Raw genomic sequence first — 144,179 nt, forward strand, 5'->3', positions numbered from 1 at the left:
GATCGAAAGTGTCCTTATTCTTTGTTGATTTGGAGTCCTAAGTCCCCTCTTTCTCAGCCTATGTCATGCCTTCCGCTCACCCTATAAATTCTTGTGCCGCAGCAATCAACCACCATCCTATTTCTCACCATATTTCACAACGCACATCCATCAATCACAGAAATCACCCTTGTACCGCAGCCTTGCAAGGGGAAAGGAGAGGATGCCCTTGGAGCCGTGCCCTGCCATTCAAGCTTGGATTGCTGGAATGTTCTTAGGTGCATTCTATCTTTTGCTTTCAATGTTTAATTTAAGTTATCTTTGTTTAAGTGCGAACATGAGGAACTAAACTCGTTTTCGTAAAACATGAATGCGATTTACTTATCTGTTTGATTGATAACTTATTCTTGTATGTTGATTAAGGATGCATACTTAGTTTGCATGCATGAATTTGATGCTAAAATATAAGGGAATTTCACCTAATCGTCATGAACTTATATTTATAAGTAGCGGAGGTTGCTAGTCACAATCGCATTAAGTAAATCCATGGCAGGAGTATCATGCAGTTCATAGTTACGAATGTCATGTCAATACTTATGATTTTCACAAAGCTTAATGATCTTTGATTGTATCTCTATTATGTTGTTCATGTAGGGAACTATTGAAGAATAATTTGGTTGTCGATGTGTTATCCATCCAATTCAATGAAATTAGGAAAATTTGAGAGTTAATTTGTGCAGTTCATGGTTAATTTGGGGCATTGTCATTCATGGTTTATAAGAATAATAACTGGAAATCGATTTGTGTGCATATGTGTCATGTGTGAGATGAACCTTCTGACTAGCCATTCACCCATTTAAACACCCAATTTCGTCCAAAGTTGTGTAGAGTCTTTTAAATCTGTTTGTTTTTACCTTAATTTCGTCAAAACCAATCCCACCTTTAATATTTCGTGTTACCTTAGTTACAACTTGTTTTAATTTGTTTCTTTTAGTGTTTTGAGTCAAAGTTAAGTTAGAATTCGTCCAAAGTAATCCTTAGTTTCTGTTTTGAGTTAATTTGCGTGTTTTGTGTTGTTCTGAGTCATTCTAGTTTGTTTTGAGTCATTAGAGTCTATTTTTTTGTTTTTGAGTCTAGTTAAGTGTAATTGAGTCTAATTTGAGTTGATTAGCATCCCTTCTAATCCCCGGCCTAGAATGATCCCTACTTTCATATACTACAACTATCTAAAAAGGGTTTAATTTGTGTGCTAGTTAATATCACATCAAATTTTGGCGCCGTTGAGGCCTAGAACGATCCCTACTTTCATATACTACAACTATCTAAGAAGGGTTGTGTTAGTTAATATCACATCAAATTTGGGTGTTGTTGCTGGGGATTAGCAAAATTGCTAATCTCCCATTTGTTTCTATTTTGCTTTTCTTTGTTTTCTGATTTTGTTTTGTTTTCTTTGTTTTAGGTACTAGTGTATGACTTGACGTTCTCAACCTGTCCGTGCACATATATTGGAGTTTGACGACGATTTTGAACGAAATTTGAGAAGGAAGAGGAAGCAACCAGAACCAAATCCATCTAATTCTAGCTCTGAATCCGAATTTGAAGAAGAATAGGAGGAAGAACAAGACATGGCAATGGACAATCGAACAATCAAGGAACTTTCAGCCTCGGGATTGGAGAATGCCGTGCCTATTTGCATTCAATACCCTAGGGCAGCTCCGAATAAGACCGATGAGTTTGAATTAAAGTCTAGCGTGCTGCATCACATTTCCAAATGCCATGGGTTGTCTATGGAAGACCCGAACAAGCATTTGAAGGAATTTGAAGTAGTATGCTCGAGTATGGCACCCATTAATGTGGATGGCAATATTTTGAAGATGAAAGCCTTTTCATTCTCTCTTGTGGAAAAGGCTAAAGATTGGCTCTGTGAACTGGCACCTGGAACCTTCCACTTGAAATACAAATGCTAGATGCCTCGGCAGGAGGTGCTTTGGTTGACAAAACCCCAGTTACTTCCAGGATCCTAATAGCCAATCGAGCCTTGAATGCACAACAATATGAAGGAGTTGGACAAAGAGGGCCCCCAAGGCAAACCCAAGTATATGAGGTAAGTACAATTTTCGAACTTCAATCCCAAATGGCTAATCTCACTGTTCTTTTGTCACAGTTTGTTGAAGGATCAAAAGTGCAAGGGACAAATACTTGTGGCGTGTGCTTTATATAAGGACCCTTTTGAACAATGCCCTCAATTGATAAAGAATAGGGGATGGGAAAGTGTCAACGCCATTGGGTATCAAGGCCAAAATCAGCCCAAATATGATTCATACGCCAACACTTACAATCCGAGATGGAAAGATCACCCAAACATGAAGTGGAGAGAGCCTTAACAAACTCAACAACAAGGAGGATTTTGACCACCACCCCCTAGGATCTTTCTAAGTCCATATGTCTTTGGATAAGGATAAAGTTATTCAATTACTCACCACTTTGGCGCAGAGAATGCAAAATCAAGCCAAAAAGGTGGATGGATTGGAGAAGTAAATGGGGCAAATGGCGGAATTCATGGGGTGATGCGAGATTTATACGCACACAAATTAAACCCTCTTGTGACAATTGTAGTATAGATATAAGTAGGGATCGCTCTTAACCGGGGATTAGGAGGGATTGCAAAATCACTTGGAAACTGACTCAAAAACGTAAAATAAAGTTTAAAACACTTAACTTACTTAAAGAAAACTCAAAAGAAGTTCACAAGACTCCAAATACTTAAAAACATAAAATAAGATAGATTTGAATGACTAAGACTTAACAAAATATGGGGGGGGGGGGGTGGAATTGAGTTTTTGACGAGATTAAATTAAATGGACAGATTATAATTAAGGGCAAAATGTAAATATGAATGCGATGAAAATATGGATGGAATGCTAGCTAGAAGGCTCTTCTCCACACATGTTACACTTGCATACAAGATTGATTTTCAGTTGGTCTTTCGATAAATTATGAAACTCAACACCCCGGGTTAAATAGGTCCGCTTAAATTAACCGTCAAGTTCTCCTTAAGTTAATGAATTGGATGGGTTTGCGCAACGCAATTCACAACATTCTCCAAAAGTCCTTTACGTGAAAAGCACAATAAAGATACAATCAAAGATCATTAAGCATTATGAAAACTATAAGTGTTGACGAGGCCTTCGTTACTATAAAAAGCATGAAACTAGTGCCAAGAATTCATTTAACGCGATTGTTTATAAGCAACCTCCACTACTTGTGAATATAAGTTCATAACTATTAGGTGAAACTCACTTATATTCTAGCGTCATATTCATGCATGAAAATTAAGCGTGCACTCTCAATAAACATACATAAATAAGTTATCAATGAAACAGTTAAACAAATTAAATCCACAACTTATGAAATTCCAACCAAAGGTAATCAATTCATATTGCAAGCATAAACATGGTTTCGAATCACCCCCTAGCTAAAGGGGGTTTAGTTCCTCATACGTACAAAACAAAGAGAATTGAAATTAAACATTGAAATCAAAGAAACACCTAAACATTCCAACAACTCAAACTTGAATTGTATGAACGTTTAGGCCCTCTTCTCTTCCTCTTTGTTGTGGCACAAGGTCTAAGGATAGGTTGTGTGATGGTGTGAAGTGTTTTGGAGGGATGGGGAGCGGTTGGAGTGGCTGCAATGGAGGAGAAAAACTGCAGAAAATGGAAGGGGATGCACGGCACAAAGGTTGTGTTTGTGATGGTGTGTTGTGTGATTGAAGTTCTGTGGTGAATGGGAATTGTTTGTATGAATGCATTGCATGGTTTTATAGGGAGAGAATGGATGGGAGAGCATGTGAATGGCAGCTAGGAATGATTAAAGAGGGAATGCATGTGGAATGACAACTAGGTTGGTTGGTGGAAAGCTGAAAATGCAAAGGGGAATGCTGGAAATGCAAGGGAGTGCACGGCAAGGTTGTGTGTTTGTGATGGGAGAAAATGGATGAATGATTAAGAGTGCATGTGGGTGACAACTAGGGTGAGAAAGCATGTGAGTGACAACTAGGGTGAATGGTGGCTGCAATGATGAAGTGTGATGGCTGGAATTGCAAGGGAAGGCCACAGCAAAAATGAGTTTTGTGTGCATGTGGCTGAAATTGGTAGGTTATGCATGTGTTAGGATGGTTTTTGGGAAGAGAATGGGCTAGGCCCTTTGTTTTATGTCCTAAAGTGCATACAAGGCCTTCAATTTCATCCAACACTTTGGCTCCAAGCATAAGCTATCCATCCTTAGCCCAATAGTGCTCCAAAAGGCCCCTAAAGGCTCCACAATGCATCCTTTCGTCAAATACGTCTTATGATCCTGAAAGCACACAAAAGAAGCTTGAAGAATTAAAATAACTAAGAATTAATAACATAAATGCATGAAAACGAGCCAACTAAGTTGCCTAAATATGCTCCTATCATGGGGCAATTCAAAGAGCAAGACAAACTACCTAGTTCAACCATTGTGAATCCAAGGGGAGATTTGAAACCACTAACGCTATCATTTTAAGAAGTGGCAATGAAGTTGGAACTGACCCATAACCATCCAAATCAAGCCAAAAGGAGGATGAAAAGCTACTGCACAAAGAAGAGGAACAAGACAAGGCCACGACAAGCAACCCTTGTCGTAGCCCCCCTAAGTACCTTATGCCATCCAATTCAACTAAGGTAGGTCCAAATTCAATTGTTTCTAACGTTATTCCACCCAATGTGCCTTTCCCTCGCAGATTTATGCAATCTAGGAACGAAGAGGATGAAAAAGACATTCTGGAGACATTTAGGAAGGTGCACGTCAATATCCCGTTCCTTGATGCTATAAAGCAAATCCCGAAGTACGCTATGTTTTTTAAGAGGCTTTGTATAACAAGGAAACGGATTCGGCAGAAAGAGGTGGTACATGTAAGTGAGAATGTCTCTGCAATGTTGCAAAGAAAGCTGCCACCTAAATGCAAAGATCCAGGTAGTTTCACTATCCCTTGTGTAATTGGTAATACAAGGTTTGAACATGTTATGCTAGATTTATGTGCATCAATTAATGTCATGCCATATTTTGTTTATGCATCTATGAATCTAGGAGAGCTTAAAAATGATGGTGTTATTATTCAATTAGCCAATCGATCTAATGCATACTCGAAAGGAATTCTGGAAGATGTTTTGGTGCAGGTAGACCACTTGATTTTTCCTGCAGATTTCTATGTGCTTGACATGGAGGACTCAGCCCACTCTTCACCATCACCAATCTTACTTGGATGACCTTTCATGAAAACAGCCCACACCAAGATTGACGTGGCCAAGGGAGCCTTAACTATGGAGTTTGGTGGCGATACGATTAAGTTTAAAGTTTCTAAATCTATTGAGAATTCGAATGATGTTCGTTCTTGTTTTGCCATCAGCACCAATTAAGAAGGATGTATTTCGGACCACAAATGAAGAGGGAATTGGAATAAAGCACAAGGAACACACCACTGCCCTCAAAACACCCAATTTGGCTGAAAGCACCCCTAGTGATTTTGTTGACAATGTTGCTACTTTTGAGCCTTCATCGCAATATATTGGTGAGCCATCTATTCTAATTCCAATTCCCATTTCAACTAATAGGTTATTACCTTCTTTGGTGCAGGTTCCCAATCGAATCCAAGGTAGTGAGAAAGTTTACATGGACTTTAGGAAGCTTAACGCCATAATCAGGAAGGAATATTATCCCCTTCCATTCATTGAGCCTTATTATGAGTATTTTGAGGAGCATGTCGTGAAGGATGTACCCCTCCTTGCCGTGGACCCTAATGGAGCTTAAAAGGAGGTCTCGTCCAGCTAGAAGATGTTAAAGCAAGTGCTTCTTGGGAGGCAACCCATGTATTAAAATAAGAAGACCTAGGAATCTCCGGCACCAAAACCAGATTTGCATTCTTTAACCCTTCTCTTTATTGCTTTTACTTTGCCATAATTGTCATGTTGTTGGTTGTGTTGTTTGATTGTTTGCATGTGACTCTATGTTTGAAACATTGAGGACAATGTTTGGTTTAAGTGTGGGGGGCTAAACAAAGTGTTTTTCATGAATTTTCATTAGATTTTGTCACCTATCACTTCTAAAGTTGTTACTCACTGTTTTTAAGTGTTTTTATTGTGTTTTGAAGTGTTTTGAAAGGAAAATACGAAAATTTGAAGAAAAAAATTGAAAAAGTTTTGAAAAACCCAAAAAAGAGTTGTTTTTAGAGTCGTTTTTTATGTGTGTTTGTGTCTTGGGGTACCTTCCAACACAATGATGAGGATTTGGTTTTTAATTGCATGATTGTTAAAGAAAGTTACAAACATGGATTGAAGTTTGATATGCTCTTTGGTTTATGCTTAGTTGTAGTTATCATTTACGAATTCACATGTAATCACAAAGAAAAAAAATCAGTTTTTGTGGCATGGTTGAAGGAAGAAACTCAAACTAATGCTACAACCCTAAGAGACTTGAGCCTAAACTTTGTTTGGAGAGTTATTAATCTATGATGTTTTTGTTTTCTAAAGTCGTTGCATGATCTCATTATATCTTTGCTTGGTTGCTACTTAGAATGCGTTTTCATCATTATAGATCCAAATACTAGAACTCATGCCCGTTTCATTCAAAGCATAAAATTGAGTGCATAACAAATAAGAAGATGAAGTTGTTTAGTTTAAACCAAAGCCAAAAAGCCTTACCTTTGCATATGTATTGTAGGTTTAACCCGTTTGAGCCTTAGTTAGCCTAATTTTCTTTGTTAGCCACATTATCCTTACCTAGCCTAGAATAGGACTATCCATACCTTTGTTCTTAAAGGATAGTGGAGCATGAATTAGAGGGAATTCCTTTTGATCTACAATTTGCAGAAAAATAGGTGTGGGGGAAGCTTTTTTGTTCGAAATATATGAAGATGTATGATTTGGGTGCCAAAGAGAAAGAATAGGGCACGGAAAAAAAAAATAAAAAAAATAAAAAAAATAAAAAAGAAAAAAGAAGAAAAAGTTGAGAAAAGAAAGAAAAAGAGTTGAGAAATAAGTGAGATTGAACTCATAAGTATTAGTTGTTAAAGAAAGGGTCCAAAAGTTTGAGTCTGGCCCTAAGTGTTGTGTGAAGTTTCCCTTTGTGTTCAAAGTTGATTTCTGCATTTAAAAGTGAATTCTAAGTGTTTATTTCATTACTTTGCTTACTATTGCTTTAAGAACTTTTGTTTATCCTCACCTTTCTTTGTTAGCCAATACCTTAGCCCCGTTACATCCCTTAGACTTCGATCTTGATTGTTATGTGTTTCAATATGTGGAGTTTAAAATTGGTACGAGTATACGATATCCCTGGTTCTCGCGTCTAAGTAGTGGCATTCGATTCATGAGATCATATACATGTTAATAATTCCAGAAAGTACCTTCTTTGATTATACATATGTGAGTGCTAGTCTACATGTTTACATTAATCTTCTCACATATACTTAGTATAAGGAGTGTAGTCATAAAATCTGTGTGAAAATAGAAAGTATATCCAGTGAGGAATTGAGGAATTCTCTAAGGCATGTTATTACATTCAAAATGTTGTTTTAATCGATTGAATGCGAGCTAGTGAGTGGTGATTGCGGTTAAGTGTATACTCAAGAGTAAGAATAGCTAAAATCTGTGGGAGTAGTGATTTTTAACATGTCATGTTGCATTGAAAATCCCTGAGGCAATTGTTGGAAGGTTTGGGTTGTGTTTTTCTTTTTTTTGGTTTTGCTCGGGGATTAACAAAAGCTAAGTGTGGGGGAATTTGATAAGAGCATATTTATGCGACTTAGTTAGCTTGTTTTCTTGCATTTACATAGCTAATTTCTACTTATTAGAGTGTTTTAAGCTATTTTCGTGTGTTTTCAGGTTCAAATGACAAAGTTGGCAAGAAAGTGCAATTTGGAGCAATTTAGAGCAATTTTGGGCTCCGAATGGATAGCATATGCATGGAGTAAGGTGGATGGACGAATTTGAAGTTCAAGAGAGGCTAGGAATGTGATTAACATCTAGAAGAATTAAATTGAAGACTTGGAAGATAAGGAATCAGCTAAGAAGAAGGAAACATTATCCAAATTACCTTATCTTATCCAAACCTTATCCAACCTTATCTTATCTTATCTTATCCTATCCTAATCCTTTGCTACCTTAATTCCAGCTGTAAGTAGGACTTCTAAATGACATTAGGATACCTAAATATCAAATTTCTAGAAGCCAAAGCCTTATCCCTAAATCTATGCCGCACCACCCCTTTTAGAACTTCTAGAATTTGCCTTAAGGACCATTCTTTGTCCTCCCTGGAATCTGATTGAAAGTGTCCTTGTTGTGCCTTCCCCTCTTTCTCAGCCCATGTTGTGCCTTCCCCTCTCCCTATAAATACTTGTGCCGCAGCAATCAACCACCATCCCATCTCTCACCTTAATTCACAACGCACATCCATCAATCACATAAATCACCCTTGTGCCGCAGCCTTGCAAGGAGAAAGGAGAGGAGACCCTTGGAGCCGTGCCCTGCCATTCAAGCTTGGAGTGCTGGAACGTTCTTAGGTGTATTCTATCTTTTGCTTTTAATGTTTAATTTAAGTTATCTTTGTTTAAGTGCAAACATGAGGAACTAAACTCGTTTTAGCTAGATGTGGATTCAAAGCCATGAACATATATGTGATATGAATTGATTTCCTCCAATTATTGTTTCGTAAAACATGAATGCAATTTACTCATCTGTTTGATTGATAACTTATTCTTGTATGTTGATTAAGGATGCATACTTAGTTTGCATGCGTGAATTTGATGCTAAAATATAAGGGAATTTCACCTAATCGTTATGAACTTATATTTATAAGTAGTGGAGGTTGCTAATCACAATCGCGTTAAGTAAATCCTTGGCAGAAGTATCATGCAGTTCATAGTTACGAATGTCATGTTAATGGTTATCATTTTCACAAAGCTTAATGATCTTTGATTGTATCTCTATTATGCTGTTCATGTAGGGAACTATTGAGGAATAATTTGGTTGCCGATGCGTTACCCATCCAATTCAATGAAATTAGGAAAATCTGAGAGTTAATTTGTGCAGTTCACAGTTAATTTGGGGCATTATCATTCATGGTTCATAGGAATAATAACTGGAAATCACTTTGTATGCATATGTATCATGTGTGGAGATGAACCCTCTAGCTAGCCATTCACCCATTTAAACACCCAATTTCGTCCAAAGTTGTTTAGAGTCTTTTAAATCTGTTTGTTTTTACTTTAATTTCGTCAAAACCAATCCCCCCCTTTAATATTTCATGTTTACTTAGTTACAACCTGTTTTAGTTTGTTTCTTTTGGTGTTTTCAGTCAAAGTTAAGTTAGAATTCATCCAAAGTAATCCTTAGTTTCTGTTTTGAGTCAATTTTTTTGTTTTGTGTTGTTTTGAGTCATTCTAGTTTGTTTTAAGTCATTAGAGTCTAGTTTTCAGTTTTTGAGTCTAGTTAAGTTTAATTGAGTCTAATTTGAGTAGATTTGCAGCCCTTCTAATCCCCGGCCTAGAACGATCCCTACTTTCATATACTACAACTATCTAAAAATGGTATAATTTGTGTGTTAGTTTCTACCACATCATAAACCAAGTGTGCGCATGTATTTTAAAGATCTAAAATTTATATGTGTTAAACGTAAATGCCATAAATGAGAGGAAGATTCAACAATATAAGCAGAAGAATTCACTTTATTATTAATACTTAGTTTGAACATCCCATCACAAGAATATCCATTCCCAACAAACATTCCATTTTTTGACATTATTAACTTGTCGGACTCTAGAACAGTCTTTATACCGTTCTTACATAATAAATTTGCAGACACAAGATTCTTTCTAATTTCTGAAACATGCAGTACATTAAGCAATGTCAATTTCTCTCTAGAAGTAACTGAAGTTCAACGGCTCCTTTTCTTAGAACTTTGGGGGAATTATGATTGCCCATTAAAACCTCTTGATTGTCCGTTGATACTTCATATGTCATGCATTGTGCCTTGTCATTGCACACATGTACAGTAGCTCCTGAGTTGAGCCACTAATTAGAGGATTTTATTGCCGCTGCCATATTCAGTTCGGTAATCATGCCACTATGCATCATTCATACCATTGCAACAATGTTATCAATTCTAGAGTTTTCCACCATATTTGCGCTATTAGTTTTATTGGCATATTCCTCACTTATTTTTCTGTGTCTACAATTACGAATGTGTTGACCCTAAAAATTACAAAGTCTATGCGCGCACAGGCCGAGTAACTAATAAGCTAACTACATCCTTCGGTTTAATGCGGGGCATGCCAACTCGTCGGCTGAGCTCGGCCGAGGAGTAAAATTTGTTGATGTTGTGTTGAGCGCGTTGCTGACTTCTTTATCTTGCGACTGCGGCCAAGGAAGGAATGATAGGAGCATATTTAGGCGACTTACTTAGCTTGTTTTCGTGCATTTATGTTGTTGTTTCTTAGTTCTTTAAGTGTTTTAAGTCATTTTCGTATGATTTCAGGTTCTAAGGGCTAAAGGAGCAAAGAAGTGCATTTTGGAGCCTTTTGGAGCATTTTTGGGCCAAGAATGGATAGCTTATGCTTGGAGGCAAAGTGTTGGACAAAATTGAAGCTTTGTGTGCACTTTAGAACATAAAACAAAGGGCCTAGCCCAAGCAAACAAAGCCTTAGAACCAGAAATTCCCATGCCAACACATAAACAAAGCCCTTTGCCATGCATCACATGCATTTTCATCACATTCACACACATGCACTCCCATTTCACATCCACTTCACCCTTTGCCGTGACTTCACATTGCATTTCCAGCATGCATTCACATGCATTTTCAGCTACATATTCACCCACATACACTTTAATCATTCAACACATGCATTCACACACCAACAACCATTTTGTGCCGTGCATTTCATCACCTTTCCAGCTTTCCTTTTCAATTCCAGCATGCATTCACATACAAAAACAGCACCATTCATTCTATGCCGTGCATTTCATCACCTTTCCAGCTTTCCCTTTCAATTCCAGCATGCATTCACATACAAAAACAGCACCATTCATTCTATGCCGTGCATTTCATTTACCTTTCCAGCTTTCCCTTTCATTTCCAGCTCTAACTCTTCATCATTGCAGCCACAAACACCTTAAACAAACAGCCATATACATCTCCACTCCTCCTATAAATACCCTTGCATTCCATTCACTAAATCATCTTTCCATTCACAACACAACAACAAACACAAAAACAGCAACCTTGTTGCCGTGGGTTCTCTTCATTTCCAGCATCATTCCCTTCTATTTCCACCACTTCCCAACCCTCCAAACCACTCCTCATCCATTTCCATAATCCCCCAAACCTCACCTTAGACCTTGTGCTACAACAACGAGGAAGATAAGAGGGCCTAAACGTTCATACAATTCAAGTTTGAGTTGTTGGAATGTTTAGGTGTTTCTTTGATTTCAAAGTTATGAGGAAATAAACCCCCCTTTAGCTAGGGGGTGATTCGAAACTATGTTTATGTTTGCAATATGAATTGATTAACTTTCGTTGGAATTTCATAAGTTGTTGATTCAATTTGTTTAACCGTTTGATTGATAACTTATTTATGTATGTTTATTAAGAATGCGCGCTTAATTTTCATGCATGAATATGACGCTAGAATATAAGTGAGTTTCACCTAATCGTTATGAACTTATATTCACAAGTAGTGGAGGTTGCTTATAAACAATCGCGTTAAATGAATTCTTGGCACGAGTTTCATGCTCATCATAGTAACGAATGCCTCGTCAACACTTATAGTTTTCATAATGCTTAATGATCTTTGATTGTATCTTTATTGTGCTGTTCACGTAAAGGACTTTTGGAGAATGTTGTGAATTGCGTTGCGCAAACCCATCCAATTCATTAACTTAAGGAAAACTTGACGGTTAATTTAAGCGGACCTAATTAACCCGGAGTGTTGAGTTTCATAATTTATCGAAAGACCAACTGAGAATCAATCTTGTATGCAAGTGTAACATGTGTGGAGAAGAACTCCTTAGCTATTCCATCATCCATATTTTCATCACATTCATATTTACGTTTTGCCTTTAATTACAATTTGTCCATTTAGTTTAATTTCGTCCAAACACAATCCCCCCTTTACTTTATTGTTCAATTTAATCAATTTAGTTTTTGTTTTTAAAGTGTTTGAGTCTTTTGATTTGTTTTAGTGTTTTAAAGTTTAGTTTTGCATTCTTTGAGTCTAGTATAATGTTTTAAACTTTATTTTACGTTTTTGAGTCAGTTTCCAAGTGATTTGCAATCCCTCCTAATCCCCGGTTAAGAACGATCCCTACTTACATACTTACTACAATTGATAAAAAGAGGGTTTAATTTGTGCTTAATTAGTTCGCATCAAATTTTGGCGCCGTTGCCGGGGATTGGCAAAGTTGCTAATCCCTTGTCTTGAGTCTTGTTTAAATTGTTTAGTTTCTGTTTTGTTTTAATTTTTTTTTTTTTCACCGTGTGTATGTGTTTTTGTGCCGTGTGTGGCAACTTGTTTTCTTACTTGTGCCAAGTCTATTAAGTTGGTTACTTATCTTGTTTACTTTTGTGTGTAGGTACTAGTTTATGACCCGTAGCTCACAACCTGTTCGTGAGCATATCTCCGACTTTGACGGTGATTTCGAGAGGACTTTGAGAAGGAACAAGAAATTGCAAGAGTCTAATCCTCCTAGTCCCGAACCTGAAGTAGAAGAGGAAGCCACGGATTGGGTTAAAGAGGAAGTACCAACCATGGCCGTGGACAATCGAACCATTAAAGAGCTTTCTGCCTCAGGTTTGGCCAATGCAGCCCCTCTTTGCATTCAATACCCCGCGGCTGCCCAAGGCAAGACCGATGAATTTGAACTCAAATCCAGTTTGTTACACCATATTCCGAAGTTCCATGGCTTGTCTATGGAAGACCCCAACAAACACTTGAAGGAGTTCGAGGTGGTTTGTTCGAGCATGACCCCCGTCAATGTGGATGGGAGTATATTGAAGATGAAGGCCTTTCCATTTTCACTTATGGACAAGGCCAAAGATTGGCTCTACGAACTAGCCCCGGGAACTGTGACTTCGTGGGAGAGTATGAAGCGTGCTTTCTTGGAGAAATTCTTCCCTACTTCGAGAGTGATTCTCCTACGGAAGAAAATTAGTGGTATTCAACAGAATCATGGTGAGACATTCCCGGCTTATTATGAGCGCTTCAAGGGCCTTGTAGCTTCATGTCCTCAACATCAAATGAAGGAGGAACTTCTCCTTCAATATTTCTATGAGGGCCTCCTTCCTATCGAACGTCAAATGCTTGATGCATCAGCGGGAGGAGCATTGGTGGACAAAACACCAAGGGATGCCAAGATTCTCATAGCCAACCGAGCGCTCAACGCTCAACAATATAAAGGAGAAAGCCAAAGGGAAGCCCCACGGCAACAAAGTGTAAATGAGGTGAGTGCTATTTCTGAAATTCAATCACAACTTGCTAATCTTACTTCTCTTGTTTCTCAGGTTGTGGTTGGTCCAAAAGCACAAGAACACCAAGTTTGTGGCGTGTGCTCAATTCAAGGGCATCCATCCGACAAGTGCCCTCAACTAATCGAGAATGGTAGGTGGGAATCTGCCAATGCAATTGGTTTCCAAGGACAAAATCAAAACAACCCATACTCGAACACTTACAATGTTGGATGGAGGGACCATCCAAACTTCAAATGGAGGGAGCCACAACAAGCTGCCCAACAAGGAGGATTTAGGCCAAACCCCCCTGGTTTTTATTCTAAGCCGTATGCACCCCAACAACCCCAACAACCCCAACAACTTTCGGCATCATCTCATTCAGGTACATCCTTGGAAAATGATCAAGCTATGCAATTACTAACCTCTATTTCGCAGGGATTGCAAAATCAAAACAACCGGATAGTAAATAACGAGAAGGAGATGATGGATATGAAGAAACAAATAGGGCAGATTTCTGAGTTCCTTGGACAGATTAGAGAGCAAGGAAAGCTTCCTAGCTCAACCACAGTCAATCCAAAGGGAGGATTCGAATCCGCCAAGGCCATCACCCTAAGGGGTGGAAAAGAAGTTGGGACCGAGCCAAACAATCCCAAATCTGCCCAGAAAGTAGATGAAGAGACGACACAACCTGAGGCAGATCACCCTAACTCGGCCAAATCAGGTAATTTAAGTTCAAATTCATGTACTTCACTTCCTAATCTGCCCAATGTACCTTTTCCTAGCAGGTTCATGCAAGAAAAAAAGGAAGAAAGCGAGAAGGACATTCTTGAAACGTTCCGGAAGGTGCAAGTGAACATACCGCTTCTCGATGCAATCAAACAGGTTCCAAAGTATGCTAAATTCCTCAAGGACCTATGCAATACAAAGAGAAGAAGGGCAAACAAAGAGGTAGTGAAGGTAAGCGAGAATGTGTCCGCTGTTTTGCAACGTAAACTGCCTACCAAGTGCAAAGACCCCGGTAGTTTCACGATTCCTTGTGTGATTGGACATAATCGTTTTGAACATGCCATGCTTGATTTAGGTGCATCCATAAATGTCATGCCTTATTCTATTTATGCATCTATGAATTTGGGTGAATTAAAACAAGATGGTGTAATTATACAATTGGCCGATCGTTCTAACGCGTATCCAAAAGGAGTTTTGGAAGATGTGCTTGTGCAGGTGAACCATTTAATTTTTCCGGCTGATTTCTACGTCCTAGACATGGAGGATTCAGCCCATTCTACATCTTTGCTGATTCTCCTTGGTAGGCCATTCATGAAGATGGCCCGAACGAAGATTGATGTATACAAAGGCACCTTGACAATGGAATTCGATGGGGAAGTGATTGATTTTAATATTTCTGAAACTATGAGATATCCCGTTGATGACCATTCTTGTTTTTCCATTGATGTTATCGATTCTTTGGCGCAGGTATACCTTGAAGAATTGAACGAGGACGCCCTGGAAACAACCATCACTAAGGCCATAGAGCGCAAAAATGAAGGATTTGGGCCAATGCAAGGCCACGGCAAGGAGGAGGAATTCTTTGCAATGGGTTCTAGTGAAGAAATAATTGAGGTTGTGGCAGCCCTTGAGTCATTACCACAACAATATGGTAAGGTTCCACTCTCACTTTCAAATTCAGTTTCCACTAAGATGCTACCTTCTGTTGTTCAGCCACCATCGCTTGAACTTAAGCCGTTGCCGGACCATTTGAAGTATGTGTTTTTGGGAAAAGGCGAAACATTGCCCGTCATCATTTCATCAAGTCTCACGGCAATGGAGGAGGAGAAGCTTGTGAGGGTGCTGCGAGAGCACAAAACGGCCATAGGGTGGACTTTGGCCGACATTAAAGGAATAAGCCCTACCACATGCATGCACCGTATACTTCTTGAGGAGGGGGCTAAACCAACTCGAGAGGCTCAGCGCCGTCTCAACCCTCCAATGATGGAAGTTGTGAAAAAGGAGATTATCAAACTTCTTGATTGTGGAGTGATTTATCCGATCTCTGATAGTCGTTGGGTGTCACCGGTGCAATGTGTTCCAAAGAAGTCCGGAGTGACAGTGGTGAAGAATGCTGAGAATGAGCTTGTGCCAACCCGCATTCAAACAGGTTGGCGAGTATGTATCGATTACCGGAAGCTAAATGCCATGACTAGGAAAGATCACTTTCCTTTGCCATTCATCGACCAGATGCTCGAAAGGTTAGCCGGTCATGCTTTTTACTGTTTTCTTGATGGATACTCTGGATATAACCAAATTGTGATAGCCCCGGATGATCAAGAGAAGACCACATTCACATGTCCCTTTGGAACATTTGCTTATCGTCGCATGCCATTTGGCTTATGCAACGCACCGGCCACTTTCCAAAGGTGTATGGTAAGTATATTTTCCGATTTTGTTGAAAAGATCATTGAGGTTTTCATGGATGATTTCAGTGTATTTGGGAGTTCATTTGATAATTGCTTGGATAATCTGACCTTAATTTTGAAACGATGTGTTGAAACTAACCTTGTCTTGAATTGGGAGAAATGTCATTTTATGGTGAAACAAGGTATAGTTTTAGGACATATTGTTTCAGAAAAAGGAATTGAAGTAGATAAATCGAAAATAGACCTTGTACGTCACTTACCCTCTCCTACTTCGGTTAGAGAGGTACGTTCGTTTCTTGGCCATGCAGGGTTCTATAGGCGTTTTATCAAGGACTTCTCCAAGATGTCCAACCCTCTTTGCCGATTGCTTCAAAAAGATGTGCCATTCAAGTTTGATGAAGAGTGTAATTCGACATTTAACCAACTCAAGGAGAAGCTAGTCTCGGCCCCCATTATTGTACCTCCAGATTGGAGCCTTCCGTTCGAACTCATGTGCGATGCATCCGACTATGCATTAGGAGCTGTTCTAGGATAAAGAAGAGACAAGCGGCCACATGTCATATACTATGCCTCTCGGACTCTCAATGATGCCCAATTGAACTACTCCACGACGGAAAAAGAACTTCTAGCTGTGGTTTTTGCTTTAGATAAATTCCGTTCATATTTAATTGGAACTAAAGTAATCGTTTATTCTGATCATGCAGCTTTGAGGTACTTGCTCACGAAAAAGGAGGCAAAGCCGAGGCTTATTCGATGGATGCTTCTTCTCCAAGAATTCGATATCGAAATCCGGGACAAGAAAGGAAGTGAAAACGTGGTGGCTGACCACTTGAGCCGTATGGTGCATGAAGAGGATGCCGTGCCTATCATAGAGACATTCCCAGATGAGCAACTGATGTCCGTCAAGGTAAGTGAACCCTGGTATGCTGATTTGGTGAATTATTTGGTGTCTAAACATGTTCCTAGAGAATTACTTAAACACCAATGTGATAAATTAAAGAAAGAGGCACGGTTTTATGTGTGGGATGACCCGTATTTATGGAAATATTGCCCTGACCAAGTTATACGTAGGTGTGTGCACGATTTTGAGTTTAATGCTATTCTAACCTTTTGTCACACTTATGCTTGTGGGGGACACTTTGGCACTCAAAGAACAGCACTTAAGGTGTTAGAATGTGGTTTTTATTGGCCTACCATCTTTAGGGATGCTAGAACATTTTGCATGTCTTGTGATAGATGCCAAAGAACGGGCAATATTGGTCCTAAACAACAAATGCCGCAAACCCCCATTTTTAGTGTTGAAATCTTTGATGTTTGTGGTATTGATTTTATGGGTCCCTTTCCTTCGTCACATGGGTTTCTTTATATATTGCTTGCTGTGGACTATGTGTCGAAATGGGTGGAAGCAAAAGCCACCCGAACTAATGATTCTCGAGTGGTTGCAGATTTTGTGAAAACTAACATTTTTGCAAGGTTTGGAATGCCACGAGTGCTAATCAGTGATGGAGGTTCCCATTTTTGTAATCGAACCATCGAGGCATTGCTCAAGAAGTACAATGTCACGCATAAGGTGGCCACACCTTATCATCCTCAAAGGAGCGGGCAAGCCGAGGTTTCGAATAGGGAAATCAAGCAAATTCTTGAGAAGACCGTGGGGCCTACAAGGAAGGATTGGAGTTTGCGCTTAAACGATGCATTGTGGGCGTATCGCACTGCCTACAAAACTCCCATTGGGATGTCACCTTTTCGGCTCATCTATGGGAAGCCATGCCATCTTCCCGTCGAACTAGAGCATCGTGCACATTGGGCCGTCAAAACATTCAATATGGACCTTGATGCCGCAGGTTTACATAGGAAGCTTCAATTGTGTGAGCTTGATGAAATCCGAAATGAAGCATATGAGAATGCCCGGATTTACAAGGAGAAAACGAAGGCATTCCATGACAAGATGATTCGTGCCAAGACGTTCTCTATTGGGCAGAAAGTGTTGTTGTTCAATTCTCGCCTTCGGTTGTTTCCGGGTAAGTTGCGTTCCAAATGGGTTGGTCATTTTATTGTCATTAATGTTTTCCCTCATGGTGTAGTACAAATCAAAAGTTCAAGGACGCAGCAAGAATTCAAAGTGAATGGGCATCGATTGAAGCCCTATTACGAGACGTTTGAGGAGCATGTCGTGGAGGAGGTACCCCTCCATGCCGTGGAACTTAGTCAAGCTTAAACGGAGGTACCGTCCGGCTGCAAGACGTAAAAGAAAGCGCTACTTGGGAGGCAACCCATGCATTCAACAAAGGAAGACTTAGAAAGCACTCCAATTCCAGATTCCTAAAAACTCTTCTCTTTGTTGATATTTCGTTTCTGCCTTGTTAGGTTGTTTAGTTGTTATTGTTTGTTTGTTTATTAATTGTGTAAGTCTATGATTGTAACATTAAGAAAATGTTTGGTTTATTGATAGGCACTGCTAAACAAAGAAAGATGGAGCCTTCACAAAGGGCGTTTACTTGAAGCCCCACTACTGGGCAAAACTCTAGATGCGGGAGGCATCGGAGCGGAAGGCATCGAAGCGGAAGGCATCGGAGCGGAAGGCATTGGAGCGGGAGGCATCGGAGCTAGAGCATTCCAGGCCTCAATACTTGGCCAAACGCTGGATGACCCAGGAAAAAGGTGCCTCTGGAGACAAGCCGCAAGCCTTTGACGGTCACTGTGAATTCGACCCTCAGATTCTTGCAGCTCATCAAGCTTCCTCTTCATGCCCGACGAATAGTTATTTGCAAGCACATGCAAACTTCTATTCTCGTACTTAAGCTGCTGGATCTCTTGCTTAAGACTCTCCACCTCTGCCATCAATGATTCCACCTGACGGGAGCGGGCAAGCAGGCGTTGGCCCATGTTGGACACAGAACTCGCACACTGAACACTAAGTGCGAGGGACTCTTGAACGGCTAACTCATCGGACCGTCCTGACAGCAGCCTACTATCTTTTGGAGTGAGGAGGTTCCTAGCTACTATTGTAGCTGTTGTGGCGTCCTGCATCACGGAGTCTTCACCTGTGAGAAGACCGTTAGAAGATAAGAAAGAAGGGCGCCATACGTTACCTTGACGCAGTGCGCCCGTATCACTGCTAAGGCTCAATTCCAAGCTAAGGTTCGATGAGTTTGCCATTTTTCAAAAGTGTTCAAAGAGAAGGGATGGAGTTAAATTTCAAAGGGTCGGAATCGATTTTCAAGAATGGGAAATCTTCAGAGTGTGTTTGTTGTGGTGATCGATAGCTCTATAAAAAGCCAAGGCGACGCGTCCACCGATTCAAGAAGCCGGAATTTCCGGCGTAATTTAGGCGACGCTTTCTCGGCTTTTCAGAAGACGCATTCAACTTTGTCAAAAGATTTCTTCTTTTCAGACAACACGTGGAGGCCATCATCGCAACTACACATCTTTAGCCGACAAGCGCAAAGTTCGGCGACGCTTTCTCTGCTTTTCAGAAAACGCGTGCAGCTTTGTCAAAAGGAGCCGCATCCGCACTACTACATGTCGTTCAGAAAGCAAAGGGGCGTCGTTCAGAAATCGAAAGGGCGCCTGCTCAGAAATCGAAGAGGCGTCGTTCTGATATCGAAGAGACATTTGTCGACAAGGGTAAAAGAACAGTACCACCACTTGATATTATCTCTATATATGTCGACCTTCGTCTTTTATGGCAAGGCAAACTTGAAGAAAAATGCCCAACTCTCCCTCACCTCTGAGGGCGCACTCCCAGCAAAACCTCTTGAAATACTCAATTTTTTCTCCCCCAAAAAAGATACCAGAAACCTGGAGTACAAATAAGGCAGAAGGAAACGGTCGATCGAAGCATGTGGAGACAACCACAACAAATACATGTGCTGCTTCATTTGCCGTTTCTTCAAAAGCAAAGGTATCTCATATCATCAAGGTCTAAAGCAAAAGTATCTCATATCATGCTCTTTCCCTGTCCTTTTCTTTGTCCTTGTTCTTACTCGCATGGCAAAGTGAAAGAAGCAATCAGCCGGCACTTGGAGTCAGTTTTCCGAGTTGGAGCCAACTGCCTGGAATCTATTCCTGATTGCTTACCTAGCGTTGCTCTCGAGTAGTCATCTTCAACGGTTGATACACTTCCAGAGAAGAAACCACTCCTGCAAAGATTGAACAAAGAAACAGATAACAGGAGGAAACTCAGACCTTCGGAGGAGACCCTAAAGGGAATCCTGCTGCCCAGATCAAGAGTAGCACAAAGGAAAATCAACGATGGGCGGCAACCAGTTCGAGAGTAAGCCTGTGGAATCACAAAGATCAAAGCCTCAATGCAATTACCAAGGAGAAGATGGAATTTACACTCTATAACCAGATTTGCATCTCTAAACTCTTCTCTTTGTTAATTACATTCTGCCATGTTTAGTATGTTTAAGTGCTTTTTGTGTATTTACTTATGCTTTGTGTGAATCTATGCTTAAAACATTGAGGACAATGTTTGATTTAAGTGTGGGGGGGTAACTAAGTATGTTGATGCAAATTCGTTGAATTTTATCACCCATAACTTCAAGTGTTGTTCCTTGCTGTTTTAAAAATGTTTTTAAACTGTTTTAGTGTGTTTTGACTTAAAAAATCCAAAAACCCATAAAAATTTGAAAAATTGTCTTGAAAAACCCAAAAAGAGTTGTTTTAAAGTTGTTTTTGTGTGTTTGTGTCGTAGGTCACCTTCCAACACAATGATAAGGATTTGGTTTCTAATTGCATGACTGTTAAAAAGAGTTATAAACATGGAGAAAAGTTTGATTTACTCTTGGTATATGCTTGGTTATGGTTATAATGTATGACTTCACATGCAATCATAAAAGAAAAAAAATTAGTTATGTAACATGCTTAAAGGAAGGAACTCAAACAAACGCTACAACCCTGAGAGACTTGAGCCTATAACGTTCTTTGGAGAGTATAATCTGTGATTTCTTGTTTTCTAAAGTCGTTGCATGATCTCATTAGTCTTTGCTTGGTTACTACTTAGAAGGCGTTTCATCATATAGTTCCAAATGCTAGAACTCATGCCCATTTCATTCAAAGCATGTTATTGATTTGCATAACACATATTCAAGAAGAAGTTGTGTAGTGACCACCACCATAGCCAAATAGCCTTACTTCCCATATTTCGTATATGTTGTAAGTTTTAACCCCGTTGAGCCTTGTTTAGCCTTTATTCTTTGTTAACCCACATTATCCTCACCTAGCCTAGTTTAGGACAATCCACACCCTTGTTCTTAAAAGATAGTAAGCATGACTTAAATGAATTCCTTTTGAGTTACATTATGCAAGAAAATGAGTGTGGGGCAAAGAATGCTTGTTCTTAAGTATGTTTTGAAATTCAAAAGAAAAGAAAAATGAAAAAAAAAAAAAAAAAAAAAAATGAAAGAATGAGTGATTGAAGAAAGGGTTCAAAACACCAATTCTGGCCCTAAATTGTCTAAATTCTCCCTTTTTGTTCAAAAGTTGATTTTTCATTCAAAAGAGAATTCTAAGTTGATTCAATTGCCTTGCTCACTATTTCTTTAAGAACCTTTGTTTTCCATATCCCTTCATTGTTATCCACACGCTCCGAACCCCATTACAACCAGTGACTTCAATCGTGAGTGTTATGTGTTTCAATTTGTGGAGTTTGAACTTGGTATGAGCATATGGTGTCACTGGTTCTCGCGTCTAAGTAGTAGCATTCCATTCATGAGATCATATCTAAACATGCTTATTAACTCCAGAAATTGCGTTCTTTGTGATACATATATGTGAGTGTTCGTTTTCATGTTTACATCAATCTTCTCACATATACTTAGTGTAGGGTGTGTAGTCAGAAAATCTGAGTGAAATTGAGTGCATATCTTGTGAGGAATTGAGCAAATTCTCTAAGGCATGTTACTACATTCAAAATATGGTTTTAAATGCTTAATTGTGAAATAGTATGTGGTGACGATGATTAAGAATGTACTTAAGTGCGAAGATGACTAAAATCTGTGGGAATGATGATTTTTAACATGTCATGTGCATTGGAAATCCCTAAGACGATTGTTGGAAGGTTTAGAGTGTGTTTTACTTGTTTAGTGTCGTTTGTTTGTATGTTATCGTTTTGTTTTGCTCGAGGACTAGCAAAAGCTATGTGTGGGGGAATCTGATAGGAGCATATTTAGGCGACTTACTTAGCTTGTTTTCGTGCATTTATGTTGTTGTTTCTTAGTTCTTTAAGTGTTTTAAGTCATTTTCGTATGATTTCAGGTTCTAAGGGCTAAAGGAGCAAAGAAGTGCATTTTGGAGCCTTTTGGAGCATTTTTGGGCCAAGAATGGATAGCTTATGCTTGGAGCCAAAGTGTTGGACAAAATTGAAGCTTTGTGTGCACTTTAGAACATAAAACAAAGGGCCTAGCCCAAGCAAACAAAGCCTTAGAACCAGAAATTCCCATGCCAACACATAAACAAAGCCCTTTGCCATGCATCACATGCATTTTCATCACATTCACACACATGCACTCCCATTTCACATCCACTTCACCCTTTGCCGTGACTTCACATTGCATTTCCAGCATGCATTCACATGCATTTTCAGCTACATATTCACCCACATACACTTTAATCATTCAACACATGCATTCACACACCAACAACCATTTTGTGCCGTGCATTTCATCACCTTTCCAGCTTTCCCTTTCAATTCCAGCATGCATTCACATACAAAAACAGCACCATTCATTCTATGCCGTGCATTTCATCACCTTTCCAGCTTTCCCTTTCAATTCCAGCATGCATTCACATACAAAAACAGCACCATTCATTCTATGCCGTGCATTTCATTTACCTTTCCAGCTTTCCCTTTCATTTCCAGCTCTAACTCTTCATCATTGCAGCCACAAACACCTTAAACAAACAGCCATATACATCTCCACTCCTCCTATAAATACCCTTGCATTCCATTCACCAAATCATCTTTCCATTCACAACACAACAACAAACACAAAAACAGCAACCTTGTTGCCGTGGGTTCTCTTCATTTCCAGCATCATTCCCTTCTATTTCCACCACTTCCCAACCCTTCAAACCACTCCTCATCCATTTCCATAATCCCCCAAACCTCACCTTAGACCTTGTGCTACAACAACGAGGAAGATAAGAGGGCCTAAACGTTCATACAATTCAAGTTTGAGTTGTTGGAATGTTTAGGTGTTTCTTTGATTTCAAAGTTATGAGGAAATAAACCCCCCTTTAGCTAGGGGGTGATTCGAAACTATGTTTATGTTTGCAATATGAATTGATTAACTTTCGTTGGAATTTCATAAGTTGTTGATTCAATTTGTTTAACCGTTTGATTGATAACTTATTTATGTATGTTTATTAAGAATGCGCGCTTAATTTTCATGCATGAATATGACGCTAGAATATAAGTGAGTTTCACCTAATCGTTATGAACTTATATTCACAAGTAGTGGAGGTTGCTTATAAACAATCGCGTTAAATGAATTCTTGGCACGAGTTTCATGCTCAACATAGTAACGAATGCCTCGTCAACACTTATAGTTTTCATAATGCTTAATGATCTTTGATTGTATCTTTATTGTGCTGTTCACGTAAAGGACTTTTGGAGAATGTTGTGAATTGCGTTGCGCAAACCCATCCAATTCATTAACTTAAGGAAAACTTGACGGTTAATTTAAGCGGACCTAATTAACCCGGAGTGTTGAGTTTCATAATTTATCGAAAGACCAACTGAGAATCAATCTTGTATGCAAGTGTAACATGTGTGGAGAAGAACTCCTTAGCTATTCCATCATCCATATTTTCATCACATTCATATTTACGTTTTGTCTTTAATTACAATTTGTCCATTTAGTTTAATTTCGTCCAAACACAATCCCCCCTTTACTTTATCGTTCAATTTAATCAATTTAGTTTTTGTTTTTAAAGTGTTTGAGTCTTTTGATTTGTTTTAGTGTTTTAAAGTTTAGTTTTGCATTCTTTGAGTCTAGTATAATGTTTTAAACTTTATTTTACGTTTTTGAGTCAGTTTCCAAGTGATTTGCAATCCCTCCTAATCCCCGATTAAGAACGATCCCTACTTACATACTTACTACAATTGATAAAAAGAGGGTTTAATTTGTGCTTAATTAGTTCGCATCAAGGAACAAATCTCGGCGTTTGGATTCTCGAGCCTGAAGACAAGGCTGCTAGTTCTGCGAAGTTCACAAATCATCGGCGCTGGATTCGATCACAGTGATTATATTCGTGAGAGTATAAGCACGTCGAATCGAACAGACACAAGTATTCAAAGGTGATGTATGACTTAATGGTGAATGTGGTTCGGCCGTTAGAATGCCGAACTCTGAAACTCACTTACGAGTATCCAATCATAAAATCACTCAGCATTCAATACACCAAATGTCGTAACTCGTAACACCTTACTTTGCCGAGAAGGTTAATAAGATGACCTCTGCCAATAAGGATTCGGAAACCCTTCTCGACCGAGACTTGGATAGGTAACCGGTCAGCCTCGAGGAAATGTTGTTTATCCAAACTGAAGGTGCTCCTCGATCGGCTGATTCTACGGCAACAATGTTGTTTATCCAAACTGAAGGTGTTCACCGGTTGCTTTCACAGTGCTGTTTATCCAAACTGAAGATGTGTCGGTGGGAAAAAGAAAATAAAAAATCTCAAGATGTTTGAAAGGTTTTGCGCAGGGCAATTGTGTGTCGAATTGGAGGTCCCTGAATTGCACCCTCCGTTCTTTATTTATAGCAGCAAAACCCAATCCTAACCATACTCGAACTAGGACTCCCTACCCCAATCCATCTTATCTCGGCCAATCCCACTTTTATTAGGACTTTGAACTCACCCCTTTTTTTAGGCCATATTCATTGTTGGTCGAGAATCCAAATTGCACTAGGACTTCTTTGACCCCTTTGCTCATCCGAACCTACTCCTTTTTTGCGATAGGACTCGACCATCCTTGCAAAATGGCCCGGGACCACCAGGTAGCCTATAGTATATTTGAAACAACTTTGGGCTGAACATAAACCTACACTCGGCCCAATAATATTATTTTGGGCCCAAACATTGCCCCCTCGTTTCTGAGGTCCTTGGCCAAGAATCCTTAGCCGATTTCGACCTTGAAGAAGCGAACCTTATGAAATACCCATGGGATAACGAAAAGCTGATAGGAGCATATTTAGGCGACCTAGTTAGATTGTTTTCGTGCATTTATGTTGTTAATTCATAGTTATTTTAGTAGTTTAAGCTATTTTCTTGTGTTTTTAGGTTCATATGGCTAAGGAAGCAAAAAGGTGCATTTTGGAGTATTTTGGAGCAAAATTGGACTTGGAATGGATAACATATGCTTGGAGCAAAAGGAATGGACGAAATTGAAGACCTAAAGGTGTTAGGATTCCTTATCACAAGAGGATTCCTAATCAAATAAGGAATCCTAGTCAAAGAAGGTTTCCTACTTGAAGTAGGAAAGTTAAGCCAAGGTTTCCTATTTTGGTTTAACCTTTCCTAATCCTAAATGTCCCTAAATTCCAGCAACTCTGAAGGTACCTTATGTATTTTAGGGCACAAATAAGGCTTCCCTTGCAACTTAAGTGCCTTGCCGTGCATCCCATAAGTGGTTCCTTTCCTTGCCGTGCAAAGGAGGTCCATTGTTGCCTATTCTAAGTTATTAAACCACATTCCTATTTCACCCTAGTTAATGCCGCACCTCACATACCTTTTCTATCTCAAATCCTTACCTAATTCTAGCATTTAAATTACATTCCCTTTCTTGCAATCCAATGTCGCAGGTTACCTTCCCTTTCCCTTTGATTTCTGCCTTTGTGTTTCCTTTTCCTTAGGGATTTGGGGTTAAATCCTTTCCTAAACTATGTAATAAACTTTAGGGATTCTTTCCCCCAAATAAATACCAAGGCCGCACCTTTCAACTCTCATATACAACCTGCCTTCATTCACAGAAACACACATCCTTTGCCGCAGCCTTCCAACCATTCTTCCACCATTCATACACATTCATACCTTCATCCAAGCCTCCATACACTCTTGTGCCGTGACTTTGCAAGGAAGAAGAGAAGAAAGAAGAAGCCTTGGACGTTTGTGCATTCAAGTTGGAGTGTTGGAACGTTTTTAGGTGTAATCTATCTTTTGTTTTCAATGTTTAATTCTATTTTCTTTTGTTTTGTTGTGAACATGAGAGGCTAAACTCGTTTTAGCTAGGGGATGCTTTGAAACCATGATTACGTTTATAATATGAGTTGATTAATTCCAGTTGTAATTTCATAAATTGTGAATGCAATTTACTTAACCGTTTGATGGATAACTTATTCTTGTATGTTGATTAGGGAGGCCTACTTAATTTGCATGCTTGAATTTGGTGCTAGAATATAAAGGAGTTTCACATAATCGTCACAAACTTATATTCACAAGTAGTTAAGGTTGTTTTCACAATCATGTTAAGTAAATTCCTAGCATGAGTATCATGATGTCATAGTTACAAGTGCTTTGTCAATACTTATGATTTCCATTGAACGTAATGATCTTTGATTGTATCTCTATTATGATGTCATGTAGGGAACTTTTGAAGAATGCTTTGGGTTGTCGTATGATGTCATCCAATCCAATAACTTAAGGGAAATCTGAGGGTTAATTAGTGATGTCAAGGTTAATCTGGGGTGTTGAGGTTCATGGTTTATCGGAAAAGCAACTGGAAATCAATTTATGTTTGAATGTATCATGTGTGGAGAAATATCCCTTGGCTATTTAATCATCCATTGGTTTTTCCCAAATTCGTCAAAATCTGTTTTAAGTCTTTAATTTACTTGTTTTTCTCTTAAATTTGTCCAAAACCAAATCCCCTTTACTTGTTTCAAATCTGTCCAAAAGTGTGTTTTTGAGTCTTTTGAGTCAAAACCAATTGTATTTTCGTCCAAATTAAGTCATAGAGTCTAAATTGAGTCTTTTTTATTGTTTTGAGTTGTTTTGAGTCATACAAGTTTAGTTAAGAGTCTTTTGAGTTTGTTTACGTGTTTTGAAGCATACTTTTACATCTTTAAGTCAATTTTCATCAGATTAGCAATCCCTCCTAATCCCTGGCGTAGAACGATCTCTACTTATATCTATACTACAATTGTCAAAAAGAGGGTTTAATTTGAGTGCTATTATTTATCACATCAAAAGCCTCACACGTCTCATCCATCGAGCGCATTTATGAAGTGTGATCACACGACCCGAATCCTCTTGCACGTCTTGCCGCGTGTCACTCCTTTGATTAACCTAGCAGCCCTCAATCATGATCCTTGAAAATATGCACCAGCCGAAATGTCTCTTCGACATTAATACATTGATTTCGCCGCAGCATGCAATCGTGCGTCCTCAAAACTCGACAACCTCGATCCTATCCTTGGAGATTCCCGAGATATCCGAAATGATTAGCCATTTCCCGGTAGATTTTTCCCTCAAATTTGAAAATCAAAACGCCTCAAACTATCAAACGTTTGACCTTCCTCTTGATACACCTATAAATACCTGAAATCCTCCCATTCGTGCATTTCACGTTTCCAGAAAACTTCGAAAAATCTCTTGGCCATTTTGCTTTCGAAATCCTAGAAAAACAAACTTTTATCTTAGAAATCCTCCTAAGCATTGCTCCAAAACTCTTCCAGGCTTTCCAAAATGACTTCTAACACCTTTATCTCTAAGCTCAATGACGAATGCGGCAAATGCAAAAGCTTCATTGAACGGAGCGTCATCAAAACCCTGCGCTTCGAGAGTAACCTGAGCACTACTTGTCAAATCTTGGGGCCACTCTTCAAGGATGCAGTACCCTCGTCCATCACCACACTCTTCAAGGCTCACTACCTGACACCCTTACTGCAAGGGTTCGACTGGTCAAAATGGTGCTTGGCAAGCCCCCAAGGAGCTTGGCCCTCGACCACTGCAACCTGGGCAACCTGGGTCGAACGAATGGAAAAATTATTCGGCAAAGAATGGGAGGCTCTTGGCGTCTACTACGCCATTAAACTCTCGACTATGGAGATTGCTACGGATAAAAAACTATTTATGACGGCTCTGAGTTTGTGGTGCTCGGCCACCAACACCATGATCCTTCCTTTCGGCCCTCTCAGCCTCACCATCCTTGACATCTCAGCTATCCTTGGGACATCCCCATCTGGCCTCCCAATAGATGCTACCTTTTTTGGGTACCCGTCGAATCTCGATGTCAAAGCACTGTTTGACGACCGAGTCGTCGAGACGCTCAGCCGAAAAGGCAGGAACCTTCAAAAAAAGAAGTTCAAAAGTTGCATAAGAACATTTTCAATTACAACACCCTCATCCTCCATTTCGCTGGCCGGGGGGAGGCGAGTTTGTGGAAAGGCGAGCACGAAGCCTTCCTATTCTACTGGTACAATAAGTTTAGTTGTTGTACTAAGTCAAATAAGTGCTTGGTCGAAAATATATCGGTGGTTCAAGCTCTGGCTAGTGGTCACTCATTGGCGCTCAGTCCAGCTATCCTCGCCAATCTCTTTCATTGTCTGGTCGAAACAACCATCAACAAAATCGGCCCGCACCAGAAGGGACCCTTTTGGGTATTCCAAATCTGGCTGCAAGTTTATTTTTCCACAATTCGGCTAGAAGTTCCCGTCTTGCAATCTACCGCAGCGTTTGGCCCTCAATTAGCCTCTTGACCGGCACCTCCTCACCGGGCCAATGAAGTCTTTAAACACTTTTTTGGCCTAGACGTCATTTCTGATGACGAATTATTAATATGTCGGCGTCAAGAATACCCCGCCTCGATTAGGCTTCTGAAATCAGCATGGGACACTAGGGGTCGTTCGTGCTGACACGTGACCTTCCCCTCGGCTGTGACGCTCGCACGAGTTAGTTGGGAGGTCTATCATCCCCACTTTGTTGCCCGGCAGCTCGGCTACCTCCAAGGTTGCCCAGTACCCCTACTTACTTCTCGCTCTCTCCTAAGTTGAGGATGCTTCTCTGGTTCCTCTGAGAGGGAGTGTAGAGATACAGAAAAGGAGTTTCAGGAAAATTGTAAAAAAGTTCGACTCTAACCAACCATTCCTGAATCTCTTGGTACTGACACCTTTGGAGACTGGTGGGAAGAGTATACCCGTGACTTCTTTAGTGTTTCAGCCGAAGCCATGGTCAATAAAATCTTCGGCGACCGACCCAAAAAAGCTCATGTTGCCTAATCCAAAGAAACGGCCCAAGGTATATTATCATTTCTTTCTTTATATCTCAACTACTTGCTCAATTTTACTAACTTGATTTCGCTCTCTCAGGTGGTCGCGTACTGAAACAAGCAGACGTGGTCGTCGCGGCTATGGCTAAGAAAAAATTGGCCCCCTCTTCTAAGAAAATTAAAACCACCGTGCAAACCCCGCCGAACAAACGACCCCATCAAGACGCCGAGACGGGAGATGACGCTCCTCAACCTCCAAAACGCGTCAAGAAATTGGCAAAAACAGGGGAACGGGAGATTCACGCCATCTCCAGCTAGACCACGGGAGCGACTGATCCTAGTGTCTCTCCTCTTGTTTCGGTTGTCTAGGCCTTGACGGAACAACTGCCAATGCCATCCCATCACCTGGCCGTACCGATACCTGGGGTCGTGGCTGGACCAGCTACCGCTCTATCTATAGCTTCGGGGTCGGCTGTTGCGCCTGTTGTGGAGGAGACGGCCACACCCGTCGAGGCATCTTCCATTAAACGACTGACGACCATTCTGGAAGGGGTATGATTCTATTATTAATGATCTTCTTTATTTTATCATATTTTCAAGTCGTAACAGAGTTTTATTTCAGGACAATGAGAGCGACGAGGGTGACGAAATTCCGCTGGAGCGTTGCCCTCGACCAGCCAACCTTCTTTCCGCCAATCCTTCCCCTGTGGTTGAGGCGGCTGTTCAACAGCATCCTTCCGCGACCGATCGCAGGAAAAAAACCCTTGGTCGAGCCTAAGGAGATGGCAAAAATGTCGCTTCATCCACAAGATGAAAACCTCGACATTCCTTCATAAGAAGTTACCTCGGCTTTTGTAAGGCCCGCTCCCTTTTCTTCATTAATTTTATTATGACACGTCTGAACCTAGGAAAATATTAAATGTCAGGTGCCTAATCATTCATTTCACCAACAATTCTATGCACCGAAGGGTGTTATCTACATTTCCTGGCCACCTCAATGGCCATCAAAAGTAGATAAACTCCATTGGCCGCGTGAATTAAGAAGCAATCTTGGACATTGGGCTCGACCATTAAACTCTCTAGGTTCGAGCAATGAACCAAAGGACATGGCCGAAGTCTTTTCTCCGCAGGTTTATAAGCAAATTCCTTTTGTTATGCATCCCATATAATTTTCCTTTTGCTTACAAATTTTCTCTTTCTATGCAGCCTTCGTGGGAGGTCGAGCTCGACGCTCTTCTTCAGAGCACCACTGGTGCGGCTGGTTCTTCTGTTGCCTCCGCCCGACCAGCGGAGACCGTGGCTGAGTCCCAAGCTTTTGTCAGGCTGTAAGAGCTTCTGTCCCTCTCTGCCTCTCAGGTCCTCCAATGCAAGGGTCTTGACTCCGTAGAGGAGTGCTTGAACGACCTTGCAAACGGTGGTTTCTTGAGCATGGAGAATATCGCCTATTTTTCTGATCTTTTAGAGCGGACTAGGCAACATTTCACCATTTTTGAACAAGCTCTACGGGCCGAGGACGACCTAAAGACAGCGAACACTGCGTATGAAGCCAACCGGTCAGAGGTCGAGGCAATAAAAATAAAGAAGGCACAGCTAACTGGTTTTGATCGCCAAATTTCTGAGCTTTAGCGTCAAATCGCTTGAGCTTCAACAACAAAGGTCGGTTGTTACTTCAGAGCTCGAGAGAGATTTTAAGGCGAACAAGGCTCGATTGACAACTTTCACAGCCGGCATAAAGCAGATCCAGCAGCTTCAATTCAATAAGAAGACGAGGCAGGCCGAGATCATACTGAGCGAAGTGAGGTGGCTGGAGTTGAAGGCCGCTCTTGAAACCTTTCTCCCCTCAACCACTTAGAATTTTTAGGGGCCTTTTATAAATGTATCTGTACGTCCTTTTATGAATTCAATACAATGATATTCATTCTCGCATCTCTCACGTGACTGGATAATATTTCTTTAAGAATTTTCCATTGATTGGTCGTTTATGAACAAAACCAGTTCGGTCTTTAAGGTGGTATGCCCCCTTGCTGAGAACTTTGTGGACGATGAACGGCCCTTCCCAATTCGACGACCATTTGCCGAACCTGGGGTCTTTAATCCCTACGGGCAACATAGTTTGCCAAACCAATTCTCCCTCACTGAACGTTTTTTGTCTGACGCGGTGATTATAAGATCGCTTGAAAATTTTCTTCTGTGCTACAAATAAATTACACGTGTCGAGCCAAATTTCTTTCAAGTCTTATAACTCTTGTCTTATGGCTTGACTGTATTTGGCACTGAACAAACTACTTTGCTCGATCACTCGTAATGAGTTTATACTTAGCTCGACTGGTAACATAGCGTCGTGTCTGTAAGTTAACGCGTAAGGAGTTGTTCCGGTGGTGGATTAGGGTGAAGTTCGGTAGGCCCATAATGCTTTATTTAGCTTTAAATGCCATATCCCAAGCCTCTTTTTTACCGTTTTTTCAAGAATGCCGATTAATACCTTATTGCTTGCTTCGACATGCCTGTTCGATTGTGGGTAATACGGCGTAGATTGCTCAAGTCGGATATTCAAATTCGCCGTGTATTCCTTAAACCTGTCGGCTGTGAAGATTATGCCATTGTCGGTTATGATCGTTTCTGGCACGCTGAATCTGGTCATAATATTTTCTTCTACAAAATTGCAAACTTATTGGGTTGTTAATTCGGCGTATGATTTTGCCTCGACCCACTTAGTGAAGTAGTCGGTTGCCATAATATCCATGCGTGTTTTGCCGCTCCAGAAGATGGTGTGATTTTGTCAACTACGTCCATTGCCCATCCTCTAAACAGCCATGGTTTGGTAACTGAGTGGAGTAATTCGGCCGGGGCTTTCTGTATATGTCCGTGAATCTGGCACTGTATGCATCCCCGTGCGTATTCGATGCAATCCTTTAATATACTCGGCTAGAAGTAACCGTGTCGTCAGAGCAACCAACATATTTTGCGTCCTAATTGGTGAGTTCCACAAATTCCTTCATGTACTTCGGCCATTGCTTGGACAGCCTCCTGTGGGTTGAGGCACAGTAATAGTAACCCATCCTCACCCTTTCGATATAATTTATTCTGGTATGACACTTAATTTGTGGCGTGGACCCTCGTTCTCCGGTTGTGTTTATAGTTAGGGTTATCGAGATATCGTAAAATCGCCCTTTTCCAATCATCAGGTAGTGTCTCGACAGCACATACTTCTACGGGGTCTCCTTGCTCTAGTAATGATGGTAAAGACATCACTCTCGTGCGTATCACGTGATTGCGCTGGAGAACTTGCTGATTGACCAAGGTTGGGTAAGATCGCAGGATTGTGGGTGTTACCCAGCCTAGCTTACCCCTTGTGAGTTATGCACTAGAGGCTATTTGGGCGAGTTCGTCGGCGTCAGTGTTTCAAACATGCGAAATGTGTTCGAATGTAATTCTTTCAAACGACTCGACCAAATAGGTGACGACCATGTGATAGGGCGCCAAAGTACAACTCATGCAACAAAAAATGTCGTTGAGTTGGTTAATCACCAGTTTAGAATCACTGAGGATGAGGACACGAGTTGCTCTTAAATCGTGCAGGACGTGAAGGTCGACGATGAGAGCTTCATACAGCCGAAATCTAACTTGAGAGAGAAATACCAACGGTAGTGGTCGAGGGATTGAATGACGATACCAACATCAGCCGAGGTTGAGGTGCTGGAGCCATCAAAATGCATCGTCCAGTGGTTGTCGCGTGTTTTGACTAAGCCGATGTCGACTTTGCTGCCCCTAAAGCCATAAGGATAGAGGTGTTGGGCCAAAAAATCGACAAGGGCTTGTCCTTTGAAGGCCTTTTTGGGTATGTACTACAAACTAAACTTTGATAAAGCCATTGTCCATTTCCCAATTCGGCTTTTCACGATAGGCCAAGTAAGCATGTAATGAATAACATCTGTTTGGGCAATGACTTGTGTAACTGATGGGAGCAAGCAGTGCCGAAGTTTTGATGCAGTAAAAAACAAAGCTAAGCAAAGTTTCTCAATGGGTGAATAATTGATCTCCCGCGAATTCAGATTTCGGCTGAGATAAAAGATAACTCGTTCACACCCAGCATCGTTATCTTGCATGAGGAGGCAACCGATGGACTCGTCGACTGCCGAAATATACAGTTGACAGGCTTATCGCGACGAGGCGGTATTAGTACTGGTGGCATGGTAAGGGAGACCTTGATTTGCATGAAAGCCATTTGATGTTCTTCGCGCCACTTAAACTTGTCGGAGTCCTTAAGTTTTAGAAGTGTAGAGAATGCTTTCATTTTGCCTGCCAAATTAGCTATGAAACGGCGGAGAAAATTTATCTTCCCAAGCAACGATTGGACTTGCTTCTTGGTCGTCGAAGGTAGAGCGCTAATGATTGCACTAGCTTTATTTTCGTTAACCTAGATGCCATGATGATGCACCAGAAAGCCCAAAAAATTACCGGTCGATACACCGAAGGTACATTTGGCCGAGTTCATTTTGAGATTATGTTGACGCATACGAAGGAATGCTTACCGAAGATCATCCAGGTGCGTTCGGTGGCTTTTCGATTTCACAATTACATCGTCAATATAAACTTCTATGACTGTACCGATCAAATCATAGAGTATCGTATTCATCGCTCGCTGGTATGTGGCGCCGGCGTTCTTGAGGCCGAATGGCATAGCAACCCATTCGTAGGTGCCAAGTGCCCCCGGGCAACGGAGGGTGGTCTTAAGAACGTTAGCTTCAGCGATAAAGATCTGGTTGTAACCGGGATGGCCGTCCATGAAGGACAATATTTCATGATTAGCTGCGACATCAATTAGTAAATCCGAGATTGGCATTGTGTATTCATCCTTGGGAGTCGCCAGATTTAAATTACGAAAATCGATGCAGATGCGTAGGTCTCCATTTTTCTTTAACACTGGGACAATATTGGCCAACCATTTGACGTACCGGGCAGTCCGAATAAACCCAGCTTTCAAAAACTGAACTAATTTGTCCTTTATGTCGAGCTGTACTTCTGTCGAGAACCGACGTGGGGTTGTCGGAAAGGCTTACACCTCTCTTTGATGCGTAACTCATGTTCGACGAGGTTTCGGTCAAAGCCTGGCATCTCATTATAATTCCACGCGAAACAATCTTTAAATTCATAAAGTAATTTACAAAGCTCGACCTTCATGGGGGGGGTGGCAACAAAGTACTGATAATCAACGATCGAGGCTCATCGGTTGTGCTAACATTTATTTCTTCCAATGAGTCCTTGACCTGGGGCCGATTGTCTTTGAGTTCCGCCGGTGTGGCCTGAACTTTGTCAAATGATAAAATAGGGCCGTTATTCGCTTCGACCAAAAATTCTATTAAGTTTATGACCGAGTGTGGTTGTTTGGCAATGGCATACCAATGAGACTGCAGACGTTCCATGGTGGATGAAACTGCGGCCCGACACCTTTCTTGTTTGGCGGTGTCAGTCATTAGCGTTCGTAATTAGATCAACCAATCCAAGTCTTGCCGAATCCTGCTGTACAGTCTCGACGCCTACCTTGATGGTCTGAACTAAAATTCGAGTTGCCCTCCATCCTTGTTAAAACCTTATAAAGTGATGTAGCCGACGTGATCGTCATAATAGCGAGCCTGAATCGTGTTGGTTTCAAACGACTCATTATCGGCTGAATGGACTACGACTGATTTACTGTCCCAAAAGATGAGAATCTGGTACAGCGATGAAGGAATGCAACTTGTTTGATGGATCTAATCGCGGTCGAGCAATGCATTATAGTCGGTCTTTGAGTCAATTATAAAGAATGCAGTCATGTGGTTGTGACCTGCGACGCTAACTTCTAACAGAAGTACTCCTGTGGTTTGAGACTTGTCGCGGATGAAGCTGCTCATCGTAATCCCTGACGGTATAAGCTCGTCATTGGAGCGACGTAATGCCTTCATTATGAAGATCAGCATGATGTTGACTGTGGCTCCACAGTCGATAAATACCTTGGAAATGGGATATCCTTCAATATGAGCCGTGATGTATAACGACTTTAGATGTTGAAGATTAACAGAATGAGAGTAGGGAAACAATTCGGCCAGGGCTGCCTCAAGTTTGTCGCCTTTACTGATTTCCCTATCTTCGGCAACCACATCCCCATCCAAAAAATTTGACTAATGAGTTCTAAGTTGAAATTCTGCCGGTAGGATATGGACCATACTGATCTCCATATGTTCGAGGACCGAATGACCCATCGGGTCTTGGTCGTCGACTTCCAGATTAGTAAATGTAGTATCAGTCGTTGGAATATCTTCAATTGGATTTTCCTCATCGGTCGTAAGGCCGAAAAGAGACTGAACCGAGGAAACTTTGAAATGATATCGCAGATGCTGAAGGTCTTAAAGTGAAAAAGGTAACTCGACGGTGTCTATATCTATGTATGGGTCAACCTCAAAGCCTCACGTATATGTTGGAACCTAGCTTTCATTACCGGATCGGTAGTTTTCTGGATAATTTGCTCAGCATCAAGGCAAGTTAGTGCTAGGTCGAGGGCTTCCTGACATGCCTTGGGCAGTCCGTACAAGTCATTGGCGGAATAGTTGTTATGAAATTCTCGCATGTACTCTAAGGATTCACCGAGGAATAGAGGGTGCAGATTATGCCGTACTTTTACTAACGGTTCCTGCGGTGGTAATGGGGGAAGTTTACTTTCAGCTTCTTGTCTAAAATGCTCGAAACAAGCTCTCATCTCTCCAGGCCAAAGAAGGAGCTTGATGCGTTTCTCAGACTCTTCAATGGTGGTTTCAAAGTCGTGATCAGTTACCTTTTTCTCTTGAAGTAATTCGACCATAATGGTCGGGGTAGGCCGATCGTCGCCGCTTCCTACTGCCTCTTTTGGCTGCCACCGGGTAGTCGAATTAGCCTGTACTTCTTGTCATTAAGCCATGCAATCTATCCGCTGGCGACGACGTTTTTGAGACTTAGATAATGCCGTATACAGGCCAGTTAGAGAATTGTAACTGTACTAACGTTGGTCACGTGGCTTAGGTGGCTTGAAGGGTTTTCGACTTACTGATGAACTCGAGCTGCCTGAGTTGCGCGAGTAATAATCCTCATTATAGAATGGCGCGTCAAAGTCAAGACATCGTCTGACTAGGGCTAGGTATTTTGCTTGTACCTGTGGGCCGAGTCTCTTAAATACTTACCGTTACTGGCCGGCACCGAGTTTCTGTGGTGGTTTTGCTGCGACCGTGGATGGCAGACATGAAGTTGGTGCCAGAGATGCTCTTTTTTTAGGTTCAATTCGTGTTTTACAGTGGTTGCACAAAACCATTGATTCATCAGTTTCTTCGAAATTAGAACCTGACATGGGTTCAATGATGGCTGGCCCTGAAGACTTCGTGGGTGGTGCATTTGAAAATAAATCAATCTTAAGTCTTAGCTGACCACCCTGTTTACGGACATGTTGTACCGAGACGAATTCGGCTTTCCCCTTTCCTTTGTTTTTAGGGAGATGAGCATCCACCATACCAATTGTCAATGAGGGGAAGGGATTGACGTCAACCGTTATCTGTTTCTCAGGGAATTTTAACTTACCCTTCTCGATCCAACTTTGAATCGCAACACGGAACACGACGTAATTATTGGTAGCATGCTTGTTTGAATTATGGTACTTGCAATATGTTTTGCCTTTCAACTCATCGGCCTTAGGGATGTTGTGTCCTAGCGGAAGTTTAATGATCTTTGCTACCAACAACTGGTCGAAAATTGCATCGGCCTTGGTGATATCGAAAGTGTAAATTTTTTATGCTTTAATCATCTCTTCAGAGGCCGAGCGGGTCTTGGCATCTTTGAGACTGATTTGAGCTAATGCCTTGCAAACTTATGGTTTATCTATCACCATTTCAGCCGCGTCCACACTAGCGTATTAGGGGTCCTCGCTTTCGGTCAATGCATAGTTGACCGTGGGATTCTTGTATATTGTTCCCCTGGATGGGGACTTTGATATTTTTTTCCTCTTGGAGAAAATAATCATACTGCTCAACGTGCTGAGCAAGTTCGTACATATCTCGATTATTTGCCCCCAGGAATTTCTTTTTGTATTCCACGTCCAAGTCGTTTAGGGCAATTCTAACGAATTCAACTTCAGGGAGAGGTACTCGGCACCAATTCCTGGCTGACTTGAACCTTGTTAAGTATTCCATTGGCGATTCGTCTGAAGCTTGAGCCATCCTAGCCAACGATGAAACAGACATTTCCATCCTTGGTCGATAAAATTGTTCATGGAATTTCTCAACCAATTCTTCCCAACTCTGGACGGAGTTTGGTGGGAGATTAATGTACCAAGCAAAAGCTGAACCTGTCAATGAAAAGTTGAATAGCCGCAGTTTATGGAAGTCGCTATTGACGTCTCCACATTGCATCGTCAACTGAGCTACATATTCTAACGAAGATAAGGATGATTCTCCAGCGAAAAGACTGAAGTTGGGGATCTTGAAGCCTTTAGGGTATTCGAACTTTTCCACATAAGCCGAGTATAGATGGATGAATTTTGGGAACTTCGGCCCTTTTTTTAAGGCCGAGTCGATCATTCTTTGGACCTCGGTCATATTGACGGATGCTGCTTCTACTCCATGGTCAGGTCCATCAAATCTACTGCTTGATCCGCCTCTTTTTTCTAAGTTAATTGGTTGTAGCCGAGCGGATCCTTTCTCGGCTTGTAATGGAACATTCTTAAAGGGAGGCTGTCGAGGTTGGCCGATGTGTCCATCTTCGAAGGCTTTGATGACCAATAGTTCAAGCATCATGGTCTATGTATCATTATTGCTTCGAATTGCGTTAAATAAATCATTAATTTTTTGGCCAATCGACTGCTCGACCCGTCGAGATTGTTCATCAAGTCGTCTTTGAAGAAACGACCTAGTTGGCGGATCAGAACCTTCCCCACCATCTTTGTCATAATCTTCCACTATTCCTTCGACGAAAATACCTGCCATTTGGTTGAGAATTTCTGGGTTGCGAAGCTGTCCGCTGAGACAAATTTCCTTTACTCGGCGTGTCGCACTTGTAGCCTTTGGTCGCACAACAATGAGGGGATTTTGTGCCTGAGACAAATCTTGGCCAGGGCATTGCACTGGTAAGTCAGTTGTTGACTTTCCCATGATTGTTTTCTTCTTTACAGACCGTGTCTCAATGGTCATGAACTCCGAAGTCTAGCACAAGGTCCCACTGGGCGTGCCAAAATGTTGACCCGAAAAATTACAAAGCCTACGTGGTGCGCAGACCGAGTAACTAATAAGCTAACTACGTCCTTCGGTTAAATGATGGGTGTGCCAACTCGTCGGCTGAGCTTGGCCAAGAAGTAAAATTTGTTAATGTTGCGTTGAGTGCGTTGCTGACTTCTTTATCTTGCGACTGCGGCCAAGGAATGAACAAATCTCGGCCTTTGGATTCTGAAGCCTGAAGACAAGGCTACTAGTTCTGCGATGTTCACAAATCGTCGGCGCCGGATTCGGTCACAGTGATTATATTCGTGAGAGTATAAGCACGTCGAATTGACACCAGACTATACGGACACAAGTATTCAAAGGTGATGTATGTCTTAATGGTGAATGTGGTTCGGCCGTCAGAATGCCGAACTCTGAAACTCACTTTTAAGTATCCAATCATAAAATCACTCGGCGTTCAGTGCGCCAAATGTCGTAACTCGTAACACCTTACTTCGCCGAGAAGGTTAATAAGATGACCTCTACCAATAAGGATTCGGAAACCCTTCTCGATCGAGACTTGGATAGGTAACCAGTCGGCCTCGACGCAGTGCTGTTTGTCCAAACTGAAGGTGCTCCTCCATCGGCTGATTCTACGGCAACAGTGCTGTTTATCCAAACTGAAGGTGTTCACCGGTTGCCTTCACAGTGCTGCTTATCCAAACTGAAGATGTGTCGACGGGAAAAAGAAAGTAGAAAATCTCAAGATGTTTGAGAGGTTTTACGAAGGCAATTGTGTGTTGAATTGGAGGTCCCTGAATTGCACCCTCCTTTCTCTATTTATAGCAGCAAAACCCAATCCTAACCATACTCGAACTAGGACTCCTTACCCCAATCCATCTTATCTCAGCCAATCCCACTTCTATTAAGATTTTGAACTCACCCCCTTTTTGAGGCCATATTCATTGTTGGTCGAGAATCCAAATTGCACTAGGACTTCTTCGACCCCTTTGATCATCCGAACTACTCCTTCTTGCGAAAGGACTCGACCATCCTTGCCGAATGGTTCGGGACCACTAGGTAGCCCATAGTATATTTGAAACAGCTTTGGACCGAACATAAACCAACACTCAGCCCAATAATATTATTTTGGGCCCAAACAAAATGTAATAACCTTACTTTCCACAATGGTAGCAGCCGCCATTTGCATTCTTTTAATTGTTGTTGGAATTAGTCTTCTTAAACTTCCCTTTGTCAATTTTGACTTTGAAGTTCTTTTATATTTGTTTCCTTTGACAACATGAACGCTAGAGGAATCTTGATTTGCAAAATTCTTATCACGATTTCGAGTTTCCTCTTCAATCAAATCCTCCAAACTAATATCTTCCACCATGTGTAGAAGTTTTCTTTCTATAGTTATTCCATGTTTGGGGTAATTTTGCCATAATAGCCCCAACTATCATAGGATTCGGAATAACTATTTTAAGTTCACGAAGCTTTGAGACCAAGACCAATAATTCATGAACTTGGTCTAAGATGGGTTTGTTATCAAACATAGTGAACTCATAATATTTAAACATTAAAAATTTATCGGTACCTCTTTTCTCCGTTGTGTACTTGTGTTCGAGTGCTTCCCATATTTCCTTTGGAGATTGAATGTGTGCTGATAGGAGCATATTTATGCTACTTAGTTATGTTGTTTCCTTGCATTTAGTTACTTAATTACAATCTATTTTAGTCTTTTAAGCTATTTTCGTATGTTTTTAGGTCCTAATGGCAAAAGGAGCAAGAAAGTGCATTTTGAGGCTATTTGGAGCAGTTTTGGGCATGGATTGGATAGCTTAACAATGGAGCAAAGAGGATGGACGAAATTGAAGTCAAGAAGGGCTAGGAAAGGCTACAAATCTGGAGAAAGAAGTCCAAATGCAAAGAAGATAAGGAAATAGCAAGAAATAAAGAACCTTATCCAACCTTATCTTATCCTATCCTAACCAACCTTATCCTTTCCTAACTCTAACATTATATTATCTTATCCTATCCTAATCTTTTCCTACCTTAATTCCAACTTCAAAGAGGACTCCTTTTCACATTAAATCACCTAAATATCAAGTTCTAGAAGCCCTATTTTCGTGCATTAAGTTTATACCACATGTAACCCTTCTAGAAGTTCTAGAATCTGCCACAAGGACCATTCCTTGTCCTCCTTGGAATCTGATTGAAAGTATCCTTGTTCTTTGGTGATTTGGAGTCCTAATTCCTCTCCTTTTCAGCCCAAATTCGTGCATCCCCTTCACCCTATAAATACTTGATGCCACAACACTCAAAAACCACCACCCTCCACCACAAATTCACACCACACCATCCACCACACCTCAAGAGCCTAAATTCACACAAATCCCCATTGTTGGCAGCAAGGAAGGAAGGAGGAGCCACCTGGAGTGTTTCTAGGTGTATTCTATCATTGTTTTCAATGTTTAATTTATATTCTCTTTGTTTTGTTGTAAACATGAGGAGCTAAATTTGTTTTAGCTAGGGGAGACTTTGAAACCATGATTATATTTGCAATATGAATTGATTAATTCCAGTTGTTATTTCATAAATAGTGAATGCAATTTACTTAACCGTTTGATGGATAACTTATTCTTGTTTGTTGATTAAGGGTGCACACTTAGTTTGCATGCATGAATTTGGGGCTAGAATATAAGGGAGTTTCACATAATCGTTACAAACTTATATTCACAAGTAGTTAAGGTTGTTTTCACAATCATGTTAAGTAAATTCCTAGCATGAGTATCATGATGTCATAGTTACAAGTGCTTTCTCAATACTTATGATTTTCATAGAACGTAATGATCTTTGATTGTATCTCTATTATGATGTCATGTAGGGGACTTTTGAAGAATGCTTTAGGTTGTCGTATGATGTCATCCAATCCAATAACTTAAGGAAAATCTGAGGGTTAATTAGTGATGTCATGGTTAATCTGGGGTGTTGAGGTTCATGGTTTATCGAAAAAGCAACTGGAAATCAATTTGTATGCAAGTGTGTCATGTGTGGAGAAGAATCCTCTAGCTATCTAATCATCCATCGTTTTTCCCAAATTCGTCCAAATCCTATTCAAGTCTTTTAGTTACTTGTTTTTATCTTAAATTCGTCAAAAACCCAATCCCCTTTATTTAGTTGTGTCAAATCTGTCCTAATTAGTGTTTTTGAGTGTTTTGAGTCAAAACCAAACCTATTTTCGTCCAAGTTGAGTCTTAGAGTCTAGTTTGAGTCTTTTTTATTGTTTTGCGTTGTTTAGAGTCTTTTAAGTTTGTTTTGAGTCATATAAGTTTAGTTAAGAGTCTTTTGAGTTTATTTAAGTGTTTTAAAACATATTTTCACATCTTTGAGTCGATTTTCATTAGATTAGCAATCCCTCCTAATCCCCGGCCTAGAACGATCCCTACTTATATCTATACTACAATTGTCAAAAAGAGGGTTTAATTTGTGTGCTATTATATATCACATCAAATTTTTGGCGCCATTGTCAGGGATTAGTAAAATTGCTAATCCCTCTGTTTGTTTGTTTATTTTTCTTTTGATATTTGATTTAGTTTTATTTCTTTGATTTCAGGTACTAGAGAAGCAAGACATGGCAATTGCTAATCTTCAAGCTCAAATATCGAATCTTACATGTCAGTTATCACAGTATGCCGAAGGGTCCACAACGCAAAGTGTCCCTACATTTGGTGCTTCTTATAGGCAAGAATATCAAGCAAATCAATGTGCACAAAGAGATTGGAGTGATCATACAAACTCTATGTGGTGGGAATTTCAACAAGTTGAACACAAAGGATATTGGCAGCCATATGAGGAGTTCTATTCAACGCCTATGTAGCCACCACAACCTCATATACAATATGCCCAACCAAACTCAAGTTCGTCAATAGATTATAATCAAGTTCTTAATGAATTAATTTCTTTGGTGCAGGGCTCACAAAATCAAGTCAAGGAGGCTCAACAAGGAGAATATTGGCAGCCATATGAGGAGTTCTATACAACACCCATGCAGCCACCACAACCTGCCTAAACAAATTCAGGTACGTCTTTGTATAATGATACGGTTATTAAGTTACTCACCAATTTGTCTCAAGGGCAAGAAAATCAAAACAAAGCAATGCAAAATCAAAAGAAAGCAATGCAAAATCGAGACAAAAGGTTGGACCACTTGGAAAAGCAAATTGGGCAGATAGCGGAGTTCGTAGGACAATTTCGAGACAAAGGCAAACTCCCTATTTCAACCATTGCAAATCCGAAGGGAGGATTTGAAACTGCCAAGGAAATCATCTTGAGAAGTAGCAAGGAGGTTGGAACAGACCCTAAACCATCAAAATCAAATTACAAGGAAGATGAAAGATTGGAATTTGAGGAAGAGGAACACACCCAACCCACGGCAAGGGTGGAAACACCTTTGCCGCAGGCACCTATTGCTCCTACGCCATCCAATTCAGGTAAGGTTGTTCCAAATTTAATTATTTCTAACCCCGTTCCACCAAATGTCCCTATTCCTTGCAGTATCATGCACTCCAAGGAAGAAGAGGGTGAGAAAGGCATCTTTGAATCCTTTCCAAAGAATCAAGAGCAAGATGTGGCTGGGGAATGTCTAGAATTCATCAAAGAGGATATACTTGAGACAACAATTCGCAAAGAAATTGGATTTTATGACACGGGACAAGTCATAACTCTCAAATCACCAAATCTAGCTGAATTTTCTAGTCCTACAACTTTCGAAGGGGTGTTTATTCTTGAGTTCATGTCAGAGCACACATGTAAGCCACCTCCCCGAATTTCAATTTTGTTTTATACTAATATGTTGTTAATGATTCAGGCACCCACTCTAGAATTTAAACCATTACCGGATCATTTCAAGTATCACCTCCCATTCAAAGATCACCTCCATGCCGTGGGCACTAGGGGAGTTTAAAAGGAGGTATCGTCCGGCTGGAAGACTTTAAAACAAGCACTTCTTAGGAGGCAACCCATGCATTCAAATAAAGAAGACCTAGGAATCTCCGGCTCCATAACCAGATTTGCGTTCCTAAACCCTACTCTTTATTGCTTTTATTTTGCCATGTTTGTCGTGTTTGTTAGTTGTGTTATTTGGTTGTTTGTTTGTCAGTCTATGCTTAAAACATTGAGGACAATGTTTGGTTTAAGTGTGGGGGGGTAAACAAAGTGTTTTTCATGCAAATTCGTGGGATTTTATCACCCATCATTTCTAAAGTTGTTTTTCAATGTTTTTAAGTGTTTTTAGTGTATTTTGAAGTATTTTTATGTGTCTTAAACAAAAAATCCGAAAATTTGAAACAATCGAAAAAGAGTGTTTTAAAAAACCAAAAAGAGTTGTTTTTAGAGTCGTTTTTGTTTTTGTGTTTGTTTGTGTCTTAGGGTACCTTCCAACACAACGATGAGGATTTGGTTTTTAATTGCATGACTATTAAAGAAAGTTACAAACATAGATGGAAGTTTGATATACTCTTTGGTTTATGCTTAGTTGTAGTTGACATTTACAAATTCACATGTAATCACAAAGGAAAAAAATCAGCTTTTGTAACATGCTTGAAGGAAGGAACTCAAACTAACGCTACAACCCTGAGAGACTTGAGCCTAAACATTCTTTGGAAAGTTATTAATCTTGATGTTCTTGTTTTCTAAAGTCGTTGCATGATCTCATCATTCTTTGCTTGGTTGCTACTTAGAATGCGTTTCATCACTATAGTTCCAAATACTAGAACTCATGCCCATTTCATTCAAAGCATAAAATTGAGTGCATAACATAAAACAAGATGAAGTTGTTTAGTTAAAACGAGAGCCAAAAAGCCTTACCCTTTGCATATGTATTGTATGTTAACCCCTTTGAGCCTTAGTTAGCCTAATTTTCGTTGTTACCCATATTATCCTAACCTAGCCTAGAATAGGACTATCCATACCCTTGTTCTTAAAGTATAGTAAAGCATGACTTAGAGGGAATTCCTTTTGTTCTACAATTTGCAGAAAAACAAGTGTGGGGGAAGGATTTTCGTGGGAATCTAGGGGGATGGATGATTTATGTGCCAAAGAAAAGAATAGGGCACGAAAGAAAAAAAAATAAAATAAAAAAAAATAAAAAAAAACGTGAAAAAGGAGTTGAAAATAAGTGAGAATGAACTCACAAGTGTTGATTGTTGAAGAAAGGGTCCAAAAGTTTGAATTTGACCCTAAGTTTTATGTGAAACGTCCCTTGGTGTTCAAAGTTGATTTCTGCATTCAAAAGTGAATTCTAAGTGTTTATTTCATTACTTTGCTTACTATTGCTTTAAGAACTTTTGTTTATCCTTACCTTTCTTTGTTAGCCCATACCTTAGCCCCGTTACAACCCTTTGACTTCGATCTTGATTGTTATGTGTTTCAATATGTGGAGTTTAAAATTGGTTTGAGCATATGGTATCCCTGGTTCTCGCGTCTAAGTAGTGGCATTCCATTCATGAGATCATACATATAATGTTAATAATTCCAGAAAATGCTTTCTTTGATTCTACATATGTGAGTATTAGTCTACATGTTTACATCAATCTTCTCACATATACCTAGTATAGGGAGTGTAGTCAGAAAATCTCTGTGAAAATAGAGAGTATATCCAGTGAGGAATTGAGGAATTCTCTAAGGCATGTTACTACATTCAAAATCATGTTTTAATTGATTAAATGCGAGCTAGTGAGTGGTAACTATGATTAAGTATATGCTCGAGGGTAGGGATAATTAAAATCTAAGTATGTGGTGTTCTTTAATATGTCATGTTGCATTGGAAATCCCCGAGGTACATGTTGGAAGGTCTAGATTGTGTTTTGTTCATTTCGTTTTGCTCGAGGACTAGCAAAAGCTAAGTGTGGGGGAATTTGATAGGAGCATATTTATGCTACTTAGTTATGTTGTTTCCTTGCATTTAGTTACTTAATTACTATCTATTTTAGTCTTTTAAGCTATTTTCGTATGTTTTTAGGTCCTAATGGCAAAAGGAGCAAGAAAGTGCATTTTGAGGCTATTTGGAGCAGTTTTGGGCATGGATTGGATAGCTTAACAATGGAGCAAAGAGGATGGACGAAATTGAAGTCAAGAAGGGCTAGGAAAGGCTACAAATTTGGAGAAAGAAGTCCAAATGCAAAGAAGATAAGGAAATAGCAAGAAATAAGGAACCTTATCCAACCTTATCTTATCCTATCTTAACCAATCTTATCCTTTCCTAACTCTAACATTATATTATCTTATCCTATCCTAATCTTTTCCTACCTTAATTCCAACTTCAAAGAGGACTCCTTTTCACATTAAATCACCTAAATATCAAGTTCTAGAAGCCCTATTTTCGTGCATTAAGTTTATGCCACATGTAACCCTTCTAGAAGTTCTAGAATCTGCCACAAGGACCATTCCTTGTCCTCCTTGGAATCCGATTGAAAGTATCCTTGTTCTTTGGTGATTTGGAGTCCTAATTCCTCTCCTTTTCAGCCCAAATTCGTGCCTCCCCTTCACCCTATAAATACTTGATGCCACAACACTCAAAAACCACCACCCTCTACCACAAATTCACACCACACCATCCACCACACCTCAAGAGCCTAAATTCACACAAATCCCCATTGTTGGCAGCAAGGAAGGAAGAAGGAGCCACCTGGAGTGTTTCTAGGTGTATTCTATCTTTGTTTTCAATGTTTAATTTATATTCTCTTTGTTTTGTTGTAAACATGAGGAGCTAAACTTGTTTTAGCTAGGGGAGACTTTGAAACCATGATTATATTTGCAATATGAATTGATTAATTCTAGTTGTTATTTCATAAATTGTGAATGCAATTTACTTAACCGTTTGATGGATAACTTATTCTTGTTTGTTGATTAAGGGTGCACACTTAGTTTGCATGCATGAATTTGGGGCTAGAATATAAGGGAGTTTCACATAATCGTTACAAACTTATATTCACAAGTAGTTAAGGTTGTTTTCACAATCATGTTAAGTAAATTCCTAGCATGAGTATCATGATGTCATAGTTACAAGTGCTTTGTCAATACTTATGATTTTCATAGAACGTAATGATCTTTGATTGTATGTCTATTATGATGTCATGTAGGGGACTTTTGAAGAATGCTTTGGGTTGTCGTATGATGTCATCCAATCCAATAACTTAAGGAAAATCTGAGGGTTAATTAGTGATGTCATGGTTAATCTAGGGTGTTGAGGTTCATGGTTTATCGGAAAAGCAACTGGAAATCAATTTGTATGCAAGTGTGTCATGTGTGGAGAAATGTCCTCTAGCTATCTAATCATCCATCGTTTTTCCCAAATTCGTCCAAATCCTATTCAAGCCTTTTAGTTACTTGTTTTTATCTTAAATTCGTCAAAAACCCAATCCCCTTTATTTAGTTGTGTCAAATCTGTCCTAATTAGTGTTTTTGAGTGTTTTGAGTCAAAACCAAACCTATTTTCGTCCAAGTTGAGTCTTAGAGTCTAGTTTGAGTCTTTTTTATTGTTTTGCGTTGTTTAGAGTCTTTTAAGTTTGTTTTGAGTCATATAAGTTTAGTTAAGAGTCTTTTGAGTTTATTTAAGTGTTTTAAAACATATTTTCACATCTTTGAGTCGATTTTCATTAGATTAGCAATCCCTCCTAATCCCCGGCCTAGAACGATCCCTACTTATATCTATACTACAATTGTCAAAAAGAGGGTTTAATTTGTGTGCTATTATATATCACATCAAATTTTTGGGTGCGTACATGTCATATAAGCGATTAGATAACATCCCCATGATGTGTCCTTGACATACCAATTCATCTTCTTCACATTTCTTTCGATTGGCAACTATTTTGTCCGAGTCTTCGTCACTTGGTTCATGAATAGGCTCCAATTTCGAGTCCAACACATAAATGACATTTAGAATTGTAAGCATGATATTTATGTGACTTTGTTAGCTTGTTTCTTTGCATTTAGTAAATTAGTTTCTATTTATTAGAGTGGTTTAAGCCATTTTCGTGTGTTTGTAGGTCCAAATGGCAAAGTTGGCAAGAAAGGGCATTTTAGAGCAATTTGGGGCAATTTTGGGCTGGAATGGATAACTTGCGTATGGAGCACAAGGAATGGACGTTTTTTGTGCTTAAAAGGTGCTACGAATGTGCAAGGAATCAAGAAGAATTAGGAATCAGCTAAAAACAAGGAGACCTTATACAATCCTATCTTATCCAAACCTTACCCAAACTAACCTTATCTTATCTTATCTTATCCTAATCCTATCTTACCTTATCTCCAGCTGCAAGGGAGATTCCTTATCACATTAAACCACTTTCTATCCGATTTAAGGAGTCCTAAAATCATGCAAACAATTAACCCTTTTCCTTCTATAAGTCTGCCGAGTTTACCACTTTCCTTCCAGGATTTGGAGCCGTGCCTGCCCTATATATATGCATACATTGTGCCGCAGCATTGGGACAGGGAGGGAGAGATTTTCAAAGAGTTTTTAGAGAATTTTAAAGTTTGTGCCGTGCAAGGAAGAAAAGCGTTGTGTCATAATCTGCCATCCAAAGGGAGTGCCGCAGCCTGCAATTGGATTGTTGGAGCATTTCTAGGTGTATTCTATCCTTAGTTTTAGTTCAATGTTTGTTTTAATTTGGTTTTCAGTTATGATAGACATGAGGAACTAATTTCGTTTTAGCTAGAGGTGAATTCAAAGCCATGAACATATATGTGATATGAATTGATTATATCTAGTTATTGTTTCGTAAATCGTGAATGTAATTTACTTAACTGTTTGATTGATAACTTATTCTTTTGTGTTGATTAAGGGAGCCCACTTAGTTTGCATGCATGAATTTGATGCTAAAATATAAGGGAGTTTTGCCTAATTGTTATGAACTTATATTTACAAGTAGTGGAGGTTGCTAGTCACGATCGCGTTAAGTAAATTCCTGGCACGAGTATCATGCAGTTTATGGTTACAAATGCCATGTCAATGCTTATGATTTTGATAGGAGCATATTCATGCAACTTAAATGGCTTGTTCTCGTACATTTACGTTATGTTTCTTTAGTTATTTTAGTCCTTTATGCTTCTTTTGTGTGTTTTCAGGTTCTAAGGGCTAAAGGAGCAAAGAAGTGCATTTTGGGCCTTTTGGAGCACTATTGGGCTAAGGATGGATAGCTTATGCTTGGAGCCAAAATGTTGGATGAAATTGAAGGCCTTGTATGCACCTTAGGACATAAAACAAAGGGCCTAACCCATGCATAACCCACCAATTTCAGCCACATGCACACAAACACATTCATTGCCGTGCACACTCCATCCCACTTTAACCTTGCAGCCACATGCATTCATCCTATCATTTTCTGCACATTCACTTCCATATTCCCTCTTTAATCCACATGCATTCTTAATCATTCACACTAGCTTGTATCCACATGCTTTCCAACAAACAAATCAGCCACATGCACACCAAACCACCCATGCCGTGCATCCCTTGCATTTCCAGCATTCCCATTTGCATTTTCAGCTTTCCACCAACCAACCTAGTTGTCATTCCACAGGCATTCCCTTCTTTAATCATTCCTAGCTGCCATTCACATGTTCTCCCATCCATTCTCTCCCTATAAAACCATGCAATGCATTCATACAATTCATTCCATTCACCACAACACAACACAGAACACAAACACCATCCTTGCCGTGCCTTCACCCCTTCCATTTTCTGCAGTTTTTCTTCTCCATTGCAGCCACTCCAACCACTCCCCATCCCTCCAAAACACTTCACACCATCACACAACCTATCCTTAGACCTTGTGCCACAACAAAGAGGAAGAGAAGAGGGCCTAAACGTTCATACAATTCAAGTTTGAGTTGTTGGAATTTTTAGGTGTTTCTTTGATTTCAATGTTTAATTTCAATTCTCTTTGTCTTGTAAGTATGAGGAACTAAACCCCCTTTAGCTAGGGGGTGATTCGAAATACATGTTTATGCTTGCAATATGAATTGATTACCTTTGGTTGGAATTTCATAAGTTGTGGATTCAATTTGTTTAACCGTTTGATTGATAACTTATTTATGTATGTTTATTGAGAGTGCACGCTTAATTTTCATGCATGAATATGACGCTAGAATATAAGTGAGTTTCACCTAATCGTTATGAACTTATATTCACAAGTAGTGGAGGTTGCTTATAAACAATCGCGTTAAATGAATTCTTGGCACGAGTTTCATGCTCATCATAGTAACGAATGCCTTGTCAACACTTATAGTTTTCATGATGCTTAATGATCTTTGATTGTATCTTTATTGTGCTTTTCACGTAAAGGACTTTTGGAGAATGTTGTGAATTGCGTTGCGCAAACCCATCCAATTCATTAACTTAAAGGAGAACTTGACGGTTAATTTAAGCGGACCTAATTAACCCGGGGTGTTGAGTTTCATAATTTATCGAAAGACCAACTGAAAATCAATCTTGTATGCAAGTGTAACATGTGTGGAGAAGAACCTTCTAGCTATCATTCCATCCATATTTTCATCGCATTCATATTTACATTTTGCCTTTAATTACAATTTGTGTATTTTAGTTAATTTCGTCAACAAACTCAATCCCCCCGCATATTTTGTTAAGTCTTAGTCATTTGATTTGTTTTAGTATTTTATGTTTGTTTAGTTTTGCATTCTTTGAGTTTAGTTTAGTGTTTTAAACTCTATTTTATGTTTTTGAGTCAGTTTCCAAGTGATTTGCAATCCCTCCTAATCCCCGGTTAAGAACGATCCCTACTTATACATATACTACAATTGTCAAAAAGAGGGTTTAATTTGTGTGCGTATAATTCTCGCATCAGATTTTCATAGAACTTAATGATCTTTGATATGTATCTCTATTATGCAGTTCATGTAGGGAACTTGATAAGAATAATTTGGTTGTCTAGCTGAGTCCAAGTCAATGAATTTAGGAAAATTCGATGGTTAATTTGTGCAGTTCATGGTTAACTTGGGGCATTCTCATTCATGGTTTATAGGAATAATAACTGGAAATCGATTTGTATGCATATGTGTCATGCGTGGAGAATGACCCTCTAACTAGCCTTTCACCCCCTTAATTCACCCAATTTCGTACCTTTAGTTTGTTTCTACAAGTTTGTTCGTTTAAATCTTAAATTTGTCAAAACAATCCCCCCATTTAGTATTCTGAGTCTTTTTAGTTTAATATTCATCCAAACTTCCCTTTAGTTCCTGTTTCGAGTCAATTTAACTTAGTTTGTGTATTTTGAATCAGTTTATCTTATTTTGAGTAGTTTAAGTTTAGTTTTCTGTTTTCGAGTCTAGTTTAGTGATTTAGAGTTCAATTTGTGTAGATTAGCAGCCCTCCTGATCCCCGACCTAGAACGATCCCTACTTTCATATACTACAACTATCAAAAATAGGGTTTAAGTTTGTGTGCTATTTTATATCACATCACTTATCCTTCCATCGAGTGAAGTTTGATCCATCAAATTTGTCTAGCTTGTAGACATCTTGATTGATAATCTTCAAAGCCATGTTATCAAACTTGTTCTCCATGATGAAAATAACACTTTAAAATTGATATAGTAAATGTAGAATTATGGAGAATAATCCGAATGATGACTTTGAAGTACGACTTGAATCGTTTCCTTAAAGTGTTATTTGCCCCCACTCGAATGAGTTTGCTAAAGGGTTCTTGGCAAATCACTTCTATAGCATACAACAAAGTATGGAATATTCGATTAGCAAAATCGAATTATATTCCCTTAGAAATAACTAGAAAGAAATTATATGAATGTGATGGAGAGAGAAGAGAGAGCAAAGAAGTTGTGTATACAACAAATTTCTGAATGATTTTTCTTCTATTATTGTTACTAATATATATATATATATATATATATATATATATATAGAGAATTGCACCTTTTAGACATGTCATTTGGTTTGAGTATGCCTTTTCACCATGGGATACAACTTATTGCTCATGGTGATCAAGCGATATAATTATTACGCTGAGATGAATGCTTCTGATTTTCAGATGTTCGGATTTATGTTATACGCAACAGAGTATGCTGCAAAAGACAATGATGGTGGAAGCACTGTATCCATACCAAAGGTGTAACCTTCCCTTACTCTATGAAGTAACTTCCTGTTCATTACTCTTAGAAATTTATCTTCTCCTTTTCCAGGGGAACACAAAGTGTATTGCCTCTCAATTGTTCAGATTCCAAGCCACTCGTATATATATTGGAAAGCTTGATGAAATTGGGATTCCACCATAAAACCAATTGGCACTTGAATGTCGTCTATTTGTTTTTCTGTTCATCCTTACTTTCATTTCTTAACGTCGAATTTGTCTCATTACATTCACCCACAACACCACACCCCCCCCCCCCCCCCCCCGCGCGTTCTCTTCCCCCCCCCCCCCCTCCCCTTAATTTGATATGATTCTGTTGTTATAGGTTGAAAACATGGGCCGTCTAAATTATGGACTATATATCTTTGACAGGAAGGTGAAGTCACTACTCAGTTGTAATGAGCAACTGTTCTCTCCATTTCTTGATGAGGTTTATGCAGGCATTACATTTATTTGCCAATGTCATTCGATCTACAATGATCGAATGTTGTCCTACGTACTTTTGATTACAAATATATGGATTTGAATCGCAGTCTGTCATTCTTGTTCATTGTATATGATATATTTTTAGTGGTAGTTTGAACGTCCAAAACCTGAGCAGTGACTTGTAGGTCTGGTTGCAAAACCACAATTCTAATCAAGAGAAACTATGATTAACAACTTGGCTTTCCTTTTCAGGGACTGATTCGAAAGAATCAGCATTCTTTGCTGGAGAATTCTCTTCCGGCAAAGAAGATGAAATCAAAGATACATTCATATCATTGAGTGGCTGGGGTAAAGGAATTGTGACTATTGACAATTTCAACATGGGAAGATTTTGGCTGCTCCTGTGTTCTTGGTAACAGAAGATGAATTCTTTTACTCGAGATTTAAAATATGTTGCATTTTGCAGTTAAAAGGGACCGTAATGCAACCTGTATCTTCCCGCTCCTGTCCTTGGGCATGGGAAGAATGTTGTGGTATGAGATGCCAAAAATTAATTTGAACTGAGTTATATTCTTTTGTTTTCAGTGGTTGCAATGGAAAAGCATTCGTTTCTTACATTCGTTTTGAGTGCTAGTTTTAGCTTGAACATCCACTTGTTTATGTTTTACAATTGCACAGGTCATATCTGAGTTAGAATCCCCAAACCCGGAGTTTGTGTGGATCAGCTTTAGTGCCACTTCGTAAATATGAGATCATCGTGTCTGAAAACATAACCGGACTTCAACTGTTTGTCTCCTTTTCGAAATGCTGGTCCTGAAGAAAAATCTTCCACCATGTTTCGTTGCTGATAGTTAACAGAGTGTATGCGGAAAAACTAGGGATTAAATAAAAAATCATGTCATTTATTTCAAGTGTTTCAACATCAACTCGCATTCAAACGTAACAACTCAAATGTAGCAAATTTGCTCCCGGGACACACCGGGACAGCCAACACTTATGCTACAGAAATTACAGATTACATCTAAAGAAAAACTCATTCGGCTTACTTGTTCTTGTCGTCTCGTCTTGTTCCTACAGCTGCAGTGGCTGCTGCTGTCATGGCAGCTGCCGCTGCACCGACCTTGGCACCACCTGCAGCCTTCGCTGCACCGGCTACTTTGGCAAATACCGCTATCCCTCCCACTAACGTGGCTCTCAAGGCAACTGTTGGTTTTACTGCCATATCTATCTTATGCCGTTACCTGCATTTTCCATCGATAATAGTCTTTTTATTGGGCCAAAAACCATCTCTCGTAAACCTGAAAATTGTGCATTTCACACCAGGAAATTATAAATGAAGATGATCAAGCATTACAATTGATAGGAGCATATTTATGCGACTTAGTTAGCTTGTTTTCTTGCATTTACATAGCTAATTTCTACTTGTTAGAGTGTTTTAAGCTATTTTCGTGTGTTTTCAGGTTCAATTGACAAAGTTGGCAAGAAAGTGCAATTTGGAGCATTTTAGAGCAATTTTGGGTTTGTAATGGATTGCACATGCATGGAGCAAGGTGGATGGATGAATTTGAAGATCAAGAGAGGCTAGGAATGTGATTAACATCTGGAAGAATTAAATTGAAGACTTGGAAGATAAGGAATCAGCTACAAAGAAGGAATATTATCCAAATTTCCTTATCTTATCCAAACCTTATCCAACCTTATCTTATCTTATCCTATCCTAATCTTTTCCTACCTTAATTCCAGCTTCAAAGAGGACTCATTTTCACATTAAAACACCTAAATATCATGTTCTAGAAGCCCTATTTTTGTGCCTGATGCGTGAATTTATACGCGCACAAATTAAACCCTCTTTTCGTCAAATTGTAGTATATGTGCAAGTAGGGATCGTTCTGGACCGGGGATTAGGAGGGATTGCAAATCTCTTGGAAACTAACTCAAAAACGTAAAATAACAATATGAAATACTAACTTAGACTCAAAGAATGCAAAACTAAAAATAAGAAAGATTAAGACTAAGACTTAAACGAAATATGGGGGGATTGATTTTGGACGAATTTAAACTAAAATGGATAGATTGTAAAGAAAACAAATTGTAAATATGAAATTGACGGAAATGAATGGATGGTATGGCTAGCTAAGGGGTTCATCTCCATACATGTTACACTTGCATAATAAAATGATTTCCAATTGCATTTCAATAAACCATGAATTCTCAACACCCCGGGTTAATTAGGTCCGCTTAAATTAACCGTCAAGTTTTCCTTAAGTTAATGAATTGGATGATTGCATACGACAACCCAAAGCATTCCTCACAAGTTCCCTACATGAATTGCATAATAGAGAAACAAGCAAGAATCATTAAGCATCATGAAAACTATAAGTGTTGACGAGGCATTCGTTACTATGATTGCATGAAACTTATGCCAAGAATTTCGTTTAACGCGATTGTTTATAAGCAACCTCCACTACTTGTGAATATAAGTTCATAACGATTAGGTGAAACTCACTTATATTCTAGCGTCATATTCATGCATGAAAATTAAGCGCGCATTCTTAATAAACATACATAAATAAGTTATCCATCAAACGGTTAAACAAATTGAATCCACAACTTATGAAACGCAATTAGAAGTAATCAAATCAAAATGCAAGCATAAACATATATTTCGAATCCCCCCCTAGCTAAAGGGGGGTTTAGTTCCTCATACAAAACAAAGAGAATTGAAATTAAACATTGAAATCAAAGAAACGCCTAAACATTCCAACAACTCAAACTTGAATTGTATGAACGTTTAGGCCCTCTTCTCTTCCTCTTTATTGTAGCATAAGGTCTAGGGATAATTGGTTTGGGGGATGGAAGTGTGGAATGGAAAAGGAATTATGGAAATAGGTGAGGAGTGGTGGAGAAAATGGTGCAGAAAATGGAGAGAAACTCACGGCTAGAGAAGGAATGGAGTGTTTGTGTTGTGGTATCTACAATGGAATGAGATCATCTTGAATGAATGAATGCAAGGGTATTTATAGGAGTAGTGGAGGGAACATATGGTTGTTTGTTTAAGATGCAAGTGGCTAATTAATGATGGAAAAGTATGTGATTTAAAGGATGCAAAGTGAATGAATCATGAATCATTGTGGATGAAAGGTGGAAGTGCATGTGTTGATGCAATAAATAATGCATGTAGGGTTAGGAAATAATGAAGAAATGCATGTGAGATGTTTGGAAAGGAAATGGGAACCCACGGCAATGAAGTTGTTTTGTGTTGTGAATTATGATGAATGCATGTGAGTTAAAGAGGGAGAATGTGGTGAAATGATGAAGTAGGAAGGTGGAAATGCATGTGAGATGTTTGGAAAGGAATAAAGAATGAATGGTGGAAATGTGAGTGAATGATGTGCATGTGTGAGAATGCATGTGGAATTAAGAGGAGTATGGAAGTGAAATAAATGAATGATATGTTAAGTGATAAGTGAATGATATGTGGTGAGTGATAAGTGAATGGTTTGATAAGTGATAAATGAATTAGTTTAAAGGGCTAGGGTTTAAGTACATAGAATGGGCCTAAAATAGGTTGGTTTGTATGGCATAATGTGTTTGATTGAGCTAGAGCCATTGTTTTGTGTCTTCAAGTGCATACAAGGCCTTCAAATTCGTCCATCCTCTTGGCTCCATGGATAAGCTATCCAATCCATGCCCAAAAATGCTCCAAATGGCCTCAAAATGCACTTTCTTGCTCCCTAGGCCCTTAGAACCTGAAAACACACAAAAGAAGCATAAAGGACTAAAATAACGAGAGAAACATAACGTAAATGCACGAGAACAAGCCATTTAAGTCGCATGAATATGCTCCTATCAAATACCCCCACACTTAGCTTTTGCTAGTCCTCGAGCAAAACAGAATAAAAACAAATAAACAAAACGACACTAAACACGTAAAACACAACCTAAACCTTCCAACAACCGTCTTAGGGATTTCCAATGCACATGACAAGTTAAAAATCATCATTCTCACAGATTTTAGTCATCTTCACATTTAAGTACATTCTTAATCATAGTCACCATATACTAGTTCACAATTAAGCATTTAAAACCATGTTTTGAATGTAGTAACATGCCTTAGAGAATTTGCTCAATTCCTTTCAAGATATGCACTCAATTTTTACTCAGATTTTCTAACTACACACCCTAATCTAGTCATATGTGAGAAGATTGATGTAAACATGAAAACGACACTCACATATATGTATCACAAAGAACGCAAATTCTGGAGTTAATAATCAAGTTTAGATATGATCTCATGAATGGAATGCTACTACTTAGACGCGAGAACCAGTGACACCATAAGCTCATACCAAGTTCAAACTCCACAAATTGAAATACACAACACTCAAGATAGAAGTCAAGGGTTGTAACGGGGCTTGGAGTATGTGGATAAAGAAGGGATATGGAAAACAAAGGTTCTTAAAGAAATAGTGAGCAAAGCATTTTAATCAACTTAGAATTCACTTTTGAACGCAGAAGTCAACTTTGAACACCCAAGGGGAAGTCACAAAACTTAGGGCCATATTCAACTTTTTTGGGCCCTTTCTTCAACAATCACACTTGTGAGTCCATTCTCACTTATTTTCACTCTTTTTCTTTCTTTTCTTCTTCTTTTTCTCACATTTTTTTTTTTTTCTTTTTCCCGTGCCTCCTTTAAGACTTAGGCACATACATACACACAAAAAAAAAATCCCTTCCCCCACACTTATTTTCTGCAACATATTAATCAAAAGGAATTCATTATCCGTCATGCTTACTATGCTTCAAGAACAAGGGTACGGATGGTCCTAATCTAGGCTAGGTGAGGATGATATGGGTTAACAAAGAACATGGGCTAAACAAGGCTCAACGGGGTTAAAACTTACAACATATACGAAATATGGGAAGTAAGGCTATTTGGCTATGGTGGCAACTACACAACTTCATCTTGATATATGTTATGCAATTCAATGTCATGCTTTGAATGAAACGGATATAAGTTCTAGCATTTAGTTCTATCATGATACAATTGCATTCTAAGTAGCAACCAAGCAAGGAATAATGAGATCATGCAACAACTTTAGAAAACAAAGAATCACAGAATATAACTCTCCAAAGAAGGTAATGGCTCGAGTCTCACAGGGATGTAGCGTTATTATGAGTTCCTTCCTTCAAGCATGTTACAAAAACGAATTTTTCTTTTATGATTGCATGTGAAGTCATACATTATAACCATAACTAAACATATACCAAGAGTAAATCAAACTTTCATCCATGTTTATAACTCTTTTTAACAGTCATGCAATTACAAACCAAATCCTCATCATAACGTTGGAAGGTTCCCTAAGACACAAAAAAACAACTCAAAACACTCTTTTTAGGCTTTTCAAAAAAATGTTTTTCAAATTTTTAAGTGATTTTCGGAGTTATAAAACAAAACACACTAAAATAGTTTAAAAACACCTTAAAAACATTTAAAACAGCAAGGAACAACACTTGAAGTTATGGGTGATAAAATTCAACGAATTTGCATCAACATACTTAGTTACCCCCCCACACTTAAATCAAACATTGTCCTCAATGTTTTAAGCATAGATTCACACAAAGCATAAGTAAATACACAAAAAGCACTTAAACATACTAAACATGGCAGAATGTAATTAACAAAGAGAAGAGTTCAGAGACGCAAATCTGGTTATAGAGTGTAAATTCCATCTTCTCCTTGGTAATTGCATTGAGGCTTTTGATCTTTGTGATTCCACAGGCTTACTCTTGAACTGGTTTCTGCCCATCGTTGATTTTCCTTTGTGCTACTTCTTGAACTGGGCAGCAGGATGGTTCTTTTGGTCTCCCCCGAAGGTCTGAGCTTACCCTTTTGGTCTGTTTCTTTGTTCAATCTTTCCAATTCGTATTGAAAAGGGTTGGAGGATAACTCAGCCTATGTTTGTCTCCACATGCTTCAATGTATCATTTTCACTTGCCTTACTCGCTCCCCTTTGCAGAAGTGGTCCCTTCTCTGGAAGTGTATCAACCGTTGAAGATGACTACTCGAGAGCAACGCTAGGTAAGCAATCAGGAATAGATTCCAGGCAGTTGGCTCCAGAACGGAAGACTGACTCCAAGTGCCGGCTGATTGCTTCTTTTACTTTGCCATGCGAGTAAGAACAAGGACAAAGAAAAAGACAGGGAAAGAGCATGATATGAGATACTTTTGCTTTTGACCTTGATGATATGAGATACCTTTGCTTTTGAAGAAGCGGTGAATGAATCAGCACATGTATTTGTTGTGCTGTTTCCTCCTGGGTCATCTGTACTCCAGGCATCTGGTATCATCTTTGGGGAAGAAGAAAGAATTGAGTATTTCGAAAGGCTTTGCTGGGAGTGCGCCCTCAGAGGTGAGGGAGAGTTGGGCATTTTCTTCAGGTTTGCCCTGCCATAAAAGACGAAGGTCGACATATATAGAGATAATATCAAGTGGTGGTACTTTTTACCCTTGTCGACAAACGTTTTGATCCCGCAATTCCGGCTTTTTGAAATAGTGGCGCCTCTTCGATCTTTGAATACGCCTCTTCGATTTCTGAGCAGGCGCCTCTTCGATTTCTGAACGACGCCCCTTCGCTTTCTGAACGACACGTGGTAGTGCAGATGCGGCTCCTTTTGACAAAGCTGCACGCGTTTTCTGAAAAGCAGAGAAAGCGTCGCCGGACTTTGCGCTTGTCGGCTAAAGATGTGTAGTTGCGATGATGGCCTCCACGTGTTTTCAGCTTTGTCAGAAATCTTTTGACAAAGTTGAACGCGTCTTCTGAAAAGCCGAGAACGCATCGCCTTGGCTTTTTTATTGAGCTATCGATCACCACAACAAACACACTCAGAAGATTTCACATTCCTGAAACTCGACTCCGGCCCTTTGTGAAATTTTTAACTCCATCCACCCCTTCTCTTTGAACACTTTTGAAAAAAATGGCAAACTCATCGAACCTTAGCTTAGATTTGAGTCTCAGCAGCGATCCGGTTGCGCCCCGTCAAGGTAATGTATGGCGCCCTTCTTTTTTATCTTCTAACGGTCCTCTTTCAGGTGAAGACTCTGTGATGCAGGATGATGCGAGAATTACTTGACACTCAAATTAAACCCTCGTTTGACAATTGTAGTAGAATGGATAAGTGAGGGATCGTTCTAGACCGGGGATTAGGAGGGCTTGCTAAAACCTTCTAAATTGACTTAAAAACATAAAAACTAAATTAAAATACTCTTAACAAGACTACTATGACTCAGAATGGCTTTGAAAAACTCAAATTGTCTAAAACAATCAAATTGACTCAAATAGAAGCTAGAACTTGATTTAGACGAATTTGCAATTGTTTATGACTCCAAAAGCTTAAAGATACAAAAATAAAACAAATACGAATGATTAAGACTTAACAAAATAGGGGGGGAATTGTGGTTGGACGATATTAAATTAAAAAGACAGAATATAATTAAAGGCAAAATGTAAATATGAATGTGATAAAAATATGGATGATGGAATAGCCAAGGGGTTCTTCTCCACACATGTTACACTTGCAAACAAAATTGATTCTCAGTTGGTCTTTCGATAAGTTGTGAAACTCAATGCTCCAAGTTAATTAGATCCGCTTAGATTAACTTTCAGATTTCCCTAAATTCGTTGGATTGAATGGAATACGCATTACAACCAAATTATTCTTAATCAAAGTCCCTAACTATGGAATACGCATGATAGAGACATTTAACCAAGATCATTAAGTTCAACGGAAATCATAAACATCGACGAGGCATTCGTTACTATGGAATACGCATGAAACTTATGCCAAGAATTCGTTTAACGCGATTGTTTATAAGCAACCTCTACTACTTGTGAATATAAGTTCATAACGATTAGGTGAAATTCACTTATATTCTAGCGTCATATTTATGCATGAAAATTAAGCTTGCAATCTCAATGAACATACATAAATAAGTTATCAATCAAACAGTTAAACGAATTGAATCCACAACTTATGAAATTCCAACCAAACGTAATCAATTCAAAATGCAAATATAAACATAGTTTCGAATCACCCCCTAGCTAAAGGGGGTTTAGTTCCTCATAACTTTGAAATCAAAGAAACACCTAAACATTCCAACAACTCAAACGTGAATTGTATGAACGTTTAGGCACTCTTCTCTTCCCTTCTCATACGTACAAAACAAAGAGAATTAAATTTAAACTTTGAAATCAAAGAAACACCTAAACATTCCAACAACTCAAACTTGAATTGTATGAACGTTTAAGCACTCTTTTCTTCCTCGTTGTTGTAGCACAAGGTCTAAGGTGAGCTTTGGGGATTATGTGAAGTGTTTTGGAGGGATGGGAAGTGGTTGGATAGTGGCTGCAATGAAGGAGAAAAACTGCACAGAAAATGGAAGTGTTTGTAACTGAAAATGTGTATGGAAGAGTGAATGAATTTTGAGGAGTGTTGGATGCTTATTTATAGGTGAAATGGGGGAACAAAAGAGGGAATATTGCAGCTAGGAGGGGATGAATGATTATGGGTGCATGTGTTTGGAATAATGAAGGGGGAATGTATGTAATAAAACAACTAGGAAAAGTTATGGAAAGTTGGAAATGGGAGTGGGAACTCACGGCATTGTTGGGTTGTTTATGGGAGAATAAATGTATGATAATGGCTAAATAATTAAAGGGAATGAATGGGAGTGACACTAGGTTGGTTATGCATGTGAATGCAAGGAGGAAAGCTGAAAATGCAAGGGAAGCTCACGGCACAATGTTGTTTTGCTTCTTGAAATGCATGTGAATGCATTTGAGTGTAATATGAAAAGAATGACTAATTAATGTATGTAGGGTTGATATGCATGTGAATTAGGTTGGAAAGAGGTGGAAGTGGAATGTTATGCAATGATAATGTCTTGTAAAGATGCTAATAAATAATGCATGTAGGGTTAGCTAGGTTGGCTTTGTTTGGGTGCATGTATGTTAATGGTGGTTTTGCATGTGAATTGATGGATTGTTTTTGATGGAATGGATGGTTCTTTGCATGGCTATAAGGGATAGAATAAGAGAGAATGGGCTAGGCCCTTTGTTTTATGTCCAAAGTGAAAATAAGGCCTTCAAATTCGTCCAAACTTTGGCTCCATGGATAAGCTATCCAATCCATGCCCAAAACTGCTCCAAATGGCCTCAAAATGCACTTTCTTGCTCCCTAAGCCCTTAGAACCTGAAAACACACAAAAGAAGCATAAAGAACTAAAATAACTAAAGAAACATAACGTAAATGTACGAGAACAAGCCATTTAAGTCGCATGAATATGCTCCTATCAAATACCCCCACACTTAGCTTTTGCTAGTCCTCGAGCAAAACAGAATAAAAACAAATAAACAAAACGACACTAAACACGTAAAACACAACCTAAACCTTCCAACAACCGTCTTAGGGATTTCCAATGCACATGACATGTTAAAAATCATCATTCTCACAGATTTTTAGTCATCTTCACACTTAAGTACATTCTTAATCATAGTCACCATATACTAGTTCACAATTAAGCATTTAAAACCATGTTTTGAATGTAGTAACATGCCTTAGAGAATTTGCTCAATTCCTTACAAGATATGCACTCGATTTTCACTCAGAATTTCTAACTACACACCCTAATCTAGTCATATGTGAGAAGATTGATGTAAACATGAAAACGAACACTCACATATATGTATCATAAAGAGAGCAATTTCTGGAGTTAATAAGCATGTTTAGGTATGATCTCATGAATGGAATGCTACTACTTAGAATGAGAACCAGTGATTCCATAAGCTCATATCAATTTCAAACTCCGCAAATTGAAACACATAACACTCAAGATAGAAGTTGAGGGAGGTAACGGGGCTAAGGGTAATGGTTTAACAAAGAAAGGTAGAGTACACAAACGTTCTTAAAGCAATAGTGAGCAAAGTATTGAATTAGGCACTTAGAATTCCCTTTAGAACGCAGAAGTTAACTTTGAACACCCAAGGGGAAGTCACAACACTTAGGGCCATATTCAAACTTTTTGGGCCCTTTCATCAACAATCACACTTGTGAGTCCATTCTCACTTATTTTCACTCTTTTTCTTTTCTTTTCTTTTCTTTTTTTTTTTTTTTTTTTTTTTTTTTTTTTTTTTTTTTTTTCTTTTTCCCGTGCCTCCTTTAAGACTTAGGCACATACATACACACAAAAATCCCTTCCCCCACACTTATTTTCTGCAACATATTAATAAAAAGGAATTCAATTAAGTCATGCTCACTATCCTTTAAGAACAAGGGTATAGGAAAGTCCTACTCTAGGCTAGGTAAGGGGTGATGTGGGTTAACAAAGAATAAAGGCTAAACGAGGCTCAACGGGGTTAAAACTTACAAATAATACGAAATATGGGAAGTAAGGCTATTTGGTTATGGTGGCAACTACACAACTTCATCTTGATATATGTTATGCAATTCAATGTCATGCTTTGAATGAAACGGATATAAGTTCTAGCATTTAGTTCTATCATGATACAATTGCATTCTAAGTAGTAACCAAGCAAGGAATAATGAGATCATGCAACAACTTTAGAAAACAAAGAATCACAGAAAATAACTCTCCAAAGAAGGTAATGGCTCGAGTCTCACAGGGTTGTAGCGTTTGTTTGAGTTCCTTCCTTCAAGCATGTTACAAAAACGAATTTTTCTTTTATGATTGCATGTGAAGTCATATATTATAACCATAACTAAGCATAAACCAAGAGTAAATCAAACTTTTCTCTATGTTTATAACTCTTTCTAACCGTCATGCAATTATAAACCAAATCCTTAACATTGTGTTGGAAGGTATCCTAAGACACAAACTCACAAAAACGACTCAAAACACTCTTTTTAGGCTTTTCAAAACAATTTTTCAAATTTTTATGTGCTTTTCGGAGTTATAAAACAACACACACTAAAATAGTTTTAAAACAGTGAGAAACAACATGTGAAGTGATAGGTGATAAAATCCAACGAATTTGCATCAAATATACTTAGTTACCCCCCCACACTTAAATCAAACATTGTCCTCAATGTTTTAAGCATAGATTCACACAAAGCATAAGTAAATACACAAAAAGCACTTAAACATACTAAACATGGCAAAATGTAATTAACAAAGAGAAGAGTTTAGGGACGCAAATCTGGTTATGAAGTGTAAATTCCATCTTCTCTTTGTTGATTGCAATGAGGCTTGATCTTGATGATCCACAGGCTTACTCTCGAACTGGTTTCCGCCCATCATTGATTTTCCTTTGTGCTACTGGGCTGGAGGATTCTTTTGGTCTTCCCCGAAGGTCTGAGCTTATCCCTTTTGTCTGTTTCTTTGTTCAATCTGTGCAGGAGTGGTCCCTTCTCTGGAAGTGTATCAACCGTTGAAGATGACTACTCGAGAGCAACGCTTGGTAAGCAATCAGGAATAGGTTCCAGGCAGTTGGCTCCAGATCGGAAGACTGACTCCAAGTGCCGGCTGATTGCTTCTTTCACTTTGCCATGCGAGTAAGAACAAGGACAAAGAAAAAGACAGGGAGAGAGCATGATATGAGATACTTTTGCTTTTGACCTTGATGATATGAGATACCTTTGCTTTTGAAGAAGCGGTGAAGGAATCAGCGCATGTATTTCCTCCTGGGTCATATGTACTCCAGGTATCTGGTATCATCTTTGGGGAAGAAGAAAATTTTGAGTAATTCAAAAGGCTTTGCTGGGAGTGCGCCCTCAGAGGTGAGAGAGAGTTGGGCATTTTTCTTCAGGTTTACCCTGCCATAAAAGACGAAGGTCGACATATATAGAGATAATATCAAGTGGTGGTACTTTTTACCTTCGTCGACAAACGTTTTGATCCCGCAAATCCGGCTTTTTGAAATAATGGCGCCTCTTCGATCTCTGAACACGCCTCTTCGATTTCTGAGCAGGCGCCCCTTCGAGTGCTGAACGACACGTGGTAGTGCAGATGCGGCTCCTTTTGACAAAGCTGCACGCGTCTTCTGAAAAACCGTGTAATTGAGATGTGTAATTGAGATGATGGCCTCCACGTGTTATCAGCTTTGTCAGATATCTTTTGACAAAGCTGAACGCGTTTTCTGAAAAACCGCGAAAGCGTCGTCGAAATTTGCGGAGGAAAATCCGGATCTCTGAATCGGTGGACGCGTCGCCATGGCTTTTTATGGAGCTATCGATCACCCCAACAAATACACTCTGAAGAAATCCCATTCTTGAAAAATCGACTCCGGCCCTTTGAGAATTAACTCCAACCACCCCTTCTTTCTGAACACTTTTGAAAAATGGCAAACTCATCGAACCTTAGCTTGGAATTGAGCCTTAGCAGTGATACGGGCGCGCCGCGTCAAGGTAACGTATGGCGCCCTTCTTTCTTTTCTTCTAACGGTCCTCTCACAGGTGAAGACTCCGTGATGCAGGACGCCACAACAGCTACAATAGTAGCTAGGAACCTCCTCACTCCGAAAGATAGTAGGCTGCTGTCAGGACGGTCCGATGAGCTGGCCGTTCAAGAGTCCCTCGCACTTAGTGTTCAGTGTGCGAGTTCTGTGTCCAACATGGGCCAACGCCTGCTTGCCCGCTCCCGTCAGGTGGAATCATTGATGGCAGAAGTGGAAAGTCTCAAGCAGGAGATCCAGCAGCTGAAGTATGAGAATAGAAGTTTGCACGTGCTTGCAAACAACTATTCGACGGGCATGAAGAGGAAGCTTGATGAGCTGCAAGAGTCTGAAGGTCGGATTCACAGTGACCGTCAAAGGTTCTCGTCTTTCCTCCAGAGGCAACTTTTTCCTGGCTCATCCAGCGCTTGGCCAAGTATTGAGGCCTGGAATGCTCTATCTTCGATGCCTTCTGCTCCTATGCCTTCTGTTCCAACGCCTTCTGTTCCTACGCCTTCCGCTCCGATGCCTTCTGCTCCTACGCCTTCCGCTTCAAGAGTAAAGCCACGTAGTGGGGCCTCAAGCAAACACCCTTTGTGAAGCACCATCTTTCTTTGTTTAGCAGTGCCTATCAATAAATCAAACATTTTCTCAATGTTACAATCATAGACTCACATAATTAATAAACAAACAAACAATAACAACTAAACAACCTAAGTAGCGCTAAGACACAAACAAACACCAAAATGACTCAAATGACTCTAAAAACACATATTTTTGGGTTTTTCAAAAGATCTTTTTTTTTTTTTTTTTTTTTTTTATTTTTTTTTATTTTTTTATTTTTTTTATTTTTTTTTTATCAAATTTTCGTAGTTTTATACCAAGACACTATAAAACACTCTAAAAACGCTTAAAACAGCAAGAAACAACATTCTAAGTGATAGGTGAATAAATCCCACGAAATTCATGCAAATACAAATTGTTTACCCCCCCACACTTAAATCAAACCTTGTCCTCAATGTTTTAAGCAGAAAGTCACAACAGAGCAAGCAAATAAACAAATACGAGAAAGAAAGCAAAGTAAGGCAGTAAAGAAAAAGAAAGGAATAAAAATAAGTCTCTTAAAGGGGTTTTCCAAGTTCTTCTCTATTCGGATGCATGGGTTGCCTCCCAAGTAGCGCTTTCTTTTACGTCTTGCAGCCGGACGGTACCTCCGTTTAAGCTTGACTAGGTTCCACGGCATGGAGGGGTACCTCCTCCACGACATGCTCCTCAAACATCTCGTAATAGGGCTTCAATCGATGCCCATTCACTTTGAATTCTTGCTGCGTCCTTGAACTTTTGATTTGCACTGCACCATGAGGGAAAACATTAGTAACAACAAACGGGCCAATCCATTTAGAACGCAACTTACCAGGAAACAACCGTAGGCGAGAGTTGAAAAGTAACACTTTCTGCCCAACTGTGAAGGTCTTGGTTCGAATCATTTTATCATGGAATGCTTTGGTCTTGGTTTTGTACATCCGGGCATTCTCATAGGCTTCATTCCGAATCTCCTCAAGTTCATTCAATTGGAGCTTTCTATGAACTCCCGCTGCATCTATGTCCATGTTGAAAATCTTCACGGCCCAATGTGCCTTGTGCTCTAACTCTACGGGCAAATGACATGGCTTACCATAGACGAGCCGAAAAGGTGACATCCCAATGGGTGTTTTGTATGCCGTACGATATGCCCACAGTGCATCATCTAAACGTAAGCTCCAATCCCTCCTTGTTGGTCCAACGGTCTTCTCCAAAATTTGTTTGATTTCTCGGTTAGACACCTCGGCTTGGCCATTTGTTTGAGGATGGTAAGGTGTGGAGACCTTATGGTTGACATGGTACTTTCTTAGCAACGCCTCAATGGTCCGATTGCAAAAGTGAGACCCTCCATCACTTATGATTACTCTCGGCATTCCAAACCTAGCAAAAATGTTAGTTTTCACGAAATCTGCAACCACCTTAGAATCGTTAGTACGGGTGGCTTTTGCTTCCACCCATTTAGAAACATAATCAACGGCTAGCAAGATATAAGTGAAACCATAAGATGGAGGGAAAGGGCCCATGAAATCAATGCCCCAAACATCAAAAATTTCAACATTAAAGACAGGGGTTTGCGGCATTTGGTCCTTGGTACCTATGTTACCCATTCGTTGGCAACGATCACAAGACATACAAAAGGTTCTAGCATCCCTAAATATAGTCGGCCAATAAAAACCACACTCTAAAACCTTGAGGGCAGTGCGTTGTGTGCCAAAATGACCACCACATGCATATGTGTGACAAAAGCTTAGAATTGAGTGAAATTCAGAATCATGCACACATCTACGTACAATTTGATCTGAGCAATACTTCCACAAATAAGGGTCATCCCAAACATAGAAACGTGCATCATTTTTAAGCTTATCACGTTGGTGCTTGTTTAGTTCATTTGGAATTTGTTTAGCCACCAAGTAATTCACTAAATCTGCATACCATGGTTCACTTACCTCAATGGAAAGCAGCTGCTCATCGGGAAAAGTTTCAGGGATAGGTACGGCATGTTCATGCTCCTCGTGGATCATTCGGCTTAAATGGTCAGCCACTACATTCTCGCTTCCTTTCTTATCCCGGATTTCAATATCAAATTCTTGAAGAAGAAGAATCCAACGGATAAGCCTCGGCTTTGCTTCCTTTTTCGTGAGCAAGTACCTCAAAGCTGCATGATCAGAATAAACGATTACTTTAGTACCAATTAAATATGAACGGAATTTATCTAAAGCAAAAACCACAGCTAGAAGTTCTTTTTCCGTCGTGGAGTAGTTCAATTGGGCATCATTGAGAGTTCGAGAGGCATAGTATATGACATGCGGCCGCTTGTCTCTTCTTTGTCCTAGAACAGCTCCTAATGCATAGTCGGATGCATCGCACATGAGCTCGAACGGAAGGCTCCAATCTGGAGGTACAATAATGGGGGCCGAGACTAGCTTCTCCTTGAGTTGGTTAAATGCCGAATTACACTCTCCATCAAACTTGAATGGCACATCTTTTTGAAGCAATCGGCAAAGAGGGTTGGACATCTTGGAGAAGTCCTTGATAAAACGCCTATAGAACCCTGCATGGCCAAGAAACGAACGTACCTCTCTAACCGAAGTAGGAGAGGGTAAGTGACGTACAAGGTCTATTTTTGATTTATCTACTTCAATTCCTTTTTCTGAAACAATATGTCCTAAAACTATACCTTGTTTCACCATAAAGTGACATTTCTCCCAATTCAAGACAAGGTTAGTTTCAACACATCGTTTCAAAATTAAGGTCAGATTATCCAAGCAATTATCAAATGAACTCCCAAATACACTGAAATCATCCATGAAAACCTCAATGATCTTTTCAACAAAATCGGAAAATATACTTACCATACACCTTTGGAAAGTGGCCGGTGCGTTGCATAAGCCAAATGGCATGCGACGATAAGCAAATGTTCCAAAGGGACATGTGAATGTGGTCTTCTCTTGATCATCCGGGGCTATCACAATTTGGTTATATCCAGAGTATCCATCAAGAAAACAGTAAAAGGCATGACCGGCTAACCTTTCGAGCATCTGGTCGATGAATGGCAAAGGAAAGTGATCTTTCCTAGTCATGGCATTTAGCTTCCGGTAATCGATACATACTCGCCATCCAGTCTGAATGCGTGTAGGCACGAGCTCATTCTCATCATTCTTGATAACAGTTACTCCGGACTTCTTGGGAACGACTTGAACTGGAGAGACCCAACGGCTATCGGAGATAGGGTAGATCACTCCGCAATCCAAAAGCTTGATTATTTCCTTCTTCACCACTTCCATCATCGGAGGGTTGAGACGGCGTTGAGCCTCTCGGGATGGCTTAGTCCCCTCCTCAAGAAGTATACGGTGCATGCATGTGGTAGGGCTTATTCCTTTAATGTCGGCCAAAGTCCACCCTATGGCCGTTTTGTGCTCTCGCAGCACCCTCTCAAGCTTCTCCTCCTCCATTGCCGTGAGACTTGATGAAATGATGACGGGCAATGTTTCGCCTTTTCCCAAAAACACATACTTCAAATGGTCCGGCAACGGCTTAAGTTCAAGCGATGGTGCCTGAACAACAGAAGGTAGCATCTTAGTGGAAACTGAATTTGAAAGTGAGAGTGGAACCTTACCATATTGTTGTGGTAATGACTCAAGGGCTGCCACAACCTCAATTATTTCTTCACTAGAACCCATTGCAAAGAATTCCTCCTCCTTGCCGTGGCCTTGCATTGGCCCAAATCCTTCATTTTTGCGCTCTATGGCCTTAGTGATGGTTGTTTCCAGGGCGTCCTCATTCAATTCTTCAAGGTATACCTGCGCCAAAGAATCGATAACATCAATGGAAAAACAAGAATGGTCATCAACGGGATATCTCATAGTTTCAGAAATATTAAAATCAATCACTTCCCCATCGAATTCCATTGTCAAGGTGCCTTTGTATACATCAATCTTCGTTCGGGCCGTCTTCATGAATGGCCTACCAAGGAGAATCGGCAAAGATGTAGAATGGGCTGAATCCTCCATGTCTAGGACGTAGAAATCAGCCGGAAAAATTAAATGGTTCACCTGCACAAGCACATCTTCCAAAACTCCTTTTGGATACGCGTTAGAACGATCGGCCAATTGTATAATTACACCATCTTGTTTTAATTCACCCAAATTCATAGATGCATAAATCGAATAAGGCATGACATTTATGGATGCACCTAAATCAAGCATGGCATGTTCAAAACGATTATGTCCAATCACACAAGGAATCGTGAAACTACCGGGGTCTTTGCACTTGGTAGGCAGTTTACGTTGCAAAACAGCGGACACATTCTCGCTTACCTTCACTACCTCTTTGTTTGCCCTTCTTCTCTTTGTATTGCATAGGTCCTTGAGGAATTTAGCATACTTTGGAACCTGTTTGATTGCATCGAGAAGTGGTATGTTCACTTGCACCTTCCGGAACGTTTCAAGAATGTCCTTCTCGCTTTCTTCCTTTTTTTCTTGCATGAACCTACGAGGAAAAGGTACATTGGGCAGATTAGGACGTGAAGTACATGAATTTGAACTTAAATTACCTGATTTGGCCGAGTTAGGGTGATCTGCCTCAGGTTGTGTCTTCTCTTCATCTACTTTCTGGGCAGATGTGGGATTGTTTGGCTCGGTCCCAACTTCTTTTCCACCCCTTAGGGTGATGGCCTTGGCGGATTCGAATCCTCCCTTTGGATTGACTGTGGTTGAGCTAGGAAGCTTTCCTTGCTCTCTAATCTGTCCAAGGAACTCAGAAATCTGCCCTATTTGTTTCTTCATATCCATCATCTCCTTCTCGTTATTTTCTATCCGGTTGTTTTGATTTTGCAACCCCTGCGAAATAGAGGTTAGTAATTGCATAGCTTGATTACTTTCCAAAGACGTACCTGAATGAGATGATGCCGAAGGTTGTTGGGATTGTTGGGGTGCATACGGCTTGGAATAAAAACCAGGGGGGTTTGGCCTAAATCCTCCTTGTTGGGCAGCTTGTTGTGGCTCCCTCCATTTGAAGTTTGGATGGTCCCTCCATCCGGCATTGTAAGTGTTCGAGTATGGGTTGTTTTGATTTTGTCCTTGGAAACCAATTGCATTGGCAGATTCCCACCCACCATTCTCGATTAGTTGAGGGCACTTGTCGGATGGATGCCCTTGAATTGAGCACACGCCACAGACTTGGTGTTCTTGTGCTTTTGGACCAATCACAACCTGAGAAACAAGAGAAGTAAGATTAGCAAGTTGTGATTGAATTTCAGAAATAGCACTCACCTCATTTACACTTTGTTGCCGTGGGGCTTCCCTTTGGCCCACTCCTTCATATTGTTGAGCGTTGAGCGCTCGGTTGGCTATGAGAACCTTGGCATCCCTTGGTGTTTTGTCCACCAATGCTCCTCCCGCTGATGCATCAAGCATTTGACGTTCGATAGGAAGGAGGCCCTCATAGAAATATTGAAGGAGAAGTTCCTCCTTCATTTGATGTTGAGGACATGAAGCTACAAGGCCCTTGAAGCGCTCATAATAAGCCGGGAATGTCTCACCATGATTCTGTTGAATACCACTAATTTTCTTCCGTAGGAGAATCACTCTCGAAGTAGGGAAGAATTTCTCCAAGAAAGCACGCTTCATACTCTCCCACGAAGTCACAGTTCCCGGGGCTAGTTCGTAGAGCCAATCTTTGGCCTTGTCCATAAGTGAAAATGGAAAGGCCTTCATCTTCAATATACTCACATCCACATTGACGGGGGTCATGCTCGAACAAACCACCTCGAACTCCTTCAAGTGTTTGTTGGGGTCTTCCATAGACAAGCCATGGAACTTCGGAATATGGTGTAACAAACTGGATTTGAGTTCAAATTCATCGGTCTTGCCTTGGGCAGCCGTGGGGTATTGGATACAAAGAGGCAATGCATTATCCAGACCCGAGGCCGAAAGCTCCTTGATGGTTCTATTATCTGCTGCCATGGCTTGTTCTTCTTCAAAAATCTGATCCGTGGGCTTTTCTTCTACACCTACTTCGTCTTCTTCAAGCCCAGGTTGTGGTGGAGGTTGTGGTGGCTCTTGTTGACTCCTCGTTCTCCTCAAAGTGCGTTCAAAATCACCGTCAAAGTCGGAGATGTTCTCTATAATAGGCCGAGAGCTACGAGTCATACACAGTACCTAAAAAAAAACAAGGAAACAAACAAACTAAGAATTTGAAATAAGAATGCACGAAAAACAAAATATAAAAATAAAGACAAAGGATTAGCAAAGTTGCTAATCCCCGGCAACGGCGCCAAAATTTGATGCGAGAATTACTTGACACTCAAATTAAACCCTCGTTTGACAATTGTAGTAGAATGGATAAGTGAGGGATCGTTCTAGACCGGGGATTAGGAGGGCTTGCTAAAACCTTCTAAATTGACTTAAAAACATAAAAACTAAATTAAAATACTCTTAACAAGACTACTATGACTCAGAATGGCTTTGAAAAACTCAAATTGTCTAAAACAATCAAATTGACTCAAATAGAAGCTAGAACTTGATTTAGACGAATTTGCAATTGTTTATGACTCCAAAAGCTTAAAGATACAAAAATAAAACAAATACGAATGATTAAGACTTAACAAAATAGGGGGGGAATTGTGGTTGGACGATATTAAATTAAAAAGACAGAATATAATTAAAGGCAAAATGTAAATATGAATGTGATAAAAATATGGATGATGGAATAGCCAAGGGGTTCTTCTCCACACATGTTACACTTGCAAACAAAATTGATTCTCAGTTGGTCTTTCGATAAGTTGTGAAACTCAATGCTCCAAGTTAATTAGATCCGCTTAGATTAACTTTCAGATTTCCCTAAATTCGTTGGATTGAATGGAATACGCATTACAACCAAATTATTCTTAATCAAAGTCCCTAACTATGGAATACGCATGATAGAGACATTTAACCAAGATCATTAAGTTCAACGGAAATCATAAACATCGACGAGGCATTCGTTACTATGGAATACGCATGAAACTTATGCCAAGAATTCGTTTAACGCGATTGTTTATAAGCAACCTCTACTACTTGTGAATATAAGTTCATAACGATTAGGTGAAATTCACTTATATTCTAGCGTCATATTTATGCATGAAAATTAAGCTTGCAATCTCAATGAACATACATAAATAAGTTATCAATCAAACAGTTAAACGAATTGAATCCACAACTTATGAAATTCCAACCAAATGTAATCAATTCAAAATGCAAATATAAACATAGTTTCGAATCACCCCCTAGCTAAAGGGGGTTTAGTTCCTCATAACTTTGAAATCAAAGAAACACCTAAACATTCCAACAACTCAAACGTGAATTGTATGAACGTTTAGGCACTCTTCTCTTCCCTTCTCATACGTACAAAACAAAGAGAATTAAATTTAAACTTTGAAATCAAAGAAACACCTAAACATTCCAACAACTCAAACTTGAATTGTATGAACGTTTAAGCACTCTTTTCTTCCTCGTTGTTGTAGCACAAGGTCTAAGGTGAGCTTTGGGGATTATGTGAAGTGTTTTGGAGGGATGGGAAGTGGTTGGATAGTGGCTGCAATGAAGGAGAAAAACTGCACAGAAAATGGAAGTGTTTGTAACTGAAAATGTGTATGGAAGAGTGAATGAATTTTGAGGAGTGTTGGATGCTTATTTATAGGTGAAATGGGGGAACAAAAGAGGGAATATTGCAGCTAGGAGGGGATGAATGATTATGGGTGCATGTGTTTGGAATAATGAAGGGGGAATGTATGTAATAAAACAACTAGGAAAAGTTATGGAAAGTTGGAAATGGGAGTGGGAACTCACGGCATTGTTGGGTTGTTTATGGGACAATAAATGTATGATAATGGCTAAATAATTAAAGGGAATGAATGGGAGTGACACTAGGTTGGTTATGCATGTGAATGCAAGGAGGAAAGCTGAAAATGCAAGGGAAGCTCACGGCACAATGTTGTTTTGCTTCTTGAAATGCATGTGAATGCATTTGAGTGTAATATGAAAAGAATGACTAATTAATGTATGTAGGGTTGATATGCATGTGAATTAGGTTGGAAAGAGGTGGAAGTGGAATGTTATGCAATGATAATGTCTTGTAAAGATGCTAATAAATAATGCATGTAGGGTTAGCTAGGTTGGCTTTGTTTGGGTGCATGTATGTTAATGGTGGTTTTGCATGTGAATTGATGGATTGTTTTTGATGGAATGGATGGTTCTTTGCATGGCTATAAGGGATAGAATAAGAGAGAATGGGCTAGGCCCTTTGTTTTATGTCCAAAGTGAAAATAAGGCCTTCAAATTCGTCCAAACTTTGGCTCCATGGATAAGCTATCCAATCCATGCCCAAAACTGCTCCAAATGGCCTCAAAATGCACTTTCTTGCTCCCTAAGCCCTTAGAACCTGAAAACACACAAAAGAAGCATAAAGAACTAAAATAACTAAAGAAACATAACGTAAATGTACGAGAACAAGCCATTTAAGTCGCATGAATATGCTCCTATCACAGGACGCCACAACAGCTACAATAGTAGCTAAAAACCTCCTCACTCCAAAAGATAGTAGGCTGCTGTCAGGACGGTCCGATGAGTTGGCCGTTCAAGAGTCCCTCGCACTTAGTGTTCAGTGTGCGAGCTCTGTGTCCAACATGGGCCTACGCCTGCTTGCCCGCTCCCGTCAGGTGGAATCGTTGATGGCAGAGGTGGAAAGACTTAAGCAAGAGATCCAGCAGCTTAAGTACGAGAATAGAAGTTTGCATGTGCTTGCAAATAACTATTCGTCGGGGATGAAGAGGAAGCTTGATGAGCTGCAAGAATCTGAGGGTCGAATTCACAGTGACCGTCAAAGGCTTGCGTCTTATCTCCAGAGGCACCTTTTTCCTGGGTCATCCAGCGCTTGGCCAAGTATTGAGGCCTGGAATGCTCTAGCTCCGATGCCTCCCGCTCCGATGCCTCCCGCTCCGATGCCTTCCGCTTCGATGCCTCCCGCTTCTATGCCTCCTGCTTCTGCGCCTTCCGCTTCTGCGCCTCGTAGTGGGACTTCACGCAAACAACCTTTGTGAAGCTCCACCTTTTTCCATGTTTAGTATCTTTCTTTTTTTCTTTTTCTTTTTTTTTTTTTTATTTTTTTTTATTTTTTATTTTTTTTTTATTAACATAAATAAAATCAAACGGCATGGAATTGGTCCTTGAATGGAAGGTGATACTTGAAGTGAACCGGCATTGGTTTGAATTCTAATGTAGGTGCCTGATTCATAAAAAACAACAAGTTAGTATAAAATGTAATGGAATTTGAAAAAAATGACTTACTTGTTTTGTCAGACAAGAACTCAATGACAAACACCACTCCTTTGAAAGTTTCAGGGATATTGGACTTGGCCAGATTGCAAGTGATGGCTATGACTTGTCCAATGTCATCAAATTTAACTTCTTTGGATTTTGTGGTTTCAAGAACGTCCTCTATGATGAATTCATGACATTCCCTACTTGTCACCTTTGGAAGGGCTTCCAAGATGTCTTTTTCACCTTCTTCTTCCTTGGATGTCATGAATCTGCAAGGAATATGGATACTTGTTGGAACGGGGTTAAAAATAATGAAATTTGGAACAACCATACCTGTATTAGATGGCATAGGAGCAATAGGTGCCTCCGGTAAAGGTGTTTCCACCCTTTCCGTGGGTTGGGTGTATTCCTCTTCCTTGTGATTTGATTTTGATGGTTGAGGGTCCGTTCCAACCTCCTTGTCACTTCTCAACATGAAAGCATTGGTGGTTTCAAATTCTCCCTTCTGATTTGCAATGGTTGAACTAGGGAGTTCGCCTTGGTCGCAAAATTGTCCTTCGAACTCCGCTATCTGCCCAATTTGCTTTTCCAGAGTAGTAAGTAATTGAAAAATCGTATCATTATCATTTGAATTACCTACATTACTTTGGGCAGGTTGTGGTGGCTGCATAGGCGTTGAATAGAACTCCTCATACGGCTGCCAATATCCTTCTTGTTGAGCCTCATTGTCTTGATTTTGTAAGCCCTGCACCAAACAAATTAATTCATCAAGCTTTTGATTATAATTTATTGACGAACTTAAATTTGGTTGGGCATATTGAATATGAGGTTGTGGTGGCTGCCAATATCCTCCTTGTTGAGCATTTTGAGGTTCCCACCACATAGAGTTTGAATGATCACTCCAATCCGAATTGTAAGTATTGGAAAACACGTTATTCCTTGATTGAAGATTAGATATATCAACTCTTTGCATTTGGGACCTTTCCATGAGCTGTGACAAAAGAGAAGCGTTATCAAGTGCCATGTTGTTCTTCTCAGTATTTGAATTCAACAAACAAAACAAAAATCAAAAACTAAAACTAAAATACATAACAGAAACAAACAATCCAAGAGATTAGCAAATTTGCTAATCCCCGGCAACGGCGCCAAAATTTGATGCGAGATTTATACGCACACAAATTAAACCCTCTTTTTGTCGATTTGTAGTATAAGTATAAGTAGGGATCGTTCTGGACCGGGGATTAGGAGGGATTGCAAATCTCTTGGAAACTGACTCAAAAACGTAAAATAACAATATGAAATACTAACTTAGACTCAAAGAATGCAAAACTAAAAATAAGAAAGATTAAGACTAAGACTTAAACGAAATATGGGGGGATTGATTTTGGACGAATTTAAACTAAAATGGATAGATTGTAAAGAAAACAAATTGTAAATATGAAATTGACGGAAATGAATGGATGGTATGGCTAGCTAAGGGGTTCATCTCCATACATGTTACACTTGCATAATAAAATGGTTTCCAATTGCATTTCAATAAACCATGAATTCTCAACACCCCGGGTTAATTAGGTCCGCTTAAATTAACCGTCAAGTTTTCCTTAAGTTAATGAATTGGATGATTGCATACGACAACCCAAAGCATTCCTCACAAGTTCCCTACATGAATTGCATAATAGAGAAACAAGCAAGAATCATTAAGCATCATGAAAACTATAAGTGTTGACGAGGCATTCGTTACTATGATTGCATGAAACTTATGCCAAGAATTCGTTTAACACGATTGTTTATAAGCAACCTCCACTACTTGTGAATATAAGTTCATAACGATTAGGTGAAACTCACTTATATTCTAGCGTCATATTCATGCATGAAAATTAAGCGCGCATTCTTAATAAACATACATAAATAAGTTATCAATCAAACGGTTAAACAAATTGAATCCACAACTTATGAAACGCAATTAGAAGTAATCAAATCAAAATGCAAGCATAAACATATATTTCGAATCCCCCCCTAGCTAAAGGGGGGTTTAGTTCCTCATACAAAACAAAGAGAATTGAAATTAAACATTGAAATCAAAGAAACGCCTAAACATTCCAACAACTCAAACTTGAATTGTATGAACGTTTAGGCCCTCTTCTCTTCCTCTTTATTGTAGCATAAGGTCTAGGGATAATTGGTTTGGGGGATGGAAGTGTGGAATGGAAAAGGAATTATGGAAATAGGTGAGGAGTGGTGGAGAAAATGGTGCAGAAAATGGAGAGAAACTCACGGCTAGAGAAGGAATGGAGTGTTTGTGTTGTGGTATCTACAATGGAATGAGATGTTTTGAATGATGGGAATGCAAGGGTATTTATAGGAGGAGTGGAGATGTATATGGCTATTTGTTTAAGGTGTTTGTGTGGAGGAATGATGGAGAATTGCATGTGGAATGGCTGCAATGATGAAGAATGAAAGCTGGAAAATAAAAGGGAAAGCTGGAAATCTGAAAATGCAAATGGGAATCCTGAAATGCAAAGGTGGCCACGGTTTTGAGTGTGTTTTGTGTTGGAAATGCATGTGAATGCATGTGAATGTTGTTTGTGTGAAGTGTGTGTGGGTTAAAGAGTGAATGGTGGTGTAATGATGAAGTGTGATGGCTGAAAATGTCAAGGGAAATGCATGTGATTGCAAGGCAAAGAATTTCAGGATGCATGTGTGTTGGTGTGTTGTGTGATTTGTTTTGTGGTTAATGGGAATGTGGTTGAATGATTAAATGGACATGTGGGGTGTAATTGCAAAGGGAATGCAAAGTGAATGAATCATGAATCATTGTGGATGAAAGGTGGAAGTGCATGTGTTGATGACTAGGTTAGTGGGTGGAAATCTGAAAATGGCATAAAGGAATGGGAGCTCACGGTTTGGCTAGTGTTTGAATGTGTAAAGTGTGTGTGAATGCATGTGAAGATGCAATAAATAATGCATGTAGGGTTAGGAAATAAAATCATAACTTAAAGGGGGATGATTAAAGGGTGTTGAAAGGTTTGAAATGCATGTGTAATGAAGTTACATTTGGAAGGTTTGGAAAGTGGAAGGGAAAGGCACGGCAAAGAATGTGTGTTTGTGCATGTGGGTGAATGTGCATGTGTTTTAGGTTGTAATGTGTAGATAATTATGAGTATGATAAATGATAAGTGTATGATATGTTGAGTGATATATTGAGTGGTAAGTGAATGATAAGATAAGTGATAAGTGAATGATATGTTGAGTGATAAGATAAGTGGTTATTGATATGTAGATGAATGAATGATATGATAAGTAATAAATGAATGATAAGTGGTTATTGATATGTAGATGAATGAATGATATGATAAGTAATAAATGAATGATATGTGGTGATGATAAGATAAGTGGTGAATGAAGGAGTGGAATGTTGGAATGTTATGCACGACTAAGGATATAGGAAAGGTTTAAATATCCTAAAACTAAAAGGAACAAGGTTCCAACACTTTGGTCTTCAATTAGGTTTTCAATTTCGTCCAACACTTTGGCTCCAAGCATAAGCTATCCATCCTTAGCCCAAAAGTGCTCCAAACGTCTCCAAAATGCATCTTTTTGCTCCTTTAGCCCTTTTGGCCTACAAACACACGAAAATAGCTTAAAGTACTAAAATAACTAAAGAAACATAACGTAAATGCACGAGAACAAGCCATTTAAGTCGCATGAATATGCTCCTATCAGTGCCCTAAGTTTATGCTACATGTAACCCTTTTAGAAGTTCTAGAATCTGCCACAAGGACCATTCCTTGTCCTCCTTGGAATCTGATTGAAAGTGTCCTTGTTCTTTGGTGATTTGGAGTCCTAATTCCTCTCATTTTCAGCCCAAATTTGTGCCTTCCCTTCACCCTAATACATGATGCCGCAACACTCATAAACCACCACCCTCTACCATAATTTTACATCACACCATCCATCACACCTAGTGCCGTGCTTGCCATTGATGCGGGATTTATACGCGCACAAATTAAACCCTCTTTTGACAATTGTAGTATAAGTATAAGTAGGGATCGTTCTGGACCGGGGATTAGGAGGGATTGCAAATCTCTTGGAAACTGACTCAAAAACGTAAAATAAAGTTTAAAACACTATACTAGACTCAAAGAATTCAAAAATACTTTAAAACATAAACTAAACAGATTCTAAGCACTAAAGAACAAGAAAGTAAAGGGGGGGTTTGATTTGACGAAATTAACTAAATTGCACAAATTGTAATTAAAGGTAAAACGTAAATATAAATGTGATGAAAATATGGATGATGGAATAGCCAAGGGGTTCTTCTCCACACATATTACACTTGCATACAAGATTGATTCTCAGTTGGTCTTTCGATAAATTATGAAACTCAATACTCCGGGTTAATTAGGTCCGCTTAAATTAACCGTCAAGTTTTCCTTAAGTTAATGAATTGGATGGGTTAGCGCAACGCAATTCACAACATTCTCCAAAAGTCCTTTACGTGAACAGCACAATAAAGATACAATCAAAGATCATTAAGCATTATGAAAACTATAAGTGTTGACGAGGCATTCGTTACTATGATGAGCATGAAACTAGTGCCAAGAATTCATTTAACGCGATTGTTTATAAGCAACCTCCACTACTTGTGAATATAAGTTCATAACGATTAGGTGAAACTCACTTATATTCTAGCGTCATATTCATGCATGAAAATTAAGCGCGCATTCTTAATAAACATACATAAATAAGTTATCAATCAAACGGTTAAACAAATTGAATCCACAACTTATGAAATTCCAACGAAAGTTAATCAATTCATATTGCAAGTAATAAACATAATTTCGAATCACCCCCTAGCTAAAGGGGGTTTAGTTCCTCATATCTTTGAAATCAAAGAAACGCCTAAACATTCCAACAACTCAAAGTTGAATTGTATGAACGTTTAGGCACTCTTCTCTTCCATTCCTCATACGTACAAAACAAAGAGAATTAAATTTAAACTTTGAAATCAAAGAAACACCTAAACATTCCAACAACTCAAACTTGAATTGTATGAACGTTTAGGCCCTCTTATCTTCCTCGTTGTCGTAGCACAAGGTCTAAGGTGAGGTTTGGGGGATTATGGAAATGGATGAGGAGTGGTGGAAGGGGGACTCACGGTTTTGGATTCTAAGGGGAAGTGTTTGTGTTAGTTGTGGTGTGAGAAATGGAGAGATGTGAATTAACTAATGAAGGAAATGCATGTGCAATGACAATGTGTTAGAATGGATGTGTGTTATGCATGGCATGATTGGGATTAGGAAAGGTTTTAAATGTCCTAAAACTAAAGAGAACAAGGTTCCAACACTTTGGTCTTCAATTAGGTCTTCAATTTCGTCCAACACTTTGGCTCCAAGCATAAGCTATCCATCCTTAGCTCAAAAGTGCTCCAAAAGTCTCCAAAATGCATCTTTTTGCTCCTTTAGCCCTTTGGACCTATAAACACACGAAAATAGCTTAAAGTACTAAAATAACTAAAGAAACATAACGTAAATGCACGAGAACAAGCCATTTAAGTCGCATGAATATGCTCCTATCAAATACCCCCACACTTAGCTTTTGCTAGTCCTCGAGCAAAACAAAACAAAAGAAACCAAAAACAAAACAAAACGAACAGAACACAACCTACACCTTCCAACAATCGTCTCAGATTTCCAATGCACATGACAAGTTAAAAATCATTAGTCCCATAGATTTTTAGCCATCTTTACAGTTAAGTACATTCTTAATCATAGTCACCACATACTAGTTCACAATTAAGCATTTAAAACACATTTCGAAAGTAGTAAGATGCCTTTAGAGAATTTCCTCAATTCCTTACTAGAATGCACTCTATTTTCACACAGATTTTCTGACTACACACCCTACTCTAGTTATATGTGAGAGATTGATGTAAATATGTAGACGAACACTCACATATGTTATAATAAGGAAAGCATTTTCTGGAGTTAATAAGCATGTTTAGATATGATCTCATGAATGGAATGCTACTACTTAGACGCGAGAACCAGTGACACCATAAGCTCATACCAAGTTCAAACTCCACAATTGAAATACATAACACTCAAGATAGAAGTCAAGGGTTGTAACGGGGCTAAAGGTGTTTGGCTAACAAAGAAAGGTGAAGGATAAACAAACATTCTTAAAGCAATAGTGAGCAAAGTATTTGAATTAGGCACTTAGAATTCCCTTTAGAACGCAAAAATCAACTTTGAACACCCAAGGGAAAGTCACACAAAACTTAGGGCCATATTCAACTTTTTGGACCCTTTCTTCAACCATCAACGCTCGTGAGTTCATTCTTACTTATTTTCACTCCTTTTTTTTTTTTTTTTTTCTTTTTCTTTTCTTTTGAATCTCGAAACATACATATAAACGTAAGAACAAACTTTTACTCCCCCACACTCATTTTCTTGCATAATGTAACTCAAAAGGAATTCAATTAAGTCATGCTCACTATCTTTTAAGAACAAGGGTGGGGATTGTCCTAAACTAGGCTAGGTAAGGGAAATGTGGGAAAACAAAGAATAAAAGCTAAACAAGGCTCAACGGGGTTAAAACTTACAACAAATACGAAGGATGGGAAGTAAGTTTATTTGGCTATGGTGGTGGTCACTACACAACTTCTTCTTGAATATGTGTTATGCAAATCAATAACATGCTTTGAATGAAAAGGGCATGAGTTCTAGCATTTGGAACTATATGATGAAACGCCTTCTAAGTAGTAACCAAGCAAAGAATAATGAGATCATGCAACGACTTTAGAAAACAAGAAATCACAGATTATACTCTCCAAAGAACGTTATAGGTTCAAGTCTCTCAGCGTTGTAGCGTTTGTTTGAGTTCCTTCCTTCAAGCATGTTACAAAAACGAATTTTTTTCTTTTATGATTGCATGTGAAGTCATACATTATAACCATAACCAAGCATATACCAAGAGTAAATCAAACTTTTCTCTATGTTTATAACTCTTTTTAACAGTCATGCAATTACAAACCAAATCCTTATCATTGTGTTGGAAGGTATCCTAAGACACAAACACACAAAAACGACTCAAAACACTCTTTTTAGGCTTTTTAAAACACATTTTTCAAATTTTTATGTGATTTTCGGAGTTATAAAAACAAAACATACTAAAACACTCTAAAACAACTTAAAAACACCTTAAAACAGCAAGGAACAACATTTGAAGTTATGGGTGATAAAATCCCACGAATTTGCATTAAATATACTTAGTTACCCCCCCACACTTAAATCAAACATTGTCCTCAATGTTTTAAGCATAGATTCACACAAAACATAAGTAAACACACAAAAAACATTTAAACATACTAAACATGGCAGAATGTAATTAACAAAGAGAAGAGTTTAGGGACGCAAATCTGGTTATGGAGTGTAAATTTTGTCTTCTCTTTGTTGATTGCATTGAGGCTTGATCTGGATGATTCCATAGGCTTACTCTCGAACTGGTTGCTGCCCATCGTTGATTTTCCTTTGTGCTACTCTTGATCTGGGCAGCAGGATTCTTTTGGTCTTCCCCGAAGGTCTGAGCTTACTCCTTTGGTCTGTTTCTTTGTTCAATCTTTCCAATTCGTATTGAAAAGGGTTGGAGGATAACTCAGCCTATGTTTGTCTCCACATGCTTCAATGTATCATTTTCACTTGCCTTACTCGCTCCCCTTTGCAGAAGTGGTCCCTTCTCCGGAAGTGTATCAACCGTTGAAGATGACTACTCGAGAGCAACGCTAGGTAAGCAATCAGGAACAGATTCCAGGCAGTTGGCTCCAGATCGGAAGACTGACTCCAAGTGCCGGCTGATTGCTTCTTTCACTTTGCCATGCGAGTAAGAACAAGGACAAAGAAAAGGACAGGGAAAGAGCATGATATGAGATACTTTTGCTTTAGACCTTTTTGATATGAGATACCTTTGCTTTTGAAGAAACGGCGAATGAAGCAGCATATGTATTTGTTGTGGTTGTCTCCACATGCTTCGATCGACCGTTTCCTTCTGCCTCATTTGTACTCCAGGTTTCTGGTATCTTCTTTGGGGGAGAAAAAATTGAGTATTTCAAGAGGCTTTGCTGGGAGTGCGCCCTCAGAGGTGAGGGAGAGTTGGACATTTTCTTCAGGTTTGCCTTGCCATAAAAGACGAAGGTCGACATATATAGAAATAATATCAAGTGGTGGTACTGTTCTTTTACCCTTGTCGACAAATGTCTCTTCGATATCTGAACGACGCCTCTTCGATTTCTGAGCAGGCGCCCTTTCGATTTCTGAACGACACGTAGTAGTGCGGATGCGGCTCCTTTTGACAAAGCTGCACGCGTTTTCTGAAAAGCAGAGAAAGCGTCGCCGAACTTTGCGCTTGTCGGCAAAAGATGTGTAGTTGCGGTGATGGCCTCCACGTGTTGTCTGAAAAGAAGAAATCTTTTGACAAAGTTGAACGCGTCTTCTGAAAAGCCGAGAAAGCGTTGCCTAAATTACGCCGGAAATTCCGGCTTTTTGAATCGGTGGACGCGTCGCTTTGGCTTTTTTATTGAGCTATCGATCACCACAACAAACACACTCTGAAGATTTCCCATTCTTGAAAATCGACTCCGGCCCTTTGAAATTTAACTTCATCCCTTCTCTTTGAACACTTTTGAAAAAATGGCAAATTCATCGAACCTTAGCTTGGAATTGAGCCTTAGCAGTGATACGGGCGCGCCGCGTCAAGGTAACGTATGGCGCCCTTCTTTCTTTTCTTCTAACGGTCCTCTCACAAGTGAAGACTCCGTGATGCAGGACGCCACAACAGCTACAATAGTAGCTAGGAACCTCCTCACTCCAAAAGATAGTAGGCTGCTGTCAGGACGGTCCGATGAGTTGGCCGTTCAAGAGTCCCTCGCACTTAGTGTTCAGTGTGCGAGTTCTGTGTCCAACATGGGCCAACGCCTGCTTGCCCGCTCCCGTCAGGTGGAATCATTGATGGCAGAGGTGGAAAGTCTCAAGCAGGAGATCCAGCAGCTTAAGTATGAGAATAGAAGTTTGCATGTGCTTGCAAATAACTATTCGTCGGGCATGAAGAGGAAGCTTGATGAGCTGCAAGAATCTGAGGGTCGAATTCACAATGACCGTCAAAGGCTTGCGTCTTATCTCCAGAGGCACCTTTTTCCTGGGTCATCCAGCGCTTGGCCAAGTATTGAGGCCTGGAATGCTCTAGCTCCGATGCCTCCCGCTCCGATGGCTTCCGCTCCGATGCCTCCCGCTTCTATGCCTCCCGCTTCTGCGCCTTCCGCTTCTGCGCCTCGTAGTGGGGCTTCACGTAAACAACCTTTGTGAAGCTCCACCTTTCTCCATGTTTAGTATCTTCTTTTTTTTTTTTTTTTTTTTTTTTTTTTTTTTTTTTACATAAATAAGATCAAACGGCATGGAATTTATCTTTGAATGGGCGGTGATACTTGAAATGATCCGGTAATAGTTTAAATTCCAGATTGGGTGCCTGAATCATTAACCACATGTTAGTATAAAAGAAAATTGAAATTCGAGGAGGCGGCTTACCTGTGTGCTCCAAAATGAACTCCAGAATAAACACCCCTTCGAAAGTTATGACTTGTCCCGTGTCATAAAATCCAACTTCCTTGGGAATTGTGGTTTCAAATATGTCCTCTTTGATGCCTTCTACATCTTCTCCAGCCACTACCTTCTCTTGAATCATTCTTCTTGGTGTACAAAGTCCTTTGAAGAATTCAACACCATCTAAAACTTGCTGTGTTGCACTAAGAATTTGAATAGCATTTTGCTCCTTTGGGAAGGCTTCCACGATGTCCTTTTTACTCTCTTCTTGGTTGGGAATCAAAAACCTGCTAGGAAAAGGGACATTGGGTGGAATAACATCAGAATAACATGGAATTGGGACGTCCTTACTGGTGGTGGGTGGTTTAGAGGGCTTAGGGGGCTGCGGCAAGGGTTGTTCTACCCTTGCCGTGTGCATGTCTTCTTCCTCCTCCTCAATTAGCAGCTCTTCATCCACTTCTAGGCTATGTTTGGACATTTTTAGGTCAGCTCCAACCTCCATAGCACTTCCCAAAGTGATAGCATTATGGATTTCAAAATCTTCCTTCGAGTTTTCAATAGTTGAGTTGGAAAGTTCACTTTGCTCTTGAATTTGTTTCATGAACTCCATAATCTGCCCAAATTGCTCGTCCAATTTACCCAACTTCTTGTCTTGATTTTGTTCGTCCTGCGTCAAAGAGGTTAGTAATTGAAAATTTTTATCATTATCCATGGACATACTTGAACTTGATTGGAATTGTTGTGGGGGAGGTTGTGGTGGCTGCATAGGTGTTGTATTGAACTCCTCATATGGTTGCCAATATGCTTCTTGTTGAGCCTCCTTGGCTTGATTTTGTGACCCCTGCGCCAAAGAATTTATTTCATTAAGAATTTGAATATAATCTATTGGCGAACTTGAATTTAATTGAGCATATTGCATATGAAGTTGTGGTGGCTGCATAGGTCTTGAATAGAACTCCTCATATGGTTGCCAATATGCTTCACGTTGAACTTGTTGATCTTCCCACCATATAGAGTTTGAATGATCCCTCCAATCTCTTTGTGGACATTGATTGGCTTGAAATCCTTGCCTATATAAAGCACCAAATGTAGGGACACTCTGCATTGTGGTCCTTTCGGCATACGGCGACAATTTAGAAGTAAGATTTGCCAATTGAGCTTCAATGCTAGCAAAATCCATATCTTACTTCTCTAGTACCTAAAATCAAAGAAAGAGAACTAAATCAAATATCAAAAGTAACAACAAACAAAGAAAACAACACTAAGTTAGAAACTAAAACGAAAACAACTAAACCAAAAAAAAGAAAAGAACCAAGGGATTAGCAAAGTTGCTAATCCCCGGCAACGGCGCCAAAATTTGATGCGGGATTTATACGCGCACAAATTAAACCCTCTTTTGACAATTGTAGTATAAGTATAAGTAGGGATCGTTCTGGACCGGGGATTAGGAGGGATTGCAAATCTCTTGGAAACTGACTCAAAAACGTAAAATAAAGTTTAAAACACTATACTAGACTCAAAGAATTCAAAAATACTTTAAAACATAAACTAAACAGATTCTAAGCACTAAAGAACAAGAAAGTAAAGGGGGGGGTTTGATTTGACGAAATTAACTAAATTGCACAAATTGTAATTAAAGGTAAAACGTAAATATAAATGTGATGAAAATATGGATGATGGAATAGCCAAGGGGTTCTTCTCCACACATATTACACTTGCATACAAGATTGATTCTCAGTTGGTCTTTCGATAAATTATGAAACTCAATACTCCGGGTTAATTAGGTCCGCTTAAATTAACCGTCAAGTTTTCCTTAAGTTAATGAATTGGATGGGTTAGCGCAACGCAATTCACAACATTCTCCAAAAGTCCTTTACGTGAACAGCACAATAAAGATACAATCAAAGATCATTAAGCATTATGAAAACTATAAGTGTTGACGAGGCATTCGTTACTATGATGAGCATGAAACTAGTGCCAAGAATTCATTTAACGCGATTGTTTATAAGCAACCTCCACTACTTGTGAATATAAGTTCATAACGATTAGGTGAAACTCACTTATATTCTAGCGTCATATTCATGCATGAAAATTAAGCGCGCATTCTTAATAAACATACATAAATAAGTTATCAATCAAACGGTTAAACAAATTGAATCCACAACTTATGAAATTCCAACGAAAGTTAATCAATTCATATTGCAAGTAATAAACATAATTTCGAATCACCCCCTAGCTAAAGGGGGTTTAGTTCCTCATATCTTTGAAATCAAAGAAACGCCTAAACATTCCAACAACTCAAAGTTGAATTGTATGAACGTTTAGGCACTCTTCTCTTCCATTCCTCATACGTACAAAACAAAGAGAATTAAATTTAAACTTTGAAATCAAAGAAACACCTAAACATTCCAACAACTCAAACTTGAATTGTATGAACGTTTAGGCCCTCTTATCTTCCTCGTTGTCGTAGCACAAGGTCTAAGGTGAGGTTTGGGGGATTATGGAAATGGATGAGGAGTGGTGGAAGGGGGACTCACGGTTTTGGATTCTAAGGGGAAGTGTTTGTGTTAGTTGTGGTGTGAGAAATGGAGAGATGTGAATTAACTAATGAAGGAAATGCATGTGCAATGACAATGTGTTAGAATGGATGTGTGTTATGCATGGCATGATTGGGATTAGGAAAGGTTTTAAATGTCCTAAAACTAAAGAGAACAAGGTTCCAACACTTTGGTCTTCAATTTCGTCCAACACTTTGGCTCCAAGCATAAGCTATCCATCCTTAGCTCAAAAGTGCTCCAAAAGTCTCCAAAATGCATCTTTTTGCTCCTTTAGCCCTTTGGACCTATAAACACACGAAAATAGCTTAAAGTACTAAAATAACTAAAGAAACATAACGTAAATGCACGAGAACAAGCCATTTAAGTCGCATGAATATGCTCCTATCAGCCATTGATAGGAGCATATTCATGCGACTTAAATGGCTTGTTCTCGTTCATTTACGTTATGTTTCTTTAGTTATTTTAGTACTTTAAGCTATTTTCGTGTGTTTATAGGTCCAAAGGGCTAAAGGAGCAAAAAGATGCATTTTGAAGACTTTTGGAGCACTTTTGGGCTAAGGATGGATAGCTTATGCTTGGAGCCAAAGTGTTGGACGAAATTGAAGACCTAATTGAAGACCAAAGTGTTGGAACCTTGTTCTCTTTAGTTTTAGGACATTTAAAACCTTTCCTAATCCCAATCATGCCATGCATAACACACATCCATTCTAACACATTGTCATTGCACATGCATTTCCTTCATTAGTTAATTCACATGCTCCATACTTATCATCACCACTCATTACTTATCACATATCATCACCACTTATCACTTATCATTCATCACTTATCATATCATAGATTCATTTATCACTTATCATAATCATTCACTTATCACTTAACATATCATACACTTATCACTTATCACCTACTTCACCTACAACATCCACCTACTTCACCTACAACATCCACCTACTCACCTACAACATCCACCTACTTCACCTACAACATCCACCTACTTCACCTACAACATCCACCTACTCACCTACAACATCCACCTACTTCACCTACAACATCCACCTACTTCACCTACAAATGACATAGCCATATGTTCCCTCCACTACTCCTATAAATACCCTTGCATTCATTCATTCATGGGGATCTCATTTTCATACACAACACACCACAAACACTTCCATCTTCTCCCTAGCCGTGAGTCTCTCCATTTTCTACACCATTCCCTTCCCTTTCTCCTCCATTTCTTCCATTTCCATAATCCCCCAATCCATTCAACACACCAACAACATCCCTTAGTCCTTGTGCTACAACGAAGACGAAGAGAAGAGGGCCTAAACGTTCATACAATTCACGTTTGAGTTGTTGGAATGTTTACGCGTTTCTTTGATTTCAATGTTTAAATTCAATTCTCTTTGTTTTGTAATATGAGGAATGGAAGAGAAGAGTGCCTAAACGTTCATACAATTCAAGTTTGAGTTGTTGGAATGTTTAGGTGTTTCTTTGATTTCAAAGTTATGAGGAACTAAACCCTTTTTGGCTAGGGGTGATTTCAATACCATGATTATTTATGTGATATGAATTGATGAATTCCGGTTATGAACTCTTGATTCGTGAATGCAATTGGCTTAACTATTTGATGATTAACTTATTTGTGTTTGTTGATTGAGGGTCGACACTTAATTAGCATGCATGAATATGTGGCTAAAGTTTAAGAAGGTTTCACATAATCGTTACTAACTTATACTTGAAAGTAGTGAAGGTCGCTTGTCACGATCGCGTTAAGTTTAATTCTTAGCATGAGTAACATGATGTCATAGTTGCAAATGCTTTGTCAATGCTTATGGTTTTCATTATTCTTAATGATCTTCGATTGTATCTCTATTATGATGACATGTAGGGAACTTTTGAGAATGTTTTGGGTTGTCGAATGATGCCATCCAATCCAATAATATAAGGAAAATCTGAGGGTTAACTAGTGATGTCACGGTTAATTTGGGGCATTGTCGTTCATAATTCAATGAAGGAATAACTGGAAATTGATTCATATGCATAAATATCATGTGTAGAGAAAGAACCCTTAGCTAGCTTCCCATCCATTCATTTCCGTCAAATCCATATTTACAATTTGTTTTGTTTCCAAGTATTCATTTTAGTTTAAATTCGTCCAAATCCAATTCCCCCCTATTTCGTTGAAGTCTTAGTCTTAATCTTTCTTATTTTTAGTTTTACTTTCTTCGAGCATTAAATAGTGTTTTATATTGTGTTTTTATGTTTTTAAGTCAATTTAGAAGGTTTTAGCAAGCCCTCCTAATCCCCGGTCTAGAACGATCCCTCACTTATCCATTCTACTACAATTGTCAAACGAGGGTTTAATTTGAGTGTCAAGTAATTTTCACATCAAATTTTGGCGCCGTTGCCGGGGACTTAGCAACTTTGCTAATCCCTTGTCTTTATTTTTATATTTTTTTTGTTTTTCGTGCATTCTTATTTCAGATTCTTAGTTTGTTTGTTTCCTTGTTTTTTTAGGTACTGTGTATGACTCGTAGCTCTCGGCCTATTATAGAGAACATCTCCGACTTTGACGGTGATTTTGAACGCACTTTGAGGAGAACGAGGAGTCAACAAGAGCCACCACAACCTGGGCTTGAAGAAGACGAAGTAGGTGTAGAAGAAAAGCCCACGGATCAGATTTTTGAAGAAGAACAAGCCATGGCAGCAGATAATAGAACCATCAAGGAGCTTTCGGCCTCGGGTTTGGATAATGCATTGCCTCTTTGTATCCAATACCCCACGGCTGCAGAGGGGAAGACTGAGGAATTTGAACTCAAATCCAGTTTGTTACACCATATTCCGAAGTTCCATGGCTTGTCTATGGAAGACCCCAACAAACACTTGAAGGAGTTCGAGGTGGTTTGTTCGAGCATGACCCCCGTCAATGTGGATGGGAGTATATTGAAGATGAAGGCCTTTCCATTTTCACTTATGGACAAGGCCAAAGATTGGCTCTATGAACTAGCCCCGGGAATTGTGACTTCGTGGGAGAGTATGAAGCGTGCTTTCTTGGAGAAATTCTTCCCTACTTCGAGAGTGATTCTCCTACGGAAGAAAATTAGTGGTATTCAACAGAATCATGGCGAGACATTCCCGGCTTATTATGAGCGCTTCAAGGGCCTTGTAGCTTCATGTCCTCAACATCAAATGAAGGAGGAACTTCTCCTTCAATATTTCTATGAGGGCCTCCTTCCTATCGAACGTCAAATGCTTGATGCATCAGCGGGAGGAGCATTGGTGGACAAAACACCAAGGGATGCCAAGATTCTCATAGCCAACCGAGCGCTCAACGCTCAACAATATGAAGGAGTGGGTCAAAGGGAAGCCCCACGACAACAAAGTGTAAATGAGGTGAGTGCTATTTCTGAAATTCAATCACAACTTGCTAATCTTACTTCTCTTGTTTCTCAGGTTGTGATTGGTCCAAAAGCACAAGAACACCAAGTTTGTGGCGTGTGCTCAATTCAAGGGCATCCATCCGACAAGTGCCCTCAACTAATCGAGAATGGTGGGTGGGAATCTGCCAATGCAATTGGTTTCCAAGGACAAAATCAAAACAACCCATACTCGAACACTTACAATGCCGGATGGAGGGACCATCCAAACTTCAAATGGAGGGAGCCACAACAAGCTGCCCAACAAGGAGGATTTAGACCAAACCCCCCTGGTTTTTATTCCAAGCCGTATGCACCCCAACAACCCCAACAACCCCAACAACCCCAACAACCTTCGGCATCATCTCATTCAGGTACGTCCTTGGAAAGTGATCAAGCTATGCAATTACTAACCTCTATTTCGCAGGGGTTGCAAAATCAAAACAACCGGATAGCAAATAACGAGAAGGAGATGACGGATATGAAGAAACAAATAGGGCAGATTTCTGAGTTCCTTGGACAGATTAGAGAGCAAGGAAAGCTTCCTAGCTCAACCACAGTCAATCCAAAGGGAGGATTCGAATCCGCCAAGGCCATCACCCTAAGGGGTGGAAAAGAAGTTGGGACCGAGCCAAACAATCCCAAATCTGCCCAGAAAGTAGATGAAGAGACGACACAACCTGAGGCAGATCACCCTAACTCGGCCAAATCAGGTAATTTAAGTTCAAATTCATGTACTTCACGTCCTAATCTGCCCAATGTACCTTTTCCTCGCAGGTTCATGCAAGAAAAAAAGGAAGAAAGCGAGAAGGACATTCTTGAAACGTTCCGGAAGGTGCAAGTGAACATACCGCTTCTCGATGCAATCAAACAGGTTCCAAAGTATGCTAAATTCCTCAAGGACCTATGCAATACAAAGAGAAGAAGGGCAAACAAAGAGGTAGTGAAGGTAAGCGAGAATGTGTCCGCTGTTTTGCAACGTAAACTGCCTACCAAGTGCAAAGACCCCGGTAGTTTCACGATTCCTTGTGTGATTGGACATAATCGTTTTGAACATGCCATGCTTGATTTAGGTGCATCCATAAATGTCATGCCTTATTCTATTTATGCATCTATGAATTTGGGTGAATTAAAACAAGATGGTGTAATTATACAATTGGCCGATCGTTCTAACGCGTATCCAAAAGGAGTTTTGGAAGATGTGCTTGTGCAGGTGAACCATTTTATTTTTCCGGCTGATTTCTACATCCTAGACATGGAGGATTCAGCCCATTCTACATCTTTGCCGATTCTCCTTGGTAGGCCATTCATGAAGACGGCCCGAACGAAGATTGATGTATACAAAGGCACCTTGACAATGGAATTCGATGGGGAAGTGATTGATTTTAATATTTCTGAAACTATGAGATATCCCGTTGATGACCATTCTTGTTTTTCCATTGATGTTATCGATTCTTTGGCGCAGGTATACCTTGAAGAATTGAACGAGGACGCCCTGGAAACAACCATCACTAAGGCCATAGAGCGCAAAAATGAAGGATTTGGGCCAATGCAAGGCCACGGCAAGGATGAGGAATTCTTTGCAATGGGTTCTAGTGAAGAAATAATTGAGGTTGTGGCAGCCCTTGAGTCATTGCCAGAACAATATGGTAAGGTTCCACTCTCACTTTCAAATTCAGTTTCCACTAAGATGCTACCTTCTGTTGTTCAGGCACCATCGCTTGAACTTAAGCCGTTGCCGGACCATTTGAAGTATGTGTTTTTGGGAAAAGGCGAAACATTGCCCGTCATCATTTCATCAAGTCTCACGGCAATGGAGGAGGAGAAGCTTGTGAGGGTGCTGCGAGAGCACAAAACGGCCATAGGGTGGACTTTGGCCGACATTAAAGGAATAAGCCCTACCACATGCATGCACCGTATACTTCTTGAGGAGGGGGCTAAACCAACTCGAGAGGCTCAACGCCGTCTCAACCCTCCGATGATGGAAGTGGTGAAGAAGGAAATAATCAAACTTTTGGATTGCGGAGTGATCTACCCTATCTCCGATAGTCGTTGGGTCTCTCCAGTTCAAGTCGTTCCCAAGAAGTCCGGAGTAACTGTTATCAAGAATGATGAGAATGAGCTCGTGCCTACACGCATTCAGACTGGATGGCGAGTATGTATCGATTACCGGAAGCTAAATGCCATGACTAGGAAAGATCACTTTCCTTTGCCATTCATCGACCAGATGCTCGAAAGGTTAGCCGGTCATGCTTTTTACTGTTTTCTTGATGGATACTCTGGATATAATCAAATTGTGATAGCCCCGGATGATCAAGAGAAGACCACATTCACATGTCCCTTTGGAACATTTGCTTATCGTCGCATGCCATTTGGCTTATGCAACGCACCGGCCACTTTCCAAAGGTGTATGGTAAGTATATTTTCCGATTTTGTTGAAAAGATCATTGAGGTTTTCATGGATGATTTCAGTGTATTTGGGAGTTCATTTGATAATTGCTTGGATAATCTGACCTTAATTTTGAAACGATGTGTTGAAACTAACCTTGTCTTGAATTGGGAGAAATGTCACTTTATGGTGAAACAAGGTATAGTTTTAGGACATATTGTTTCAGAAAAAGGAATTGAAGTAGATAAATCGAAAATAGACCTTGTACGTCACTTACCCTCTCCTACTTCGGTTAGAGAGGTACGTTCGTTTCTTGGCCATGCAGGGTTCTATAGGCGTTTTATCAAGGACTTCTCCAAGATGTCCAACCCTCTTTGCCGATTGCTTCAAAAAGATGTGCCATTCAAGTTTGATGAAGAGTGTAATTCGGCATTTAACCAACTCAAGGAGAAGCTAGTCTCGGCCCCCATTATTGTACCTCCAGATTGGAGCCTTCCGTTCGAGCTCATGTGCGATGCATCCGACTATGCATTAGGAGCTGTTCTAGGACAAAGAAGAGACAAGCGGCCGCATGTCATATACTATGCCTCTCGGACTCTCAATGATGCCCAATTGAACTACTCCACGACGGAAAAAGAACTTCTAGCTGTGGTTTTTGCTTTAGATAAATTCCGTTCATATTTAATTGGTACTACAGTAATCGTTTATTCTGATCATGCAGCTTTGAGGTACTTGCTCACGAAAAAGGAAGCAAAGCCGAGGCTTATCCGTTGGATTCTTCTTCTTCAAGAATTTGATATTGAAATCCGGGATAAGAAAGGAAGCGAGAATGTAGTGGTTGACCATTTAAGCCGAATGATCCACGAGGAGCATGAACATGCCGTACCTATCCCTGAAACTTTTCCCGATGAGCAGCTGCTTTCCATTGAGGTAAGTGAACCATGGTATGCAGATTTAGTGAATTACTTGGTGGCTAAACAAATTCCAAATGAACTAAACAAGCACCAACGTGATAAGCTTAAAAATGATGCACGTTTCTATGTTTGGGATGACCCTTATTTGTGGAAGTATTGCTCAGATCAAATTGTACGTAGATGTGTGCATGATTCTGAATTTCACTCAATTCTAAGCTTTTGTCACACATATGCATGTGGTGGTCATTTTGGCACACAACGCACTGCCCTCAAGGTTTTAGAGTGTGGTTTTTATTGGCCGACTATATTTAGGGATGCTAGAACCTTTTGTATGTCTTGTGATCGTTGCCAACGAATGGGTAACATAGGTACCAAGGACCAAATGCCGCAAACCCCTGTCTTTAATGTTGAAATTTTTGATGTTTGGGGCATTGATTTCATGGGCCCTTTCCCTCCATCTTATGGTTTCACTTATATCTTGCTAGCCGTTGATTATGTTTCTAAATGGGTGGAAGCAAAAGCCACCCGTACTAACGATTCTAAGGCGGTTGCAGATTTCGTGAAAACTAACATTTTTGCTAGGTTTGGAATGCCGAGAGTAATCATAAGTGATGGAGGGTCTCACTTTTGCAATCGGACCATTGAGGCGTTGCTAAGAAAGTACCATGTCAACCATAAGGTCTCCACACCTTACCATCCTCAAACAAATGGCCAAGCCGAGGTGTCTAACCGAGAAATCAAACAAATTTTGGAGAAGACCGTTGGACCAACAAGGAGGGATTGGAGCTTACGTTTAGATGATGCACTGTGGGCATATCGTACGGCGTACAAAACACCCATTGGGATGTCACCTTTTCGGCTCGTCTATGGTAAGCCATGTCATTTGCCCGTAGAGTTAGAGCACAAGGCACATTGGGCCGTGAAGACTTTCAACATGGACATAGATGCAGCGGGAGTTCATAGGAAGCTCCAATTGAATGAACTTGAGGAGATTCGGAATGAAGCCTATGAGAATGCCCGGATGTACAAAGCCAAGACCAAAGCATTCCATGATAAAATGATTCGAACCAAGACCTTCACAGTTGGGCAGAAAGTGTTACTTTTCAACTCTCGCCTACGTTTGTTTCCTGGTAAGTTGCGTTCTAAATGGATTGGCCCGTTTGTTGTTACTAACGTTTTACCTTATGGTGCAGTCCACATAAAAAGCTTAAGGAATGGCGTAGAATTCAAGGTGAACGGGCATCGGTTGAAGCCATATTACGAGCATGGTGTGGGGCAAGTGGTGGAAGACATTCCTTTCCATTCCGTGGGCTCAAATGAAGATTAAAAGAGGGTACTCGTCCGGCTGAAAGACGTAAAAGAAAGCGCTTCGTGGGAGGCAACCCATGCATCCGAATAGAGAAGAACTTGGAAACCCCTTTAAGAGACTTATTTTTATTCCTTTCTTTTTCTTTACGGCCTTTACTTTGCTTTCTTTCTCGTATTTGTTTATTTGCTTGCTCTGTTGTGACTTTCTGCTTAAAACATTGAGGACAAAGTTTGATTTAAGTGTAGGGGGGTAAACAATTTGTATTTGCATGAATTTCGTGGGATTTATTCACCTATCACTTAGAATGTTGTTTCTTGCTGTTTTAAGCGTTTTTAGAGTGTTTTAGTGTGTTTTATAGTGTCTTGGTATAAAACTCCGAAAATTTGATAAAAATTTAAAAAAAAAAAAAAAAAAAAAAAAAAAAAAAAAAGTTCTTTTCTTTGTTGCTATTTCGTTTCTGCCTTGTTAGGTTGTTTAGTTGTTATTGTTTGTTTGTTTATTAATTGTGTGAGTCTATGATTGTAACATTGAGAAAATGTTTGATTTATTGATAGGCACTGCTAAACAAAGAAAGATGGTGCTTCATAAAGGTTGTTTGCTTGAGGCCCCACTACGTGGCTTTACTCTTGGAGCGGAAGGCGTAGGAGCAGAAGGCATCGGAGCGGAAGGCGTAGGAACAGAAGGCATCGGAGCGGAAGGCGTAGGAACAGAAGGCATCGGAGCGGGAGGCATCGAAGATAGAGCATTCCAGGCCTCAATACTTGGCCAAGCGCTGGATGAGCCAGGAAAAAGGTGCCTCTAGAGGAAAGACGAAAACCTTTGACGGTCACTGTGAATCCGACCTTCAGACTCTTGCAGCTCATCAAGCTTCCTCTTCATGCCCGTCGAATAGTTGTTTGCAAGCACGTGCAAACTTCTATTCTCATACTTCAGCTGCTGGATCTCCTGCTTGAGACTTTCCACATCTGCCATCAATGATTCCACCTGACGGGAGCGGGCAAGCAGGCGTTGGCCCATGTTGGACACAGAACTCGCACACTGAACACTAAGTGCGAGGGACTCTTGAACGGCCAACTCATCGGACCGTCCTGACAGCAGCCTACTATCTTTTGGTGTGAGGAGGTTCCTAGCTACTATTGTAGCTGTTGTGGCGTCCTGCATCACAGAGTCTTCACCTGAAAGAGGACCGTTAGAAGAAAAAAAAGAAGGGCGCCATACATTACCTTGACGGGGCGTAACCGGATTGCTGCTGAGACTCAAATCTAAGCTAAGGTTCGATGAGTTTGCCATTTTTTTCAAAAGTGTTCAAAGAGAATGGGTGGATGGAGTTAAATTTCGAAGGGCCGGAGACGATTTTCAAGAATGGGAAATCTTCAGAGTGTGTTTGTGGCGGTGATCGATACCTCAATAAGAAGCCAAGGCGACGCGTCCACCGATTCAAAAAGCCGGAATTTCCGGCGTAATTTAGGCGACGCTTTCTCAGCTTTTAAGAAGACGCGTGCAGCTTTGTCAAAAAGAGCCGCATCTGCACTACCACGTGTCGCTCAGAAAGCGAAGGGGCGTCGTTCAGAAATCGAAGGGGCGTCGTTCAGAAATCGAAGGGGCGCCTGCTCAGAAATCGAAGAGGCGTGTTCAGAGATCGAAGAGGCGCCATTATTTCAAAAAGCCGGATTTGCAGGATCAAAACGTCTGTCGACAAGGGTAAAAGAACAGTACCACCACTTGCTATTATCTCTATATATGTCGACCTTCGTTTTTATGGCAAGGAAAACCTGAAGAAAATGTCCAACCCTCCCTCACCTCTGAGGGCGCACTCACAGCAAAGCCTCTTGAAATACTCAATTTTTTCTCCCCCAAAGAAGATACCAGAAACCTGGAGTACAAATGAGGCAGAAGGAAACGGTCGATCGAAGCATGTGGAGACAACCACAACAAATACATATGCTGCTTCATTCGCCGTTTCTTCAAAAGCAAAGGTATCTCATATCAAGAAGGTCTAAAGCAAAAGTATCTCATATCATGCTCTTTCCCTGTCCTTTTCTTTGTCCTTGTTCTTACTCGCATGGCAAAGTGAAAGAAGCAATCAGCCGGCACTTGGAGTCAGTCTTCCGATCTGGAGCCAACTGCCTGGAATCTATTCCTGATTGCTTACCTAGCGTTGCTCTCGAGTAGTCATCTTCAACGGTTGATACACTTCCAGAGAAGGGACCACTTCTGCAAAAGGGAGCGAGTAAGGCAAGTGAAAATGATACATTGAAGCATGTGGAGACAAACTTAGGCTGAGTTATCCTCCAACCCTTTTCAATACGAATTGGAAAGATTGAACAAAGAAACAGACCAAAGGAGTAAGCTCAGACCTTCGGGGAAGACCAAAAGAATCCTGCTGCCCAGATCAAGAGTAGCACAAAGGAAAATCAACGATGGGCGGCAACCAGTTCGAGAGTAAGCCTATGGATTCATCCAGATCAAGCCTCAATGCAATCAACAAAGAGAAGACGGAATTTACACTCCATAACCAGATTTGCGTCCCTAAACTCTTCTCTTTGTTAATTACATTCTGCCATGTTTAGTATGTTTAAATGTTTTTTGTGTGTTTACTTATGTTTTGTGTGAATCTATGCTTAAACCATTGAGGACAATGTTTGATTTAAGTGTGGGGGGGGGTAACTAAGTATATTTAATGCAAATTCGTGGGATTTTATCACCCATAACTTCAAATGTTGTTCCTTGCTGTTTTAAGGTGTTTTTAAGTTGTTTTAGAGTGTTTTAGTATGTTTTGTTTTTATAACTCCGAAAATCACATAAAAATTTGAAAAACGTGTTTTAAAAAGCCTAAAAAGAGTGTTTTGAGTCGTTTTTGTGTGTTTGTGTCTTAGGATACCTTCCAACACAATGATAAGGATTTGGTTTGTAATTGCATGACTGTTAAAAAGAGTTATAAACATAGAGAAAAGTTTGATTTACTCTTGGTATATGCTTGGTTATGGTTATAATGTATGACTTCACATGCAATCATAAAAGAAAAAAATTCGTTTTTGTAACATGCTTGAAGGAAGGAACTCAAACAAACGCTACAACCCTGAGAGACTTGAACCTATAACGTTCTTTGGAGAGTATAATCTGTGATTTCTTGTTTTCTAAAGTCGTTGCATGATCTCATTATTCTTTGCTTGGTTACTACTTAGAAGGCGTTTCATCATATAGTTCCAAATGCTAGAACTCATGCCCTTTTCATTCAAAGCATGTTATTGATTTGCATAACACATATTCAAGAAGAAGTTGTATAGTGACCACCACCATAGCCAAATAAACTTACTTCCCATACTTCGTATTTGTTGTAAGTTTTAACCCCGTTGAGCCTTGTTTAGCTTTTATTCTTTGTTTTCCCACATTTCCCTTACCTAGCTTAGTGTAGGACTTTCCTATACCCTTGTTCTTAAAGTATAGTGAGCATGACTTAAATGAGTGTGGGGGAGTAAAAGTTTGTTCATTTGATGTATAGTGAGCATGACTTAAATGAGTGTGGGGGAGTAAAAGTATAGTGAGCATGACTTAAATGAGTGTGGGGGAGTAAAAGTTTGTTCTTACGTTTATATGTATGTTTCGAGATTCAAAAGAAAAAGAAGAAAAAAAAAAAAAAAAAAAAAAAAAAAGGAGTGAAAATAAGTAAGAATGAACTCACGAGCGTTGATGGTTGAAGAAAGGGTCCAAAAAGTTGAATATGGCCCTAAGTTTTGTGTGACTTTCCCTTGGGTGTTCAAAGTTGATTTTTGCGTTCTAAAGGGAATTCTAAGTGCCTAATTCAAATACTTTGCTCACTATTGCTTTAAGAATGTTTGTTTATCCTTCACCTTTCTTTGTTAGCCAAACACCTTTAGCCCCGTTACAACCCTTGACTTCTATCTTGAGTGTTATGTATTTCAATTGTGGAGTTTGAACTTGGTATGAGCTTATGGTGTCACTGGTTCTCGCGTCTAAGTAGTAGCATTCCATTCATGAGATCATATCTAAACATGCTTATTAACTCCAGAAAATGCTTTCCTTATTATAACATATGTGAGTGTTCGTCTACATGTTTACATCAATCTCTCACATATAACTAGTGTAGGGTGTGTAGTCAGAAAATCTGTGTGAAAATAGAGTGCATTCTAGTAAGGAATTGAGGAAATTCTCTAAAGGCATGTTACTACTTTCGAAATGTGTTTTAAATGCTTAATTGTGAACTAGTATGTGGTGACTATGATTAAGAATGTACTTAACTGTAAAGATGGCTAAAAATCTATGGGACTAATGATTTTTAACTTGTCATGTGCATTGGAAATCTGAGACGATTGTTGGAAGGTGTAGGTTGTGTTTTGTTCGTTTTGTTTTGTTTTTGGTTTCTTTTGTTTTGTTTTGCTCGAGGACTAGCAAAAGCTAAGTGTGGGGGTATTTGATAGGAGCATATTCATGCGACTTAAATGGCTTGTTCTCGTTCATTTACGTTATGTTTCTTTAGTTATTTTAGTACTTTAAGCTATTTTCGTGTGTTTATAGGTCCAAAGGGCTAAAGGAGCAAAAAGATGCATTTTGGAGACTTTTGGAGCACTTTTGGGCTAAGGATGGATAGCTTATGCTTGGAGCCAAAGTGTTGGACGAAATTGAAGACCTAATTGAAGACCAAAGTGTTGGAACCTTGTTCTCTTTAGTTTTAGGACATTTAAAACCTTTCCTAATCCCAATCATGCCATGCATAACACACATCCATTCTAACACATTGTCATTGCACATGCATTTCCTTCATTAGTTAATTCACATGCTCCATACTTATCATCACCACTCATTACTTATCACATATCATCACCACTTATCACTTATCATTCATCACTTATCATATCATAGATTCATTTATCACTTATCATAATCATTCACTTATCACTTAACATATCATACACTTATCACTTATCACCTACTTCACCTACAACATCCACCTACTTCACCTACAACATCCACCTACTCACCTACAACATCCACCTACTTCACCTACAACATCCACCTACTCACCTACAACATCCACCTACTTCACCTACAACATCCACCTACTTCACCTACAAATGACATAGCCATATGTTCCCTCCACTACTCCTATAAATACCCTTGCATTCATTCATTCATGGGGATCTCATTTTCATACACAACACACCACAAACACTTCCCCTTAGAATCCAAAACCGTGAGTCCCCCTTCCACTTCTCCTCCATTGCTTCCATTTCCACCACTCCTCTACCATTTCCATAATCCCCCAAACCTCACCTTAGACCTTGTGCTACAATAACGAGGAAGATAAGAGGGCCTAAACGTTCATACAATTCAAGTTTGAGTTGTTGGAATGTTTAGGTGTTTCTTTGATTTCAAAGTTTAAATTCAATTCTCTTTGTTTTGTACGTATGAGGAATGGAAGAGAAGAGTGCCTAAACGTTCATACAATTCAAGTTTGAGTTGTTGGAATGTTTAGGTGTTTCTTTAATTTCAAAGTTATGAGGAAATAAAACCCCCTTTAGCTAGGGGGTGATTCGAAACTATGTTTATATTTGCAATATGAATTGATTAATTTTCGTTGGAATTTCATAAGTTGTTGATTCAATTTGTTTAACCGTTTGATTGATAACTTATTTATGTATGTTTATTAAGAATGCGCGCTTAATTTTCATGCATGAATATGACGCTAGAATATAAGTGAATTTCACCTAATCGTTATGAACTTATATTCACAAGTAGTGGAGGTTGCTTATAAACAATCGCGTTAAACGAATTCTTGGCATAAGTTTCATGCGTATTCCATAGTAACGAATGCCTCGTCAACACTTATAGTTTTCATGTTGCTTAATGATCTTTGATTGTATCTTTATTGTGCTGTTCACGTAAAGGACTTTTGGAGAATGTTGTGAATTGCGTTGCGCTAACCCATCCAATTAATTAACTTAAGGAAAACTTGACGGTTAATTTAAGCGGACCTAATTAACCCGGAGTGTTGAGTTTCATAATTTATCGAAAGACCAACTGAGAATCAATCTTGTATGCAAGTGTAACATGTGTGGAGAAGAACCCCTTGGCTATTCCATCATCCATATTTTCATCACATTTATATTTACGTTTTGCTTTTAATTACAATTTGTGCAATTTAGCTAATTTCGTCAAATCAAACCCCCCCTTTACTTTCCTGTTCTTTAGTGCTTAGAATCTGTTTAGTTTATGTTTTAAAGTATTTTTTTGTTTTTTTGGTTCGTCTTAGTGTTTTAAACTTTATTTTACGTTTTTGAGTCAGTTTCCAAGAGATTTGCAATCCCTCCTAATCCCCGGTCTAGAACGATCCCTACTTATACTTATACTACAAATCGACAAAAAGAGGGTTTAATTTGTGCGCGTATAAATCACGCATCAGCCATTCAAAACGTTGGATTGTTGGAGCGTTTCTAGGTGTATTCTATTCTTTGTTTTCAATGTTTAAATTTAATTATCTTTGTTTTGCGAACATGAGGAACTAAATTCGTTTTAGTTAAAGGTGAATTCAAAGCCATGAACATATATGTGATATGAATATCCAATTATTGTTTCATAAATCATGAATGCGATTTATTTATCTGTTTGATTGATAACTTATTCTGCTCTGTTGATTAAGGAGGCCTATTTAGTTTGCATGCATGAATTTGATGCTAGAATAAAAGGGAGTTTCACGTAATAGCTATTCACTTATATTCACAAGTAGTGGAAGTCACTAGTCATGATTGTGTTAAGTGAATCCTTGGTAGAAGTCTCATGCGTTTCATAGTGATGAATGTCTTGTCAATGCTTATGATTTTCATAGAACTTAATGACTTTTGATATGTATCTCTATCATGCGTTTCATATAGGGAACTTGAGAAAGATAATTTGGTTGTAATGCGTATTCATTCAATTCAATGAAATAAGGAAAATCTGATGGTTGGTTGTGCAATGCAATTAACTTGGGGCATTGTCATTCATGGTTTAAAGGAATAATAATTGGAAATCGATTTGTATGCATATGTGTCATGTGTGGAGATGAACCCTCTAGCTAGTCATTCACCCATATTTCACCTAATTTCGTCCAAGTTGTTTAGAGGCTTTGCAATCTGCTTGCCTTATTTTCGTCCAAAACCTAATCCCCCTTTACTTGGTTGTGTCTTTTAGTTAGAATCTGTCCAAATTTATGTTTTTAAGTGTTTTGAGTCAAGTTAAAAGTAATTTTCGTCCAAATCGTCCTTTAGAGTCTAGTTTGAGTCTATTTGATTGTTTTGTGCTGTTTTGAGTCATATAAGTCTAGTTAAGTGTTTTTAAGTTTAGTTTTGTGTTTTTAAGTCAGTTTAGAGTAGATTAGCATCCCTTATAATCCTTGGTCTAGAACAATCCCTACTTATACATACTACAATCATAGGGTTTTAATTTAAGTGTTAAAATATTTCACATCAACAATGTATAATAGTGCTGGACCATTGGCAGCTATCAGAGATTAAGTAAAACCACACCTGATGCTGCCTGATAAAACTTTGTTTTTAAATGGAGGCAATTCATTCAACAATTTTTTAGCTAGTTTTAATTTGAAAACAGCTATATTGAGCTTTTCCCAGGAGTATGACATGGGTTACTTCCGTGCCGTGGCACTTAGTACTCAAACATTGGCTCGAGCCATTTTCTCTACCCCTTCTTACCCTGAAAAATCAGGGGCACCCCGCGCCCTTGAACCGATAACCAAATTGCAGTTGCAGAAAATATTCTCACGTTCTAATACCATCAACATACAACTTTTCAAGTTGCCAGCTTAACATTCATTAACATGTATCTCAATTCAAAACATCACATTAATTAAACAATCAACCAACAATCATGGACAAATCAAACGAATTACCCATCTTTCAATCAGATTTCTAACCTCAAAAAGTAGGTGTCTTTTGCATAAGGCAATCAAATCACAAATACCCAGATGATAATTTCACTAATATCATATAATTTGATCACCAAATCTCCCAAAACCAACACCACATACATTCATTCATACATGCATAAATACATGCATACAGCATACAGCATACAGCATACATGCATACAGCATACAGCATACAGCATACAGCATACAGCATACAGCATACATTGGAATTAGAAAACGAACCTCCCAAAGAAAAGGAACTTGGTTCCTGCACAAAATCGAAAGCTTTTTATCGTCTGCAACCAAAATTTGGGGAGAGCGAGAAATCCAAACGCTGCCCCGCCTTTGAATAACTCCCTTCTCCCTAGGAAGCTGGAATTGGGGTCTGCAATTCTTCACAAAGGCAATGACCTCCCCTCTCCTTTAAAACGACGTACTTCAGCACCGGGGCTCCAATTTGGGTTAAAGGCCCAATTAATTAAAAAATAACCCGTACGACATGTCGTATGATACCGAGCCCTGGCCATGTTGTTCAATTCAATATCTGCAGTCAGTTTTCCACTTCGGGGAATCTGTGAATCTGTACGGCGGAGAGAAGATGGAGCATTCGTATTCCGGCGGCAGCGGAGGAGGAGGAAGCTGGAATATGATTCCAAGCGTGCCGACCCACAGTAACCCCTCCACGCCCTCGAGCCAAGATCATATGTACCTCCACCATCAGCAGCAGCAGCAGCAACAACAGCAGTTCCAACAGAAGCAGCAGCGTCTTCTTCTTCAGCAACAGCAGCAGCAGCAGCAGCAGCAACAGCAACATCAACAGCAGCAGCATCACCAGTCGCTCGCCTCACATTTCCATCTCTTCCATGTACCCAAACTCAAAAACCCTAACTTGTCCACATTTATATACATCTCTCTGTGTGTGTGTATATATACAATCAGAAATGCATATTGGTTTGAATTTATGCTTAATTTTGTTGGGTTTGCTTTGGTGTAATGCAGTTGGTGGAGAAATTAGCGGACACGATCGAGAATGGAACTAGGGATCAGCAGTCTGATGCATTGGTATTATTTTGTAATTGGGGGTTTTCGAATGTTTTTTTTTTTGTTAAAGTTGTTATTTTGAAGGTTTGTGATGAACTTAGGGTTCAATTTATGAATTGTGTAATGGGTTCTGAATTCTGATAGGTTAGCGATTTGAACAACCACTTTGAGAAGTGCCAGCAGCTGCTCAACTCCATATCCGGATCGATCAGCACCAAGGCTTTGGTAATTGAGTTATTTTGATTGTTTGTTGCAGGATAATCAATGGGGGATGCATCGGATGACATTGTTTAATGTGAGACTTTATGTGGAGTGTGGTCTTATTAAGGTCTCCGGCATGTTATGTTTTCATTCCATTTGGTTCGCAAATTTATATATGGTCGATGATTTGGAGTAATAGTTTGGTAGCAGAACATGCCACAATGTATTACAATATAGCATTTTCTTAGTATTGGAGTGGAATGTTGAAGATTTGTGTGGCTTTTGGTTGTAGACGGTTGAGCGACAGAAGCAGAAGTTGGAAGAAAGTGAGCAACTGTTGCATCAGAGGAAATGTGTACACTCTAGTGCTCTATTGGTTGTATTTAATACTAAGTAAATATGTTGGTTTCTTGATTCAATTTTATGACATGTTGCTTTTGTTCTCGTTGTTGAATTGAATTCCAGGGACCTGATTACAAAGTACAGAAGGTCTGTTGAAGACCTCCTCAGCTCTGAACCTTAGCTGTTCGTGAATCGTAAGACATTCCCTTCCTTTATTTAGATTAGAGCTCGTAAAATGAAAATGTCTTTGCCTTCGGCTCCTTGCTGTTTCAGAATTATCTATTAAGAAACTATGTGTGCACTTTTTTGTTTTTGACATCGAACCTTGTCTCCGAAAATCAGAACAAAAAATTGCGTGTATATTACTTACAATGTCCCAAGAATTATGGAACGGTTTCTCACCATCATTTTGAATTCTGAATTCAGATCTTCTTGCAATTGAGATATGCACAACTGCTGAAATTCAAGAGGAAGGGTCGACAAGCTTTGGATAGTTGGTGTACTGCATGTTAATTAGTTGTTGAGAAGAAACTTTCCGAGTTATTGTATTTGTACATTGAAGTCGATTTCTGTATCTGTTTGTAGCTACTGAACCGTAGTCATTTATTCTCTTTGTATCATCTAGCAATTTCATGGAATGAGTTGGAGATTTACTTTATACTTGTGTTCCTTCGTAAGATATCGAGTCTCCTGCCGGTGTTTTTGTGTCCCTTTTGGTTCATTAATACTCGAATCACGAAGACTAATCCCGAATTGCCCTAATCTCTTATCAGTATCACATCATGTACTGGCTCTGGCTCTAAAATTGCATTATGCAACCTCACACTTTTCCGAGCCTGGCGAACTAGAGCTGATTATAATGTCCCTCGAGTTGGCTACTTTGATCATCGGACCAAAGACTTGGAGTCGAGTCCAATACACACCTCTCTAAGGTCATCTCCAACCGAAAATGCTAAATATGGTTCCGTCTAGAATTATAGCTCTATAAGAAATTATTTTTAAATGAACACTATCAAGCCATAGTCATATGTCATTTCCAACCGAAGGAACTAAATATAGCCTCTCAATAATTTATTAGTTTTAAATTTATACTATAAATTTATTAGTTAATTTAATAAAATTATCGTTGGATATTTTTAAATGTAACTGTTGAATTTAAATCAATTATGCAATTGAGGAGCTGGGTCCCAAAAAAAGGACTAAGCGGGGGGCTACATTTGGCTATACATCACCTCTTTGGCCAAATAATGGCTTGGTGGGCTCCATAAAATGATGGCCTAGCCATCGGTTGGAGATGAGTTTTTGGGCAAATCAAGCCAGTTTTTGGCTTTTGGACCTGTAACCCTCTCCGTTGGAGATGGCTTAAGCTTTGAACCTAACATGCACCACGCATGGAGAAGTTCTTGTGTCCAGCAACGTGTATACAATACACTCACAACGGGGTAACCGCGGATGTAACATTTAAACATATTTTAGATACCGCAACGCCTTTTAACTTGTTAATTATATTTTTAAGGAAATTAAGATTATTTCATATTGTGTAATGCTAATTTGGTTTTACCCAAAAACAGACAAACCATCCTCTTTCTATTTTTGGCTAATAATCAAATTAAGACACCACCTAATCTTACACCACCCTAAACTAATCACATTTCATTAACCAAAAATTCCCCAACAGAAACCGTTAAGATATCTGCCTCTCTGTCCCTCTTATCTCTCCCCATCCCTCATTCCCCCTTTCCTCCTCACTTCCATTGAGAAAATAAGGGAAGCCCCCTCCCCACCCCCCAGAAAAAAAAGCCTCATCAAGAAAAAAAACAGCCTCCACCACCCCCGCCGGAAACGCATCCCATTCCAACAGCACCAACAACGCATCAACCCCCCGAAAAAGAAAAGAAATTTATCATGAGTAGTAGTGGCCATAGCCATAACCACACTCATCACATTTCGACGACAACCACAACACCGTCAACAAAAGGCAACGGCAACACGCAGGCTTGCGCTGCGTGCAAATACCAGCGCAGAAAGTGCGCCCCCGACTGCATTCTAGCCCCTTACTTCCCCCACGACCGCCAGCGCCAGTTCCTCAACGCTCACAAGCTCTTTGGCGTCAGCAACATCACGAAAATCATCAAACACCTTGACCAGCCCGATAAGGATGAGGCCATGCGCACCATCATCTTCCAGTCTGACGTTCGCGCCAATGATCCTGTTGGCGGTTGTTACAGAATCATTCGCGAGATGCAGCGCTTGATCGAGTACAACAAGGCTGAGCTCGACATTGTTCTTCACCAGCTAGCCATATGCACAGCTCAGGCACAACAAGTTCATCAACAACAACATCAAAACCCGATTCAAATGCCGGAAATCGGAGATCAAAACACGTGCGATCTATTGATTAACGGGGATCCTTTGAGCTTGTGCGGCAACCCAATGGGGCATTTCCATTATATTCAACAACCTCAGCCTCCTCACCATGCAGTTGCACTGCAGCAAGAACAACCGCACGAACAACAACAACTGCCTTATGTGTTTGTTCAAAACAACGCTAACAGCAACAATAACAGTGACAATAATAATGGGGGCCCACATGTACATCCACATCATCAACATTTGCATGAAGATGTGAGCATGTGGGCCATGCAGGATTCTATGTCTTCCTTGGATATCAAGCAATGTGGTGGTGGGATGAATGGGATTGCCAATGGATGTGAGGATTTGAAACCGTTCCTTGATCAGATGGGTTGTGGTGATGATCATGAGAGAAATAATGGGGAGGTTGTCGATATTAACGGTGATCATCAACACAGGTTTGTAGTGACAAACACAGAATTACTTATGTCTTCCTAATGTTTTTTTTTCTTCATTTTTTTATTTTTTATTTTTAAATCGAGGGTGATAGTTGGGTTAGATTTGAGGGTAAATTTTTTTACCAATTGAGCTAGAAGCCCCTCTGCGTGATTTTCAATCGAATGTAGCTATTCTTCTTTGCGATTTAAGAAATGAGTCAATAAAATGACCCCTTTTCCCTTTTTTTTTATTAAAAAAAAAAAACAAAAAACAAAAGATTCAAGGTCCAAAGATAATTAAACTAGTGGGACAGATATATTTATTTAGCATTACTCTTGCGTTTCAACGAAAAATTTGGACAACTAAGCACTCGAGATCCTTCAATCAATGCTTGAACGCCCTCTGGCCTTGAGAACCGTTCGAAGCCCTTCGAGTGGTTAAAATTCTAAAAGTTGAGAAAAGAATGGGAAAGTCTCATACAAAATTCATCCTCTTCCTTGTCACTTGCTAATCTTAATTAATTAATTAAGTTGTAACTTGAAATTGCAGTGAGGAAGCATTGTTAAGGGTAGATAGAGCGAGTTGAACAGAAGAAGGTGAGTTAGCAAGCTAACAATGTGCACATGGTCTAAATAGATGGTCTTTCTAGCGTTATTCTTTAAATAGACATGAGAATTCTCAATTTCCCTAAAAGATTTTTTGTTCTGTAGAATAAGACCATGTCCGATGCTTAAAGGTCGAACCCAAATTTAGGACCTTGTCTAACCGTCGCAAATACTTGTATGACCGTCAAATATACTTTCTAAACTACATCGGTTTTTTGGTGCGATACTTTTCTTACGACCAAAACATTGTGTCGAAAAATGTTTTTCCAACAATAAAATGTTATTTATAAGAGCGCATATTGTTTTTCCAACAATAATATGTTATTTGCGATGATCCAACTTCGTCAACAAAATTAAAAGGATACAAATACAATATTTTTGTTTTTAGAGTTAATAATATTTTCAATGTCAATTTTTATTGAAAGAATTGTTTTATACTAATCAAATCATATATTCAACTACATATACAAAAAAAAATAAAAAATCAATGTAAAAAATTTAAAAGTATTCGTTACAATCCTATGATATGTCTATCTTATAACGCTAGTTTTATATCAAGCAGAATATAATCATCAATTGGTAAGAAACCCAAACAATGAAAATTAGAAAATAAACATAAGTTGTAATGAAGAGCCTTGCATAATTTTAGCTTAAGGTGTGAGCATAGTAACCACCAATCTATACCATAAATAATGCAGTAGTCGAAGTGAAAATTAAACACACCTCCAATACATTCTTCAATTTTTCTTGTACCACCCTAAGATCAGAGGATGCTCATAAATCCAAAGAATCCAAAAAAATGTAAGGAAAGTAAAACTATATGCACAATTTAACAATTCTGATGTTTCACAGTTTGCTGAAATCCAAAACTAGCTACAAAGCTAGCACAATACATACTTTAAGTATTCTAATACTATAGCCCACACACTACATTACATATTCTAGGGTAAATTACATAAAACTACCTCAACTATTGGGCCAACCACAGTTTCATACCTCATCTTTAAAACATTTCAATGTCATACCTAATCTTACAAATTTGTTGCAATGTCATACCTTCGTTAGTTTGTCTATCAATTATTCTGTTAAATGCTGACATGGCTTGAGGTGGGGTTCACTCCCTTGATCAACTGGATTAAAAAATTAATTAAATATTAAAAAAAATTTATTTGTTTAAAAAGGTGGGATCCATCCTGTGACATCCCACATCGTCCAGGGAAATGGATCCTGTAAACCTTATATGTATATTCCCATCTCTACCTAGCACGAGCCCTTTTGGGAGCTCACTGACTTCGGGTTTTGTAAGAACTCCGAAGTTAAGCGAATTCGCGCGAGAGTAATCCCAGGATGGGTAACCCATTGGGAAGTTCCCGTGTAAGTTCCTAGAAACGAAACCGTGAGGGCGTGGTCGGGGCCCAAAGCGGACAATATCATGCTACGGTGGAGTTAAGGCCGGGATGTGGTGGGGGCCCGGGCCAGGATGTGACAATTTGGTATCAGAGCTAACCTTGGCTATAGTGTGCCGACGAGGACGTTGGGCCCCTAAGGGGGGTGGATTGTAAGATCCCACATCACCTAGGGGAGTGATCCTTATATGTATATTCCTATCCCTACCTAGCACGAGGCTTTTTGGGAGCTCATTGGCTTCGGGTTCCATGGGAACTCCGAAGTTAAGCGAGTAGCGCGCGAGAGTAATCCCAGGATGGGTGACCCATTGGGAAGTTCCCGTGTGAGTTCCTAGAAACAAAACCGTGAGGGCGTGTTTGGGGCCCAAAGCGGACAATATCGTGCTACGGTGGAGTCGGGATGTGACAATTGGGTATCAGAGCCAATCTCTGGCCAGATGTGTGCCAACGAGGACTTCGGGCCCCTAAGAGGGGTGGATTATAACATCCCACATCGCCCAGGGAAATGGATCGTGTAAACCTTATATGTATATTCCCATCTCTACCTAGCACGAGGCCTTTTAAGAGCTCACTGGCTTTGGGTTTCGTAGGAATTCCGAAGTTAAGTGAGTTTGCATGAGAGTAATCCCAGGATGGGTGACCCATTGGGAAGTTCCCGTGTGAGTTCCTAGAAACAAAACCGTAAGGGCGTGGTCGGGGCCCAAAGCGGACAATATCATGCTACGGTGGAGTCGAGCCCGGGATGTGATGGGGGCTTGGGCCAGGATGTGACACATCCCCTACAAACCCATCACCCCACCTTTTATCCCCATCAAAAATTTTCCATGTTCCCCGTCTTACCCCAACCCTATACCAAAACCACCCCAAACCCAGATCCCACCTTCACCAACATCCCCCCCAACCCCTCCCCCCCCCCCCCGGCCACTCATCCCACTCCCTCACTCATCTTTTTTCTCCCCAGAAACAAACAAATTTTGAAACAAAAAAACCCATAATTTTTTGATTTCTTGACAAACCTAGCCAAATTTCTTAGCATACTCACCATTGAAGCCTGCAAGCTGGGCATGCCGCCCTGGAAAATGTCCTAGAGCGATGAAGACCCACCTCTAGACCCAATTGCCTTCGTGTTCTCCTTCGAAAAGCTCAGAGGAGAGAGATGAGATAGAGAGAGTGGGAAATGTTTGAGTAAATGATGACGAGTAGGGAAGGTGGTTACTAAGGAGAAGACAAAGGGGACCGGGTCGAGTTCGAGCCCGTGAGAGGTGGAAATCTGGTGGAATGGAGAGACGGAGATGAACGGAGGGAGCGGGAGGAGAGGAAATGAGGGAAGGGGAGTCGAAGAGGTGGAGGAGGTGAGGTTGGGGTGACTGGAGATGGGTAAGTTCGATGTCTGGGTGAACTGGGAATAAGGGGTGGGGTGATGGGTTTGTAGGGGATGGGTCCCACCCTTTTTTAATAAAAATATTTAAATGATTTTATTTTTTGTTTTTTTAATATTTAATTAATTTTTTAATCCAGTTGGCCTAGGGAGTGGTCCTCGCTTCAAGCCACGTCAGCATTTAACAAAAGAATTGATAGACAAACTGACGGAGATATGACATTACAACAAATTCATAAGATAAAGTATGACATTGAAATGTTTTAAACAAACATTAACTTGTTTTTTTTTTTTTTTTTTTTTTGAGGTTGAAAACAGTATAAATGCATTCCAAATAGAAAAACTGTGTACTTTTGACAGCCAATAAGCTTTTGATCCTTTGATTACTAATTCTTATGGTCCTAGTAGTGTATTATCTGAGTTCATTTGCCTAAATTCCAAAGGGTGTGAAACGCTCCCTCATACGATTCCATGATTGCCAAAAGCAATCCAAATGCACTCCAACTAGAAAAATAGTTTACTTTTGATACCCAATAAGCTTTTGTACTTTTGAGTATTCATTCTTGTGGTCCTAGTAGCACATCATATTTGTTTGACTGCTTAAGTTCTAATGGTTGTCAAACGCATGCTCCAATGTTTTTCTTTATACCGAAAACTATCCAAATGCACTCCAAATAGAAAAACTGTGTACTTTGACATGCAATATACTTTTGATCTTTTGAGTACTCATTCTTAGGGTCTTAGTGGCGCATTATATGTGTTTATTTGCTTAAGTTCCAATATGTGTTAAACGAAGATTTGTTTGTTTTTTTTATTAATGCCAAAAACAGTCCAAATGCAATGCAAATAAAAAAAAAACTGTGTACTTTTGGCACCCAATAAGCTTGTGATCTTTTACGTACTAATTCTTATGGTCTTAGCAATGTATTATATAGGTTTATTTGCCTAAGTTCCAAAAGGTGTGAAACGCTTGCTCATATCATACCGTGAATGCCAAAAACTGTCCAAATGTACTCCAAATAGAAAAAATGTGTACTTTTGACACCTAATTAGGTTTTAAGCTTTTGAGTACTCATTCTTATGGTCCTGGTAGCACATTATATGCCTTAATTGCTTATATTCTAAGGGTTGTCAATCTCATGCTCCTATGTTTTTATTTATGCGGAATACAATCCAAATGCACTATTAAGGTGAGGGTTAGTTTTTAGGGGCCGGATTAGGTTAGAGTTCTTGGGGATTATTTTAATTTTGTAAGTAATAGTTATATGATTTTATTTTGTAATTGCAATTGTAGTTTTATATTTGTTTAGTTATAGAATTTAATTTTTAAATTAATAATTTCAGTTTTAATTACGTTTGTGAAAAGTGTGTCATTAGTCATTTTGGGATAAATTTGTAAAATTTAGTTACATTTTTTTAGATGAAAGGGCAAGTGCAGTTGAAATTAGTTATTTTAAGAGAATTTGTTAATTTCAATCTTAGGATAATTTTTTGGATATTGTGATTTATTTTGTATTTTAAGTATTAATTTTATTCAATTTTAAATTGTGTAGATGTCTCGGCTTATTTCTAGTGGCAGGGCTATGAGCAGTGGATCCCCCGTACCTCCTCCATCACCTCCTACTGCGAAGAGTGCTCCACTGACAATGGTGCCTCCAATGGTTGAGGTAGCAGCACCCAACGTGACATAGGCACGTCTTCGCTGGCGTTTTCGCCTAGTGCATGTCATACTCACCGGCACGCCTGCACCCCCAAGACAACATCAGCATCCACATTCGATGGTGACGGCACACACCCATGTAAAATAACAACATTCAATTTGCAAATTAATGTTAGGTTAATCAATAGTTGTTAAATATAAATTGTTGCAACTCTTATGGATATTTTATGTTCAATCCAACTTTTAGCATGCTGCAATTGTATATTGGGTGCCAAATTTTGTTATTAAATTGTTATAATTGTTGATTGGATATCCTATATTTTTATTATTGTTTGCAGGGTTTGGGAAATGTTATAATTATAGGGGAGGTTCTGCCAAAATTTCAGTAGAATTTTTACTGTATGTTTGACGTTTTTAATTTTTTTGTTGCAAAAAAAAAAAATAAATAAAAATAAAAACACCTAGGGACATTACCGATAGCTAAACACGGGGAATGTCACTCGGGTAACCAACGGGTGTATCATGATTGGAAACAACGAGCAGCATGGGGTTGCACCTACGCCAAAGCAGCATAATGCATTGGTCCACGACGTGGGACACGTTGTTCAGACCCTATGCAATGCAAATCTTGGCGCAAGAACCTAGCGGATATGAAGGGTAAGGTTCGCACCACGTCTTTAAGACCAATTGCCCTTTGCTATGGAAATCTTAGCACGAGATCTTAGCAGAGATTAAGGGTAAGGTCTTTTTGTTGGTAAGTACCTAATTTTGTTTTATTTATTTTTATATAAAGTTCAAATATAAGGGTAAGGTCCCGCGCTTCATCTACAACTACCCCATCCTAGGCAGCACTGTCACCAGCTGCCCTTGCCTGGGTGGCACCACCTTTGGCTACACCTATCTGGGCAAACAGCTCTTCAGCTGCTCCACCAATGACGCTCTCGAAGGAAAACTTAAGCAGATATTCGGAAAAAATAGCAAAAAACTCGAGGTCCTTGTTAGAAAAATCTTAGCCAGACAACATGCCAAGAAAATGATCTAAGTAGCCAAGCTTGTAGAAGTCAGCTTGACCTTTGGCAAGAATAACCTACTGGACTTCTCACTCTTCAGTTGCTTATTCTCTTCATTCAGGTTAGTACGAGCACTCTGCAACTCATCTTTTTCCTTTTTCAGTTTCTCGCTGGCAAACAACACTTCTTCCAAGTCCACTTCTTTGGACTCAAGTTTATTGGCAACATTCTTGAGTCAAACCACGTCATTATGCATGGTGAGCAGCTCTACGTCCTTGGCATCACGAGCAGACCGAAGTTCTGAAATGACATGGTCGAGGTCCTGCACTAGCATCACTTGGTCCTCAATCTGTTTTTTTTTTTTTTTGTAATGTCGTACTTCCCCTAGATCACGTCAAGTTGAGCTTTCAAGTCACTGATCTCCTAGAGAATGGTCTCAAGATGCAAAGCAGTAGGGGCAGAGACATTATATCCCTTAAATAGTTGTTAAATATAATTTGTTGCAACTGTTATGGATATTTTGTGTTCAATCCAAATTGTAGCATGCTGCAATTGTGTATTTGATGCCAAATTTTGTTATTAAATTGTTGTGATTGTTGGTTGGATATCCTATATTGTTTACTACTACTTGTAGGGTTTGGGAAATGTTATAATTATAAGAGAAGTTCTGCTGAAATTTCAATAGATTTTTTAGTGTATGTTTGACGTTTTTAATTTTTTTTGCCGCTAGAAAAAACACCTGAGGACATTGCCAATAGCTGAAGATGGGGAATGTCACTCGGGTAACCAATGGGCATATCACGATTCGAAACAACAAGAAACATAAGGCTGCACATACGCCAGAGCAACATAATGCATTGGTCCATGACGTAGGACACGTTGTTCGGACCAATTGCCCTATGCTATGGAAGTCTTGGCGCGAGATCCTGGTGAAGATGAAGGGTAAGATCCGCAACACGCCTTTTGGACCAATTGCCCTATGCTGTGGAAATCTTGGCGTGAGATCCTAGCAAAGATGAAGGGTAAGGTACACAACTTTTTATCGATAAGCACCTAATTTTGTTTTATTCATTTTTATATAAAGTTCAAATATAAAGGTAAGGTCTCGCGCTTCATTTACAGCTGCCCCTGCCTGGGTGGCACCACCTTTGGCAGCACCTATCTAGGCAGACTGATCTTTAACTGCCCCACCAACAATGCTCTTGAAGGAAAACTTAAGCAGATCCTAGGAAGAAATAGCAAAAAAATCGAGGTCATTGTCAGAAAAAGCGTAGTTAGATGGCATGCCAAGAAAATGATCTAGGTAGCCAAGCTTTTAGAAGTCAGCTTGACCTTAGGCAAGAATAACCTATTGGACTTCTCACTCGTCAGCTACTTATTCTCCTCATTCAGGTTAGTACGAGCACCCTATAACTCACATAGTTTATTTTTCAGGTTTTCGCTGGCGAACAACACTTCTTGCAACTCCACTTCCTTGGACTTAAGTCTACTGGCAACCTTCTTGAGTCAAACCATGTGATTATGCATGGCTAACAACTCTGTGTCCTTGGCATCAAGGCAGACCAAAGTTCTGAAACGGTACAGTCAAGGTCCTGCACTAGCATCACTTGAACCTTAATCTATTTTTCTGCAACGCCCTAATTCCCCTAGATCATGTCAAGCTGAGCCTTCAAGTTATTGATCTTCTAGCAAGCAGTCTTAAGCTGCAGAGCAGTGGGGGTAGATACATCAGATCGCTTCAAAATGGCAAGTTCAAACTTCAACTCTTTAATTTTCTTAATAGCCTAGCAAACTTCTGCTACCATGGCTGCCACTAATCTCCTTAGCAATCTTGGCGTCATCCTCCTTTATACGCATGTACTCAGTTGCCAAGATCATAGATTTCTGCATCATAATAAGCAGGGAATCCCTCCGTGAATGAGCCTCTTGCCTCACAAAGAAACTGGAGTCGATAACCTTGTTTACGCCATCAAAGAAATTGGCACATGCTTCCGTGTCCTTAAGCAGATTGGGCTTTAATAGCGCATGGATCTTGGAAAACTCTCCCAAGGTAGGCTTGGCAGGGCGTTCCTAGCTATTATGCGAGTAAGCGCTACTTTCTCAACATGAGGGGATGGCCTTGACGCTGTCTTAGCAGTGGAATCATCATCCTTGCTCATTATCGCTGCATGTTTCTCCAAAATTAGATCAAACTTGGGTACTAAAGGATGTCTCGAAATAAACCTAGGCACAGAGAGGACAATAGAACTCCTTCACTGCGCAATCCTGTCAACGATTGTTCTAGCAACCCTGGGAGCAACAAGCTTCACGGGCTGGGATTCGGCGACTTTTTTCTTAAACTTTGAAGAACATAAGTCAATCACGAGCCTCTCAGCAATGGACGGGCCCTCGCAACCAATGGCTCTCGAGCAGAAGACGAAGATCTCTTTTTTCAACCTCCACTAGCAACAGGCTCCACAGTAACGATTGGACGGGAAAACGCCTCATCCTTGGTCCTCTTAAACTCCTTATTTGGTGGTAGTCCACCTTTCTCTCGACGGAGATGACTGAGCAACTAGTGCCATTCACGATATTTAGTAGGGATCCCCAAAGTAATGTGCACCTTCTTCATGTCTGGAGAAGTCTTGGGAGTTGAGCTGAATTTCAAATCTACATAAACAACGGAAAACAAATCAAAAGGCAACTCAACAAAAAGTATAAAGTAACTTAGAGACTAAACAGCCCATTTACCATCGATGAAAGCAGTCGGAACACGCAGCCCATGTAAGGAGTCAGATTCCCACTCTCAGTTGATTTCTAAGGTCTCATTGGCCCCGTCATGATCCATTTTACTACAATGATCGAAGAGCTCATGGCGGGTCCTTAATTGCCCGACACCATCGACTTGGCATATGTCAAAGGAGTACCAAAACTCATTGGTAGTCAGGTCCAAGTCAAAGAATCTGCTCAAGTTATGGAACTCCACCATCATGCGGACCACGTTCGGAGAGCACTACATAGGAGCACACTTTATGGAACAGATCACCTCCTGGAAGAATTGAGGCATAAGAAAAGTGAACCCTAACACAAAGTAGTAGGGGTGAAACTTGATAGCTTTCCTAAACTCATATGGTTCACGGCTGCTTGCTTCATGCGCACCTTAGATGAAATTGCGTGCTTAAACATCTCGAGGAAGTCTCTGAATTGCTCACTAGAACCTATCTTGACATGACCAGTCCTGAAGTAACCTAGCTTACTTGCAGATCTGCCCTGGCAATACAACGGCAGAATAAATTCATCATTCTAGTGGCTTGAGGAAGACATGTTCTAAAAAAATCCTACAACGGCGCAAGGAATTTTTTTTAGAAGGTTGCTTGAAGAAGAAACACCAAAAAAAAAAAAAAAAACATGTAGGAGCCTAGCGCTTCATGGCCCAGCCATAACCAATTGGCCACGGGCCCAAGACCACAGAAGCTTAGCAACCATGCCAAGCCTCACTACCTGGCCCTTTTTTTCTCCTCCAGTGGGCCATCTCAGCTTAAAAAGGGCAATAGCCCACAAAGGAAGTGAAGGGGGGTTGACGCCCTCGTGCTTCTATCTTTCTCCTTGATGCGAGATTTATACGCACACAAATTAAACCCTCTTTTTTGACAATTGTAGTAAGTATGTAAGTAGGGATCGTTTTGGACCGGGGATTAGGAGGGATTGTTAATCACTTGGAAACTGACTCAAAAACGTAAAAACACAATATAAAACACTATACTAGACTCAAAGAATGCAAAACTAAACTTTAAAACACTAAAACAAACCAAAAGACTCAAACAGTACCCAAAGCACTCGAAACTGCCTTAAAAATACTTTCTGGGCAGTTTTGAGCACCTTGAGTACTTTGGACGAATTTGGGAAATAAATTTAATCAAAACTCTTAGAAACACAAACTAAAAGTATTTCTAACTAATCTAACACTTTAAAAGAAATGGGGGATTGGTTTTGACGAAATTAAAATTAAAACAGAAACTTGGAATTAAAACAGATTCTAAAAACAAAATTAATGAAATAGAATGATGAAAAACTAGTTAGAGGGTTCCTTATCCACACATGAACATAAGCATATAATTTGACTCCCAATTATGACTTCAACAAACGATGAATGACAATGCTCCAAGTTAATTAGGTCCGCTTAAATTAACTTTCAGATTTCCCTAGATTCATTGGATTGGATGATTGCATACGACAATCCAAAGCATTCCTAATCAAAGTCCCTAACCATGGAATACGCATGATAGAGACATTTAACAAAGATCATTAAGTTCAACGGAAATCATAAACATCGACTAGGCATTCATAACTATGGAATACGCATGTTAATCCAGCCTAGGGTTTACTAAACACAATCGTGACTAGCGATTTTTACTACTCATGAATATAAGTTCATAACGATTAGGTGAAATTCCCTTATATCCTAGCATCAAGTTTAGGCATGCAAATTAAGTGTCGACCCTCAACCCACATACATAAACAAGTTCTTAATCAAAACAGAAAAGTAAACCACATCTAAAGTTCATGAATTCATAACTGGAGTAAATCAAATCATAACCAACATATGTTCATGGCTTCAAATTCGCCTCTAACTAAAAAGAAATTAGTTCCACATGTTTAACATAATTGAACAACAAGTTAAATTAAACATGAAAACAAAAACAAGAAAAGAAAGAACAAATTGATGGAATGGAATGAATGGAAAGTTAGCTACGGGGTTCATCTCCACATATGTTATACTTGCATAATAAAATGATTTCCAATTGCGTTTCAATAAACCATGAATTCTCAACACCCCAAGTTAACCGTGATGCACTAATTAACCTTCAAATCTTCCTAACGTTATTGAATTGGATGATTGCATACAACAACCCAAAACATTCCCCACAAGTCCCCTACATGATTGCATAATAGAGATACAAGCAAGAATCATTACGCTCTATGAAAATTATAAGTGTTGACGAGGCATTTGTAACTATGAATGCATGATACTCTTGCCAAGAATTCATTTAACGCGATTGTTTATAAGCAACCTCCACTACTTGTGAATATAAGTTCGTAACTATTAGGTGAAACTCACTTATATTCTAGCGTCATATTCATGCATGAAAATTAAGTGTGCACTCTTAATAAACATACATAAATAAGTTATCAATCAAATAGTTAAACAAATTGAATCCACAACTTATGAAACGCAATTAGAAGTAATCAAATCAAAATGCAAGCATAAACATATATTTCGAATTCCCTCATAACTTTGAAATCAAAGAAACACCTAAACATTCCAACAACTCAAACTTGAATTGTATGAACGTTTAGGCACTCTTCTCTTCCATTCCTCATACGTACAAAACAAAGAGTATTGAAATTAAACATTGAAATCAAAGAAACACCTAAACATTCCAACAACTCAAACTTGAATTGTATGAACGTTTAGGCACTCTTCTCTTCCTCTTCGTTGTGGCACAAGGTCTAAGGTGAGTTTGATGGTGTGAATGGTTTGGGGAGTGGTGAAAATGGAAGGATGGTGTTTGGATTGTAAGGGAGAGCACGGCAAGGGTGTTTGATGTCTACATTCTGAAATGGAAGAGTGAATATGGAAGAGTGTATGAATGAGTGAATTGAGGTGTGTTTTGGTAATGGGAACGCAAGGGTTTTTATAGGAGGAGTGGAGGTGTATATGGCTGTTTGTTTAAAATGCATGTGCTTGGTTAATGATAGAAAACAGCTAGGAAAGCATGTGAAAGATGGAATTGCATGTGTGTGCATGTGAAATTTGCCAAGATGCATGTGTTGAATGCTGGAAAGGTAGGGAACTCACGGCATGGGCTTGTTGTTGAAGGGAATGCATGTGATTTGGCTGAATTGAAAGGAGAATGTGCACGGTTTTGAAGAGTTTCTGGAATGTTGAATATGCATGTGAATTAAAGCTAGAGTGATGATGATGAATGCATGTGCTTTGACAGGAAATGAAGGAGATAATGCACGGTTTTGAGAGGAATTGTGCTGAAAATGAATTAAAGGATGCATGTGGCTGCAATTATGAAAAGGGAATGCTGGAAATGCATGTGAAGGTGCAGGAAATGGGAATGAAGGCACGGCAAAGGTGTTTTCTTGCTGGAAATGCATGTGAATGCATGGCATTTGAAGTGATTGTTGTTTGGAAATGAATGTGAAGGCATGTGAAAGCTGGAAATGCATAAGTGGTACACGGCAATGATGCTTGTTGGTGCTGGAATTATGGCAGGTTGTGTATGTGTTTGGGAAGAGAATAAATGTATGATGGTGGCTGAATGATTAAAGGGAATGAATGGGAGTGACACTAGGTTGGTTATGCATGTGGAATGTGGCTGAATTGTTGGTGCAATGATGAGATGGAATGCTGGAAAGGTAGAGAACTCACGGCAATGAATTTGTGTTAGGTGATGGGTGCATGTGTTGGCTGCATGGTTGAATGATTATAGGTGCATGTGTTGAATGATTTCTAAGGTGCATGTGGGTGAAAATGCATGTGTGTTTGAATGGTGGTAGCTAGGGTGAATTATGATGAATGCATGTGAGTGACAACTAGGTTAGTGGGTGGAAATCTGAAAATGGCATAAGGGAATGGGAGCTCACGGCAATGAGGGAAGTGCTTGGTGATGGGTGCATGTGTTGGTGGTTTTGCATGGCTTTGATGGATTGTTTGATTGGGCTAGAGGTTTTCCATGGCTCAAAGGATTTGTTTGATTGGGCTAGGCCCTTTGTTTTATGTCCCAAAGAGCATCCAAGGCTTCAATTTCGTCCATCCTCTTTGCACCATGATTAAGCTATCCAATCCATGCCCAAAAATGCACCAAATAGCCTCAAAATGCACTTTCTTGCTCCCTAAGCCCTTAGAACCTGAAAACACACAAAAGAAGCATAAAGGACTAAAATAACTAGAGAAACATAACGTAAATGCACGAGAACAAGCCATTTAAGTTGCATGAATATGCTCCTATCAAACTCCCCCACACTTAGCTTTTGCTAGTCCTCGAGCAAAACAAAACAAAAGAAACCAAAAACAAAACGAAACGAACAAAACACAACCTACACCTTCCAACAATCGTATCAGGGATTTCCAATGCACATGACAAGTTAAAAATCATTATTCTCACAGATTTTAGCCATCTTTACACTTAAGTACATTCTTAATCATAGTCACCACATACTAGTTTACAATTAAGCATTTAAAACACATTTCGAATGTAGTAACATGCCTTAGAGAATTTGCTCAATTCCTTACAAGATATGCACTCAGTTTTTACTCAGATTTTCTGACTACACACCCTAAACTAGTTATATGTGAGAAGATTGATGTAAACATAAAAACGAACACTCACATATATGTATTTCAAAGGAAGCAATTTCTGGAGTTAATAAGCATGTTTAGATATGATCTCATGAATGGAATGCTACTACTTAGACGCGAGAACCAGTGACACCATAAGGTCATATCAATTCCAAACTCCACATTTCGAAACACATAACACTCAAGATAGAAGTCAAAGGGTAGTAACGGGGCTAGGGTATTGGCTAACAATGAAAGGTGAAGGATAAACAAACATTCTTAAAGCAATAATGAGCAAAGTATTGAATTAGGCACTTAGAATTCCCTTAAGAACGCAGAAGTCAACTTTGAACACCCAAGGGAAAGTCACACAAAACTTAGGGCCATATTCAACTTTTTGGACCCTTTCTTCAACCATCAACGCTCGTGAGTTCATTCTTACTTATTTTCACTCTTTTTTTCTTTTTCTTTTCTTCTTCTTTTTCTTTTGAATCTCAAAACATACATATAAACGTAAGAACAAACTTTTACTCCCCCACACTCATTTTCTTGCATAATGTAACTCAAAAGGAATTCATTTAAGTCATGCTCACTATACTTTAATAACAAGGGTATAGGAAAGTCCTACTCTAGGCTAGGTAAGGGGTGATGTGGGTAAACAAGGAATAAAGGCTAAACGAGGTTAAAACTTACAATATATACGTAATATGGGAAATAAGGCTATTTGGCTATGGTGGCAACTACACAACTTCATCTTGATATATGTTATGCAATTCAATGTCATGCTTTGAATGAAACGGATATAAGTTCTAGCATTTAGTTCTATCATGATACAATTGCATTCTAAGTAGCAACCAAGCAAGGAATAATGAGATCATGCAACAACTTTAGAAAACAAAGAATCACAGAAAATAACTCTCCAAAGAAGGTAATGGCTCGAGTCTCACAGGGTTGTAGCGTTTGTTTGAGTTCCTTCCTTCAAGCATGTTACAAAAATGAATTTTTCTTTTATGATTGCATGTGAAGTCATACATTATAACCATAACCAAGCATATACCAAGAGTAAATCAAACTTTCATCCATGTTTATAACTCTCTTTAACAGTCATGCAATTACAAACCAAATCCTTATCATTGTGTTGGAAGGTACCCTAAGACACAAACACACAAAAATGACTCAAAACACTCTTTTTAGGCTTTTCAAAACATTTTTTTTCAAATTTTTATGTGATTTTCGGAGTTATAAAAGAAAACACACTAAAACACTCTAAAACAATTTAAAAACACCTTAAAACAGCAAGGAACAACATTTGAAGTTATGGGTGATAAAATCCCACGAATTTGCATCAAGTATACTTAGTTACCCCCCCACACTTAAATCAAACATTGTCCTCAATGTTTTAAGCATAGATTCACACAAAACATAAGTAAACACACAAAAAGCACTTAACATACTAAACATGGCAGAATGTAATTAACAAAGAGAAGAGTTTAGGGATGCAAATCTGGTTATGGAGTGTAAATTCCCTCTTCTCCTTGGTGATTGCATTGAGGCTTTGATCTTGGTGATTCCACAGGCTTACTCTTGAACTGGTTTCCGCCCATCGTTGATTTTCCTTTGTGCTACTCTTGAACTGGGCAGCAGGATTCTTTTGGTCTTCCCCGAAGGTCTGAGCTTCCTCCTTTTATCTGTTTCTTTGTTCAATCTTTCCAATTCGTATTGAAGAGGTTTAGAGGATAGCTCAGCATATGCAGTTGTTGCTTGTCTCTACATGCTTCAATGTATCATTTTCACTTGCCTTACTCGCTCCCTTTTGCAGAAGTGGTCCCTTCTCTGGAAGTGTATCAACCGTTGAAGATGACTACTTGAGAGCAACGCTAGGTAAGCAATCATGAATAGATTCCAGGCAGTTGGCTCCAAATCGGAAGACTGACTCCAAGTGCCGGCTGATTGCTTCTTTTACTTTGCCATGCGAGTAAGAACAAGGACAAAGAAAAAGACAGGGAAAGAGCATGATATGAGATACTTTTGCTTTTGACCTTGATGATATGAGATACCTTTGCTTTTGAAGAAGCGGTGAATGAATCAGCACACTTCAATCTGCCGTTTCCTCCATGATTAAGCTATCCAATCCATGCCCAAAAATGCACCAAATAGCCTCAAAATGCACTTTTTTGCTCCCTAAGCCCTTAGAACCTGAAAACACACAAAAGAAGCATAAAGGACTAAAATAACTAGAGAAACATAACGTAAATGCACGAGAACAAGCCATTTAAGTTGCATGAATATGCTCCTATCACTCCTGCATCACTTTCTCCGCCTGGGCCCAAGCCTAGTGGCCCAAACCAGGGCCTCAGCACTCCAACTAGCTCGACCTGAGCCAAGCCACACTTAGCCCCAACCAGCTAACCTGTGCTACCTGCTTGCAACACCCTAGCTGCCACGACATCAGTACAGCGGCCCTACAGCTGCATAATTTCCCATGTCCTTAATCCCTGTCGAGCCAAAATTTGAGCCCCGAGGCTCCCAAAAGAGATGGAACACAATTCTTTGCACGGGTAAGCGAAAAAGATTGTTGGGGGAGGGGGAACAAATATCATCCGACTTTCTTTCTTTCTTATAGGAATTTTAATTCATCTCCAAGTTTATTCAATACCCTACTTAAGGCAGGCTTAAATAGATTTTGGTGGTGATTAAAATCTCTTTCATAGAATAATTTAAATTCCAAGTCAAAGTGGGAATCTACATCAAATTGGGACACAAACTCCATGTCTACCTATGTAGCTTTGGATTACTACACCTCTTACCCTTTTTTTCGAGCAGGCCAGCAGGTGCGAGGGCATATGTGGAGCCAAAAATAATCCCAAAAATCATGGAGTTGACACATGAATTATTTCCCAAGAATGACAAGACTACCCCTATTAAGTGAGTAGGGAACATTCTCATTCCCTTCACCCAGCTGAGGTAAAGCAGGCAGAGATCAACAACTGCTCAAAAAGTCAAAGGTACTTATGATAGAAGACTTATTTCCTAATCAGAGAAGACTTCTTTCAAGCAAGTAATCTTAATTCCATTTATTTAGGATATTTACTTAATTACTCCAAGATATTTATTTACACAAATATCTTGGAATATTCCCACCAAAATACCTCCCTAGGGTCGGCCACCCCTAATGTGACAACCCGTCCTTAATTTTACGTTTCTATGAATTTCAAAAGCATGAATTTACAAAAATGCCCTAGAGGCAAGGACTTTGACTTCCGTTGACCATCAGTTTGAGAGATGTGGGACTTATTCTTTTAGCGTATCCTTGTAGTACTTGTTGGTATGAATGCATAGGTGAAAGCCGTTTGCGAGTCCGGATTATAACGGTATCGTTACAGACGTTTGAAATTTATTATTTAAAGTTAGTTAAATAATTTGAGCTCCCATTTTATGGGAAGGAAGCCAATCGGTTTTTAAGGGAAGAAAAGGGACCAATCAAATAAAAGAAGGGTTGACCAATCAGAAAGGAGAAGAGAAGATAAGAAAAAAAAAAAAGTGGGGGGAAGCCCAACTTTCCCGTCCGTACACATGCGCGCCACCCAAGCTAAATTCCTGCAATTTTTGCCATTTCTTTCGTCGAATCATCACTATACAACACCTGCAACCTCTTCCACAACCTTCCCTCTTCCATCTTCACCCAAATTCGTGGGTTTTTAAGTTCAAAATCAGCAAGAACAGTTGTAGGGGCGTTGGAACACCAAGGAATGAGAATCAAAGCTCACCCATTATAGGGTCTCAGACGGATTTAGGGGAATTTGAGGTGTTTCTTGGCCAAATTGGCCTTGGCCATAGGTATGAAAGTTGTTCCTCTCATTGATATCTTTATTTCTATGAAATTTGAGAATTTTTAGAGATTAGTTGAATTTTTTCGGCGAACTGTGGCGGCCAGGCACCACGCGCGGCGGCGCATGGGTCGAGACCCCACATGACCATCTTAGGCTAATTTTGACGACCCAATTCCATATTTGTCATTCGCTTAGTTAAATTTTAATGTTTTAATGAAAATTCGTAGTTGATCACCTAGTTGGCCACCATGAGGTCCTTGCATGTATTGACGATCTGACCGTTGAATCATCATTAAACTTTAATACATTATGGTATGTAATATTTGAGGATATTAGAAACTTACGGATTGGGAATCTGACGTACGGATCTTCCTGAATTAGATTTGTAAGTTCGTAAAATAAAATGTTGACCGCCACTTGAATTGGCAATTGGCAAAGATCTAACCGTTGGATCATCATGAAACTTTAGTATGATGTTTTAGAGCGTAGGGTTGTGGCCCCTACCGTTGATCTTTGACCGGCGGTTAACTTGTGGTCAATGGATCTCAAATCATTCTAGAGCGTCCTTGGGATGTGTTTTATGTAAACTATGGGTTCTATGGATAAGAGTTCTGAGACGGGATTGAATAATTGTTCTAGGTGAGGATCGCTCGTGACGTCTCAATATTCGTGCTTGGGAGTTGTAGTGTGGACCTGAGGTGAGTGAGTCTTTTCCCTTCTATCGTATATCTATATATATATATATATATATATATATATATATATATATATAAGATTGACATCTCCACAAACATTTAATTATTGTGAATGCTTTGGAGGACTTGGATGAACTACGAATGGCTTGATCCCTGTCTAGTGTACGTAGGCAGTCTAACGAGACGTTAGATGCAGCTATATAATAATTGAGACAATAGCCTTGTTTGGGGAATTAAGCAATTTGAGGGACATTGGTGGAAAATGTGAGATTTAACCTTATGATTTAGTGGTTAAATGCTGGTCATAAATCAATGGGTGAAGAATGAAGAAATTAAAGTAAGGAAACGTAAATAATGATAGTTAATTAAACTAGTGTCTAGTTGGGCTTATCACCGACAATTATTCCCGAAAATAAATAGTTTGGAAGTGGGGTGTTATAGATTATGCATTTCACGCCATGTTATATATATATATATATATAGAAACACTATATTATGGTTGAGTATCAGATTGCATCATGGCATATCCATATGTATATTATCTGCACATAATTATTGTGAATGCTGTGAAGTGCAAAGGTGAACATAGGACACAAAGGTAAGTTCAGGTGAGTTTATAGTATTAGTTGAAATGATCTAGTTATGGCATGACTACATTTATGTTTTAGGCAACTCTGACATTGTCATACAGGTTGCAATATGATAGGAGCATATTCATGCGACTTAATTAGCTTGTTCTCGTGCATTTCTGTTGTGTTTCCTTAGTTATTTTAGTGTTTAAAGTCACTTTTGTGTATTTTCAGATTATAAGGCCAAAGTGTGCAAGAAGATGCAAATTGGAGTCTTTTGGAGCAAAAGAGGAATGAATGAGTTGAAGACTTGAAGAAACGATGAATTCCTACTCCAACGATGAATTCCTACTCCAACGATGGATTCCTACTCCAACAAGGATTCCTACTTGAAGTAGGAAAGTTAACCCTAGGTTTCTCGTTTTGGTAACCTTTCCTAATCTTAAACGTCTGTATTTTCTAGCCACTTTGAAGGCCTTGTAGGCACTTTAGGACACGAAACAAAGGCCCTAGCCCCCTTAAACCCCTTTGTCGTGCCTTAACCCTTTTTCCCTTCCCTTGCCGTGTAAGGGGGGGCAATTTTGTCCTAGGCTTGCACTTAAAACACATGCTCCTAACCCTAGCCGCACCTTGCCCTTTTATTTCTGATTTAAACCTATTTCTCTCCCAAACTAAACCCTAGCCGCACCTATTAATCAATTCCCTCTCTAATTTCTGATTTTATTTCCTTTTTCTAGAAGCCTTTGATTTAATTTTAATTAACCAAAATAAGCTAGGGTTTGTTTTCTGAAACCATTTATATTGTAACCCTAGCTGCACCCTATATTGATTATTATTCATTCTTCCATAAGGCAGCCACAAAATCCATATCAGCCGCAAGTCCCCATCCATTCACCCTAAGCCTTCTAACTCCCATCTCAGCCGCACCCTTTAATTGACCCTAGCTCTCTCTATTCTCATTCACTCTTCATCATTCACCCTAAAAACCCTAAGCCGCAGCCACCATCCCATATTATTCTTCTCTGCCGCAGCCTATTCCCACTATTCCAGCCACTTCCCAACCTTGCCGCAGTTTATTCCCTCCATTCCAGCCACCATCCACACCTCCATACATCATCCAACCACCTTGCTGCACCACCATATCCCCATAAACCCATCCCTAAACTAGAAAAACATCCAAATCATCCATAAAACCTCTCTGCCGCAGCAAGAAGAAAGGAGAAAGAGGGGCTTGAAACGTGCAGAAATTCAAAGTGGATTCGTTGGGCGTTTTAGGTGTAATCAATCTTTTGTTTTCTATGTATAATTTCAATTTTGTTTCTTTATCTGTGAACATGAGAGGCTAAACCCCTAGTTCGCTAAGGGGTGATTCGAAACCATGTTTATGCTTGCAATATGAATTGATTACCTTTGGTTGGAATTTCATGAGTTTTGGATTCAATTCGTTTAACTGCTTGATTGATAACTTATTTGTGTATGTTTATTGAGAGTGCACGCTTAGTTTTCATGCATGAATATGATGCTAGAATATAAGTGAGTTTCACCTAATAGTTACAAACTTATATTCACAAGTAGTGGAGGTTGCTTATAAACAATCGCGTTAAATGAATTCTTGGCACTAGTTTCATGCTCATCATAGTAACGAATGCCTCGTCAACACTTATAGTTTTCATGTTGCTTAATGATCTTTGATTGTTTCTTTATTGTGCTTTTCACGTAAAGGACTTTTGGAGAATATTTTGAATTGTGTATGCGCTGTCCCATCCAATTCATTAACTTAAGGAAAACTTGAAGGTTAATTTAAGCAGACCTAATTAACCCGGGGTGTTGAGTTTCATAATTCATCGAAAGACCAACTGAAAATCATCTTGTATGCAAGTGTGACATGTGTGGAGAGGAACCTTCTAGCTAGCATTCCATCCATATTTTCATCAAATTCGTCTTTACAATCTGTTTAATTACAATCTGTGCATTTTATTTAATTTCGTCAAAAACTAAATCCCCCTTTACTTTAGTGTCCAATTTAGTTAGAAAGTGTCTTAGTTTGTGTTTCTAAGTGTTTTGATTCAAGTTATTACCCAAATTCGTCCAAATTAGTGAAAGTGCTCAAAACTGCCCAGAAAGTGTTTTTAAGGCAGTTTGAGTGTTTTAGGGCTGTTTTGAGTCTTTTGGTTTGTTTTAGTGTTTTATTGTTTAGTTTTGCATTCTTTGAGTCTAGTTTAGTGTTTTAACCTTTGTTTTACATTTTTGAGTCAGTTTTCAAGTGATTTAGCAATCCCTCCTAATCCCCAGTCTAGAACGATCCCTACTTATTCATATACTACAATTGTCAAAAGAGGGTTTTAATTTGTGTGCTTATATATTCCGCATCAAATTTTTGGCGCCGTTGCCGGGGATTAGCAACTTTGCTAATCCCTTGGATTGTTATTTTCTGTTTATTTTTAGTTTGATAAAGATTCTGACCTTGTTTTGTTTTTCGTGTTTTAGGTACTAGTGTATGACTCGGAGTTCTCAATCGATTCGTGAGCATATCTTGGACTTTGACAGCGATTTTGAGAGGACTTTGAGACGAAAGAGAAAGCAACACGAATCAAATCCACAAAGCCCGGAACCTGACCTTGAAGAACAAGTTTTAGAAGATGAAGGAGAACCCACGGCAAGGGTTTTTGAAGAACCACAAGTCATGGCCATGGACAACCGGACACTCAAGGAGCTTTCAGCTTCGGGATTGGATAATGCCGCACGTTTGTGTATCCAATATCCCCCACCTGCCCAAGGGAAGACCGAAGAGTTCAAGTTGAAGTCAAGTTTGCTCCACCATATTCCGAAATACCATGGGTTGTCCATGGAGGATCCGAACAAGCATCTGAAGGAATTCGAGGTGGTTTGTTCAAGTATGACTCCCGTCAACGTCAATGGAAGTATATTGAAGATGAAGGCTTTTCCATTCTCTTTAATGGACAAAGCCAAAGATTGGTTGTATGAGTTAGCTCCCAGAACCGTCACATCGTGGGAGAGTATGAAGAGGGCATTTCTGGAGAAGTTTTTCCCAACTTCTCGAATCATCCTTTTACGTAAAAGGATAAGTGGAATCCAGCAAGAAGAAGGTGAGTCTTTTCCTACGTATTATGAACGTTTTAAATCACTTGTTGCTTCTTGTCCACAGCATCAGATGAAAGATGAGTTACTTCTACAATACTTCTACGAGGGGCTCCTACCAATTGAACGTCAAATGCTTGATGCCTCGGCGGGTGGAGCATTGGTGGACAAGACACCCATGGCGGCCAAGGTCTTGATTGCTAACCGAGCGTTGAATGCTCAACAATACGAAGGAGTAGGCCAAAGAGGACCCCTACGGCAGCAAGTAAATGAGGTAAGTTCCACACCCGACATTTATTCACAATTAGCTAATCTTACTTCCATTGTGTCTCAGATGGCTGAAGGAATGAGGATGCAAGGACCAATTGTGTGCGGAGTGTGTTCTATCCAAGGACATGCTTCTGAGAAGTGCCTACAACTCATTGAAAATGGTGGATGGGAAAGCGCGAATGCAATTGGATTTCAAGGCCAAAACCAACCAAGGAACGATCCGTATTCTAACACCTATAATCCAGGTTGGAGAGACCACCCGAACTTCAAGTGGAGGGAGCCCCAACAACCACCACAACAAGGAGGCTTTAGACAACAACCCCCGAATTTCTTCACGAAGCCATACGTACCCACACATGCTCCACAACAATCTGCCCCAAATGCTTCAGGTATGTCCCTAGACAATGATACACTTCTTAAGTTACTAATTAATTTGCCTCAGGGGCAAGAGAATCAAGCCAAGGCAATGCAAAATCAAGAAAAGAGGGTGAATCAATTGGAGAAACAAATTGGGCAGATTACGGAGTTTGTAGGGCAATTCCGAGACCAAGGCAAGCTCCCAAGCTCAACTATTCCAAACCCAAAGGGAGGGTTCGAAACGGTCAATGCAATAATCTTGAGAAGTGGAAAAGAAGTTGGGGCAGGTCCTAAACCATCACCATTAGGTCTTAACGACGACGAAAAACTGAGAATTGAAGAGGAGGAAATAGGACAACCCACGGCAAAGGTGGAAACACCTTTGCCGCAAGCTTTTATTGATCCAAAAATGTCCAATTCGGCCAAAAAGGGTAAGAATGTGTCAAATTCGGTTCCTACTAATGTTTTTCCTTTGAATGTGCCTTTTCTTAGTTGGTTCATGCAAACAAAGAAGAAGGAGCAGGAGAAAGACATTCTTGAGACGTTTAGGAAGGTCCAAGTAAACATTCCTTTACTTGATGCCATTAAGCAAGTGCCCAGGTATGCAAAGTTTTTAAAAGAGTTATGCACAACTAGGAAAAGAATTGCAAACAAAGAAGTTGTGAAAGTAAGTGAAAATGTATCCACAGTTTTGCAACGAAAGTTACCTCCAAAATGTAAGGATCCAGGGAGCTTTACTATCCCATGCATAATTGGAAACACTAAATTTGAACAATGCATGTTAGATTTAGGTGCTTCTATTAATGTCATGCCATATTCCATTTATGCATCTATGAACCTTGGTGAGTTAAAACAAGATGGCGTTGTAATTCAATTGGCTGATCGTTCTAATGTTTATCCCAAGGGAGTCCTTGAGGATGTTTTAGTGCAGGTCAATCATCTCATCTTTCCTGCAGATTTTTATGTCTTAGAAATGGAGGATTCGAGCCATGCTCCATCATTGCCACTCTTGCTAGGCTGTCCGTTCATGAAAATGGCCCAAACAAAGATTGATGTGGCCAAGGGAGCACTAACAATGGAGTTTGGTGGTGATGTAATTAAATTCAATGTTTATGACTCTATTAAGAATCCTAACGATAGTCATTCTTGTTTTGTCATAGATGTGCCTAAGGACATAAGGCCGAAAGGATCCACACTTATCACGAAGGATGTATCAAGAACCACCGTTGGAGAAGAACTTGGAGTGATTGCCTTACAACCAGCCAATATGGCCGAAAGTAGCCATGGTGACATTGTTGATAGGGCTGCCGATTTTGAGCCTTCACTACAATATGTTTGTAAGTCGTCAAGCCCAATTTCAATTCCCATTTCAAATAATAGGTTGTTACCTTCTGTGGTGCAGGTGACCAACCGATTTGAAGGTGGTGTGAGCATGTACATGGACTTTCGGAACCAAAACACCACCATCAGGGAGGATCACTATCCCCTCCCATTCATTGAGCCATATCATGAAAGTGTTGAAGGGCATGTTGTGGAGGAGATCCCATTGCATGCCGTGGGCTCCAAGGGGGAATGAGCATACCATCGTCCGGCTGCACGACGTTAAAGCAAGCGCTTCGTGGGAGGCAACCCATGCAATCACCAAGGAGAGGATGGTATAACCAGATTTGCGTCCCTAACCTCTTCTCTTTGTTATTTACATTCTGGCATGTTTAGTGTGTTTAGTTGCTGTTTGTGTGTTTACTTTTGTGTGGTGTGATTTTAGGCTTAAAACATTGAGGACAATGTTTGATTTAAGTGTGGAGGGGGGTAACTAATGTTGGTGATGCAAATTCGTGGGATTTTATCACCCATAACTTCCAATGTTGTTCCTTGCTGTTTTTAAGTGTTTTTAAGCTATTTTAGAGTGTTTTAGTGTGTGTTGACTTAAAAATTCGAAAATCCCATAAAAATTTGAAAAATTGTTTTAAAAAACCGAAAAAGAGTTGTTTTTGTGTGTTTGATTGTGTCGTAGGGTACCTTCCAACACAATGATGAGGATTTGGTTTTTAATTGCATGATGATTAAAGAAAGTTACAAACATGGATGGACGTTTGATATACTCTTTGGTTTATGCTTGTTTGTAGTTATAGTTTACGAATTCACATGTAATCACAAAGGAAAATTAGTTTTTGTAACATGCTTGAAGGAATGAACTCAAACTAACGCTACATCCTTGTGAGACTTGAGCCTAAACGTTATTTGGAGAGTTAAAATCTGTGCATTATTGTTTTCTAAAGTCGATGCATGATCTCATTATTCTTTTCTTGGTTACTACTTAGAAGGCGTTTCATCACTTAGTTCCAAATGCTAGAACTCATGCCCATTTCATTCAAAGCATGTTATTGAATTGCATAACACGTATTCAAGATGAAGTTGTGTAGTGACCACCACCAAAACCAAATAAGCCGTGTGCCCTTCACTCATTTTGTGTTTAAGTTTAACCCCATTGAGCCGTGTTAGCCCATGTTCTTTGTCAACCCATATCATCCTCACCTAGCCTAGATTAGGACCATCTGTACCCTTGTTCTTGAAGCATAGTAAGCATGAATGAATTCCTTTTGATTAATGTGTTGCAGAAAATAAGTGTGGGGGAAGGAGTATATATGTGAGTTTATGTGCCATAGGCACGGCTTGATGCGAGATTTTACTTGACACTCAAATTAAACCCTCGTTTGACAATTGTAGTAGAATGGATAAGTGAGGGATCGTTCTAGACCGGGGATTAGGAGGGCTTGCTAAAACCTTCTAAATTGACTTAAAAACATAAAAACTAAATTAAAATACTCTTAACAAGACTACTATGACTCAGAAAGGCTTTGAAAAACTCAAATTGTCTAAAACAATCAAATTGACTCAAATAGAAGCTAGAACTTGATTTAGACGAATTTGCAATTGTTTATGACTCCAAAAGCTTAAAGATACAAAAATAAAACAAATACGAATGATTAAGACTTAACAAAATAGGGGGGGGGGGGAATTGTGGTTGGACGATATTAAATTAAAAAGACAGAATATAATTAAAGGCAAAATGTAAATATGAATGTGATGAAAATATGGATGATGGAATAGCCAAGGGGTTCTTCTCCACACATGTTACACTTGCAAACAAAATTGATTCTCAGTTGGTCTTTCGATAAGTTGTGAAACTCAATGCTCCAAGTTAATTAGATCCGCTTAGATTAACTTTCAGATTTCCCTAAATTCGTTGGATTGAATGGAATACGCATTACAACCAAATTATTCTTAATCAAAGTCCCTAACTATGGAATACGCATGATAGAGACATTCAACAAAGATCATTAAGTTCAACGGAAATCATAAACATCGACGAGGCATTCGTTACTATGGAATACGCATGAAACTTATGCCAAGAATTCGTTTAACGCACTTATATTCTAGCGTCATATTTATGCATGAAAATTAAGCTTGCAATCTCAATGAACATACATAAATAAGTTATCAATCAAACAGTTAAACGAATTGAATCCACAACTTATGAAATTCCAACCAAACGTAATCAATTCAAATTGCAAATATAAACATAGTTTCGAATCACCCCCTAGCTAAAGGGGGGTTTAGTTCCTCATAACTTTGAAATCAAAGAAACACCTAAACATTCCAACAACTCAAACTTGAATTGTATGAACGTTTAGGCACTCTTCTCTTCCCTTCTCATACGTACAAAACAAAGAGAATTAAATTTAAACTTTGAAATCAAAGAAACACCTAAACATTCCAACAACTCAAACTTGAATTGTATGAACGTTTAAGCACTCTTTTCTTCCTCGTTGTTGTAGCACAAGGTCTAAGGTGAGCTTAAGGGCTTTAGGTGTATGTGGAATGGAGTAGGGAGTGGTTGGAGATGGAAGAATGAAGAGAAAATATGCAGAAAATGAAGTGGGACTCACGGCAATGGAATGGTATTTGTGTTGTGTGAAGTGTTGTGAATGGAAATATGAGATATGAATTGAATGGGTGCAAGGGTATTTATAGGAGTAGTGGAGGGAACATATGGTTGTTTGTTTAAGATGCAAGTGGCTAATTAATGATGGAAAAGTATGTGATTTAAAGGATGCAAAGTGAATGAATCATGAATCATTGTGGATGAAAGGTGGAAGTGCATGTGTTGATGACTAGGTTAGTGGGTGGAAATATGAAAATGGCATATAGGAATGGGAGCTCACGGTTTGAATGTGTAAAGTGTGTGTGAATGCATGTGAAGATGCAATAAATAATGCATGTAGGGTTAGGAAATAATGAAGAAGTGCATGTGAGATGTTTGGAAAGGAAATGGGAACCCACGGCAATGAAGTTGTTTTGTGTTGTGAATTATGATGAATGCATGTGAGTTAAAGAGGGAGAATGTGGTGAAATGATGAAGTAGGAAGGTGGAAATGCATGTGAGATGTTTGGAAAGGAATAAAGAATGAATGGTGGAAATGTGAGTGAATGATGTGCATGTGTGAGAATGCATGTGGAATTAAGAGGAGTATGGAAGTGAAATAAATGAATGATATGTTAAGTGATAAGTGAATGATATGTGGTGAGTGATAAGTGAATGGTTTGATAAGTGATCAATGAATTAGTTTAAAGGGCTAGGGTTTAAGTACATAGAATGGGCCTAAAATAGGTTGGTTTGTATGGCATAATGTGTTTGATTGGGCTAGAGCCATTGTTTTGTGTCTTCAAGTGCATACAAGGCCTTCAAATTCGTCCATCCTCTTGGCTCTATGGATAAGCTATCCAATCCATGCCCAAAAATGCTCCAAATGGCCTCAAAATGCACTTTCTTGCTCCCTAGGCCCTTAGAACCTGAAAACACACAAAAGAAGCATAAAGGACTAAAATAACGAGAGAAACATAACGTAAATGCACGAGAACAAGCCATTTAAGTCGCATGAACAAGCCATTTTTTTTTTTTTTTTTCTTTTGAATCTCAAAACAAAAACACTTAAACATTCTCTCCCCCACACTTATTTTCTTTCATAATGTAACTCAAAAGGAATTCAATTAAGTCATGCTCACTATCTTTTAAGAACAAGGGTAAGGACGGTCATATTCTAGGTTAGGTGAAGATAAAGTGGGTAAACAAAGAACATGGGTTAACATGGCTCAACGGGGGTAAAACTTACAACATATACGAAATATGGGAAGCGAGGCTATTTGGCTATGGTGGCAACTACACAACTTCATCTTGATATATGTTATGCAAATCAATAACATGCTTTGAATGAAATGGGCATGAGTTCTAGCATTTGGAACTATATGATGAAACGCCTTCTAAGTAGTAACCAAGCAAAGAATAATGAGATCATGCAACGATTTTAGAAAACAAGAAATCACAGATTATACTCTCCAAAGAACGTTATAGGCTCAAGTCTCTCAGGGTTGTAGCATTTGTTTGAGTTCCTTCCTTCAGGCATGTTACAAAAACTAAATTTTCTTTTATGATTGCATGTGAAGTTATACATTATAACCATAACCAAGCATATACCAAGAGTAAATCAAACTTTTCTCTATGTTAATAACTCTTTTTAACAGTCATGCAATTACAAACCAAATCCTTATCATTGTGTTGGAAGGTATCCTAAGACACAAACACACACACAAAAACAACTTTAAAACAACTCTTTTTGGGTTTTTCAAAACAATTTTTCAAATTTTTATGGGATTTTCGAATTTTTAAGACAAAACACACTAAAACAGTTTTAAAACAGTGAGAAACAACATGTGAAGTGATAGGTGATAAAATCCAACGAATTTGCATCAAATATACTTAGTTACCCCCCCACACTTAAATCAAACATTGTCCTCAATGTTTTAAGCATAGATTCACACAAAGCATAAGTAAATACACAAAAAGCACTTAAACATACTAAACATGGCATAATGTAATTAACAAAGAGAAGAGTTTAGAGACGCAAATCTGGTTATAGAGTGTAAATTCCATCTTCTCTTTGTTTATTGCATTGAGGCTTGATCTTGATGATTCCACAGGCTTACTCTCGAACTGGTTTCCGCCCATCGTTGATTTTCCTTTGTGCTACTTCTTGAACTGGGCAGCATGATGGTTCATTTGGTCTCCCCCGAAGGTCTGAGCTTACCCCTTTGGTCTGTTTCTTTGTTCAATCTTTCCAATTCGTATTGAAAAGGGTTGGAGGATAACTCAGCCTATGTTTGTCTCCACATGCTTCAATGTATCATTTTCACTTGCCTTACTCGCTCCCCTTTGCAGAAGTGGTCCCTTCTCCGGAAGTGTATCAACCGTTGAAGATGACTACTCGAGAGCAACGCTAGGTAAGCAATCAGGAATAAATTCCAGGCAGTTGGCTCCAGATCGGAAGACTGACTCCAAGTGCCGGCTGATCGCTTCTTTTACTTTGCCATGCGAGTAAGAACAAGGACAAAGAAAAAGACAGGGAAAGAGCATGATATGAGATACTTTTGCTTTTGACCTTGATGATATGAGATACCTTTGCTTTTGAAGAAGCGGTGAATGAATCAGCACATGTATTTGTTGTGCTGCTTCCTCCTGGGTCATCTGTACTCCAGGCATCTGGTATCATCTTTGGGGAAGAAGAAAGAATTGAGTATTTCGAAAGGCTTTGCTGGGAGTGTGCCCTCAGAGGTGAGAGAGAGTTGGGCATTTTCTTCAGGTTTACCCTGCCATAAAAGACGAAGGTCGACATATATAGAGATAATATCAAGTGGTGGTACTTTTTACCTTTGTCGACAAACGTTTTGATCCCGCAAATCCGACTTTTTGAAATAATGGCGCCTCTTCGATCTCTGAACACGCCTCTTCGATTTCTGAGCAGGCGCCCCTTCGCTTGCTGAACGACACGTGGTAGTGCAGATGCGGCTCCTTTTGACAAAGCTGCACGCGTCTTCTGAAAAGCTGAGAAAGTGTCGCCGAACTTTGCGCTTGTCGGCTAAAGATGTGTAGTTGCGATGATGGCCTCCACGTGTTGTCTGAAAAGAAGAACTCTTTTGACAAAGTTGAACACGTCTTCTGAAAAGCTGAGAAAGCGTCGCCTAAATTACGCCGGAAATTCCGGCTTTTTGAATCGGTGGACGCGTCGCCTTGGCTTCTTATTGAGGTATCGATCACCGCCACAAACACACTCTGAAGATTTCCCATTCTTGAAAATCGACTCCGGCCCTTTGAAATTTAACTCCATCCCTTCTCTTTGAACACTTTTGAAAAAATGGCAAACTCATCGAACCTTAGCTTGGAATTGAGCCTTAGCAGTGATACGGGCGCGCCGCGTCAAGGTAACGTATGGCGTCCTTCTTTCTTTTCTTCTAACGGTCCTCTTTCAGGTGAAGACTCTGTGATGCAGGATGCCACAACAGCTACAATAGTAGCTAGGAACCTCCTCACACCAAAAGATAGTAGGCTGCTGTCAGGACGGTCCGATGAGTTGGCCGTTCAAGAGTCCCTCGCACTTAGTGTTCAGTGTGCGAGTTCTGTGTCCAACATGGGCCAACGCCTGCTTGCCCGCTCCCGTCAGGTGGAATCATTGATGGCAGAGGTGGAAAGTCTCAAGCAGGAGATCCAGCAGCTGAAGTATGAGAATAGAAGTTTGCATGTGCTTGCAAATAACTATTCGTCGGGCATGAAGAGGAAGCTTGATGAGCTGCAAGAGTCTGAAGGTCGGATTCACAGTGACCGTCAAAGGTTTTCGTCTTTCCTCCAGAGGCACCTTTTTCCTGGCTCATCCAGCGCTTGGCCAAGTATTGAGGCCTGGAATGCTCTATCTTCGATGCCTCCTGCTCCGATGCCTTCTGCTCCTACGCCTTCCGCTCCGATGCCTTCTGTTCCTACGCCTTCCGCTCCGATGCCTTCTGTTCCTACGCCTTCCGCTTCAAGAGTAAAGCCACGTAGTGGGGCCTCAAGCAAACAACCTTTGTGAAGCACCATCTTTCTTTGTTTAGCAGTGCCTATCAATAAATCAAACATTTTCTCAATGTTACAATCATAGACTCACACAATTAATAAACAAACAAACAATAACAACTAAACAACCTAACAAGGCAGAAACGAAATAGCAACAAAGAGAAGAGTTTTTTTTTTTTTATTTTTTTTATTTTTTTTATTTTTTTTTATTTTTATCAAATTTTCGAAGTTTTATACCAAGACACTATAAAACACTCTAAAAACGCTTAAAACAGCAAGAAACAACATTCTAAGTGATAGGTGAATAAATCCCACGAAATTCATGCAAATACAAATTGTTTACCCCCCCCACACTTAAATCAAACTTTGTCCTCAATGTTTTAAGCAGAAAGTCACAACAGAGCAAGCAAATAAACAAATACGAGAAAGAAAGCAAAGTAAAGGCAGTAAAGAAAAAGAAAGGAATAAAAATAAGTCTCTTAAAGGGGTTTCCAAGTTCTTCTCTATTCGGATGCATGGGTTGCCTCCCACGAAGCGCTTTCTTTTACGTCTTGCAGCCGGACGGTACCTCCGTTTAAGCTTGACTAGGTTCCACGGCATGGAGGGGTACCTCCTCCACGACATGCTCCTCAAACATCTCGTAATAGGGCTTCAATCGATGCCCATTCACTTTGAATTCTTGCTGCGTCCTTAAACTTTTGATTTGCACTGCACCATGAGGGAAAACATTAGTAACAACAAACGGGCCAATCCATTTAGAACGCAACTTACCAGGAAACAAACGTAGGCGAGAGTTGAAAAGTAACACTTTCTGCCCAACTGTGAAGGTCTTGGTTCGAATCATTTTATCATGGAATGCTTTGGTCTTGGCTTTGTACATCCGGGCATTCTCATAGGCTTCATTCCGAATCTCCTCAAGTTCATTCAATTGGAGCTTCCTATGAACTCCCGCTGCATCTATGTCCATGTTGAAAATCTTCACGGCCCAATGTGCCTTGTGCTCTAACTCTACGGGCAAATGACATGGCTTACCATAGACGAGCCGAAAAGGTGACATCCCAATGGGTGTTTTGTATGCCGTACGATATGCCCACAGTGCATCATCTAAACGTAAGCTCCAATCCCTCCTTGTTGGTCCAACGGTCTTCTCCAAAATTTGTTTGATTTCTCGGTTAGACACCTCGGCTTGGCCATTTGTTTGAGGATGGTAAGGTGTGGAGACCTTATGGTTGACATGGTACTTTCTTAGCAACGCCTCAATGGTCCGATTGCAAAAGTGAGACCCTCCATCACTTATGATTACTCTCGGCATTCCAAACCTAGCAAAAATGTTAGTTTTCACGAAATCTGCAACCACCTTAGAATCGTTAGTACGGGTGGCTTTTGCTTCCACCCATTTAGAAACATAATCAACGGCTAGCAAGATATAAGTGAAACCATAAGATGGAGGAAAAGGGCCCATGAAATCAATGCCCCAAACATCAAAAATTTCAACATTAAAGACAGGGGTTTGCGGCATTTGGTCCTTGGTACCTATGTTACCCATTCGTTGGCAACGATCACAAGACATACAAAAGGTTCTAGCATCCCTAAATATAGTCGGCCAATAAAAACCACACTCTAGAACCTTGAGGGCAGTGCGTTGTGTGCCAAAATGACCACCACATGCATATGTGTGACAAAAGCTTAGAATTGAGTGAAATTCAGAATCATGCACACATCTACGTACAATTTGATCTGAGCAATACTTCCACAAATAAGGGTCATCCCAAACATAGAAACGTGCATCATTTTTAAGCTTATCACGTTGGTGCTTGTTTAGTTCATTTGGAATTTGTTTAGTCACCAAGTAATTCACTAAATCTGCATACCATGGTTCACTTACCTCAATGGATAGCAGCTGCTCATCGGGAAAAGTTTCAGGGATAGGTACGGCATGTTCATGCTCCTCGTGGATCATTCGGCTTAAATGGTCAGCCACTACATTCTCGCTTCCTTTCTTATCCCGGATTTCAATATCAAATTCTTGAAGAAGAAGAATCCAACGGATAAGCCTCGGCTTTGCTTCCTTTTTCGTGAGCAAGTACCTCAAAGCTGCATGATCAGAATAAACGATTACTTTAGTACCAATTAAATATGAACGAAATTTATCTAAAGCAAAAACCACAGCTAGAAGTTCTTTTTCCGTCGTGGAGTAGTTCAATTGGGCATCATTGAGAGTCCGAGAGGCATAGTATATGACATGCGGCCGCTTGTCTCTTCTTTGTCCTAGAACAGCTCCTAATGCATAGTCGGATGCATCGCACATGAGCTCGAACGGAAGGCTCCAATCTGGAGGTACAATAATGGGGGCCGAGACTAGCTTCTCCTTGAGTTGGTTAAATGCCGAATTACACTCTTCATCAAACTTGAATGGCACATCTTTTTGAAGCAATCGGCAAAGAGGGTTGGACATCTTGGAGAAGTTCTTGATAAAACGCCTATAGAACCCTGCATGGCCAAGAAACGAACGTACCTCTCTAACCGAAGTAGGAGAGGGTAAGTGACGTACAAGGTCTATTTTCGATTTATCTACTTCAATTCCTTTTTCTGAAACAATATGTCCTAAAACTATACCTTGTTTCACCATAAAGTGACATTTCTCCCAATTCAAGACAAGGTTAGTTTCAACACATCGTTTCAAAATTAAGGTCAGATTATCCAAGCAATTATCAAATGAACTCCCAAATACACTGAAATCATCCATGAAAACCTCAATGATCTTTTCAACAAAATTGGAAAATATACTTACCATACACCTTTGGAAAGTGGCCGGTGCGTTGCATAAGCCAAATGGCATGCGACGATAGGCAAATGTTCCAAAGGGACATGTGAATGTGGTCTTCTCTTGGTCATCCGGGGCTATCACAATTTGGTTATATCCAGAGTATCCATCAAGAAAACAGTAAAAAGCATGACCGGCTAACCTTTCGAGCATCTGGTCGATGAATGGCAAAGGAAAGTGATCTTTCCTAGTCATGGCATTTAGCTTCCGGTAATCGATACATACTCACCATCCAGTCTGAATGCGTGTAGGCACGAGCTCATTCTCATCATTCTTGATAACAGTTACTCCGGACTTCTTGGGAACGACTTGAACTGGAGAGACCCAACGGCTATCGGAGATAGGGTAGATCACTCCGCAATCCAAAAGCTTGATTATTTCCTTCTTCACCACTTCCATCATTGGAGGGTTGAGACGGCGTTGAGCCTCTCGAGTTGGTTTAGCCCCGTCCTCAAGAAGTATACGGTGCATGCATGTGGTAGGGCTTATTCCTTTAATGTCGGCCAAAGTCCACCCTATGGTCATTTTGTGCTCTCGCAGCACCCTCACAAGCTTCTCCTCCTCCATTGCTGTGAGACTTGATGAAATGATGACGGGCAATGTTTCGCCTTCTCCCAAAAACACATACTTCAAATGGTCCGGCAACGGCTTAAGTTCAAGCGATGGTGCCTGAACAACAGAAGGTAGCATCTTAGTGGAAACTGAATTTGAAAGTGAGAGTGGAACCTTACCATATTGTTGTGGCAATGACTCAAGGGCTGCCACAACCTCAATTATTTCTTCACTAGAACCCATTGCAAAGAATTCCTCCTCCTTGCCGTGGCCTTGCATTGGCCCAAATCCTTCATTTTTGCGCTCTATGGCCTTAGTGATGGTTGTTTCCAGGGCGTCCTCGTTCAATTCTTCAAGGTATACCTGCGCCAAAGAATCGATAACATCAATGGAAAAACAAGAATGGTCATCAACGGGATATCTCATAGTTTCAGAAATATTAAAATCAATCACTTCCCCATCGAATTCCATTGTCAAGGTGCCTTTGTATACATCAATCTTCGTTCGGGCCGTCTTCATGAATGGCCTACCAAGGAGAATCGGCAAAGATGTAGAATGGGCTGAATCCTCCATGTCTAGGACGTAGAAATCAGCCGGAAAAATTAAATGGTTCACCTGCACAAGCACATCCTCCAAAACTCCTTTTGGATACGCGTTAGAACGATCAGCCAATTGTATAATTACACCATCTTGTTTTAATTCACCCAAATTCATAGATGCATAAATAGAATAAGGCATGACATTTATGGATGCACCTAAATCAAGCATGGCATGTTCAAAACGATTATGTCCAATTACACAAGGAATCGTGAAACTACCGGGGTCTTTGCACTTGGTAGGCAGTTTACGTTGCAAAACAGCAGACACATTCTCGCTTACCTTCACTACCTCTTTGTTTGCCCTTCTTCTCTTTGTATTGCATAGGTCCTTGAGGAATTTAGCATACTTTGGAACCTGTTTGATTGCATCGAGAAGCGGTATGTTCACTTGCACCTTCCGGAACGTTTCAAGAATGTCCTTCTCGCTTTCTTCCTTTTTTTCTTGCATGAACCTGCGAGGAAAAGGTACATTGGGCAGATTAGGACGTGAAGTACATGAATTTGAACTTAAATTACCTGATTTGGCCGAGTTAGGGTGATCTGCCTCAGGTTGTGTCGTCTCTTCATCTACTTTCTGGGCAGATTTGGGATTGTTTGGCTCGGTCCCAACTTCTTTTCCACCCCTTAGGGTGATGGCCTTGGCGGATTCGAATCCTCCCTTTGGATTGACTGTGGTTGAGCTAGGAAGCTTTCCTTGCTCTCTAATCTGTCCAAGGAACTCAGAAATCTGCCCTATTTGTTTCTTCATATCCATCATCTCCTTCTCGTTATTTTCTATTCGGTTGTTTTGATTTTGCAACCCCTGCGAAATAGAGGTTAGTAATTGCATAGCTTGATCACTTTCCAAGGACGTACCTGAATGAGATGATGTCGAAGGTTGTTGGGGTGCATACGGCTTGGAATAAAAACCAGGGGGGTTTGGCCTAAATCCTCCTTGTTGGGCAGCTTGTTGTGGCTCCCTCCATTTGAAGTTTGGATGGTCCCTCCATCCGGCATTGTAAGTGTTCGAGTATGGGTTGTTTTGATTTTGTCCTTGGAAACCAATTGCATTGGCAGATTCCCACCCACCATTCTCGATTAGTTGAGGGCACTTGTCGGATGGATGCCCTTGAATTGAGCACACGCCACAAACTTGGTGTTCTTGTGCTTTTGGACCAATCACAACCTGAGAAACAAGAGAAGTAAGATTAGCAAGTTGTGATTGAATTTCAGAAATAGCACTCACCTCATTTACACTTTGTTGCCGTGGGGCTTCCCTTTGGCCCACTCCTTCATATTGTTGAGCGTTGAGCGCTCGGTTGGCTATGAGAATCTTGGCATCCCTTGGTGTTTTGTCCACCAATGCTCCTCCCGCTGATGCATCAACCATTTGACGTTCGATAGGAAGGAGGCCCTCATAGAAATATTGAAGGAGAAGTTCCTCCTTCATTTGATGTTGGGGACATGAAGCTATAAGGCCCTTGAAGCGCTCATAATAAGCCGGGAATGTCTCACCATGATTTTGTTGAATACCACTAATTTTCTTCCGTAGGAGAATCACTCTCGAAGTAGGGAAGAATTTCTCCAAGAAAGCACGCTTCATACTCTCCCACGAAGTCACAGTTCCCGGGGCTAGTTCGTAGAGCCAATCTTTGGCCTTGTCCATAAGTGAAAATGGAAAGGCCTTCATCTTCAATATACTCCCATCCACATTGACGGGGGTCATGCTCGAACAAACCACCTCGAACTCCTTCAAGTGTTTGTTGGGGTCTTCCATAGACAAGCCATGGAACTTCGGAATATGGTGTAACAAACTGGATTTGAGTTCAAATTCCTCAGTCTTCCCCTCTGCAGCCGTGGGGTATTGGATACAAAGAGGCAATGCATTATCCAAACCTGAGGCCGAAAGCTCCTTGATGGTTCTATTATCTGCTGCCATGGCTTGTTCTTCTTCAAAAATCTGATCCGTGGGCTTTTCTTCTACACCTACTTCGTCTTCTTCAAGCCCAGGTTGTGGTGGAGGTTGTGGTGGCTCTTGTTGACTCCTCGTTCTCCTCAAAGTGCGTTCAAAATCACCGTCAAAGTCGGAGATGTTCTCTATAATAGGCCGAGAGCGACGAGTCATACACAGTACCTAAAAAACAGGGAAACAAACAAACTAAGAATCTAAAATAAGAATGCACGAAAAACAAAAAAAAATATAAAAATAAAGACAAAGGATTAGCAAAGTTGCTAATCCCCGGCAACGGCGCCAAAATTTGATGCGAGATTTTACTTGACACTCAAATTAAACCCTCGTTTGACAATTGTAGTAGAATGGATAAGTGAGGGATCGTTTTAGACCGGGGATTAGGAGGGCTTGCTAAAACCTTCTAAATTGACTTAAAAACATAAAAACTAAATTAAAATACTCTTAACAAGACTACTATGACTCAGAAAGGCTTTGAAAAACTCAAATTGTCTAAAACAATCAAATTGACTCAAATAGAAGCTAGAACTTGATTTAGACGAATTTGCAATTGTTTATGACTCCAAAAGCTTAAAGATACAAAAATAAAACAAATACGAATGATTAAGACTTAACAAAATAGGGGGGGGGGAATTGTGGTTGGACGATATTAAATTAAAAAGACAGAATATAATTAAAGGCAAAATGTAAATATGAATGTGATGAAAATATGGATGATGGAATAGCCAAGGGGTTCTTCTCCACACATGTTACACTTGCAAACAAAATTGATTCTCAGTTGGTCTTTCGATAAGTTGTGAAACTCAATGCTCCAAGTTAATTAGATCCGCTTAGATTAACTTTCAGATTTCCCTAAATTCGTTGGATTGAATGGAATACGCATTACAACCAAATTATTCTTAATCAAAGTCCCTAACTATGGAATACGCATGATAGAGACATTCAACAAAGATCATTAAGTTCAACGGAAATCATAAACATCGACGAGGCATTCGTTACTATGGAATACGCATGAAACTTATGCCAAGAATTCGTTTAACGCACTTATATTCTAGCGTCATATTTATGCATGAAAATTAAGCTTGCAATCTCAATGAACATACATAAATAAGTTATCAATCAAACAGTTAAACGAATTGAATCCACAACTTATGAAATTCCAACCAAACGTAATCAATTCAAATTGCAAATATAAACATAGTTTCGAATCACCCCCTAGCTAAAGGGGGGTTTAGTTCCTCATAACTTTGAAATCAAAGAAACACCTAAACATTCCAACAACTCAAACTTGAATTGTATGAACGTTTAGGCACTCTTCTCTTCCCTTCTCATACGTACAAAACAAAGAGAATTAAATTTAAACTTTGAAATCAAAGAAACACCTAAACA

At 39.6% G+C, this 144,179-nt stretch overlaps 3 protein-coding genes across 5 annotated transcripts; 2 read left to right on the forward strand and 1 right to left on the reverse strand.

The window, feature by feature from the left end:
• Nucleotides 1-52,790: 52,790 nt before the first annotated feature.
• Nucleotides 52,791-102,750, reverse strand: LOC148689535 (uncharacterized). The gene is made up of 2 exons (XM_088689584.1): nucleotides 102,586-102,750; nucleotides 52,791-53,150 (listed from the first exon to the last, which is right to left on the reverse strand). Exon 2 carries the CDS (start codon nucleotides 53,129-53,131, stop codon nucleotides 52,952-52,954), a length of 180 nt encoding a protein of 59 aa, XP_088545710.1. The 5' UTR covers nucleotides 53,132-53,150; nucleotides 102,586-102,750; the 3' UTR covers nucleotides 52,791-52,951.
• A 29-nt stretch (nucleotides 102,751-102,779) lies between these two features.
• On the forward strand, nucleotides 102,780-104,584 carry LOC137749190 (uncharacterized). Of its 3 annotated transcripts, XM_088689583.1 has the most exons (7): nucleotides 102,780-103,067; nucleotides 103,098-103,207; nucleotides 103,342-103,404; nucleotides 103,528-103,608; nucleotides 103,877-103,935; nucleotides 104,050-104,120; nucleotides 104,353-104,584. In XM_088689583.1, exons 1-6 carry the CDS (start codon nucleotides 102,842-102,844, stop codon nucleotides 104,105-104,107), a joined length of 597 nt encoding a protein of 198 aa, XP_088545709.1. In that variant the 5' UTR covers nucleotides 102,780-102,841; the 3' UTR covers nucleotides 104,108-104,120; nucleotides 104,353-104,584. The 3 variants fall into 3 exon arrangements, 2 of the variants coding, with proteins under 2 accessions (XP_088545709.1, XP_068345407.2); XM_068489306.2 differs by having other exon boundaries at nucleotides 102,825-103,207; XR_015958650.1 differs by lacking the exons at nucleotides 104,050-104,120; nucleotides 104,353-104,584 and having other exon boundaries at nucleotides 102,797-103,207; nucleotides 103,528-103,711; nucleotides 103,877-104,003.
• Nucleotides 104,585-105,774: 1,190 nt separating this feature from the next.
• On the forward strand, nucleotides 105,775-106,960 carry LOC137749287 (LOB domain-containing protein 22-like). Its single transcript, XM_068489386.2, has one exon. It carries the CDS (start codon nucleotides 105,832-105,834, stop codon nucleotides 106,774-106,776), a length of 945 nt encoding a protein of 314 aa, XP_068345487.2. The 5' UTR covers nucleotides 105,775-105,831; the 3' UTR covers nucleotides 106,777-106,960.
• The last annotated feature ends 37,219 nt before the right edge of the window (nucleotides 106,961-144,179 follow it).

This window comes from Pyrus communis, chromosome 17, assembly GCF_041283825.1.
Source record: "Pyrus communis isolate YQ-2024b chromosome 17, ASM4128382v1, whole genome shotgun sequence".
In the NCBI taxonomy this organism is placed as follows: domain Eukaryota; kingdom Viridiplantae; phylum Streptophyta; class Magnoliopsida; order Rosales; family Rosaceae; genus Pyrus; species Pyrus communis.

Bases quoted from the DNA above. Each gene is read 5' to 3' on its own strand.
- LOC137749287 (XM_068489386.2), top strand. From the start codon at position 105,832: ATGAGTAGTAGTGGCCATAGCCATAACCACACTCATCACATTTCGACG.
- LOC137749190 (XM_068489306.2), top strand. From the start codon at position 102,842: ATGTCGTATGATACCGAGCCCTGGCCATGTTGTTCAATTCAATATCTG. The intron at 103,208-103,341 runs GTACCCAAACTC...GGTGTAATGCAG, and splicing joins CACATTTCCATCTCTTCCAT to TTGGTGGAGAAATTAGCGGA. The intron at 103,405-103,527 runs GTATTATTTTGT...GAATTCTGATAG, and splicing joins ATCAGCAGTCTGATGCATTG to GTTAGCGATTTGAACAACCA.
- LOC148689535 (XM_088689584.1), bottom strand. From the start codon at position 53,131: ATGGCAGTAAAACCAACAGTTGCCTTGAGAGCCACGTTAGTGGGAGGG.